This window comes from Cryptomeria japonica, chromosome 6, assembly GCF_030272615.1.
Source record: "Cryptomeria japonica chromosome 6, Sugi_1.0, whole genome shotgun sequence".
NCBI classification, from domain to species: Eukaryota; Viridiplantae; Streptophyta; class Pinopsida; order Cupressales; family Cupressaceae; genus Cryptomeria; species Cryptomeria japonica.
In genome coordinates, this window is record NC_081410.1 from 412,734,201 (window position 1) to 412,878,379 (window position 144,179).

General features: G+C 37.5%; 2 protein-coding genes across 4 annotated transcripts; one reads left to right on the plus strand and one right to left on the minus strand.

Annotated features, from left to right (window-relative positions):
* Positions 1–7,911: 7,911 nt before the first annotated feature.
* Positions 7,912–11,263, plus strand: LOC131039491 (uncharacterized). The gene is made up of 3 exons (XM_057972275.1): positions 7,912–8,112; positions 10,289–10,563; positions 10,630–11,263. The coding sequence occupies exons 1-3, from the start codon at positions 7,912–7,914 to the stop codon at positions 11,261–11,263; spliced, it is 1,110 nt and encodes a 369-aa protein (XP_057828258.1).
* Positions 11,264–24,110: 12,847 nt separating this feature from the next.
* LOC131039229 (uncharacterized) lies at positions 24,111–96,381 on the minus strand. 3 transcript variants are annotated; one of them, XM_057971942.2, is made up of 4 exons: positions 96,225–96,380; positions 26,980–27,095; positions 24,601–24,713; positions 24,111–24,473 (listed from the first exon to the last, which is right to left on the minus strand). In XM_057971942.2, exons 3-4 carry the CDS (start codon positions 24,704–24,706, stop codon positions 24,331–24,333), a joined length of 249 nt encoding a protein of 82 aa, XP_057827925.1. In that variant the 5' UTR covers positions 24,707–24,713; positions 26,980–27,095; positions 96,225–96,380; the 3' UTR covers positions 24,111–24,330. The 3 variants fall into 3 exon arrangements, with proteins under 3 accessions (XP_057827925.1, XP_057827931.1, XP_057827921.1); XM_057971948.2 differs by lacking the exon at positions 26,980–27,095 and adding an exon at positions 94,629–94,841; XM_057971938.2 differs by lacking the exon at positions 26,980–27,095 and having other exon boundaries at positions 96,225–96,381.
* Between the last annotated feature and the right edge of the window lie 47,798 nt (positions 96,382–144,179).

Here is a 144,179-nt window from a genome sequence, read left to right on the forward strand (position 1 = left end):
ATGATTTGTAAAAGTTTCCTTGCCTTTACATTAATAGATTATTCTTACTTTGCCTCCTTCAGTTCTTACAACCTGTGTAATATTTTACCTTTTTGTATGAATGTATTCTGCTTTGTTTTCCTTAATTGTAAGTGTTTGTGTTGATCCCTATGTGGATGTTGACTGTGAACTCAACTCAGTTCCTCTCTTCATTTTGTAAGATTCCAACCTTCACTCGCACATAGGTGCCTAACTAGGATAGGAATTTGTGCATAGTCGGAGCAATTCTATTGATGTTATGTGCAGATATAGGCAAGAAGATCAAACTTTCAATCTGCGTGCAAGCCTTCTCCCTTTTCAAGCAATCCTTCTTCCCCTTTTCCCTCGAAAATCAGTAGTGTTAGATTATTTGTGTTGGGTTGGTCCAACACCTGCATTAGATTGGAAAGGAAGTCATCCTTCTCTAGAGACTCAACCTCACTTCTGCAAGTCCCGCACTTGAGAGGTTGTTGATCAAGCCTGAACACCAAGGGTGCAAACTTTTGTGACAACAAGAATTAATTAGTAGGACCTTAATTATATCTTCTAAACATAAGTGGCTACACATCTCTCACTGTATAACCAAGGTGTGATAGAACCAATAATGTACAAACAACACCCATAATGTTGCATGTTATATACTATCTTGAAAATAGATAAAAACAAGGGTTGTGGTGTAGCTAAAGTCCCTGCCAAATGGAAAAAACATGTGAAATAGTAATAAAAGTTGATGAAACAAAAGAGGATATGAACTAGATGCCAAACTAATAAATAATATAATTTTGAACCTATTAAGGAATTATATAACAATGAAAGTAGCAATGCATTATAATCTAGTGCCACTAACTTTGCAAGGATATAGTTGGAACACAATTTGGGATATATATCCATCATTATAGACAAGGACTACTTGTGAGACAATCAAGAAATTTAAATCTTTGCATTTCTAAACATGGTCTAAATAATATACCCATCATTATAGACAAGGACAACCTATGATATAAACAAGGAAATGCAAAAACCTTGTATTGCTATATTATAAATGAAAGCAAATAGAATAAAAGTAAGCCAAGTTGCATATCTATATTATTCAAGCTACTAAATTAGTAAGTATATTTAGTTCCACGTTAGATTACAATGATTTTGTTTAACAAAGTGTTGCTTCAACTGTTGGAGGCATCAATTGAATCATGTATTGCACGTAGTTGTAGGTTTTAGGAATGGTCTTCACAACATTTTATTAAGCTCTTTTTATCAATGAACTACCTTATGCAAGGACTACTTAAATTTAGATTTTAGTGCTAGATTTAGAATAATAGTTGCGTCCATTGCAACTGGACCTGTAACAAAGAATGTGATGATGGTTTTTTTTGTTTAAATATGATATAGCATACAAAAGGAAACCTTATCCTATCACAAAGTGCACAATAATAAGCATGAGGGAAAATAGGTAGTTTTGTGACCCTGGGAGAGGACCACACTTTCTATACCTATGCCTACCTTAAATGTAAGAAGCAGAGATCTAGGACTCGGTGAGTCCTAAGCTGGGTGACCCTGGGCGAGTCCCAGGGGCTTGAACTCGGGCTCATTCAAGTCCTAAGTGAGTCCTAAAAATTCCAAGGACTCGCCAACCTAGCCTGAACCCGATGAGCCCCGATGCCCAAACTCGACCAACATTAGGAAAAAATTAAAACCTAAAAAAAAATTCTTAAAAAAAGATGTTTTAAGTTGTTTTATTTTTACTTATATTGCCTCCTTAGCCCTAAAAGTGAACTCATTTCATTGTATTGGAAAAATAGGAGGAGAAGAGTGATTTGTGAGGAAAGACAAGAGTGCATTGTAGGGCACCCAGCAAGGAGGAAGATAAAAATTTCTTCAACAAATCGCATTGGGGTAGTGTAATACTTACATGCATAGAAAGGATTGGAAAGAGGTTGCATTTCATTTCAACCTTGTTCTAAGAGGTAAGATTGAATTTTCTTGGGTTATTTTGTGGTTTCTTAGCAAAATTTACATTTTTTTTTTAAACATTTCTATTCATTTATTTTCAAAGAAATCAGCAAATCAATGTACATTATAGGGTTTGTTGATTACTTTATGTTTTGAAAAACAAAAACAATGTATATTGTAGGCTTTCTTGATTTCTTTGAAGAATAGAAATTATGTTACATTATTTTTTTTTTTCAAAACATTTCTATTACATGGTTTTTTTTGTATTAGTTTATAATTTAACAATACACAAATGTTAATTTTTTTGTAATTGTGTCTTATTCCAGCAACCTTCAGCTTTTTAAAATCGTATTTTTCAAAAGCCTAGTTCTACTCCTACTCCTAGAACAACCTTGAGTAGAAGAGATCCAGCTTGGAAACATATTGAATATTTTCTCGAGCAAAAAAAGGGAGAGGAAAAATGTAAATATTGCAAAACAATCTTTCATGGAGGCATAAATAGATTGAAATACCACATTACCTACATACATGGCCATAATGCTAATCCTTGCACCAAAGAACTTCTTGAAGCTATTCGTGAGTGCCAAGTGCAACTAGAAACATTTGAAGCTCAAAAAGAAATGAAGAAGAGGCAAAGGGAGGAGTTGGCTAGCATTGGTTGTGTTGGAGAGGCTTCTTCCATGCCTCCATATCATCCTAGTGTGAGTGCTACTACTTCTGCTAGTGCTAGTGCCAGTGGTAGTGGGAGTGTTAGCATCTGTCCTAGAGTTCGTAAATCTGGGATGGATCCATGTTTTGATTCACGCACTACTCCTAGTTCCCAATCGTTGCTTGAGAGCGTGGGTTGGAACAAGGAGGTACACAATGCGGCCAGAGGTGCAATTGGGAGAATTTGGTACTATTGCACCATTCCATTGTTTGCAGCCAGGTAATTCCTTTTTATTTGACTCTTTTAACTTTTTAATATTTATAGTTTGCTTCATCTAATGATTTTTTATTGGACATGCTTATCTTTTTTTATTTTCTGTGAGAAGTCTCCTTATTGGCAGAGCATGGTTGATGCCATCACTATTTATGGGGTGGGGTTCAAAGCTAACGCAGAGGTAGGGGAATATCCAAAGCACTTCAACACACTAAGAGATTACTTACACAACCCATCCTCATAAAGTTTCTTGGATATACCACTTGGTTTCTAGGCTTACACATTTAATGTGTGTTTGAACCAACATTATAAGGGCGATGTAGACATCATAGCAAACTAGTCTCGGGCTTATAGGATCATGCACAATCCAAAGTTGTGGCTCTCAACAATGTCACACCTGCTAGAGTTGATGATCATTAAGCTTCTACAATTAGGACTATCAATCATTGATGGTCAGAGGCCAAATCAATACATTAATGACTTAAAGTTGCTTAAAAGTTGGCTTGAGGGACCCTACACAACATCTAAGTTTACTCTCTTGAGTATTAGACACCCAAACTCCTCACCAAGACCTTAACTTGTAGACAATGGCACTAGTTAACAAAACTATTGTAGTCTACCCTCTTAGGACAGTTAATAATTCATTTGTTCTTTCTCTACAATTTGGCCCCCAACCAAGTTATTTGGGTTAATAGGGTCCCCACACATCTCCACAATACTACATACAAGGCAAATTCTTCAACTTTGTTGTCCTTCTTTGTTTGATACATGAGGATATCAAACTTCTTATTGCATCATCACGTGTGTGAACCTCCATGCCAACCCCTACAAACTTGGAATAAGGAAATACATACAATTACATGTCATTCCACCAATTTTGGGCATTTTCTATCAGTGGAAGGCCAAAATACACATTATTCTTGGTCACTGGTTACCCTACCTATGGTTTTTACTAGTCTGGAATAAAAATACAATCTTTCTTAATACTTAATGGATCTTAATGAAACCAAAAGAAATAGAAAGTAGATTCAGAGGGCTTTCATCTCCAACCAGTCTTAGTTCTCCAACTTGTAAGTACAATCCTTACCAAACAGATTTGCAAATTGGTACGTTTGAGAAGTGCAAAAATTAATGTGTTTTTATTGCTCAAAACTTCAAAGTGCAAACATTCAACCCTTAGGTCATGTGTATGAGGCCTATTTATACCCATATGAACCAGTTAGACCCCCCAACTGACCCTCAACTGAAATTCAACAACTATTTGAAAATTTGTTATTACAAAATGAAAAGTTGGCATACAACTTTGACAACAAATGAGCAATTTTTACATCTGTTAACCAAATGACCCCAAACTTACACAAATGACTCCAAATGATCATTAATGGTCCAAAAAGACCTTATTGACATCAAACAACAGAAACAAAAAAAACCAAGTTTGAGCATGTTGAGCATGAGGGTGCTCCTGCACCAAAAGCCCCTTCTAAATCTGACTTTAGTGGCCCAATTTTGACAAATTCAATGGTTGATGTAAAAGCCAAATTAGAGGACCACCGTGAGATATGGAGCAAGCAAGGTTGCACCATCATGACCGATGGTTGGACTAATAGGAGAAACAAGACGCTCTTGAATTTTATTGTTTCTTTTGCATGTGATTGAATAATTTGAATTTGATTTAGTGATTAGTATTTTTAATTTAAGATTTATTGAATGATCATTGATTTTGCTTTGTTTTCAAATTTCAGGTGGCGCCATGTTCCTAAAGTCCATCGATGCTTCTGTACATTCAAAAAATGCCACTTTTCTTTGTCAGGCTATAGATGAGGTCATAAATGAGGTGGATGAGGAGAATGTAGTACAAGTGGTGATCGATAATGTAGCACATTATGTTGGTGTAGGTAAACTTTTGATGGACAGGTACCCATCTATATTTTGGTCTCCATGTGTTTCTCATTGCATTAACCTCATGTTGGAGCATACTGGCAAGGTTCCATGGATCGGAACATGTGTAGAGAAGGCAAAAAATATTTGCAATTTTTTATACAATCATTCATGGGTCCTTTGCCTAATGAGGCAATGCACAGGGTAGAAGGAGTTGGCTTGTTCTAGAATCACTAGATTTGCCACTAATTTCATCACATTGCAATCCTTGATTCAGTGCAAGGCAGCTTTGAGGCATATGTTTGTTGGTGAAGAGTCTATTTCCTCATCCTATGCTACGACCACTACAGGGATTGATGTGGAAGATTGCATTTTTTTATGAGCCAAGCTTTTGGGCCCCTTATGTTGAGATTGTGAAGGTGTTTTTTTTTTTAATTCTACATTATGTTTTAATTTTTATTCATATTTCTCTTTTATTTCTTATTTTCATTCACACTTAAGTTAACTAATATTAGATAATGTTTTACAATATTTTCAATTCATTGAGCCCTTGGTAATTCTCCTATGAGTTGTTGATGGGGAGAAGCCTGCATTGGGCTACATATATGAGGGCATGGATAGGGCAAAGGAAGCCATCAAAATTGTCTATGATGGAGATGAGAGTAAGTATCATCCTGTTTGGGATATCATTGATAGGAGATGGCATGTCCAGCTTCACAAGGCCCTCCATGCAGCCTCTTATTATCTGAATCCGATAATCCATTTCCACCCTAATTTCACGGCGGGTGAGGAGGTTCTTAATGGGCTCTACTTAGTGATAAAGTGAATGTCACCTGATCATAGTAGCACTATAATCCATGATCTAGAGGCCTTTTCTAATGCAGAAGGGGAAGTCTTCTCTTGTCAACTTTGCAAAGCGAATCAGACAAAAAAGCAACCAGGTAAAAATATGTTTTAAGAACATAATATTAATTATATATTGTTTAATTTATAATTAAATGAGACTTTTTTTTTCTTTTTCTAATCTCAGATAACACCAAATCTTCAATGGATAGTCATTCGTATTTTGAGTCAACCATGCAGTGCTTCTGTTTATGAGTGCAATTGGATTATTTTTTAGCACATACACTCCAATAGGTGTAATAGACTATCCATGGAGAGGTTGAATGATCTAGTCTTTGTTCATTACAACCTTCGACTTAGATAGAGATAGGTTTTAGACCATGACACCACCTCGATCACGCTAGAGGAGGTCAATCTAGAATTTGAGTGGATCATTGAGGCTACAGATCTTGTCTTTAGTGACAAGGGCCTTGATTGGATTGACCAGGTAGATAGAGAGGTTGAGGTTGTAGTCATGGCAGAGGAGGATGTTAGAGCACGAGCAGAGCCAGACACAAACATAGTTGATGTTGGTGAGGGTGAGGGTGGAATGGAGTCATGAGCAAGGCAAAGACTATGGTTTTTGAATCATCTAGAACCTACCTTAGACGCCTTTATAAGAAGGATGTGGGCTCCTCTAAGCCATAGACTTGTAGTTGATATTTGTGTGGAGCATTTGATGTCATTGATTTTATATTCCATGAGTTTTGTAATATGTTTATATTTGACACTACTTATATATCTATAATTGTTATTTTCTTTAGTTACAATTTCTGTTTATACTAATGTGATTGATGTATACTTGTGTATGTGATCAAATTAGCTTCTATTTGATGATGTTATTATGTATTTAAGGTTTATTTAATAAAGGGTGCATGAAACAAGTTTTAAATCCTTAAAAATCTCTAAATTTCTTGGGTTTTTCACTTTGACGAGTCTTAGCTGAGTTTTTTTGTCGGGTCTTGAATCTCGAGTCAAGTCACCCTTGTCGAGTCTACGCCAAGTCTTAAGTCCCGAGTCAAGTCACCCTTATCGAGTTTGCGTCGAGTCCAAGTCTCGTTTCTATGGCAAGAAGCTACATTTGATGCTAGGTAGTTTTTTGTATTGTTTCCTCTATGGAATGACTCAAATACATCTCTAGGACTTTTAAATTAGGTGCTCCTATTACTTTAATGTAAATTTCATTATGTTCCTATATCACTTGCTCAAGTGTTGTGAAACAAGATTGGAGAATTTATTGTCTAGTTTAGTTCATTATGCTATGTTAGGTAGCCAACATCCCATTATCTTTTCTTACACTATTTGTGGGCTACATACACAGCTACATTGTTTACCAAAACACACATGTCCTAGTCAAAAAAATGAATAAATGCCATTAATTCTTGACCAGGTTATTCTCATTGTTGAGAGTGAGAGCTATTCGTTACAATATAATTTTTCTAGGCACATTTGTTTTCTTCTTTTAAATTCATAAATACAATTGGCCTTACCATTATTTGAAGTTTGAACCAAATTTGATTTTCCTGTAACATTGTGAGCAACTAATTAATCTTATCTTCTATAGACGTTCAAGACTATAATGCCAATTTGGTTCTTACATTTCTCTAAGAAGCAACTTTATGGAAAACTTGAATTTTTTGTTAGTATGGAACAATTTTGTAGGAGTTTTGAGCTCCCAAAGTTGGCATCAAATTTACTTTTCAGTGACACATGCATATTAGTGGAAGTTTTTCTTCAATTTATTGTTAACTTTGCAGTTTTGTAGTCTATGAGGTGGAGAGGAATATTTCTTTCTTTCTTACACATGTATATCACTGTCTAGTTTTCATGAGTGTAGCATTTTGGCTTAGATGATTAGCATCATTTTTTAGGTGATTTTGTCAATTGGATAAACAAATAGATAGGATTATAATTTTTGAAAGATATTCTGATTTCTTTGATAAATTTAGAAATTTTTATAAGAGACGTGCAATTGCAACTAATCTTCTATTGAAATTTGCCCATTGTATACTCCCAAAAAGAGATATCTCTAACAAACATGGATCATGCAAGTAATAGAAGGAAGATACCAAAAAATTGTGCTTCAAAATGTTGAATGCAAATAAATTGTCTTCAAAATTTGTTTATTTATGAGAATAAAAAAATGACTTGGTGGTTTTTGTTTATAGTATTCAAATAAATAAAGGATGCATTAACTATAGATAGTTTGATAAAAACCAAATAAAACCCTAAAGCTAACCTTAAACCAAACTATGTGAAACATGGAGCGAGGGCTTCAGGGTGGTCTTGGTAGGGTTGAAGCAGTTGTTGTTACTGGTTCTCCATTGGGGCTTCAGGGGGATGGTGTTTCATCCTCTTTACCAGCTGGCGGTTCGGATAAACAGGGAGATACTGAATCTAAAGATGGTGGGGAACCAGATGTCGGGTTTCAGGTGGACCCAGGTGACAGGGCCACTAGGAAGGTACCTTCTGAGGAGGGCCCTCATGATAGGGTCTCCTCATGTGATCCTTGGTTGAATCAACCTATCAAGGGGGCCACTGAGTACGCTTTTCTTGTTGGCGCTACAAAGAATCATTGGGTGTCTTTGTTTGGAGTCAAACCTATTGGGAAGTCGTCCTCCCCCCTTGTCTCTGTCATTTGTGATAAGGTTAGTGGTAAGGTGACTCTTTCGATTCTAGATCAAGTGATAGACCATAATATTGTTGTTATGGAGCTTACCATTATTGGGAAATTTTTTGGGCCCAGACCCAACATTGATGTGGTAAGGGTATTTGTAAGTCATAGATGGAAGCTTAAAGGATAGGTCGATATCTCTGCTCTTCTATGGGGTTTTTTCTCCTTTGTGTTCTCCTATGCCGAAGATATCCCGGCGATCCTTTTGTGGGGGACCATGGGTTATGGGAAGATCTTCCTTAACCCTAAAAAAATGGGCTCCTAATATAGATATGTCAGATGCCTTTTTTGAAACAATTATTGTATGGGTGAAACTCTTGGGGCTCCCTTTAGAATATTGGCATCAAGACATCTTTAAGGGTATTGTTGGAGTGTTTGGGAAGCTGCTTTCGATTGACCCTATGATGGCCACAAGCAAGAGAATGGTTTATGTTAGGATTTGTGTGGGGCTTTGCAAATCTAAGGATCTTCCTTCCTCAGTTGAACTTGCTTCGAAGTTGGGATCGTTGTTCTAGGTCATTGAACATGAATGGCTACCTTTTGTTTGTTTCTTGTGCAAGAAGGTTGGAAATTGGGCAAAAAGATACCCTTAGAAAAATAAGAAAGATAAAAACGGTAATAGAGGCCCTAGGGTTTGGAAGCCTAAGCAAGTGTTGAATGGGGATCAAGGTAGTAAGGAAAATAACAAGCCAGATATGCCTAATGAGGTCCATGTGGATAGCAATGTTAGAGAAGATAACAAGTTGCCTAACAATCCTAATGAGGTCCAAAGGGATAGCAATGTCAAAGAGGATGCTCATCACTGTGAGCATATTATGGGCACTAAGGAGAAAGGTCGGGAAGAAAATGGTAAGGAAAATATATAGACAGTGCAGAATAGTAAAACGGAGGAGGACCAAGAGGATGATCGATGTAATGCTTCAGTACAGGGGGGAGAAGAAAATATTGTTAGAGCTGTCGAGATGGCTGATACTGAGGAGGAAGATATGGAAGATGATCTGGAGGAGGGAGAAATGAACCCTAATGATGTTGGATCCGGATGCATTTCTCCTAGTACCAGAACAAGTGAGGTTGAAGGGGAAGGGTTGAACCCTATCTGTACTTTCAAGGACCATCAATCTTCCCCGGTTTTGGGCTCTTCTTTTGTAAATATTCTTTCAGGATTGATTAAGACCCCCATTCTGGGCGATTCTACATCTCAAAATTCTAATGGAGGTCATTCTGATTTGTACCAGAATATGGTCATTCTGGATTCGATGCAATCCCCTAAGGAAAAAAGAGAACATAAGTCTGGAGTAGATTGAGTTTGATGATGATATGAACTATACTAAAGTGGAAAAGAAGAAGAAGAAAATCCAGTAAAAACCTAGTGTTGGCGTTACTACTCGGAACAAAGTCAAACGGGATTGTGGGCCCTCTCGAAGCGCAGGTAGGAAATCCAATAGGTGGCAAAGAGAGGAGTGTATGCAAAACATTGCGGATGGATCACAAAAGACGATCCACGAAAGTCTTTTTAACTCTCCTGGTAAGAAATGAAGATTTTATCCTGGAATATTAGAGGTATGAATAGTTGTCATAAACAGGACATAGTTCATAATTTGGCTAAGGATCATAGACAAGACATTTTGCTTATTCAAGAGACTAAAATGTCCAAAGAAAGAGTGGAGAAAATTAAGTTTTTCAAATTTTGTGAGTCTCAAGGATGTAGTTCTGATGGGGCTTCTGGATAAGTTGTCACTTTGTGGAATTCTCATTTTATTCAAGGTGTTCTTCTTTGTCATGATAACCATGTTGCTACATTGTTTAAACATACTAGGGATGGTTTTTCTTGGATATTATCTAATATTTATGCACCTAACAACAAAGTCTCTAGGAGAAAATTTTGGGCCAGACTTTCTTCTTTTCGTTGTAACCATCATAATATCCCTTGGCTGGTTATTGGAGATTTCAACACTCCTCTCCAGGAGGCTGAGAAATTTGGGGGTTCTCAAATACAGCTTGATAGTAAACAGGATTTGGCTGATTTTATCAATGATCAGTGCCTTATTGATCTTGACTTGACTAGAGCCTCTTTCACTTGGTCAAATCGCAGAGTTGGGGCTGCGTTGATTCAAGTTAGATTGGATTGGGCCTTAATTTCTATTGATTGGCTTCAGCATTACTCTTGTTCTTTGAATTCTATGATTAGAGTTGACTCTGATCATTATCTTATCAGCTTTATGGTTGAACCCAAAGGCAGGTAACGTAGAAAGTTTCCTTTTAGATTTGAGAAGATGTGGTTATCCCATCCTAGCTTGTATTATAGTGTGAAGGAGTGGTGGAGTGTTCAAATTGATGGTACATCTATATTTCGTATAGCTAAAAAGTTGAGATTTGTGAAGGAGATGGTGAAAAAATGGAATAAGGAGATCTTTGTGGACATTTTCTTGCAGAAATCAACTCTTCAAGTGGAACTGAACCTCATTTGGGATAAGATATTGAAAGAAGGATATGTGGGTGATAATTTTGCAAAGGAAAGTGATGTCTTGACTAAATGCCATAGTATCATTGCTCGTGAAGAGATCTTTTGGAGACAGAGATCAAGGTCTTTATGGCTAAATGATGGTGATAGAAACACAAGATTTTTTCATGTGACTACTCTCAAACATAGAGCCACTAATAGAATTGATCACCTTGTCAGAAATGGTAGAAGGATAGAGAAGGAAGAGGAAATTAGTGAAGCTATTGTTGAGTTTTTTGGGGAGCTTTTAAAGGCAGATCCTATGTTGGATCTGGATGCCCAAGGTATTTTGGTGGATGTTATCCCTAAGGTGCTTTCTAAAGATCAGAACCGCAACCTAGCAGTTATTCCCTCAAATGAGGAAATCAAAACTGTTGTCTTCTCCTTTAATGGTGATAAAGCCCCTGGCCCTGATGGTTTTCCTATGTTCTTCTTTTAGCACTTCTAGGATATTGTGGAAAATGATGTCTCTAATGTTGTTAAAGAGTTTTTTGGAGCCAGGTCTTTGCTTAAGGAATTGGATGCAACCTTCATTGTTCTCATTCCTAAAATGCATGGAGTTAATTCTTTGGATGCTTTCAGACCTATCAGTTTGTGCAATTCCTTTTACAAAATCATTTCCAAAATTCTCACATCGTGGTTGTTGCGGATTCTGCCCCTTCTGATCTCTCCTGAACAGAATGGTTTCGTCCCAGGGAGACAAATCCTTGACTCCATCATCGTTGCTCATGAGAATATTCATTCGTTGATGGAGGCTAAATCTTCGGGTTTTTTGCTGAAGTTGGACATTGCAAAGGCTTATGATAGGGTGGATTGGTGTTTTCTGAAAAAAGTTCTTCAAGCCTTTGGATTTTTGGGTAAAGTCATTAGTCTAATCTGACAGCTTATCTCTACAAATTCTACTATTGTTATTGTTAATGGGTCGCCTTCTCATTTCTTTAGAACCTCAAGGGGGTTAAGGCAGGGTGATCCTATATCCCCGATTTTGTTTACTATCATGGTTGAAAGTCTGGGCAGATTTATTCATAAATAGGTACTGGAAGGATCTCTAAAAGGTTCGAAGCCTTCCTGTACTAACTTGACTTGCTCTCACCAGCATTTTGTGGATGAAACAATATTATTGGGGAGCTCTTTTTTGGGGGAGGCTAGAGTTATTAAATCCACCCTCAGCCTCTATGAAAAGGCCTCGGGACAGATGGTCAACAGAGCTAAGAGTTTTATCTATTTTATTAACACTCCTGAGTCTAGGCAAAAGAAGATTGCTAACATTCTTGAATGCAGGATTGGTTCGCTTCCTTCCACTTACCTTGGTCTTCCTTTGGGACCTAAACCTTCTGATACTTTTTGGTTATCTTTGATTGACCGGTTCAATAGGAAGTTGGATGGCTGGAAGGGGACCCTCCTTTGTCGCGCTAGTAAGATTCAGCTGCTCAAAGCCACTCATCGTTTACTCCCGGTATATGCTCTCAGTGTGTTTAAGATTCCCTCAAAATATGCAAAGAGTATTGAAAAAATTCAGAAAATATTCCTTTGGTCTGGGGTGGAGGAAAGAAAGAGAATTCCTCTGGTTGCTTGGGAGAGTGTTTGCAAACCCCAGAAGTATGGGGGTCTGGGGATTCAAAGTATCAAGACTTTTAATCTTGCTCTTCTGGATAAACAAGTTTGGCGAACCTATGATTGTAGAAGAGAATGGAATACATTATGGCATAATAAAGACCTCTTTAATGTTCACTCCTTTCAGGATTTTTTGTATTCCCCTCACATTCCTGTTGAATCTCACCTGTGGAATAATATTATCAAAGCCAGGGATGTGGCTAAAAGTGGAACTTTCTGGAAGGTAGGGAATGGGAGGAGTATTCATTTTTTGGATGACTGCTAGATTGGGAAATGTTTGTTGGCTTCTGATCCTTTGCTGGGGGCTTTTAGAGATACTTGTGTGGCTTCTTTTGGATTGATGGTGGCTAATTATTGGAAGGAAGGTAAATGGGTGAACCTCTTTGATGTTAACCTGTCTCTTACTCAGATGCAGTTGTCATTAAACTCCTTCGGGTTAGAAAATAGATCTAAAGATGAGCTAATATGGAAATTTTCATCTAATGGTAAGTTTTTGGTTGGCTCTGTGGATTGCTATGTTGGTCCTCATGTTTCCTAGTGGTTCTAAGGTGTGAATTTAGGGTCTTACTCCTAAGGTTAACATGTCCTTTTGGCTTCTTTTCCTAAACAAAATCCTAACTACGAATAATCTTTCTAAGAGAGGCTTCTCCATACCTAATAGATGTTACTTATGTTTGAAGGAAGTGGAATCGGTTGATCATCTCTTTCTGCATTGCTTCTATGCTACTGAAATATGGTACCAAGTGCTTCCGAAATGGGATCTTTATTGGATCTTCCCTGGGTCTGTTAAGGAGTTTATTTTTCAATGGAGATCGCCCACTAGGAATCATCATTTGAAGATTTTATGGTCCTTTTTTTTTTCCTCATGTGGCGTGGGGTTTATGGAAAGAGCATAACAATAGAATTTTTAGGGAGATTTATCTTCAACCTGAAATTGTCTTCAAGAAAATCACCAGGGCCATTAATGAAAATCTTTCTTTAGTAAGTACCAAGAGTCATAATCATAATGGTAATGTTAGTGATTATGAGGTCAGAGTTGCCAATGCTTGGGAATTAAATCATCTCTTTCAGTCAGCTAGGCCTAAGTCAAATAAAAGAACCAACATTAGTTGGAGATTACCTCCCCAAGGGTGGGCCAAAATCAACTTTGATGGGGCGGCCAAAGGGAACCCTGGACTGGCAGGTTGCGGGGGAGTGTTGTGAGATCACAATGGCAATTTTCTTTCTACGGTGGCGATCCCCTTGGGTACTCAAACCAACCATCTTGTTGAATCCATAGGGGCTAATCAAAGCTTAATTCTTGCTAAAAATCACAACTTTAATTGTGTTTGGGTGGAAGGGGATTCAAAAAATATTATTAACTACCTAAGGGGTACCTCTAAACCATCTTGGAATGTTGAAATGTGGAATAAAAAAGCTAGGGATATAATCAAAACTTTTGATAAATGCATTATATCCCATGTGTATAGACAAGCTAATGTGGCGGTTGACTATCTTGCTAATAAAGGGGTCATGAGTAAGAGTCAGTTGAGCTGGACCAATGGTGACAGCCTGGACTCGGATTTTGTGATGCATTTGCTTCATGACCGAAGTCAAGGAAGTAACATTAATGATGACTCGAGCTATAATGACTCAGAGTGATTCTAGAAAGATCGGAACCTTTCCGATTAAGGCAGGAGGCCAAAGAGTATATAATATTAGGTGTGAATTCATTTCGCATGTTTTGTGGGCGATTATTAGCATTCTTTGGGCTCTGGTTTTTGTTTTGCAAGTCAAGTGTTGTGAGAGCGACAGAGAGAATTTGAAGATGGGGGGTGCTAGAAAAAGGATTGAACCTCCTAGCTGCGTGAAGCTAAAGAAGGAATGCAAGTTGTGGAGGATTTTGGAGAAAGGGGGTTTTAACCCTTATATCGAGAGGTTGCAGGGTTGTAACAAGGATGTTACGAATTACTTTGCCAAGGATTGGAAGGATGGGACCATTGTTCTCCATGGGCTGAAAGTTCTGGTGGATGAAAGCCTCATTGCCCAAGTTACTGGGTTTTCCATGGATGGTATGAAATATTATAGGGATGGAGCATATACAGAGCAGGATGTGAAGGATTTTCCCAAGAAGGAAGTGGAGAGAGCTAAAATTGTTAAAAAGACTGTCAATTACTATTCCATTTCAATGTTCAAGCCCTTCTGGCAGAAGTTTTTAAAGGTAATTATGGAATACCTTACTTTAGATGGTCATTTTACTAGAGTGTATGGGCACCATTTTGTGATCATGAATCACTTTTGCCATGGAGCGAAGATGACATTCTCGTTTTATCTTATGTCTTCCCTAAGAGCCAATTTTAATGACCACGAGAAGAACCCCTCTAAGTTCCCCATATTGCATGAAGGACTATTAGTCCTTATTGATTCTCATTTTTGTGCTCTTCCTGCCCCTAATGACTATATTCATACTTCCTCTGAAGAGGAAACTAGTGCGGGTGAGTCGAGTGAAGATGAGTCTAGGTCTGATTCTGAAGGTGAGTCCCATCCCCCTCTGAAAAATTTTAAACTTGAGAAACTTGTGAATACCAATCCACCGGGGGAAAGGGTAAAAAAGGACAAAAGAAAATTGTGGTATCTTCCTCTTCCACTTCGGTTGGAAATGACTCTCCTGCTTCCAGCGGCACCAAAGATAGTCTTGAGGATTCTGTGAATGAGAAAGAAGATAGCAAGGAGTCGGACATCCATAATCTTCAAACCCCTACTTCCCCACCCCATGATACTGGTAATGTGGGTGCGGCAGCTCATGAGGACCTTCACCCAAAATGTGCAGAGCTTAGTGATTAAAAGGAAGATTATGAGAATGTGTTGGGTATGGCTCAGGAACATGCAATTGACACGTTCGGCATGTTTAAATGGTTGTTTCATGAATTAAAGGAGGTTAGACTCAATCAGAGAGCCCTGGAGAAGAAGTCGGTGCTGGAATGCACTAAAAGTATAGGTGAAGGGGTTGATCAGATAAGGAAAAGGTTTGAAGACCGCATCTCCAATGTTGAAGAGGGATACAATAAGATCCCGGCTATGCTTAAGGCTATCATGTCGAACAGCCACAAGATTGTGAAGCATATTGCTGACGTTATGGTTGTTATGGTGCATAGTTGGGAGCAGCGGGAAAGGGCTATTGTCACCATTGGAGATGAAACTGATGTGACTCAGGATGAAGAAGGACCCAACAAAAGGACCCGTGGCAACATAAAAAAGAAGGCAGCCATTCAAAAGGTGGACTACAAAGAAATGAAAGTTGTTGCTGAAAATATGAGTGTTCTTGAGGCTGAGTTGGTTGAAACCCTCAAGAACTTCATGTAATTGGGTCTGTGTTTCTGTTGTATGTTGTCGGTGTTGTCTCTGTTTTACTATTTCTATGTTTTGTTCTCTTTGTTGGTTTATGTTACCCGTCTGGGCTTTTGTTGTCTCTATGGTTGTCGTTTGTATTGTCTTTCTCTTGCAGCTTGTTTTGTTTTGGATATATGTTAAACTTCAATTCTAATTCTCTTAGAATCTTTTTGTAAAGGGTTTTGGGGCCCCTTCAAAACCTATTTTTGATTTAATCCAAAACTATAGATAGTTTGATGTTTTAGAGGTTTGAAAGACTTGGGCTTATAAAACAACAAAATCATCATCAACATTGATATGATGGATAACTCTTGGTAAGCTACTTGACTTTTTGACGAATGGGTAATATGAAAGATGAAAAAATGCACATTAAAAAAAGGTGTCGAATTTGTGAATGAATGTGTTTTCTTGAGGATTGGGCACACACTTAACCATTACAAAAAGGAACTCACATCCCTACTCGTGTTGAATTGACCAAAGCTAGTTTAGATTTTAACTTTTTAATCAGTACACCAAGTGCTTCTTAGTGAATCTCTAGAATTTCCAAATCTTTGGCAAATGGCCTCATCTTTTGAATAGAACCTTTTGCAATGACTTTATGAGGTCAACGGTAAGAGACTTGTTCTCCATCCACCATCTACCTCTATAGAAATTGCTTATTCATTGTTATAGGGAACACGGGAGGCAAGAATATGCTCACTTGTGAATTGTGTTGGCAATCTAAGAACATCCACTAGGAATAGTTCGAGTACCAAGGGATGAATTGAAACCTAGTTGTTGGATGGAGCAAAACAAAATAGAGTAATATAAATTTCTTGCACTAAGGCTGATAAAATTGATATCGTATGGTAGGAGTGGTGAATGAGGCATCAATGCAAATAATACCACTACAAAAAATATTTCCAAGTGAAGGGAACGTGCACATACCAATTCCTAGCTATCCAAAATAGGAATTAGCAGTATGACCTGTAGGAATATATTCAAGAAAAGCATCACACACACAATGCAAGTGGAGGGAAAGCTTCACAGACCACAAAACCGCCAAAAGAGATCATTCTATTTTATATACTACAATATTATCATCAAAGTGTTGCTAGACGGTTATAATTTGTTGGATCTCCTCTTTGGTGGTTGGTTCTTGCCCAAGGCATGAAAACCCCTACACAACAACTTTTGATATGGCAAACCACACTACTCTCCATTGAAATCACTATTATCAATTCCTTCCTCCCAATCCTCAATTCTCCTTACAGAAAACCCGGTGCACTCATCTGAGGGAAGGAATTATGTGGCTAACCCAAACAAGCATGTATGCAAAATGTGGAAGCATAGACAAGGCACATGAATTGTTTTAAAATGCCACCTACCATACCATGCCACCCTTTTTGTGTTGTAGATAAAAAATAAGAGGAAACTTGCAAAAGTCAGCATAGTAAACATTGGAAGACAAGAAAAAAATGCATCCTATCTTTGTAAACTGATTGGTGGCTAGAATGTTTTTCCTTTATTTTCAAATAGAAAAATAAAAAAAACCATGGGCAAAAATATGAGTTGCCAAATAAGAAAAAGGAAAACCCAAGAAAAAATAAATCTGAAAAATTAAACTATTGCCAACCATAGCATATCCCTATTTCTTCTTTGACAACACAGTTTCCAACTTGCATACTAATTGCAAAAAATGGGCTGAAAACATTAGTCTTCACCTTAAAAGAAAGGGACTAATAATAATCTTCATACTATTTTATCTTCATATGATAATAAAGTGCACTTTCTATCCCAATAAGATTTAGTAATACTTCACTTAGAAAAATATCTTTCAACATTTGGGATTTATATTTCAGCAATAGACATTGATCCCTTTTGTGATTATGTGTACTTGTTATTTTATTTTCCTTCTATAAATTGCACTCAAATTGTTTTGGTACATTTTACCATTTCCAAATTACATCAAAATTTAATTTAGTTCTTCAACTAAAATTTTTTATTGAAATAATTACATGTAGACTTTAGACAGACATTTTATTTTAAAACAATGGAATAACAAAAACCTTAATAGTTCCTTCAAATTTCCTTGAAATCTTAGAAGGAACCCATTTATAATGCCAAAGGGAAGAGGATGTAAGAAAAAGCATTAGGATTGATATGATAATGAATACATACATTCCAAAAAGTTAGTGTCAACATAGGAAGGTATAGGGGATGATACACAAATACCTATGAAAACATTTCAATACTTGTGCAAGCAAAGTTAAGAAACACTTTGAGCAACCAAAGAAGGCAGTGTTTTGAGGAGAGGGATGATACTCCACCAATCAAGCAAGCATGTAGTAGTTACATGAGGAAAACTATAAATCTATTAATCATCAAGATTAACACATTGTTATCTATAAATTATTTTTCAGTTTATTTAGTTGTGTGGTAATTAAACTAATCTTTTGTTTGTACAATCAGATTGTAAACATTCTTATAAAATACAATGAAATATAATTATAATCTATTTCTAATTTTTTCTGCTTGGGCCTAACAATGGTATTAGAGCAGCTTTGATCCAATCCTTCCAAAGTATGAATATATATTAAAGACTTTCATTCAAAATATTGCAATTTTGATCAACCCCAAGGCATTGCCAATGGAGAACAAGGACAAGGACAAGGACATTGAGAAGCGCTAGCGAAATGTTTAATGAGTTAAATTTTTCAAAATGTAATTATAAAGGGTTTTGAAAACTGTCATGTAGATTCTCCTATTCTTTCTAGCATATGAATGTTACAACACCAAAAGTTGCATTATCATAATAATAAGTTGGAAATAGGTATTCAATAGTTTAGCTATGTAAACAAGGAATAGGCCTACTTTCAACTTCTTATTACATTAAAGAGGGATGAAGTCAATAGATTCAATCCCCAAATGTTTGAAAAGTGTTGAATGGTAATTGACTTCTATTTTCTCTCTTTGATTGAGTTGAAAATGAGCTATGGAAAGATGTAAATTGAATGCAAGATCTAGGGCTAAAAACGTGAAATTGATAAGAATTAGCATACATATGCAATCTTAGATTAGATATGCAGGCATAAGTACAGATCTGGAAATAGGAGGTGGAGAGGAACTTGTGTTTGAAATCTGGACTCAAAGATGTCAAACAATGGTGCTTGGGGCAACCTTGTCCTTAGGGTGTCAGAAGTAGACAACAGATATACTTTCAAGATCAAGATGTTGTTCTGAGTGTTTCCTTGAAGTTTCATTGGAAAAGTATCAAACAATTGTGCTTGGGGTGACCTCGTCCTCCAATTTCTACCTCTACTAAAGTTGAACCTATGTGTATTTGTTTGCTCTTCCTGAATTTGTATATCTTGTCTTCAAATCCTACCACCAGCACATACAAAGGAGAAAATAGTGTTCTTGATAGGGGTTTGCCTAGGTCAAACCCCAAGTTTGGAATTAACCCTATAATTGAATTGAAATTGAAATGAAAGCTTTGAAGTAAAATGGTGAATATTATACCTCGAGCTTGTTGAAGTTAATAGTGATTGATGATGCAATGCTCTTTGAATGTGATCACAAGTGTTATGCAATAACGTGACATGAAAAGACATAAAAGGAATCAATCAATAAACACATGCTTGCATGATGATTGTTGTAACATATTGCTCCATAATCTTTATCTCTGAAGAATGTTTGAAGGATATGGTGGGATGAATTTGTTGCCTTGATGCTTGATGGATGTGAGTAGATGATAACGAATGTGGATGGATGATTGCAGATGATGAAAATGAATTAGAAGAATTCCCTTATATAGGGTTCTCAAGGTATTTCACAAATAAGGAAAACCTCCAATGATCATATTGAGGCATTGGGATCGGGAAGCAATTGGTGGGAACCGAGCACTAACATATTCAAATTTGGGACCAAAGTGGAGGGATAGGGGTGCCTAGGATGACCATGTCTAAGACAAGGATGCCTTAAGTGCCCTTGTCCACCCAAAACAGGATGAGCCAAACGTGAATCAAGTGCACTTTGTTCCATGCTAGAGGTTCAAATCACCATGTAAACATATGACAATAGTTGTGCAACATAAATGCCAAAAATAGGCTTGGATAAGAGCTAGGAGAAAACACACTAAGGCAAGGGCACAAAAAGTAGTGTAAAATTGTATAGGGCTACAATTTACGACACTACATATGGTATGGCTTCTAATCTCTTCATAACTATCTTTAAGGTGAAAACACAATGAGGCAACTACTAATGCATTACCAATACAATTTTATATAAAATGTTCGTACAGTTCACAATAAAAGTTTAATATTTGCATGTTAGAGGGCCCAACAGTGGCCAAGCAATTATATTTTGCCATGTTCTTTAATTTGTGTTTGATAATGCTAATGTGGATTCAAAGCCAAAACTTTGTATGGGTTGTGCGTGATATCCAAACAATTATGACCATGCTTGGACCAAAGAATCTTACTACACATAACTCTTAGTCTCCTTTTGTTATGTATGTGGGTGTTATTTGGCAAATAAAAGTAATTGTTATAAATTGTAGTGGAGAAATAAGGTGTAATTAATGTTATAAGGTGTTTATAAAATTGTTTATTTCCCTACCTACAATCATATCTGCATTATACACTCATGGCATATTATCCCTACAAATTCATGTAAGCACAATAGATGAGGTAGAATTACTATTTAAATGTTGGAGAAAATAAATTGTTCATGCAATTTTGTAACCAATAGATATTATTGAGAAAAGAACTCAAGGTTACAAGATCAATTAGGAAACACGTGGTAGACAAATATTAAGCAAGATGTACCTTCTTCTAGCATTTCAACAAAGAAAGCAAGTAAAACCAATATGTCCTTGAAGAAAGGTGTTGTTTATTCCCTTGTGTGACAAGGCAAAATATCATGTCTAAGCCTATGGCCTAAAGATGCCACTAACCAAAATCGCAAAAGCAAAAAACCATTGAGTCAAACTTTTCTACTTTACACAAACCTATTATGAGAGTTTGTGAATCTTAGAAAACAAATTGGGGAAATGTGGTCTTGGTTACAAAATTTGTGTTGGCTCTTATATCCCAAAATATTCTAGGCCCATAATTTTTTTATTGGGGGGGGCACATGAATAAATGTCATGTTGAGTCTTCACTTATTGGTGATTCTTATGTAGTTCAAAAATCTAAGCAACCAAAAGCAATATGTACCAAGTCCAATAATGTCCAAATCTATTCCCATTGTGGACATCAATATTATCTTTCTAGTACTTGCTTTGATCTACACCCATGTTCTTCATGTGGTTAAACATACTCATTATTCTTTTCATTGTTTACAAAAGAAAGTGCAAAAACCTATGTTATGTGTTGCTAATCCTTTGTTTGAACTAACCCAAGACATCTTATGCTTCTTTGGATATTGCGGTTGTAACATCTTTGGCAGAGATTGAGCTAGATGCTCCAAATAAGGCTATGTTGAGTATTTTAAGATACTATTGGTGATGACAATGATGTTGGCAATATTGTTGGTTATGACGATGTTGATAATAATGTTGGTGATAACAATATTATTGGTGATGATAAGATTGATTTTGCTCATCTTCATAGCATTATGTGATTGGTGTGGTAATAACACTTCAATATTTTGTTGTACCCAATGTTTATTATTTCAAATATTATTTGATTGCAAAAATTATTGGTGGGTAGTTAATGTGTACATAATCCTTCACTGTGTATTGAGTGCACCCAATTGGGCAATTTTAAATATCATTTTCAATGATAATGCAGATTTGTCTTAGGTTGATAGTTGGTGACTACTCATATTAGGCACTTGAGTTTGCTCATTTTTTCAAATTGTAACATGGACAAAACAAGTCCCAACTCGAGAACTATCAAAGTAATAGGCTCAATACCAAAAGTTGAGACCTGTCAAGTAACACGATCATTATCAAAATTTGAATCAAATTTGAGACCTCTCAAGGCAACAAGCTCAATATCAAAGTTTGAACCCTATCAAGGTAAGAGGCTTGGTTCAAACAAATTCAAGATCTATCACAATAACAAGATGTTTTTAAGAAGCTTCATATCAGCCAACAGATATTCTCACCAAAGTGCTTGGCCAAGAGAACTTTGAGCAGTTCAAAATACTGCTTGGTTTCATGATAAACCCTTTAGAATATAGTGGTGTTAACGTTATAATCATCAATGTTAACACCTTTGTAGCTATCGTAAACTATTTTTCAATTTAGATAGTTAAGTGGCAGTCAAATTGTTCTTTTGCCTATAAAAGAAGATTGTGGCATTCCTATAAAACACAATGAAATACATTTATAATCTATTTCTATTTTGCTATGCTTGGGCCTAACAAGAAACAACGTATGTCTTTGCTATTAATTATCATCAATAACTTAGAAGAATGACATGATTTAGAAGGACAAGGAAACAATCAAATGTTGATCGAATCTGTAGAGGTCGGAACATTGAATGTGAGAGTAGTATGAAGTTTGTTTATTGAATGTATTAGATTGACAATAGGATGAGAGGAGCCTTCACATTGTCACAATTAACTATTAAGGTAGTCTAAATTCAAAGTAAAATGTGTATTTAATAATATGTTGCATATGGAGACACACACTAGGTAGGAAGGATGGAAATACTGGGAAGTGGCTCAAGTCGCTTAAAATTAGAAGTTAAAAAGATCGGCAATAGCCATGCTATGGCATTGGGCTTATAAAGTGGAGAAAAAATGGAATAAAAGACAAAATCTTGAGGCATTTAATAAAAAATGCAAGAGGGAAAGATCACATTGTTAGAAAAAGGAAAGGCATACAAAGAGGCAGCATAAAGAAAGATTGCTGCAACTAAAGAAACCTTACTAAAAAAAATATACCACAATCTTAGAGACAAGTGGTGAAATGAGTGTAACTGGTAAAGAAAAAGCTATTTTGGTAAATGTCTTGTATGATAAGAATGGGGCGTGAAGAGAATTTGTTATCATTGTTGGGGAATACTTGCTAGGTATCTAGCTTACATGCTACAATGTTCAACATATATGACTTTTAGTTCCAATTCCAATTCCTAAATGTGAGTCAACATCAACAGCACCAATACAAGTTCTAATATCTTTACAAGCAACAAGTGGAAAATTGTGACTCGGACACTTGTGTAGGATCCTTGAGTTTAATTTTTATCAGATGTTGAGTCCACAAGAAGTCTTATCATAAATATTGCAAGGAATCAATTTGACTTGCAAAGTAAATTGACATCATGGCTGAGTAACAAGACCTCCTATAAAAGTATGTGTGCGTAGAGTTTCCCCAAACATACTTCAATGAACATCCCAATCATGTACATTGACGATAAGTTAGTATAATCATGTGTAATAACTCTTGCAAGTGTATGTTTGAGTTGCCATGAATGTTGAGAGGTTGTGAACAATTACATTCAACTATCACCCACCTCAAAGGAAAGTACTTTCATTGTGCATCATACACAACCTATTCATTATTTATGCTATGATCAAGTTTACAAGCAAATATCGTTCTTGCAAAAGCATCCAAGAAGCTTACATATTATTGATCAATTGGCCATAGTGATCTATGCACATCTACTACTTCATTGAGTGTTGCAAGCATACAATTGTGTTTATTGTTTATATGGGCAATGAATATGCTTAGAGAAAAATGTGAACAGAGAATGATTTTCCATTACATTATGCATCCTCATCGTTATCACATTGTTGGACATTCGTACCCAAATCAACCCAATGCTCATGCAATCTGAGTTGTTACAAGGCTTGCACATCCACCCTAGTTGCTAAAACTTCAATGCATTATATGCATGTTTAGATTTCATTTTGACAAAACTAAATGTCATATTCATGTATCAGACATGCTTTAGAAGGAATATCCAGCCTGAACGTGAAAATCATAATGCTTCATATATACATGCTCCAAATATCATTTTCACATTTTCATAAGTCACATTCACGTCTCAAGCATGCTTTAGAAGGCATGACTGTAGATAATAAGAGGGCTGTGTAAGAGACATGAGAATCAACATCCTCGCTTACAATTTACCATTCAACACCTTGGGAATCTTTTTAAGTGGAGAGGTCTAAAAACTAACAAATAGAAACTAAGAAATGAAAACATGACAGATGCAGCTGTCACTAGGTGACAGAATTGCACATCCTCTCAGTTAAAACCGCAATATTTATTTAGTCTATTATAAATTATTGCCTTCATCATAAAATTTAATACAACTTTTGTGCTTGGAAGAATAGACGATGCAGTGAAGGAAAACTAGGAATCAAGCTGGACAATATGCAATATTTGATTGCAACAGGAAATGTTACAATGAATTTACCAGTCATTAAAGAAACAAACTATTACATGCATTCTGAATTAAAAAGACTGGAGCTCTTTTGCAATTTATTTGAGACACTGACCATGTATCTCTGTCTAGCAATACAATTAAGCTTGATGCAAAATGATTCCTACTACCACAATTGTAGTTAGTATTGAACTACAAAAAATTACCCATGACCTTGTATATCAAGCATATCATTCAGCTCCTTCAATCTTTGTAAGCCTTCACTTAATAAGAATCGAATTTTTGATTTGTCTTCACAATATTTGTTCTTCTCCATCTCTTCTCGGATTGTCTGTCTCAGCTCCTCTGTTTAAGAACTGTAATTAGAAATGACATCTTCTAGAAAGGGTAAACAAATAAAAGTGAACCTCATAATTACTAAGATGCTGATGCTAGTAACTAGTTATTTTGAGAGATAGTTCTGAACACTAACCCCGAGCATGAGCAGGGGCTCGTCGAGCCGTTTTCAGAGCTGAACGATAGAAGTGTAGCACATGGCCACGAAGTATAAATGCTCTGAAATCTAATTGAGCTGTCATAAATTATCTGCAGAATAGAGTATGGCTTATTAACATACCAAAAAATGAGAAATAAGCCACATTTAAGAATTGAAGTATGGCCGAAATGGTTATTGCAGATTTGCATCATTGTGATGATAACCATTGAAGGTTACAAAGATTATTAATTTGCAAGGATATGATTGAAATGTTTCTTATTGTGAAAAAAGTAAGTGAAGGCTGTAAGCACCCACATTCAGAATATGATTTCAAGTACAGCATAAAACACAAAATTAATATATTAATTAATAAAGAGCAACTAATACCACGTCACACAGTACCACTGATACAACCAGTAACCTTCCATAAAAGAAAGATATTTAGAATTAGATTAGATGACATTTCATTCTTTCCCCTTCCAATACCCATTCTTGAAACATCAGCTTAAGTAAATATAAAAATTGTTAGGAAACATTCAATGTTGAAAGATAATAGAATTAAAATGTGTATTCATATGCTCTGAATTAGTGATGCTTTACATTGAAAATCACTAATCACAAAGTCTCCTTTGTGCTATTTGAGCCCACTAAACATGACCCGTTGTCTGAGGAGCTTGCTTTATTAAAATGTGACTGAACCTTCACATTAAAACAATATGTTAACCATTAAACTCAATACAAACCAAATGCATGTGCCCAATACACTCTCATATTATTCGGGAAGAACAGTCCTTTCATATTTATACTACATAGTAAATAGCACATACTAATTAAGTATAATACATTATATTTTATTATTTTTCCATCTAGTACTTGACTTATGGTCCAGCATTCTAGAGAAAACAGTTTTACTTTCCTGTTCATAGATTTCAATAATGATTAAGGGTAATAGGAATATATGAATAAGCATAAAGAATGAGGCTTGTCACCTTTTTGGTTAAGCGGCCACTTTTCAAGGCAATAGTATGCATTCTTACACATGTAAGTGTTGTAAATGGTGAAGGGTGTTATGAATTAGTTTTATTTAGCATTAAAAGGATTGTTTGATCTACAAACGGTAAAGGTTGTTTTCTACATTACAGCTAGACCATACACCAATTTGCTTTATGAGACTCCTCCCTTTTGGAAGCTCACAAAGGATTTCTTTCCATTTACCTCACTATTTCATTCAAAATTGATAATCCTGGGTTTTGCCCTCATAACCAAATTTGGGAGTAATACCAGCCTTGCTAATCCACCTATAGTCCATAATATGTGACACCTAGACATCTTAAGTGCCTACCTGAGCCACCGTTTATGTTCATCCTATGTTCAAAGTTGTACACAGCTGCCATACAATGCCATCAAATAGCTTCCTAGATGGTTCTCCTCTCTGTTTGAATTGATATTCAAATCAATATTTGCAATTTTTTATGCTCATTACAGGGAAGATTGCTTTTCTCTTGAATGAATTTTATATTTGAAGAAGAAAAAAAATTAGAATCAGTTCCACATTAGAGTTGCACTGCAAAAAGGAAATTGGATTCCTCTGTCTTGGAATGCTAATATCCCCTGATTGGCAGGGCTTTTAATACTGGAACTAAACTATCGGAACCAAAAATTGTAGTACAGGATAGGAGTCACAATTTATCAAAAGAACAATTTCCTGAGAATATGGAAATGGATGCTTTATTTCAGAGATAGTGTTCAATACAAAGCAAGCAGTACAAGGAGGGGTTACCATAAAAATTAGAGCCCTTGCTCCAATAGCAGGTGTGCTATTTGAAGGACCCACTGTTATCAGTTAAGACAACCATTGGTATAGCTGTTTACAACCAGCATACAATGTACACTACTAAGGCGGCAGTTATTAACAACAAAAATAAGTTGACATGACATGTTATGGTCTACAAGGTCTGTGACCTCTGATTTTCAGAAAAGTACTAAACGTTAAAATCCATGCCCAAGCATTGCTTATGCCTGCACACAAACTCACTCAGATGAAAATATTAACACTAATAAATTGCTTTGAATTTCAGTTCTCATTTCTTTGGTTTATTAAAATGCAAATATCTTTGTATATTTTTGATAGAATGTCGAGAAAAATTTACACTAGTAAACAAAAAGGTCCAAATTTCTTCCTCTCTCACTACCTTATCTCATATAGTTGACATATATTTAATATTTGTAATACCAATCATATGTGATTCAGCAAGTTTTGCAAAGAAAAATGAATCATCAAGAAAAACTATTTGAAGACCAGAAAGGCGAAGTTACTCAGCAAGATTTAGCAACATATAGACAGTTAATGAAATACAATACTTAAAAAAGATTTACTGTATTTCCAAGATTGATTTTGGATCTTGGCAACTCTAGGAAGAATCAATCAAGTGGAGAAGAATTTCTTTAGCATCATTGTAATGTCCCCTTTCTGGATCACCTTATATTTTTCCCTAAATTCACAAATCCAAATGAAACAAAGAATATAGTATAGTTAGAGATATAATTCTCGCCCAAGGATAACATAAGATAAGTCCATTTTGGAAACCTGCAATCAAGATAGATAAAGATTGAAGATATAATTCGTGAGATAAATCCATTACTAGGGTTAAAAGAAACATATATTCATAAAAATATAACAAGTCTAAACTATTATGTGGAGGTTCAATCATAGTGGGGCCTGAGATAAGGACCATGATAAGGTGCCCAAGAGATCCCCTACCCTAGGTCCAAGAGCAGATTTCCTATCCCTCTTAGCCTCATGTGGCCTTCCGCCATCTCATATGAGGTGGTGTACCTAGTGAGGCATCCATAGCCATTCCCCTTCATCATGTCATCCTTCTCACCCTCTTATGATTGAAGGTCCCTTGAGTTCATCTCAACAATCTATCAATATAGAGGTTGCAGGGGAAACTACAATAGGGTGCCCCAAAATGACCCTCTACCCTAGGCCCAAGAACAGATACCCTATCCCTCTTGGCCTCATGTGGCCTTTTGCCATCTCATATGAGGTGGTGCCTAGTGAAGGATCCATAGTCGTTCCCCTCCTTGCATTGCCTTCCTCACGCTACCATAATATATGTTAAATAATTATTCCTGCATACCACAAGAGATTAACGTGTCAATGTTCAGATCAGGTTTGATTGCTACATATGAGAGTTTCCACTGGTTTCGATGCCCTTTGATGAATGCAGATTCCATGTATAAGGATTTCTGCTTTCCTCCCTTATTTCATGATATTGGCTGTGCTGACAATTAATAAAATCAGACCTCTGCCTATTAGCAGATCCAATTATTTATATCGTTTTTTCATATTCCTTTTCTCATATTCCAGGCTTCAACTCTTTTATACCCTTAAATTGGGACGGGCCATAACCTTTGGAAAGATACAAACTTTCCAAATGCTGCCCTAAATCAGCCTTTATTTAATTTAATGAATTTAAATAAAGTTTTGTAGCTTGTTGCCCTAGGTCGACCCTCATAACTTAGTCACTTATTAATTCTTGCTCAGCCCTTAATCTTGTCAGCCCTCCCTAAATAATTATGCCCAAAATTTATTGTTTATTTGGGTCGGCCTTGCACCTATTAAATCGCCAAAAGTTTTTGATTATTTATGCTGCAGTTGATATTTATTTTGCCCTAGTCTCACGCGGGGTATGACAATCGTAGATATGATTGCTTGAAGACAAGCAATCTTGGGAAGAGTGGACTATTCCAACTTGAAATTAAAATGAGATCGACCCCAAGAGATCTTATACACATAAAGACACATGAAGAAAATTTAATAAAATAGAAGAATTCAGCCATAATATTTCTTTAAGAGAGAATTAGGTAAAATAATAATGGGGAATTATAATTAATAAGAGACATGCAAATAGTTGTGACTCTTGAGGGCAAAGGGTATTGTTGACGTGTTTTTTATGACAGCACCTAACACAGAATAAAGTTGCCTAGCGGTCACTTCACTTTCTCTTGATCAAAGTACGATTGTATGCTAAGATTGTCGTGAGTTCAAACAATCGACTCCAAGGTTCCTTTTCAAAATGGACGTGACTTAGTTGGCTTGATGTGATATGTTGGTAATCCAAGGGGACTTACGTTTGAATCATTCTTTCACTTATTTGTTGTGGCTGGAACTTCATCATCGGATATAGCAATTATGCGATGCTTCTGCTTCAAACGAACTAAATTGGAATGAACTGAAATTAAAGGAGAAAGGGTTAGAAGGATCTAGATCTGCTCCTAGGGGCAGTGATAACAATAGATAATGTTCTAATGGACGAATTCCAAATAAACCAAATTCTACTTCACCAAGATTTACTACAACTCCACAAGAACCGGTGCAATCTTATGAGGATGTTGAAGGATTTTCACATTGAGAAAAGTGCATTTGAATACCCAACAAGACGCAATCCAAACGACTATTCACAATCGAACTTAGCACAAATTTAGTGGCTCAGACTAACTTTACACTGCAACTTATAATCAACAAGATGCAAAAAGTATGAATCATGGAAATTCATCAAGCACCATTACATTCTCCATTGAAATCAAAACACTACTCTACTTCTACTCTAAGTGAGGAAGGTGAAACCATGCAAGTTTTGAAAAATAACTTAAGTGGACACCATCAGAGAACAATGTTTCACTATTATTATCTCAAAAACTTATCGCAACAGTTTCATACAAATCTCCCTCCCTTTACAAATGAGGGGGTCACCCCTTTATATAGGCTTCAAGCCACGACTACACACAAAACCATAATTAGGGTTTTCCCGGAAAGATTACCCACACATGATTCAACAAGGTGCGAATCAATAATAAATGCCCAATATACCCATATGCAATTAATTACAATCCTGCCAAAAATGGCACCCATAAAGCATTAATTAACCATTACATGCAAAAGTCCCAGTATACAATAAATGTACCCTCATGCAAAAGATCGCCCATTGTGCAATAAAGATTCATCCATGCAAAATTGCTCACACTGCCATAAATGCCCATCATCCCCCATGCGACAGCTGCATGCAAAAGAATCGGCCATGATGCCTTAAATGTGACGGCTATATGCAAAACGATGGTCCACTACCCCAGCATGCATTGACTTGGCTGCCACTTGGCAAGAAACCCCTAGAGAGAGAAAATTTATATAGAGATAAAATTTAATCCAGGAAGAATTTTCTTGAAATTTTGAATTTACCCTATCTTGGAGGAGATTTTCCATCAAATTTTAACATCTATTTTTTAGGGATTTTTTCAATTTTGAGTTCCAGGGTCTAGGAGAGATAAAATTCACTTGCCTAGCCAAATCTGAAAAAAATTTGAAATTCAGACGAATTTTCATGCCTGAAATGGAATTTTTCAAAAAATTTCCTAGGGGAATTTTTCTTTTCGACTTATCCTTGACTTCCAATTCGCATGTCATGGAATTTCATTTTCTAACTTGGGCATGGAATTCACCTTGAGGAGGAATTTGACTCACTTGCTTATCTTCCTTGGCACCCCTCATTTGGCACCTGACTCCTGACTTGGGTGCTAAATCACTAACTGGCAGGAAGGTGCATGCCTTGGCAACCTTCCAGCAAATCCCCAATTTGGTGCCCATCTATGCACTTGGGCGCTAGAAGACCCACTTGCAGGAAGGTGTGTTGTTTGGGCCCTTCCAACACCCCCTTCCTTGAGCGCTCCAGCTTCTCCTTGGCGCCATTTCATGCACCTGCAGGAAGGTGTGATTTTGATGTGCCTTCTAGTACCCCCTTCGTTGAGCACTCTAGCTTCTCCTTGGGCGTCATTTCATAAACCTACAGGAAGGTATGATTTTGATGTGCCTTCCAATACCCCCTTCCTTGAGCGCTCCAGCTTCTCCTTGGGTGCCATTTCATGCACCTACAGGAAGGTATGATTTTGATGTGCCTTCCAGTACCCCCTTCCTTGAGCACTCTAGCTTCTCCTTGGGGGCCCTTTCATGCACCTGCAGGAAGGTGTGATTTTGATGTGCCTTCCAGTACCCCCTTCCTTGAGCGCTCCAGCTTCTCCTCAGGCGCCATTTCATGCACCTGCAGGAAGGTGTTTTGTGGAGGAATTCTTCCAGCACATAAATTTGGCATCCCCATGTATTTGGATGCAATGCTCTGGTGATGGATTTTTACTTGGTGTTTCATCCAGACTTGGCCATTCTTCGACCGTTTTTAGATTCAAGATGTCATATTTGGAATTGAAGTGCTTTGCCAGACTTAAAGGATTTTCGATGCTTTCCACTTCTGGAATGGGCGTCCATACTTAACCATTTTTTGATCACAGCCCACTTTTTTGAATTTTCCAGATAAAAAAATGTTCAGGAATGCTCAGTCTTCAGTGTCTGCTTGTGAAAAACCTACCCAAAATAGACTTTCCCAAAATAGCAAGTGCTTTAAAATGTTAGGATTAGGGCAAAATGGGACGCAGAGACACTAAAAAAAAAAATTACTAAAAATGGAAACTACTAAAAATAGTAAGTTTGATTTTTAGCAAAATTAGACCAATCTAGGAGGTAGTGAAATCCCTATAAAATAGAAACCTTCTAAAAATAGAAAGCTGCTCAAAATTTGCTCAAATTTCACATGTAGGTTCCTTGAAGGGTCCTGATTCCAATACAACATTCAATTTTTCCAAAACCCTAAAGGAAAGGCCTCAAATTCAAGTTTGAAGGGCAAAACCCTAAAATGGACAAAACAGGTTCCAAACTTGGCCAAATTTACTCAATCAAGTTACAGACTTAATCAAATTGACCCCCAAACACTTGCAAACTAAGGAGACTAACGAGACTGTCACGAAAAAACCCAACAAACCAAAACCAAAAGATCGAGAGGGCCTAAAAAGTAGGGGGGTCCCCATTTGCAATGGGGTGATGTGTGAAAATGTCACAAGAGTACCAAATGTCAGATCTTGATTGTGTTTAGGATAACTCAGTGAGTGATGTGATTTGCTGGTAATCACAAAGAGACTTATGCATCCGACAAGCTAGCTAACATCTAATATAGCAATCTGATGATGCTTACTTTCCTTATCAAACAGATTAAAATAAAGATCAAAAGAATAGGGTTTAGAAAGACTAATCTAAAACCTAGGGACAATGATAGTAATGGTTGATGCTACAGATAGACAAATTCCTCACAAACTAATTTCTGTTTAACCAAAAGCAACTCACAGCACTGCAGAAATAGTGCAATCTTCAAAAGAAACTAAATATTTTCAGATCATGAACATGCATCTAAGTACCCAATTATGTCGCAACTCAAACAAACATCCACAATTGAACTAACAACAATAATGGGTTTCGACTAACCATGCAAAAAAACTTACAATCAACAAATTCTTAATGGTATGAACCAGAAATCCATCAAATGTCCTTGCATTTCACCAATAAAATCACTTAACTAAACTAATATTGATGAAAGGAACTATGAAAACAAGAGATGGCAACTAATAAAACACCACACTTCAATGCTTTATTCATTTGCTTCGAATGTTGATGCAACAATTTCTATTCAGCAATTCCTGCTCTAAATCTATTTATTTACAATGAGAGAGGCACTAGTGTAGATATTACAATTTGGATGAATGGCCAGGATTAAATCCTTTCTCAAGCCCAGATCTGCCTTCTAGAAGCTCTAACAACTTTATTTAATGATTTTAACAACTTTCTAACCACTTTCTAGCTGCTCCCACTACAAGATGAAAGTTACATGCTCCCAAGACGAAATAACAGCTTTCTATCACAAAAGGGCAAAATTGCTAGTTGGATAAATAGCTGATTTTGGCTTTTATTGCATTACAGTAAATTTCAGCCAAAAGTTGTTATTTTTACAATAAATCATATTCCAACTCATGTCCAGCTGTCTCCTCTTGGTTTCTTGTAGATTTGTTGTAGGATTGCTTTAGAATCAGTCATTATTTTCCAAAACTCTAGAAATGACATCCTTTGGACTGTGATAGTGATCCTCAATACTTCATCTCCATCTCTGTAACATGCTTTATGTTTGTTGACATCTCTAGATTTTACAGAATGTTTTGTAGAGTCATTTCTATGAGCATGTTACTCTTAATCTTCTTTAGAAAGACATCATCTTCAAATTTTTGATCTGGAAGTCCTCAAATAACTAGCTAATTCAGATGATCAATCTCCTTTGGCTCTTTTCTGGAAACTACTCTTCACTGTGATCGTATCTTCAATTTGTGCTCTGAATCCTTCATCTTTTGGCTCCTTTCTAGTGACATTAATCTGCAAAGACAAGTTACCATTACAAAACTTAGGAATTTAGCATTTCAAACATGATCATAACTACCTCATATATTCCTCTTGGGCATACATCATAAGACTCCATTAGGTGCTTCTGCTCATTCTTTGGAGGATATGGCTATATCACTTTGACAGAAACAAGGTTTATGGATTTCCTTAAAGAACCTTGGCTTGCACTCAGACCTTACACATATCCCTCTTGAGCACAAATCATAAGATTTAATCACTTAGTCCTCTACTTATTGAAGGATAAATCATCCCACATAACTATCTCATGGCTGTCTCACCTTGATGGAATTTGGACTTCAGAGAGTCTTTTGGAATTCAATTTGGAACTGCCACCTTGCACCCCTACACCTAAGCTCAGAAGTAGGAAAGATTGTGGGATTAGGAATTAGGAGCCTGATTAAAATCTGTGGTACATGGAAGATCACTTGGATTTCATATTGGAAACCTCTTCTGCAAATTAGGACCCTGGTCTGCATTTTGGGGAATAGGCATTTGAAAGAGCATTTGGATTTTGAACAATCATTGAGAAACTCAAGCTTAAGACTGTCATGAGGAAATTCAGTTATGGAGGACTGATTCAGAATTTGTCACACATTGAGAAAGCTATCCCTTGAAGCTTGGACATTAGGAACTGGGTGGAGCCACAGATGTAGTCTTCTAGGACAAGCCCATTTTTTCAATACTCTCTACAGCCCATTTTTTCACCGGAATGAGGAAGAGAAAATTGTAAAATCTTGTAATATTTTACTTGCCTAAATATGCAATTTATGATGATGATTTTCATAGACAATCATAAAAAATTCATGATGCTTTTCAATTAGCAACTTGCTATTGTATTTGGCCTCACATGATGATGTGATTTGTAATCCATATGTATTCAAGAATCAAATCTGATATAAAACACTTTCCAATGGTCTTTTATACTCATTTGAGACATTTGGTAATTGGATATTGCAAATAAATTGTGTTTTTAAAGAAATTTAAGTATTTTTTTATGTTGCTGAATTTCATTGAGTTGGAAATTTTGGGGTTGCCAGGTATTCTTTGAGTCCCAGTCTACAAACTATGCTTTTTAGAATTAAATTGAAGGAAAATTCAGCAATCTCGAAGATTAGCATTTCTTTCCTTCTAAATGTCCCAAAACCCAAAATAGGAGACCAAAATAACTAAGTCCCTAACTCATTGCAGATCAAGAGTTTAATGAGCTATACCCATATTTTGACCTATCCACTCACCTCCTATTCAATGACAATATTATCTGAAGGTGAAAGCAAGAGCGCCATATTTTCTTAAGAAAAATGCATACAAGAAAAAGGTGTAGAATAGTTTTTCATTCTCAAGGAAAATGGACAACTCAAACAGTTGATCCATCCCTGTTTTTGGAGTTACATTGTAATTAGAATTTTGTCATTGTACAACAGCTACCAACGAGAGTACTTAGGCCAAGTTGGGACTTGATATAGTTCTTTCCATTTTTTATTATGACTGGTTTAACAACTCATTAAGAGTTGATATGTCAAAGCCACCATACGTATACCCAACCCAATGTGGGCCCGAAAACTGCTGTCCTCCATGCCCATGCTAAAATGTATCTCTAATTAAGTTCAGATTGAACAAGTTGTAGTTGTGGGAAATACAATTTTGTATAAAACTAAAAAAATTCTGGAATCCACAATAGAGAAGTGATTGTGTTCTTGAGGTAGTCAATTATTATTATATACTTTGACCCATCATCTTACATACTCTAGAGATCATCACATCCTAGGTTAGATAGGGAACAGAAGGAGTGCTAGGAGTCAGTCCAGAATTTAATGTGATTTCCACCATTTTTATGTGTCAGACAAACAACAAAAGATGGCAAAACCAGCTAGCTTCCAAGAATATTGGCATGTGGTCCTATTGACGTGGGTAAAATCGCATTGCTACGACTCCATCCGACCAACGCAGAATAGAATGTACTTGCTGAGTATCCTATCCTCTCTTGAGATAAGGAAATCCCTAATGCTGTTTCAATTTGATCAATGGGGACGACCTCAAGGTTTCGATTGTCAGGTCTTGACTGCAAGATAGCTCAACGGTCGCTGTGATTTGCTGGGAGCACAAGGGGACTTACGTTTTGCAACGAGGTGGTCTGCTGTGATTCTCAGACTACGAAATAAAATCAAAAGGGAAGGATTCAAGAAGCCTAAGGACAAGGATGATAACAGCTGATGCAGCGGGTAGACAAATTTCACTAAACCAGTTCTTGTTTCGCCAGAGATACCCTCACAACTAGACAAAAACGGTGCAAGCTCCAAGGGATGAAGGATTTTCAGACCAGAGACACTCGTTTTAGGCACCCAATTCTAGCGCAGCCTAAGACGAATACCTGCAGTTGAACTAAGCACAATTTGGGTTCAGACTAACCATGCACGGTGACCTACAATCAGCAGATCCCCAATGGTATGAACCAGAAATGCATCAAATACCCCTCCACACTTCACCATTAAAATCCCTGCACTCTAAAATTAACCAACTGAAAGAAACCATGCAAACAGACTAAAACAAAGACAACAAACACCATATTTCAATGTTCATATATTTGCTTCAGCTGCCATTACAACAATTTCTGCAGCATCTCTATGCTATGCCTAAAATCTAACCTATTCTAACTCTAAAATCTAACTACAAAATGCTAACCAACAAAATTCTAACCCTTTACAAAAGAAAGGCCTCTGCCTTTTATAGAATTTACAATTTTGAATCGAAGGGCAAGATTAACTGCATCCAAGGGTCCTGATCTGCCTTCCAGAAACTGGCAACCTTAACCCATGCCAATTAAACTCTTAGTCAATTATCCAACCACTATCCTCAGCTGCCTACAACTGTTTGGCATTAATTTGGTCCTCTTGGTGGTTGGGAATAGTTGTCCACGACTGACTTGTTTCCCCTCTTTCAAAATATATGAGTGGGGCCCACAGGTAGTTTTACAACAAAACCATTTCAGTTTTCAGAAACTGAACTTCTGGAATTAAATCCAACTGTGCACTTTTCCTGAGAATGCATAGACTTGCCGCATTCAGAGTGTTCTTTGGTCTTTGGTCCTGGTGGTGGACTTCATCTTTGTTCAACAGCACAGTTCCCAATGCCCGGTTCAGATCTCGTGCTCTTGCAGCACGTTCCTGCATCTTCCTCTTCAGCTCAACGCCTAGCTTTGTCGTTTCAGGCTTTCTCCTGGTTCTTCTGATGACGTCCTGAGAACAATCAATTGATTTCACTTCAATAAATTAATTTGAAAAATTAAATAATTTAATTTAACAAATATTAAATTTTAACGTCTTGCTTCGCCTTGTGGGGTTCGGGCCTTGAGAAGCTCTTTGTGAGATGTATCTTTTGAATCTCCCACTTCTTATATGAAGTTCGATCTGTCTTCTTGATTCGCTCTCCTATTTAGACAAAATTCGGCCTGAGAGGTGAACTGCGAAAGATTTACTTCTTTTAAATGCTTTATGTCTCTTTAGCCGAACTTGGGTATTTACACCAAATTGCGCGGGATTTTATCTTATAAGTTTTACCATTACCTCCGCGATTTATCTAATTGTGTCACCTTGAAACATTTTAAGTTAAAACGCCCTTCCATTCATTTTTCGTGATCTTCGAGCCAAAACGCCATTTTGAAAAGGTTGGAGAGAATGACGCCTTCCCTCATATTTGTGATTTTTGGCCTAGAAGGCACTTTTGAAAAGTTCTAGTTTAACGCCCCTTTCTCATTTTGGTATTTTCGGGCCAAAGTCAATTTTTGCAAACTCAATGAAAAATGGCCCTCCATTCATTAGCAATTTTCGGCTTGGAATGCCATTTTGAATTATTGAAGTTTGGCCTAAATGGTGATTTTGCAAATTTCGGCCTGGATGGTGATTTTGCCAATTTCGGCCTGGAGGGTCATTTTGCTAATTTCGACCTAGATGGTGATTTTTTTATGACGTCTCCTTTCAAATGATGAAATTTGGCCTAAAGCTTTAAATGTGCGACCCTTTTATATGCCTAAAATATTAAACTTTATTTTAAAACGCCACTCTTCCCAAGCAACTTCGGGCCAAATAACCAAAAAGGCGCGAAATTACTTGGAACGCCATTTGCAAGAAATTCGGGCGAAATGATTAAAATGTGAATCTTGATCCCTAAGCCTTGCAAATTCGGGTCATTTGGCCATTTCGAAAGGTTTTCTTTTATATTTCGGCCCTTTGAGCCGATTTTACACTTTTCTTATTTTCCACTTTTCGGCTTAATGATCCCCTTTTGCGCGAATTGGTTTTCATTTTCGGCTCTATGAGGCTTTTGTGTGCTTTGGCCTTTTCAAATTTTTCAGCCAGATGACCCATTTCGTGCAAACTCTCCCTTTCCTTTGGCGAATTTCGGGCTCTAGAAGGGTTTTGCGAGAATTAGAGCTTTTCGACCTCAACGCATTTCACATTTTCGGGCATATTAGGTGTTCAACGTGATTTGGACTTAGCTATAGGTTTCAGGCTAAGGAGTCACTTCGCAAGCCTGACGATTTTCGAGCTATGAAGACCCTTTGCAAGTTCGGGTTTGAGCAATTTTACTTGCCCTTTTTGTGAGCGAACTTCGGGCATAATAGAGGAAATGCGCGATTTTTGATTGCTTGTAGGCCTCGCGACTTTCACTCTCTCAGCTCTTCATTTTCGACCTTTGGCCTCCTTTTGCAATTCGGGGCATTGTATTAGAAACACGCAATTTTGGAGAGAAAATGTGCGATTTTCTCATTTCTTACACACCTTTTCACTTTGCCGACTTGGGGAGGAAGTTTGGCTTTTAGGGGAAATGCAAGTTGTTTTCTCTTTGATCTAATAAACCTGTTTAATGTCCTGAATTTGCACGATTCTTGATTTTTGCCCCCTAACTTTCGACATGAAAGAGTTTTGTGAGCTTTGAAACTTAGACACTCGGCTCTTTAAATGGTCAATGCAAACTCGATTTTCCTTTCAACTAATTCGTCTTGGCAAAAATTCGGGATTTTGGGATGTTTTGCAAAACTCCCTAAATTGTCCTCCTAGCTCGGTCGGTTGACAAACTCGGCCATCTTGAGTATTTTACAAATCGTGACCCTTTGTTTTCCAAATTCGGCCTGAGGACAAATGGCGAACTTGGGAAGAATTTGGAGGCAACGAAAGGATTGGATTTTGCCTCGGGCTTTCCCTCATACGAAGACCTCAGACACGGGGACCCCCTGTCCAAGACGGGGTGTGTGTGCAGAACGCACAACAAATGGCGACTCGGCTGGGAAGTGTTCCTAAGCATTTCAAGGATGACTATCCGGATCGAACCCCAAACTCTCTGGTATATACCCCACAAACCAACCAAATGACAGAAGACATTCAAAACAAAAAAGAGGTTGCAAACCGAATTAAGTCACCAAACTTGAGAATCAAGTGTGTGCAATGAAGTCCATTCCAGCTTAGAGAGAGTTGAGATATCATCGTTTAGTTAATGCAAGCTACCTTGCAGACTCATACTTCAAAAGCAACCTGGATAGAGCCCCGCTGCCAATGAGCGTCTATAGCCCCGGCGGAGTTATCACCTATAAGCTCACAGAGATTGCTCTGTTTTCGATAAATTCCCTTTTGGATACCAGCATAGGTGTTTGCATTCCCAAAGCCAAGCAATTTGATATTCCTTGCTTTTCAATTTCTTTATTTTCATTTTTCTTTTATTTCCACTTTTTCACCTTGGCTAGCCTACGTGGGATTGAGCGTTACAGTGGTCGCTGAAGCAAAGCTTCAAATTTTCACTTGCAATGACTTCCCTTTGATAAAACGACAGACTTAAGCGATTTTAAGAATTTAAAAGTGCAATGATCACAACGTTGGTGACAAGACGCAGTAAGCAACTATTTTAGAATGACTAAGCCTTAAACCAAATGAACTGACTACGGGGGCAACCATCAATTAGGTGCTCTACCAAAGTTGGCATCCAAGAAATGAGCCGGAAAAAACTTTCCGACTTCGTACACCAGTGCTGTGAAAAGCAAACATACCCTTCACAAAAACTGACAGGGAAACAACCCTTTCCAAAAGGACACCTACACTATGGAAAGCAAACTAAACTAAAGCAGAAAACAAGAAATCTAAGCTAAAAACAGAAAAACGAACCAAAAAAAACAGAAAACAAAAACCTAAACTATGTACAAGAAGAGACCGATTGTACAAAAGGCGGACTATATGCATGCGTTCCCGACCCAGGATGATTTTTCAGTATGTGCAACAGTAACAGGGCAGTGGGAACAGTTCTCAGTTTGGTTGGTTTGTCTTTATACTCTGAAAAGAAAATTTTCAATTGGCCACTCTCGGGTTTAACCAAGACCTCAGGCAAAATTATCAATTGAGGAAGTTCATTAGGTCCTTGATTAATCCATTTACAGGTTGCTTTCCCCGAATTTTCAAAATTAAATTGAAAAACAGCAGGAGGGAAAGAAACAACCTGACAAGTTTCTGAGTCATGCAGAGTATTGTACGATGGGTTGTGCGGCGGGAAGGCTTCAACAGCTGTATCAGGAGGTCGCCATTGGTGGTGCAGCATCTCGGTACCGTTCAGAGTGTGCAAATCAGCATCAGATTTTTCATCGACTGGTGCATGCTGACAGTTGATCTCAAAACCGAACTCGAACTCAGGAAAGAGGGGTGCATCATCTGCTGGTGCATCTTCATATTGTGTGAACAATGCAGCCTTAGGCACCTCTGCCAGCACGTCTTCAAATAGCAGGGACCGTTCGATTGATTGGCCCTCAAAAACATCCTCGACGGACTCTTAGACTGCATCATCCATTGGTGAGGCTACTGCAAACTGCTCTTCAACCTGTGGCTAATCCACAAAGCTCACTTGATCATCCTTCTGAACACTGTCCTCATCAGTTGCAGGGATAATAAATTCATCTATTGCCTTGGTCCAATTGACTAGTTCATCTTGCTTAACAATTGGCAACTCCATCCTTTCATCATCGGGGAGTGTGGCACTGCATTGATTTTGCGTTCGTCTATACTCGTCTGTAGCAAGGTAGGCACTCCACACTTTGCTAGTGATGCTCTCCTCTAGATCTTCTGGCAGTCCAAACTGGGCTTTGACTTGACTGACTGCCTCCATGCATAATGAGCAGGTGAATTCTGAGTGTGGGGTACGGTGAATTCTACACCACCAAGGTGACAGCACGTTCTCCAAGCGTAATTCCTCATCGAGACCAAACTGGTTCTCAATCCGATCCTTAAAACGTGTAAACTCATCGATGCTGGATGGAGGACTGGGAATATCCAACTGTGCTAACTTCTCCTGTTTGGGGATATCCCAAAAGAATATCTGCCCCTGCAATGCGAGCTCGACCCTTGACAAAAATGTCAAGCAATTCAGTTCATCGTGCATTGTGGTGCCATGAATTCTGCAGTGAGCTGCAGATGCAAATTCGGACAACCGCTTGGGATATAGCTACAGGCTCAGCCTCTGTTGGATCTGAAAAATTTCGGACTGCGAACAGCCTTCATGAAGCGACAGACTCAACATACTGACTCAGAAATATTTTGGGTATTTTCAGATTTTCTGATTTTTTGGCTTTTCTGGTTTAACAGAGATCTTGCATATCCCAAGTATAGCATTTAAAAGGTCCTAATGGACTCACCTTGCTGCAAGGATCCTGACAGAGGCCCTCCTTCTAGCGCCAATTCTATTGATGTGGCTAAAATTGCATTGTTGCGACTCCATCCGGCCAACGCAGAATAGAATGTACTCGCTGAGTATCCTATCCTCTCTTGAGATAAGGAAATCCCTAATGCTATTTCAATTTGATCAATGGGGACAACCTCAAGGTTTCGATTGTCAGGTCTTGACTGCAGGATAGCTCAACGGTCGATGTGATTTGCTGGGAGCACAAGGGGACTTACGTTTTGCAACAAGGTGGTCTACTGTGATTCTCAGAGTACGAAATAAAATCAAAAGGGAAGGATTCAGGAAGCCTAAGAACAAGGATGACAACAGTTGATGCAGCGGGTAGACAAATTTTGCTAAACCAGTTCTTGTTTCACCAGAGATACCCTCACAACTAGACAAAAACGGTGCAAGCTCCAAGGGATGAAGGATTTTCAGACCAGAGACACTCGTTTTAGGCACCAATTCTGGCGCAACCTAAGACGAACACCTGCAGTTGAACTAAGCACAGTTTGGGTCCAAACTAACCATGCACGGTGACCTACAATCAGCAGACTCCCAATGGTATGAACCAGAAATGCATCAAATACCCCTCCACACTTCACCATTAAAATCCCTGCACTCTAAAATTAACCAACTGAAAGAAACCATGCAAATAGACTAAAACAAAGACAACAAACACCATATTTCAATGTTCATATATTTGCTTCAGCTGCCATTACAACAATTTCTACAGCATCTTTATGCTATGCCTAAAATCTAACCTATTCTAACTCTAAAATCTAACTACAAAATTCTAACCAACAAAATTCTAACCCTTTACAAAAGAAAGGCCTCTGCTTTTTATAGAATTTACAATTTTGAATCGAAGGGCAGGATTAACTGCATCCAAGGGTCCTGATCTGCCTTCCAGAAACTGGCAGCCTTAACCCATGCCCATTAAACTCTGAGTCATCTATCCAACCACTATCCTCAGCTGCCTACAACTATTTGGCATTATATTGGTCCTCTTGGTGGTAGGGAATAGTTGTCCACAACAGACTTGTTTCCCCTTTCTTTCAAAATATCAGAGTGGGGCCCACAGGCAGTTTTACAATAAAACAATTTCAGTTTTCAGAAACTGAACTTCTGGAATTAAATCCAGTTGTTCACTTTTCCTGAGAGTGCATAGACTTGTCGCATTCGAAGTGTTCTTTGGTCTTTGGTCCCGGTGGTCGACTTCATCTTTGTTCAGCGGCACGGTTCCCAATGCCCGGTTCAGATCTCACGCTCTTGCAGCACGTTCCTGCATCTTCCTCTTCAGCTCAGTGCCTGGCTTTGTCGTTTCAGGCTTTCTCCTGGTTCTTCTGATGACGTCCTACGAACAATCAATTGATTTCACTTCAATAAATTAATTTGAAAAATTAAATAATTTAATTTAACAAATATTAAATTTTAACGTCTGGCTTCGTCTTGTGGGGTTCGGGCCTTGAGAAGCTTTTTGTGAGATGTGTCTTCTGAATCTCCCACTTCTTATATGAAGTTCGATCTGTCTTCTTGATTCGCTCTCCTATTTAGACAAAATTCGGCCTGAGAGGTGAACTGCGAAAGATTTACTTCTTTTAAATGCTTTATGTCTCTTTAGCCGAACTTGGGTATTTACACCAAATTGCACGGGATTTTATCTTATAAGTTTTACCATTACCTCAGCGATTGATCTAATTGTGTAACCTTGGAACGTTTTAAGTTAAAACGCCCTTCCATTCATTTTTCGCGATCTTCGAGCCACAATGCAATTTTGAAAAGGTTGGAGAGAATGACGCCTTCCCTCATATTTGCAATTTTCGGCCTAGAAGGCACTTTTGAAAAGTTCTAGTTTAACGCCCCTTTCTCATATTGGTATTTTTGGCCAAAGTCAATTTTTGCAAACTCAATGAAAAATGGCCCTCCATTCGTTAGCGATTTTCGGCTTGGAATGCCATTTTGAATTATTGAAGTTCGGCCTAAATGGTCATTTTGCCAATTTCGGCCTGGAGGGTCATTTTGCCAATTCCGGCCTAGAGGGTCATTTTGCCAATTTCGGCCTGGATGGTGATTTTGTTTTGCCGTCTCCTTTCAAATGATGAAATTTGGCCTAAAGCTTTAAATGTGCAACCCTTTTATATGCCTAAAATATTAAACTTTATTTTAAAACGCCACTCTTACCAAGCAACTTCGAGCCAGATAACCAAAAAGGTGCGACATTACTTGGAATGCCATTTGCAAGAAAGTCAGGCGAAATGATTAAAATGCGAATCTTGATCCCTAAGCCTTGCAAATTCGGGTCATTTGGCCATTTCGAAAGGTTTTCTTTTATATTTCGGCCCTATGAGCCGATTTTACACTTTTCTTATTTTCCACTTTTCGGCTTAATGATCCCCTTTTGCACGAATTGGTTTTCATTTTCGGCTCTATGAGGCTTTTGTGTGCTTTGGCCTTTTCAAATTTTTCGGCCAGATGACCCATTTCGCGCGAACTCTCCCTTTCCTTTGGCGAATTTCGGGCTCTAGAAGGGTTTTGCGAGAATTAGAGCTTTTCGGCCTCAACGCATTTCACATTTTCAGGCATATTAGGTGTTCGACGTGATTTGGACTTAGCTATAGGTTTCAGGCTAAGGAGTCATTTCACAAGCCTGACGATTTTCGAGCTATGAAGACTCTTTGCAAGTTCGGGTTTGAGCAATTTTACTTGCCCTTTTTGTGAGCGAACTTCGGGCATAATAGAGGAAATGCGCGATTTTTGATTGCTTGTAGACCTCGCAACTTTCACTCTCTCAGCTCTTCATTTTCGGCCTTTGGCCTCCTTTTGCAATTCGGGGCATTGTACTAGAAACACGCGATTTTGGAGAGAAAATGTGCGATTTTATCATTTCTTAAACACCTTTTCACTTTGTCGACTTGGGGAGGAAGTTTGGCTTTAAGGGGAAATGCAAGTTGTTTTCTCTTTGATCTAATAAACCTATTTAATGTCCTGAATTTGCGCGATTCTTGATTTTTGCCCCCTAATTTTCGGCATGAAAGAGTTTTGTGAGCTTTGAAACTTAGACACTTAGCTCTTTAAATGGTCAATGCAAACTCGATTTTCCTTTCAACTAATTCGTCTTGACAAAAATTCGGGATTTTGGGATGTTTTGCAAAACTCCCTAAATTGCCCTCCTAGCTCGGCCGGTTGACAAACTCGGCCATCTTGAGTATTTTACAAATCGTGACCCTTTGTTTTCTAAATTCGGCCTGAGGACAAATGGTGAACTTGGGAAGAATTTGGAGGCAATGAAATTATTGGATTTTGCCTCGGGCTTTCCCTCATATGAAGACCTCAGACACGGGGGTCCCCTGTCCAAGACGAGGTGTGTGTGTGCAGAACGCACAACAGCTCCTTAATGTATTTTGGACCAAAACTTCAGCCCATTGACCCTTGGCCAGGTACATACTTGATTTTGGACAAAGTTCGCTCTAAGACCTTTCCAAGGACATTCGCTCTAGGACCTTTCCAAGGAAATGGCTTGAGATTCGCTCTAGGACCTCTCCAAGGACATGGCTTGAAATTTGTTATATTACCTTTGGAAGGTACATCACTTGGTGAAGAGAATTTCGCTCTTGATCCTTTAGAATGTGCAAATCAAAGTTCGCTCTCAATCTTGAATAAGGTACATGATCTCTCCAAAGTCGCTCTTGACCCTTGGCAAGGTACATGACTTGAAGCAAAATTCGCTCTAAGACCTTTGGAAGGTACATGTCCTTGTGAAGATTTTCGCTCTAGGACCTTTGCAAGGTGCATGGCAATTTCGCTCTAGATCCTTCAGAAGATACAAGAGTCTATGTCCTTAGCAAGGTACGAGGTCAAGGTACTTAGGCAAATTTCGCTCTAATGAGGGAGCAAGGTACGCATCCTTAGGAAAGATTCTTGACTTAGTCCTTTCACCTGACTTTGCTCAATTTGTTCAATCCTCAAATTTTTCACCCATGAATCATTCTTGCAACATGCTTGATGACTTACTTCACTCCACTCAGGAGACCAACCTGACATGATGACCCTCTAGCTACTTGAGAAACTATATTCCTTCAATGCAAAGATTAATAGCAAAGACTCTAAGACAACCTAGAAAGCAAAAAGTGGGGGTCCCCATTTGCAATGGCGCGATGTGTGAATACCTCACAACAGGGAGTAGTTGCAGTTTGGAAAAGATAAGGAGGGACTTGCTTGTAGAAAGCTTAGTGCTAAAAAATCATAATAGCTAATTCAGAAATGGAGAGATAAAACTATAACTGACAAAGTGACAGAAATTCATCTTCAACTCAAGTGCAATAAAAACTCAAGAAGTTGCAAAAGTAAAAAATATACCATGATCAATATAGAGTTAAACACAATTTCCAATATGCAAACAAGGCGTTCCTTTACTGAAGCAAAGATAGACCCCTAGGGCAAGCTAAGAAGCTTAAGTCACTAGGTATGGGCAATATGTGACCATAGATCAGATTGATACAAATGCTTTCAAATAAGGCATGCCTCTATACATGAAGATATATTCAATTTTTTATATTGACAATTTATGTTTCCTCAAGCATTCTGTTATAGATGATGAAGATGAAGGTTCTTTGTTTCCTTCATTTGAGGACTTTACACCAAACGCCCAAGAGGAATTGAATGAAATCATGGTCTTGCTGAGGAAGATGAGGGCAATAGGAAGAGGGATGCATAAGCATTGATAGACTGGTTTGACGGGCAGTTGTCAAGCACATTCTTATGGTATTCCAAAGAAAAGGTGAAGGAGTTATACGCTCACATCTTCAGTCTGTTGGACTAATCGCCAACGTTCACCTTCGAATTCGGAACATGGATTAACTGCTCTCGTGGATCCGTTTACCTTCGGCGTTTGTATCAAGTGTTAACAGGTCGATCTTTTGGCGCAATGGCAAACATGTTCCAACAATTGGTATCAAAGCCAAGTTGCAAGTTTGAATCCCCTCGGATGATGCTGAGGAGGGGCAAGGGGATTGTTGGACTAATCACCAATGTTCTCCTTCGGATCTGGTACATGGACTAACCGCCTCTCATGGATCTGTTTACCTCTGCCATTTGTATCAGGTGTTATCAGGTTGATCTTTTGGCGCAACGGCAAACATGTTCCAACACAATCCTTAATATTTTGGTCAGATTCCCAGTTAAAAGACTTGATCTCAAATAGAGCAGTTTCCTTCAGTAAGAAATGTTGATGAACAGAAGTTAAAACACAGGCCCCAATTTAAGAGTTGAGGATGGAGTAAGAAGACAACAGCTGATTAAAGGGAAGTATAAGTCAGAAATAGAGATGAAATAGAGAAAGTTGGAAGTCATGAAAACAGTTTGGATCCCCAAAAGCCTATTGGCAGTTCAAGACTTGTGAAATCAGGAAACATGGACATTCTGCAGTTACCAAGCGTGCCACCTTGAAGACTGCCAAAAATGAGCACATTCAGTAGCTACTGAATGTGCTGTTAATGCATGGTAGCTTATGCAAGATAAGATCTTCCTAACCTTCCTTGTTCTGTTATTTATCTACATGCTTCATGTCTGATTTATATTAAATGGTATAAGTTACCGGGTTAAATTCGCCGATACATACTTGCTATCGGATGCCTAAACATTGGCACCGATTCACATCTGTTATCGGGCTTAATTATATCGAGCATATTTGTTATCAGGTTTAATGAATACACCGCTTCATTTGGCATTAACATTGGTTAACAAATGCACCGGTTGGATTATATTCATCGTGCACTTTGAATCATCGGTGTTTGTATGAACCGATTCATTAAATTGATCAGTCATTATATTATGATATTACAATATGCTATCGGGGGTTTTTGAACCGATAATCAGCATTGTGTTAATGGTATAATTGTAAAGGCACCGATCAATGGGTGCATTGATCGGTCATGCCTAAAAGGCATGACCGGTCAATACACCAATTGACCGGTTACCTAAATAATATATATGCCAATTGAATTCATTTGGAGAAGACATAGAAAATATTAAAATGATCTCTCTCCTTCAGACCTGCAGATAAAAATCAGATTTATTAGACATTGACATAATTCCTCATATCCATATATAGCATTCATAGTTCATAACTTGTTCTTTAATTAAAATTGAAATAACTTTACATGGTATCAGAGCCAAGGTTATCGAACCTAAGGCTATTCAATTTTGATAAAATTCAAGGACTAAGTTACAAACTACATCACATTTCCATAATGGCCAACGCTATCAGATTCGAAGATAGACTCAGAGGTAGCGAAGATTTTTCAGCTTGGAAGTTTAGAATCAAAATGATTTTAAGAGAAAATAAAGTTGATTCATATGTCCAAACTGAAAGTGCACAACCAGAAGATGAAACCGAGAAATCCACATGGATCGAGGGAAATGATAAGGCTATTAAAATAATAGTGGATGGGGTAAGAAATAATATAATGCCCATCATTAGAAAGCAGGAGACGGCTTATAAAATGTTCAAGGCACTTGAAAGGACATTTGAGATATCAAATGCAAGTCGTACTCTAGCACTAAAACGAGAAATAAATCATATCACCATGAACAAAGGGGAGACAATCAACGCCTACTTCATGCGGATATCAGTTCTAAAAGATGAACTTGCAACTCTGGACTACAAGATCCGAGACAAAGAACTAACACTCATTGCTTTAGATGGGTTGCCTAGTGGATGGAGCACATTCGTCCAAGGCATCAGTGCAAGGTTCAAATATCCTAAGTTTGAAAGACTAAGAGATGACTATCTACAAGAAGAATCCCGATTGAACAAGGTAGGAATAAAACAGAAGAATATAGATGAAGACTTGCAAGTCCTAAATACAAACATCAATAAGAAGTACAAAAAGAAGCAATTCAGGAAAAGAAAAGCTAAACAAGGCAAGAACACTTCTAAGAAAGACCTATCACATGTTCAATGTTATAGGTGTGACAAATTCGGACACTATGTTGCAAACTGTCCGGAGAAAAGGAAGCAAGCCACATTTGCAAAAGTGAGGAAATCTAGAAAAGAAAATGACTCCGAGAACTATGTCCTCTACTCAGCACTTACAAGCCATACTTCAAACAAATCTAACTCATGGGTGATCGACAGTGGTTCATCCAGACACATCACTGGCTTTAGAGAAATACTAGACTCCATGATAGAGAAAGATGATGAGGAAGTAACCATCGGAGACAATTCTTCACATCCAGTCAGAGGAATTGGAACCTGCACCATCAAACTGAAGACAGGCATGTCACTACGACTTGAAGAAGTACTATATGTTCCAGGCATCAAAAGAAATCTAATCTCCATATCAGCACTAGAAGATCAAGGATACAGAGTGACCTTCATGGAAAACAAGGTGTTGGCTTGGCCAAAGAGATCCTCCATCAAATACGCTAAGGTCGTTGGTCGAAGACAAGGCTATTTGTATGAGCTATGTACAGAGCCCAATCTAGCATTGATCCATGAAGCAACTAATGCAAATGAAGTATGGCACAGGAGATTAGGCCATCTGAATTATAGAGCTTTGTCGACCATGGGAAACCTTGTCACAGGTCTACCTAAGTTGAAGCAATATCATTCAGAGGCATGCAAAGGGTGTGCCTTAGGTAAAAATACCAAAAATGCATTTCAGAATAGTACTAGGAAAACTAGCAAAGTTTTGGAGTTAATTCATTCTGATGTATGTGGACCTATGTCCGTACCCTCGCTAGGGGGATTTTTGTACAATGTAATTTTTGTTGATGACTACTCTAAGAAGACGTGGATCTACTATTTGAAATGTAAAGAATCAGAAGAGATCCTAAGTAGGTTCAAAGAGTTTAAAACATTAACAGAAAATCTCTCTGAAAACAAAATTAAAACCTTAAGAACTAACAACGGGGGGGAATACACATCAGGACTATTTAAAGACTTTTGTAGAAATTTTGGGATTAAGAGGGAGTTGACAATACCTTATAATCCACAACAAAATGGAGTAGCTGAAAGGAAAAATTGGACCATAGTAGAAGCTGCCAAAGCCATGATACTAGATCAAAATCTAAACTTGAACCTTTGGGCAAAAGCAACTAACACTGCTGTGTACATACAAAATAGATGTCCTCATTCACACCTTGAAGATAAAATTCCTGAGGAAGTCTTTACCAAGACAAAACCAGATATCAGCCATCTTAGGATATTTGGATGTCCGGTCTATATTCATGTACCTAAAGAGAAAAGACTAAAACTAGAACCCTCTGGAAAAAGGGGAATACTTGTAGGATACAGTGAAACTTCTAAAGCCTACAGAATCTATGTACAAGGGCAGAGAAATATTGAACTCAGTAGGGATGCAATCTTCAAAGAAGATTTAGCCTTCAAAAGGGCCCAAAATACAATAGAACCTAAAATTCATAATCCTACTCCTAACCTAGAAGAAGAACCTACTCCTGAGCTTCAGAGGGAGTATCTTGAGGAAACTATAAGTGAAACACAAGACCCACCTATAGATAATCGCAAGAAAAGACCACTATGGGCCACCAAAACTATAGCAGAAGCTCAGAAGTTCGCTGCTCCTTCAGGAACCTTCAGGGAAAGCAAGAGGCCTAATAAATTCATCAACTATGTTGCACTTATGAATGATCTCTCTAAAGATGAACCTAACAATGTTTCGGATGCACTCAAACATCAAGTATGGATAGATGCCATGACTGAAGAATATCAGTCCATTATGAAGAATGATGTTTGGGAGATTGTTCCTAAGCCAACCAAGAAGTCTGTTGTGTCTTCTAAATGGTTGTTTATAATCAAGCATGCTGCAGATGGCAGTATTGAAAAACACAAGGCCAGATTTGTAGCTAGAGGGTTCTCACAGAAGGAAGGAATAGATTACGAAGAAACATTTGCACCTGTTGCCAGGTACACATCAGTAAGAGTTGTCCTAGCCATTGCAGCAGCAAAGGGGTGGAAAGTACATCAGATGGATGTTAAGACAGCATTCCTAAATGGCGAGATCGTGGAAGAAGTCTACTTAGAGCAACCTGAAGGGTTTGAAATTCATGATGCAAAGTCTCATGTGTGTAGACTCAAGAAAGCTCTTTATGGGCTCAAACAGGCTCCCAGAGTTTGGTATGAAAGAATTGACACCTATCTCTCAAAGCTGGGTTTCTCTAAGAATGATGCAGATCCTAATCTCTACCTCAAAAGAAATAAAGGTGATATGTTAATATTAATTTTATATGTTGATGACTTATTAATTACAGGAGATGATCACCTAATAGATCAATGCAAGAAAGATCTATCCACAGAATTTGATATGAAAGACTTGGGGCTTCTTCATTACTTCCTAGGATTGGAAGTATGGCAGAATTCTGATAATATTGTACTGAACCAAGGGAAGTACACCTTGGACATATTGACAAGATTTGGAATGCTAAACTGCAGACCCATGACCTCTCCTATGGAAACCAACTTCCATAAACTTAAAGAAGCAGCAGCAGAATCAAGACCTACTGACCCCACTCAATACAGGCAGATGATTGGGTCCCTGATGTATCTAGTAAATACAAGGCCAGATATCTGCTATGCTGTTAATGCCTTAAGTTAGTTCATGTGTGAACCTAAGGAGATACACCTGGTTGCAGTAAAGCATATAATGAGATATCTACAAGGTACCCTAGAGCTTGGTCTTAAATATGAAAAGGATGACATAGATCTACATGGATTTACAGATTCAGATTGGGCTGGTAGTGTGACTGACAGAAAGAGCACTTCGGGGTGCTGCTTCAGTTTAGGGTCAGCCATGATATCCTGGATCAGTAGAAAACAATCTTCAGTAGCTCAAAGTTCCACAGAGGCTGAATATATTGCAGCTTCAATGGCTGCCCGAGAAGCAGTATGGCTAAGGAAATTGCTCGTGGAATTATTTGGAGAACCTATGAAACCTACAGTCATTCAGTGTGATAATCAAAGCTGTATAAAACTCTCTGTAAATCCAGTATTTCATGACAGGTCCAAACATATTGAGATTCCATATCACTATGTACGAGATATGGTTGACAGGAATGTGATAAAGTTAGAATATGTGTGTACAGGAGATCAGACTGCAGATATTCTGACCAAACCACTTTCCAGAGTGAAGATTGATCACTTCAGAAAGGGTTTAGGTATGATAGAAAGGTAATCTGCTTTGTAATCTATACTTACATATATTTAAGATGTTTAAGGTGTAAACTTCTTTGTCGTGTTTGGACTATCTCTTGGCTTCTTGCCACCTGTGTTCATATCTAAGAGGTGACAATCTCTCAGATACTGAACACTTGTATGTAGACATCATAAGGTGACGATCTTATGATAGTCAAACCAGTAATCATGTTGGATCACTGGTAAGTCATGGATGTGCCATGACTATGTTGTGATACAACACTTGTACAAATGTTATTGCATTATCACAACTTGGATATGATGAGAACTTAAGCACTTCTCATATGGTTATCCTTGTATTGCGTGTTAGGCAATACCGATATCACGTGTAGGTGATATCTCAACCATTGATCATGTTGGATCTCTGGTAAGTCATGGATGTGCCATGACTATGTTGTGATAAACATTTATAAATGTTATTGCACTTATCACAACTTGGATATGATGAGAAACTAACCTTTCTCATAGACTTATCCTTAAGTATTGCGTGTTAGGCAATACTGATATCATGTGTTAGGTGATATCTTGATGAATCTTACAGATCACATGTTTTGGTGATTTCTCACATGATCAGGTGATGATTCTCTTATTTTTTTTAAAAATAATACTTTATGTCACATGCTCAAGTGATGTTCTTCTATTTTGTATCATATGTCTTGATGGTACTTCTCATGTATAAATGATTTTTGCTGACTGACATTATCTTAGTTATGAAAAGGAAATGTGATGCAGGTTGCCTTATCTTCCAAAGCTAAGAGGGAGTGTTAATGCATGGTAGCTTATGCAAGATAAGATCTTCCTAACCTTCCTTGTTCTATTATTTATCTACATGCTTCATGTCTGATTTATATTAAATGCTATAAGTTATCGGGTTAAATTCGCCGATACATACTTGCTATCGGATGCCTAAACATTGGCACCGATTCACATCTGTTATCAGGCTTCATTATATCGAGCATATTTGTTATCGGGTTTAATGAATACACCGCTTCATTTGGCATTAACATTGGTTAACAAATGCACCGATTGGATTATATTCATCGTGCACTTTGAATCATCGGTGTTTGTATGAACCGATTCATTAAATTGATCAGTCATTATATTATGATATTACAATATGCTATCGGGGGTTTTTGAACCGATAATCAGCATTGTGTTAATGGTATAATTGTAAAGGCACCAATCAATGGGTGCATTGATCAGTCATGCCTTTTAGGCATGACCGGTCAATACACCAATTGACCGGTTACCTAAATAATATATATGCCAATTGAATTCATTTGGAGAAGACATAGAAAATATTAAAATGATCTCTCTCCTTCAGACCTGCAAATAAAAATCAGATTTATTAGACATTGACATAATTCCTCATATCCATATATAGCATTCATAGTTCATAACTTGTTCTTTAATTAAAATTGAAGTAACTTTACATGTGCCACCTTGAAGACAGCGAGAACTAAGCACATCCAGAAGCTTCTGGATGTGCATGTTACAGACAAAGTAAGCCTTAAAACAATAAGGCCAAGCCCTAACAGCCTGTTGACGTGTATTTTGTACACAATCATACACAGAATAAAATACCCAAGGGTACCTTATCCTCTCTTGAATAAAATCTCTAACTACTGAAGATATCGCAAGAAGGATCAGTTAGGGTGACTTCAATGTTCTTTTAAGTAGGGTCTCTACGTGTGGATAAGCACCAGTGGTCGTTGTGATTGCTGTTTCATCAAGGGGTCTTACGCCAAATCCGAACTGCGGGAACAGGGTTTCCTAATACTAACAAGCTCTCAAAAAAAAGAAATCAAAAGAGTAGGGCTTGCAAGGGATCTAGTCTAATCTAATCCTAAGAATAACTCAATGTGGACGAGACTTGGCGAGATTCTACCAACTTCAATATTGCCATAAAATAACAACTCAATTGAAATTGATGCAATCTTCTAAGGTAACAAATGATTTTTCAATTCATCAAGGATCATAGACACTACCACGAAGGCACATATCCAAGATACAACAATGATTGAAAGTTTAAGTGATTCAAGTTGATCCAGTTGACCACGCAAGGCGTTCCTACAATCAGCAAGAAGCTAGTGGTTTGGAAAGTGAATCCCACCGACGATCAAGTCCAACACTTTGTCCTTCAAATTAAAACACTACTTTGATTGAGAATGATTCAAGACAACGAACAACCATGAAGATAACCACAAGAATTGCAATAAAACACCATAACTTCAATATTTTATTGATCTCAAAGCCATCATGAACAACAGTTGTTTGAAATTCCTTCTTCAAAGCTCAATCTTGCTACAAAATACTTGCTTCTATCAAATTGCTAATCTCTAATCACTAATGTTGATATCTAATCTCTAGTTTTTTAGTTCTAGTTTCTAACTTAAAATGAAAAGAAATGAGGGTATATATAGCATCCTCAATTACAATGAACGGTCCAGATCAAAAGAAGATCAATGGCCAAGATTGTGACACCTAAACCCTAATTAGGGTTTTATTACAAAAGTTCCCCTTTCATTGCACAACATTAAATGCATAGCCAAATATTAAATTTGGCATGAAAATCTAGGAGACATAGACCAATGACAATTAAGGTGCCACATCATCTACAACAACCTCTCATCTAGAATCTTATTCCCTTTCCAATGCTCCCTAAGCTTCTCCTTAAGTGCCTCAAATGAATTAGTGGCATCATCCAACGTCTGTTCGGCTGTGGGTGGACCAAGCTCAAATGTCTCTACATCATATTCCTCTGGGAGTATCTCACCTTCATACTTGTCCACTGCTGGTGTAGCTATCTGCAATTTCCTGGATCCTGTCTCATCTCTGATCATCTTGGACATCTTAGTAGCTTTCCTCTTCTCTGTCATCTTTTGAGAATCTCCAACAAGGCTCTCTAAATCAATCACACTGTCCTCGTCTTCGATCACAATCACCCTCGTAAGTCTTTCCTTTAACCAATCTGGGATGGCCGATCTTGTTTCTCTAACCTGTATCTCATTGGGCAATGTTTCTTCTTCCCTGAGAGGAGACGTTACTTCATTATCTTCCTTATCTTCATGTAGCTCATTAGCTTGGAGAGACCCACTTGGTGACCTTCGAGGTGCCTGTCCTTCTTTATCGTTCTGTACCATTGATTCCATAGACTCCTCTATCTCAAGTGTCCTCTTCTCAGGTCGAGAAGATGTGCCGGATGAACGATCTCGGTTGGCCTCTTGCTTCTTCTTGGAAGATTCTCTTTTCTCAGGTCTCTCCTTCCTTTTCGAGCCTCTTGGATGGGGATTGCCCTCACTTACACTTCGAAGGTTACCTTCGCTTGTATTTCTGGGATTAGGATTACCCTCACTTACACTTGCTCCTCCTTCAACTGGTTTCTCTTCCAAAGTGAAAGTCATAGATATACCTTGCTCTCTCAACTTCTGATGCTGCACATCAACCCATTTGCGAGTACAAGACAAGACTGGAGCCATCAAAGCATCTAGATCCACAACCTCGGGTTCATTCCAATCTAGCCTCACTGATTTGCTTTCTCGATCATAAGATGATTGGAGATGTCTGCCACTGTCCTGAGCTTGGTTGGCCACTCTGTAAATCTTGCATTTCCTGATGAAGTCTAAAGGCAATCTAGAATGCATCTTTCTTTTCACTTCAAGGTCATCCAAGAGATTCATCACAAAGTCCTCTACCTGAGGTTCATGTTTATATTTTCTTCCGACCGTCTCCTCTATATACCCATATGGATCAAAGCTCTCTCTCAAGGCAAAGAATGAAAATAAATATAAAGCTAACTCCTTCTCTGCATCATCCATGGCTAGAGCATTAGGACATACCTCAACTGAATTGCCCAATATGATAGGCACAGGAACTCCATTTCCATGTCTGTGTCTGAATGCTTTCACATAAGCTGCCAACTGTCTTGTTACCTCAAGTAACACTATTCTGTCTGTCGGATATCTAGGCAACATGTAGGGAGGTGAAGGACATCCATGAACTCTAATATATGTAAATTTCTGGAATTGGATAAACCATGCACCGTACCTCTTCACCAGCTCTTGTGCGTCCTGAGATAATCGGTTGTGAATCCCGCCTTGCAATATCCTGGTGATGTTCATCGTGAATGTATCACTGACTAACTTGTAGTTACTCCCTGGCGGATGATGCAAGTGAACATAAGAATCACAAACTCTGACCTCGCCGGGTCCTCTTCCAATCACTCCTCTGTGAGGTAGTCCTACATATTCAAAGCTCCTGATCAAGGCATATATGATGTATGAACTCATGTGGAAAGACTTAGTAGCCTTCAATCTTCTTAACTGTACGTCCAAGCAATGGCTAATCATTCTAGCCCAATGGATTGTTCCTTTTCCCTGAACTATCACTTGGATGAAGTAGAACATCCACTTCTCAAAATAGAAAGCTTGAGGGGCTCTTGTGACTCGGTTGAGTAGTGTTATCAAATCTCTGTACTCCTCCTGGAAGTCGATCCTATGTGGTGTGTTCGGAATCTTGCTCAGGCGAGGACGACTCTTGAGTAACCAATTCTTGTTGATGATGCTTAGGCAAGTGTCTGGATCATCTTCGTACATGGACCTGGCTCCTTCTATGCTTTTATAAATCATATCTTTATGTTCTGGCAAGTGAAGAGCTTCACTGATAGCTTCCTCTGAAAGATAAGCAAAAGTGTCACCTTCCTTGGAAACTATCGATCTGGACTGTGGATCATAATGGCGAGCACACTCGATCATCAACTCCTGGCACTGGATTGCTGGAGGGAAGCCGCCCGCCTTGATAATGCCACTTTCAATTATTCTTCTTGCGACAGGTGATGGCTTGCCAATGTAGGGGACCTCTCGAAACTTCTTCACACTGAAGTTGCCCAAGTTGGTATCTCCAATGTTGCTCCACTTCGACACGATCTTGGTCTCCAATTCTTCGTTCTTCTGATCTTCCTTCATGAGAGCTGGACGACTGGTGGATGCTCCCGCCTTCGGGGTCGCCATCGTAACACCTACACAACATTTCATAATAAGTAATAGATTTTGCAATGTATAAACATAGATTAGATTAGAGATTGAATTTAGGAAACTTCATGATAAGTCTTTGAGTTATCATTTCCTAAATTCGATTGAGCTACAGGAAATTCAAAATTTCAAAATTCAGAACTTAAGATATGACGATCAAGATTCAAAATTCAAGACAAGGGAAGACTTCGCCATACCTCACTTGAGAGCTAACTCTAAAAAGATGCAAAATTAGGAAATTCGCCTAGGCAAAATCGAAGTTTGAAGTTTTCAACGTGATCCTCTTCTGGCAAAGGCGCCTCCTTAGTTAATTTCACCACCTTGAGGACAAATTCGCTTCACTTGCAATAAAATTCGCACTCCTCCTTGGATGGAATTTCGCACTTCTCCTTGTCTTCCAAATCGCATATTAAAGGATGATAAAATGATGATTTAAAATGAGATATCACACCTCCTTTTATAGGCGCTTACCTCTTCAATCCCCATAGGCCGACTTTTGCAAATAAATAAATTTTAAATAAAAAGAGGAGGCCGACTTTTACAAAATATAGAAAATAAAACCCAAGCGCTCCAATTTTATTTATTAATAATTAATTAATTAATTAAATGCCTTGTAATTAATTATTTCGATTTTTAAAAGGCAAAATTAATTAATTAAATGCCTTGTGCGCACCCATTAAATGCAAATTTTAATTAAAAAATATCAAGGTTTATCGAAATTTAGCATTTAATGCGATTTGAAAATGATGTTGGCGCCAAAACATGGGAGAATAATGGATATTAACCTTATCGCTCTGGTCCCTGGGAGAGGGACAGGAGTGCTTTAGCATTTTGATCTTGATTTTCATGCCTTTTACGTTCAAAGTCACTTCCCTTACGTCCAAATTGGCATCTTAATTGGGAACCTTGAGCTTGATCGATTCAATCTTTTGAATGAATGTCTCTCAAACCATTTTCACCCTGGTCCCTTGGTGAGGGACAGGAGCGAACTTTACTTTTCTCCTTGATCTTTGATCATTTTGGTTGCCAACTTACGTCACAAGGCAAAAAATAACTTCATCCATTCATTCTATGCATATTTAATTTGTTCTTTGCAAGGCAAATTTGATATTTGAGTGATTTTTGCCCTGGTCCTTGACTGGAGGACAGGAGTGAACTTTGTATTTTAGCTCCAAATTGTCAACTTTTAACATTAACTCCTTGTTCATCACCTTTCTAATGACATTTCGGACCTTGCATGACTTCGCCTTGCTATCGTTTTTTGAAGGAAATGACTAGTTTAATGAATATCGCCCTGGTCCTTGACTGAAGGACAGGAGCGATTTTGCATCTTTGCTCAAGTTGATCACCTTTTGACGTTTGGTTCCTTGTCCATCATCCTTCCAAAGACATATTCGATCTTGTGAAACTTTGCCTTGGCGTGGTCTAGGAAGAAAAAGATTGATTTCATGAATATCGCCCTGGTCCTTGACTGAAGGACAGGAGCGATTTTTTGTTCATTGTGCTAATCCTTGATCATATCGACTTGCAATTGCCTTCGAAGTATAAAATGGTGTTCCTTACTCCCTTTTGGACGTTTTGAAATGGAAGTGGCATCTCAAAATTAGGCATACTTAGACATTTTGCTCTGGTCCCTTGGTGAGGGACAGGAGCGAACTTGATCATTTCCATCACTTTTCGCGGTCCTTGCAACTTGGTTTCTCTTCGAGGCGTCCCAAACATCATTGCCACCTTATATCTTGGCCTGGAGCGACTTAAACTTGGAGGGGAATATTAGATAACCTTGATTTCGCCCTGGTCCTTGACTGAGGGACAGGAGCGAACTTTCATTTATAGGCTCATTCGTGCTTTGCCAACTTTCAAATTTGTCTTCAATGGGCTCGTTACGCTCCCCTTCACTTATCTTTAACGTGGGCCTTGCTCCAACTTGGTGGGAAATTTGTTTTGAGAAGAAATCGCTCTGGTCCCTTGGAGAGGGACAGGAGAGAACTTGGCAAATATGGGCTTCATTTGGTGTCTTGCAAACTCTAAATGATCTTCAATAGATTCGTTATGCCTCATTTCACTTGCCTCAAACTTAAAAAACTCATTTCACTTTCGCCAAAAACTTGTCTTGTGGAAGAATCGCTCTGGTCCCTGAGAGAGGGACGGGAGCTACCATTAAAATTTGCCCTAGTCCCTGGCTGAGGGACAGGAGCGATTTTGCTTCTAGGGCCAATTTCCCTTACGATGGCAGTTTCAAGTTATATTCAACTGATAAACTGTATTTCCTTTGCGAAATCGTTCAAATCTTTCAAGGACAAGGCAATTTTGGATTTCAAGCTCCGGTCCTTCAGTGAGGGACAGGAGCGAACTTGCTTCCTAGCACATTTCTTTGTTTACGAATTTCTTCAAATTATATTCAATGGAAAGAACATGCCTCCCTTTATCTCTTCCAATCCAAAATTCGTCTTGATCCTGCAAGGACAGTAAAATTTTGAGAAACAAGCTCCGGTCCTTCAGTGAGGGACAGGAGCGAACTTTGTCCTTGAGGGCAAACGTTCAACTTTTCTTCGCAAACGACTAAGTCTGGACGCTCCGTCATGTTGATTTCACCTTTCATTATGCCCTTAACACTTTAGTTTGATCAAAATGAGGTCAAAATGGCCTAGGCAAGACATTTCGCCTTGGTCCCTGACTGAGGGACAGGAGCGATTTGACCTAAAACTCCAAAAATTTGCCAATTTTGAGATTAAAAAATCTTCAAAACCTCCAATTCGTGTTCAACTGCATCTCCTGGCGACCCTGCACAAGACAAATGAAATAAATTAATAACCAGGATGCATAGAATATCATTTTCGCCCTGGTCCCTGACTGAGGGACAGGAGCGATTTTGCTTCCACAGGCCAAAATATCAAGTTTTTAGGACCTCAGTCACTTCACAAGGTAAAATTAGGTTATTTCCAATGCCTGGGATCAATTATCAAAATTTCCAAAATTTGGCCAAAATCACTCAAACAAAATTTCAAAATTCCATCATCAACACTTAGGCAAAAATTTGGACTTGCATTCAAAATTCCGACTGAACCTAGACAGACTTACTTGACCCCTTGTCAATTCACCTTACCTCAAAATTGCATCTTACGAGAGGAAGCTCAATAATCCTCAAAATTTGGACTGGATTCTGGCTTGAAAACATCAAAACGGAAACCCTAAGGCTTAACCCCAGTCCAGACGACTGACTCACTAACCCTAAACCCTAAAAGCAGAGAGAGAAATAGGCAAAACCGAGCAAAAAGAGGGGGTCCCCATTTTAATGGGGCGATGTGTGAAATGGTCACAACACAGCCCTGCTTCATACTTCATAGAACCATCATCTTAGTCAATTAGTCAGGATTATGAGTTGGGACTCGCATTCTCCTCTTTGTAGCTGCCATCAAGAATTAAATTATCATCACTTCTAACCAAACATTATAATCCCAATGTCCATCAAACAAGGCACTATCTAAAATGGTCAAACATTCATCCACAGAAATTATGATTAATGCGAAACTCTGATTTGATCCAGCATTATCACTAGAAAAACAGGTCTGACCTCTTGTGCCTTTTGAAGAACAACATAACGGTATCAGGTTGCTGACATGTATCATATAATCTAGAGCCATAAAATCACACAATCATGTCATCATCTTTTTCAACTATGAGTCTATGGCATCTCCACCTTTGATATTTACTTACAAATTTATGTCTACAATACAATTGATGCATGTCAATTTAGAGTTTCCTTACAGAAAACAATCTTTACTTTTTTATCACATTAGGCTTACCAGTTCTATTTTGTGATTATGTAGTGACTAATATCTCAACCATAAACTGGATTGAAAACCTTCGGCATCACCCTGAGACAATAAATTATTTGATTTCATACTTACAGCCTACTATTGTCTTTTCCATGCAATGATCATAGTTGATAGTTGTATTGTTGGTTTTGTAGTAGCTCTATTTATAAATATTCATTCTAAGAGTTAAATCATTATATCCATGTCAATATCATTACATTAGCATTAAGGCTCTTGTTTTGTGCTTCCTAAAGTGCATAAACATATAACATCAATGAAATTGATTTCCATCAGTAAATTGGGGCCATTCTAATTCTTAGAAGATTACCTGTGACACAAAACAAAGAGAGGAAAAGTGGCAAGGAAAGGTCATGGAGGGCTAATTGCTACCATATATCTATTTAGCATGTCCAACATGCTCAACTATCTATGATATATGTTTGAACCAACGTACAATATATCTAGGATTCTCTATAATCTGACTTGACTTAGTCTCGTTTCCAACCTTTCCTAAGTGTCAATTTGGGGAATTGTGTCCCCTTTATATTGTGGACACTTGACAACTAGAAAACAACTCTGATGGATCAACAATTGAGATTACTCTAGCAAATCTAGGGTCAAGATGTGCTTTGGTAGGTAAATCAACAGTCAAGCTTATAGAATTTAGGTCAAACTTGACCGAATTGGGAAGCAAATTCGAACTCACTTCTTCTAAAGCAAATTGGAAAATTTAACAAAGGTTGAGGATCTCTAAAACAATGCAAGCTTGACGCAAAACTTAAAATGATGAATCATTCCACGATAAGGATCCAAGGACTTGACAAAAGAATAAGAATAACAATATTCATAGTTTGGTCCATCCTGATACAAATATAAGCATAAAACCAAGCCCATAAAGCCTATGAAGAACCAACTTCAACTTATTTTCCTATGGGCGTCATAACTAATGCTTAGGCTAAGTCCAGATCTTCTAGAGTTCGTCAAGGGACTTTCTTAGTTACATTCCCTTTTGAGCAAGTAGTCAACAAAGTTTATGCAACATTCAATCAATTAGAATAACTAGTCTAGAGATCATTTTAATTTCTTAGGGAGATTTACCGAATTTCAAATACTTAAGAAATTAGCCTTAGCAATACCATCTATTGACACACATAAGATCCAAATACAAATATACAATTCTTAAGACTTAAAGGAGAATTATGCAAACATTGAGTCGTTTATTCCACATACATAAAAATTGAGACACTTCAAGAGCTAACTATATTTCTTAAGAGATTACAAAATGATGTCAAACTAAATGCACATTTCTACACAAGTAGTTAAGAACAAGAATATGCTGTAACCTCTATTGGTAACATTTTCTCACGTGATTCTCTTAATTTATTTGCTCAATTCTCCAAAGTGCCTTCTGCAATCACTTCCTTGATTTTGGACAAGAATCTGATGGTCATCCTTCATCTGCCAAAAGTCTTATTGCTTCATGTTGTACCATCCTAAAGAATCCTATATAGTCATTGGCATCATCCAACCCTTTATCTACAAACATGTTTGGGCAATACCAAATTAGGGTTCACCAAACAATTGGGTTCTGAATACAACAGAGTCATTACATCTCAAGACATCAGCAAGCTTCATGGTCACAATCAAAATTACTTATAAACTATAAAGCACATGTTCAGATATCACAAATTATCACCAGGGTGTGAATGACTTTACTTGAAGGCCAAACCCAAGTATGAAGCCTACTTTTCCACCCAACCACTCTCATAGAGACTATCCAACTTCATGGAGGTATCAGTGAGGTACACGACCATTTCCAAAGGTCACTATCAGACTGATTCTTGTAGGATTTCGGCCATCCGAATTATACTTATTGACGTTAGACACACACACATTCACACAGGATCAGCAACCAGATCCAAGTGGACTCAAAAACACAAACTAGGAGGGCTACAACAACTCCATCAAGCCCAAGCACAAGTGAACCAGAGGATTCAGCTACAACCAACTTAGCCCACTACAATCAAGGTGAACATCATTTAGCCACAACTAGAATGACTGTCATCAAACTACAACCATAACAACTACCTAGGCTACAACCCAACATGGAGCTCTGTTCACCTCTTGGTAGTGGCTACAACCAATCCATTAAGGCCTCAAAACCCATCAATATTCATTTATCTTAGATCACAAAGTATCTCTATCACTGGCTTTTAATTACATTAACAAGACACATGATTACACACACAAATTTATTTTCATAGGCTTGACATCACCAAGCTCAGCACAAACATATACCATATCAGCCCTTTCAGCTATTTGTTGCGACTCCGCACTCTTTGCTCACAGTTTCAGAAGCCTCATCTGATGGCATCTCTTGGCATTTATACTAAATTCCTGAACTCCTTCCTCTTGGATTTCATTGGCTGTTCTGGCAGCACATTAACCCCAAAATGTCTATCCAGGATTCTTCCTTTATCATGATAATCATAACATTCCTCAGTCTCTCCAGGCCATGCAAAATCTTGGCTTCTTCAAATTGGTCATCATTCCAGTGGTGTGTCTAAGTTGGTGCTTATGGTTCTTCTCATTCACCTCTATTTTCATGAAATTCCTTGACTATCTAGGTTCAATTACTCTGAGTACATTATCCTTGGTTTCCACGTGTCATTGTATCCAGTAATCCAGTCACTCTTGCTATCCTAACAATTGACACCTATCCTACCTGTTTCTCTGTTGTTAGTCTGTTTATTCACCATCACCAGACACAAATGGAATCTGTGAGAAATAGAATACCCCCCTTCTAATTGCTTTGGCCTTTTCACTGTCAACATTTACCTACGCACTCAGACCAATTTATCAAGGCATCCAGTTTCATGAGATAATCTGAGAAATCATAATCCTGGATTCCTAAATATATAGTTCTTCGAATACACATCGGTCTAAATATGTGATTTGAGATCAGTAATCTGAAAACATTAATACAAGATATTATTTTGATTTACTCGTTAATATATAATTGTGAATCTGAATAAACATCAATCAAAAACCATAGACCGAACAATCATTATTCAATAAATATAACTTTAAGTATGGTCTGAATTAGTAATTATCAGATGTCAATCAGAATATTAATCTTCAAAGAACACATAATATGATTAAGTCTAAACAGTCAATTTATCGAAACATGATTAACATAAACTACAGCATCCAGATTAACAATTCATCATTGTTTATCATAATATCCTTAGGGTTGTTTCCCTAATTCTAGTCTCATCCAAAACACGAAACTATGGGGTATTATAAGATAGATGCTGTCTACAACCCATCTAACAACGCTTGCATCAAGTGCAGTGCTTCAGCAAGATTATATCAGCACACCTTTTAGTTGCTTTGAATTTCATTGAACTCATGCTCACAACCAGCCACATTTCTCATAGAAATAACTTCAAATCAATTTCAAATGTCTTCTACATTAAATTCAACCATATGACTAAAGTCTTTGATCTGCATGCCATGGCACAATAAGAAAAGCATTTTGGGTGGTGTAACATCCCCAATTGGGATATTCCTATATTTTTACCCAAGCACCTTGTAAATACATATGTCTTCTATTTATACCAGAGAAATGGGACTCGCCCGAACTCGCTTGGGTCCGAGTCATGCCCCTTGAGTCTGCCAAGCTCGGACTCAGACTCGGCCGAGTCCAGGGGGCGAACTCGCCAAGTTGGCGAATTTGGCATAAAATCGCCAAACTCGGCGAGTCCCGTGCCTAGGACTCGACCGACCGGCTGGGCTTAAAAAAGGCCAAAAAAAACATTTTAAAAAGTTTGCAGCTCATTTCAAGCTTGTTGTAAGAGGCAAGATTGTTTTTTTTGAGATTTTGTTTGTTTCTTGTATGCAAAAATTTCATTTTCTATTCATTTCTTTTGAAAGTTTTACATTTTTTTCCAAAATCTTTTGTATGTTACTATGTAGGGTTGTATGTAGGGTTTGTAAAATTAATTTTTTTAAAGTAGGGTTTGAAATTTTGATCAAACCCTACATTTAAAAAAAAAAAATTACAAACCCTACCTTAGTTTTTTTGAAAAAAATGTACAATGAGAATGAATTCACAACAAAGAATGAATGTATTGATTTTTTTTTGTATTTGTAATGTCTTATGACTCTTATAATTTATTCTAGCAACCTTCACTTTCTTATTTGCCTCAAGTTTCACAAAACTATCATACAATGTCTTCTTCTAGACCCCCAATTAGAAAGGACCCTGCTTGGAAATTTCACGAAGATTTTCCTAGGCAAAGAAAGGGGCAGACAAAATGTATGTTTTGCAAAACAATATTCCATGGAGGCATTTATAGAATGAAATACCATATTGCTTGTGTGCGTGGCCATGATGCCGACCCATGCATTGAAGCAACGACTAAGGCCATACGCGAGTGCTATGTAATGGTTGAAGCAATTGAAAACAAAAAGAATTAAAAGGAGGATCTCGTGGCCATTGGAAGTGGGACAGCTTTAGGTTGTGTTGGAGGGCCTTCTTCCATGCCTCCACATCGTCCCACTCACCATGCTACTGCTGGTGGTAGTGCTTCTTCTTCTGCAGGTGCCACTACTCATGTTCCTAGCACTGCCAGTGGTAGTGGGAGTGTTAGCATTGGACTTAGAATTCGTAAATCTAGGTTGGATACCTTCTTTGTGCCTCGCACTACTCCTGGGTCCCAACAGTCGCTTGAGAGCATGGGTTGGAACAAGGAGGTCCATGATGCCGCTAAAATGGCAGTTGGCAGGTTTTGGGTCTATGGCAGTGTTCCATTCTTTACAGCCAGGTGAATGTTTTATGTTTGATTGTTTTAATTTTTATACTTTGATTCTTCATTTTATTTTTTCTTGTACATACTACATAGTACATACTTAGCTTATCTCATTTAATTTATTTGTGACAGGTCTCCTTATTGGCAAGAAATGGTTGATGCCCTTACCATATGCGGGGCGAGGTTCAAAGCCCCTTCTGAGTCTGATTTGAGGGGACCCATTTTGACTCAATTGGTGAATGATGTGAAGAAGGAATTAGGTGAACAACGCCAGATATGGAGCACTAAAGGTTGCACCATCATGACTGATGGTTGGACGGATAGGAGAAATAGAACTCTCCTTAATTTTCTTGTTTCTTCCACAGGTGATTGATTAATTTTAGTTTCATTTAGTCATTATTTTTTTATTTTTCATTTAATGATTTATTGAATGATCATTGATCTTGCTTTATTTTTTTTTCAGGGGGCACCATTTTCATCAAGTCCATTGATGCCTCCGCCCATTGCAAGAATGCCACCTACCTATGTGAGCAAATAGAGGAGGTGATTGATGAGGTGGGTGAGGAGAATGTGGTACAGGTGGTGACCAACAACGCAGCAAATTATGTTGCTGCAAGTAAACTTTTGATTACAAATACAAACTAGATTTGTTTGCAAATTAATTACTATTTTGTAACTTCATTAATTACAATGCAACAAATTATGTTGTTGCAGGTAGACTATTGATGGAGAGGCACCCATCTATAGTTTGGACTCCATGTGCCGCCCATTGCATTGACCTCATGTTGGAGGATATTGGAAAACTCCCATGGGTCAAGAGATGTGTAGAAAGGGCAAGAAATGTGTGCAAATTTGTATATAATCATTCATGGGTGTTGGCTCTTATGAGACAATACACAGAACAGAAGGAGTTAGCCCGTCCAAGAATCACAAGATTTGCCACAAACTTCATCACATTGCAGTCCATGCTTCGCCTGTATGTCGGCCTTGAGACGTATGATTGTTGGTGAGGAGTGGTCTTCCTCATCCTATGCTGCCACCCCTGCAAGGAAAGATATGGCAAACTGCATTTTTGATGAGCGAGACTTTTGGATCCCTTGTGATGAGATAGTGAAGGTAAAAATTTTATAAATTCTACAATTTAACTTTTTGTTTTATAACTTATTCATCATATTCTCTTATTTGCTCATTTTTCTAAATTACACAATATTTTCAATTTTGCAGTTTGTTAAGCCCTTGGTGGTTTTGTTGCGAGTTGCGGATGGAGAAAAGCCTACAATGGGCTACATATATGAGGGCATGGACAAAGCGAAGGAGGGCATCAAATCCATCTATGAATGAGATGAGAGCAAGTATGGTCCCATTTGGGAGATCATTGATAGGAGATGACATCATCAGCTTCATAGGCCCATCCATGTAGCAGCCTATTATCTGAATCCGCCATTCCATTTTAGCCCTACTTTCAAGGCTGATGTGGAGGTCCTTAATGGGCTATACTCAATCATGGAGCAGATGGCACTTGCTGGTTCTACTCAGACAGAGCTTATTCAAGAGCTACAGTTGTTCTCAAATGCACAAGGGGAGACCTTCTCTCGTCCTATCGCCAAAGAAAGTAGGACAACTATGTGTTAAATTCTTGTAACATCGGTCGTGCTATTTCATGATTCCGATACATTAATTTGATTACATGTTAATACGTTAACAAATAATGAGTAAATCAAAATTATATTATTGCATTTACCACCGGTTCACCGTTACATGTTATCGGGTTGTGATTAAACGATTATTAACAAATTGCGCTCCTCCCGATCGGGCAAAGAAATGATTCTAATGTTTGTTAAAGTGTTGTGGTGAACGGTACGTAGGGAAGACACATCTGTTCACTACGTAACCCCTCATCCACTTATATAACATGCATACATTGAGGAGGATAAACACACCGAAATCAATAAGTGTGTTCGCATCCTTCAATTCACATTGCAGCAGATCAAATACAACTTTCAGGTTATATCTCCATCCATCCTATCTTCTTGATCATAGAATTTTAAATAAACTTAACATGGTATCAGAGCGAAGTTAAGGAAGATCATATTAAATTCTGTAACGATCTCATAGACTTTCACCCGGTCCTTATTAGATCACATTCCTATAATTTTAAATGGCAACCGGAGTTAGGTTTGAAGATCGATTAGATGGAGCATCAAATTTTGTATCTTGGAAATTCAAGATCATGCTTGTTTTGAAAGAAAATAAAATTGACTCCCATGTCAAGAGTGAAATTCTTGAACCCTCTGATGATACAGAGAAAATTCAGTGGAGCAAGGACAATGAGAAGGCTCTTAAGATAATTGTGGATTCAATGAGAGACCACATTGTGCCAGTTATTTCTAAATATGAGACGGCTTTTCAGATGTTCAAAGCCCTAGCTGACATTTATGAAATCAACAACACTAGCAAGGCTCTCACCTTAAAGAATCAACTACAACATATAAAGATGAATAAAGGAGAAACAGTCGCATCCTATTTCTTGAGGATCACTGAGCTTAGGGATCAACTATCCACTATTGGACATCTAGTAGACAACAAAGAACTTGCTATGATGGCCCTAAATGGACTTCCTACCTCATGGGAATCGTTCATTCAAGGAATCCGTGATCGCTCTAAATTTCCTAAGTTTGATAGATTGAAAACTGATTGCATTCAAGAGGAATCTCGGCTTGTCACAAGAGGAATAAAACAAAACAATGGTAATGAAGACATTCAAATTCTAAACTCTAATTCCCACAAGAAAGGAAAGAAGAAGAACTTTAAAAGAAAGAGGGACAACGGCTCAAATGGAAAGAGGTCTTCAAAGAAGAAGAGAGACATTTCTGAAGTACAATGTTTCAGATGTGACCAATGTGGGCACTATGCAATGAAGTGCCCAGACAGGATCAAGCAACAGGCTTCAATGGTAGAAATTAAGAAAGGGAGTGATTCCGAGAAACTAGTCTTCTACTCAGCCCTCTCTAGTCAAGTCACCTCCAATTCCAACACATGGGTGATTGACAGCAGAGCATCTCGACACATCACTGGATTTTGTGAGCACCTAGATACACTTGTGGAAAATTCAAATGAAGAAGTGAATTGGTGATGACTCAAATTATCCAATAATGGGAATAGGAACCTGCAACATCAACCTAAAGTCAGGCATATCCCTACAGCTGACTGGAGTTCTATTTGTACCTGGTATAAAGAGAAACCTTGTCTCAGTTTCTGCACTTGAAGATAAGGGTTACAGATTAACCTTTATGGAAGGAAAGGTACTTGCTTGGCCAAAGAACTCCACCATCAAGAAATCCCACACCATTGGAGTAAGACAAGGGATCCTCTACAGACTTTGCACCACTCCACCTCTAGCCTTGATTCATGAGACTCCAAATTCGAATGAATTTTGGCATAGAAGATTAGGGCACCTTCATTTCCATGCCCTACCTAAGATAGAAAAGATGGTGATTGGCTTACCCAAGCTAAGTCAAAATTTTGAAGGAGCCTGCAAAGGGTGTGCCTGGGAAAGAATACTAAAGGGTCTTTCAATTCTAGCAAAAGTAAATCCAAAAATGTATTAGAATTATTTCATTCTGATCTATGTAGACCCATGTCTATTCCCTCCTTAGGGGGATTTTTATATTATGTAATATTTGTAGATGATTATTCTAGGAAGGCCTGGATATATTTTTTGAGGTACAAATAGTCTGAAGAAATCCTTTCTAAATTTAAGGAATTCAAAGCTCTTGCAGAAAACATGACAAAAAAAAAAATCATAAGCTTAAGAACAGACAATGGGGGGGAATACACTTTTGATGTGTTTAAAGATTATTGTATAAATGTTGGGATTAAGAGGGAGTTAAGTGTACCTTATAACCCACAATAAAATGGAGTAGCTAAAAAAAAGAATAGGACTATAGTAGAAGCTGTTAGGGCTATGTTGTTTGACCAAAATATAGAAACCTCATTTTGGGCTGAAGCATCTAGGACAGCTGTGTACATCCAAAATAGATGTCCTCATTCTCTTCTTGATAATAAAACCCCTGAAGAAGCCTTTACTGGTAACAAACCTGACATAAGTCATCTCCGGATCTTTGGGTGTCTAGTCTATATTCACGTCCCCAAAGAAAAGAGATCAAAGTTAGAACCTTCTGGAAAGAAAGGGGTATTTGTTGGGTACAGTGAAACCTCTAAGGCCTACAGAGTATACATACCTGGTCAAAGGCAAATTGAACTAAGCAGAGATGTCATCTTTGAAGAAGACATAGCATTCAGGAGGTCCAAAAGCTCTAATGAATTAGAACACCAAGATCCTCCTACAAGCATGGATGAGGATTCCACCCCTGAGATTCAGAGGGAGACCCCTGAAAACGTTGAGCATGAAGTTCAAGGCTTACCTTTAGAAGAACATTATCCCGAAACTAGGAAGAGACCACTTTGGGCTAAAAAGATGCCTCAAGAAGCTGAAAATTATGCTGCTCCAAAGGGGACCTTCAGAGAAAGTAAGAGACCTAACCTATTTTCCAGTTATACTGCCTTGATGAGTGAGATCATTGATGCAGAACCTTCCTGCGTTGGAGATGCTCTCAAGCATCAAGTTTGGAAAGATGCTATGTCAGAAGAGTATCAGTCAATTCTGAAAAATGATGTCTGGGATATTGTGCCTAGGCCTAAAGGCAAATCTGTGGTATCTTCTAAATGGCTCTTCAAAACCAAACATGCAGCAGATGGCAGCATTGAGAAACACAAAGCAAGATTTGTTGCCAGAGGTTTCTCTCAGAAAGAAGGTATAGACTATGAAGGGACATTTGCTCCTGTTACCAGATACACTTCTGTCCGAGCAGTTTTGGCTATTGCAGCATCCAAAGGATGGAAAGTCCATCAAATGGATGTTAAGACTGCTTTTCTGAACGGTAAGATTGAAGAAGAAGATTATTTGGAGCAACCTGAAGGTTTTGTGATTCATAAGGCTGAATCACATGTCTGCAGATTAAAGAAAGCTCTATATGGACTGAAACAAGCCCCCAGAGCATGGTATGAAAGAATTGATCACTATCTCTTGGAATTAGGGTTTTCCAAGAATGAAGCAGATCCAAATCTCTACTACAAGGTAATCAATGGTGAATTATTAATTCTTATTCTTTATGTTGATGATCTACTAATCACAGAAGAGGATAATTATATTTCTCGATGTAAGAAAGAATTAGCCTCTGAGTTTGATATGAAAGATTTAGGAATTCTCCACTACTTCCTTGGATTGGAAGTTTGGCAGCAAGCAGATAGTATAATCCTTAATCAAGGAAAATACACCATTGATATACTCAAGAGATTTGGAATGATGGATTGTAAATCCATGACCACGCCTATGGAGTCAAATCTACACAAGCTAAAGGAAGCAGCTGCAGAATCAAAGTTTGCAAGTCCTACCCTCTACAGACAGATTATTGGATCTCTGATGTATTTGGTAAACACAAGACCGGATATATGCTATGTTGTTAATGCACTAAGTCAATTCATGTGTGAACCTATGGAAATACATCTTGTTGTTGCAAAGCATATTCTGAGATATCTTCGAGGAACTATTGGTTTTGGTCTGAAATATAAACATATAGACCTTGACCTACATGGATTCACTGATTCTGATTGGGCTGGAAGCATAGTTGACAGGAAAAGCACATCAAGATGTTGCTTCAGTTTAGGATCAGGAATGATCTCATGGATATGTAGAAAACAGTCTTCAGTTGCTCAGAGTTCTACAAAAGCTGAATACATTGCAGCCTCCATGGGAGCAAGAGAAGCAATATGGCTCCGGAAATTGCTTGTAGGACTGTTTGATCAGCCTTTAAATCCTACTCTCATCTATTGTGACAATCAGAGTTGCATCAAGCTTTCAATTAATCCAATATTTCATGACAGGTCTAAACACATTGAGATTCCTTATTGCTATGTTCGAGATATGGTGGAAAGGAATGTGATCCGACTGAATTATATTAGTACAGGTGATCAGATTGCAAACATTCTCACCAAGCCTCTCTCCAGGATCAAGATTGAACACTTTAGAGATAAACTTGGTATGGTTGAAAATGTTATTTAAATTTGAGATAGAGTCTCATTTATTCTGATATACTAATATATTTAAGATGTTTAATGTGTAAACTCTTTTATTTGTCATGTGTGTGACTCCATGACTTCATGGGCCCCCCCCTGTGAACATTATTGAAGGGTGACGACTTTTCAATAATGAACACTTGTTTCAAATTGATATTGTAAGGTGACGACTTTACAATTATCAATTTACCTATCTTGATGGATATCATGTGACTTGATATCTGTGGACATGTCATGATAGTATATATATCTTTGAGACATTATGGTAGATATCAGTTGGTTGATATCATTAAATAAACCATAATTATGATAGAGATCTTCATGGTGAATATTATGAACATAATATTCATGGACATGCCATGAAATCATTATCAGTATGGTAGGCATCATGTGACTTGATGCCAGTGCACATACCTTACTTGATAACTATGAGTTATGGTGAGTATCATGAGACTTGATATTCATTGTTGAACCATATCTCTGAATATCACTATGGTGTGATATCTCTTCTCTTCACAATCAATGGATGAATTGTGATGTTTTTTTTTCTAACATGAAATGTGTCCTCCCTAGTTAAGAGGGAGTGTTAAATTCTTGTAACATTGGTCGTGCTATTTCATGATTCTGATACATTAATTTGATTACATGTTAATACGTTAACAAATAATGAGTAAATCGAAATTATATTATTGCATTTACCACCGGTTCACCATTACATGTTATTGGGTTGTGATTAAACGATTATTAACAAATTGCGCTCCTCCCAATCGAGCAAATAAATGATTCTAATGTTTGTTAAAGTGTTGTGGTGAATGGTACGTAGGGAAGAGAGGTGTCTTCCCATTTCATGATTCTGATACATTAATTTGATTACATGTTAATACCTTAACAAATAATGAGTAAATCGAAATTATATTATTGCATTTACCACCGATTCACCATTACATGTTATCGAGTTGTGATTAAACGATTATTAACAAATCGTGCTCCTCCCAATCGAGCAAATAAATGATTCTAATGTTTGTTAAAGTGTTGTGGTGAATGGTACGTAGGGAAGAGAGGTGTCTTCCCACGTGGGAAGACACATCTCTTCACAACGTAACATTCACCACAACACTTATATAACATGCATACATTGAGGAGGATAAACACACCGAAATCAATAAGTGTGTTCGCATCCTTCAATACACATTGCAGCAGATCAAATACAACTTTCAGGTTATATCTCCATCCTTCCTATCTTCTTGATCACAAAATTTTAAATAAACTTAACACTATGATGCCAGGTAAAAATAAATTGTAAGGCTTAATTTTAGTTTTATTGTATATTGTTAAATCAGTTTATGAGTGAGACTGATATTATTTATTTTTCTCATTTCAAACTCAGATAATTGGTGGAGCTTTCTTGGCCCAATGACACCAAATATTCAGAAGTTAGCCATTCGCATCTTGAGCCAACCATGCAGCGCATCTGGTTGTGAGCGCAATTGGAGTATGTTTGAGCACATACACTCCAAGAGGCGCAATAGATTATCCATGGAGAAGATGAATGATCTCGTCTTTGTTCACTACAACCTACGCCTAAGAATGAGAAAGAATGCATTAGCTGACATTCTAGATGAGGTTGATCATGATGCAGAGTGGGCCATTGAGACAGATCCTGTGGCTGTCTTTAGTGATGATGACACTGATTGGATCGACCAGGTAGATATAGAGGCTAAGGCTGTAGCCATGGCAAAGGAGCGGAGAGCACTATCATTCTAGATGAGGTTGATCCTGATGCAGAGTGGGCCACTGAGACAGATCCTGCAGCTGTCTTTAGTGCTGATGACACTGATTGGATCGACCAGGTAGATATAGAGGCTGAGTTTGTAGCCATGGCAGAGGAGGAGCGGAGAGCACGAGAAGAGACTGGAGATTCAGAGGCAGATACTAATAGTGACACAGATGTTTCTCATGTTGGTGAGCATGGCATGGTGTCATGGGGAGTGGCTATGGCTGCCGAATCATCCAGGACCTACCTTAGATGCCTTCGTAGGGGGCCGGGGCCAGAGGGTGCACACTCCTCTGAGCCATAGGCTTGTAGTTGTATTTACCTTTGGTATTTGTATGGAACATTTGATGATGATCATACGATGACATGGATTTTTTATTCCATGAGTTTTGTCATGTTGTATACATTTGAAAATATTTATATATCTATGTTTGTTATTTCCTTTGCCTACAATTTGCGTTTATGCTTATGTGATTGATGTATACTTGTGTATGTAATCAAATGAGCTGAGTTTGATGATGTTATTGAGTCTTTAAGGTGTATTCAATAAAGGGTGCATGAAACAAGTCTTAAATCTTTAAATCTTTAAAAATCTCTAAATTTCTTGAGTTTTTCACTTTCCCGAGTCCAGCCGAGTCTGACTCCGAGTCGCGAGTCCAAGTCTGAGTCGACCTTGCCGAGTCCGAGCCAAGTTCGAGTCTTGTTTCTTTGGTTTATATTAATCTGATTTGCTGCCTATACTCAGATATATAGATATGTGTGTGTATGAGAATCCTTTCTATTCTATCACATTTGATTCTTTGGTTATTGATTCAATGTTTCCTCTTCTTTTCCTTCAATGCCTGCTTGATTATTGTTTGCAGATTTGTATTTGTGTTCTGATCTCTTTGATAAATGTTCATGTCATTCTTCCAGATTTTCTTATAATTCTGATTTCGGTCTGCTCCTAAATCTGCTTTTTAATGCTTCAGATGTTTTTGTTCTATTTCATGCATCCTTCTCAATTGAAAACTTCTCCCCTTTATATCCTCCAATGTGAGGGAGAGTCACACCTCTTCATAATGGTCACAATCTTTTACAGTTACCCCTTTGAAAGAGTCACAACCCTTCATCATTGCTGCCCCTTTGAAAGAGTCACTTCCTTATCTTCTTCCTATAAATGCTTCCTTAATTCCTTTGCTCCCTTCTTTCTTCCTTCATCCTTTTTCTCCCCAAATGAAGTTCTCTTCTCTCCCTTTTATATCTAATGTTTGAGGGAGTCACAACTTTTCATTTCATACCATTTGACCATTCATTAAACTTAACTAAATTTTAATTATATTAAATTTCATTTTTATTCTTTGATATTTTAATATAATATTATTGTTTATTAATAAATCCTATTTCAACAAGGGGACATTATAGTCCGCCCTTCCCAAAATTGCTTGTCCTCAAGCAATGTAGGTTTCTAAGAACTGAATAAATCAACCCTTGGAGATTGGTATTTCTTCTTTAATTTGGTTGACACAATGCTCGCACAATACTATGGATATCTCTTTGCATTGAAGCATGGGTGATCTTAGCATATATTAAGATGAGGATTAGAAGCATGGCACATATCTATTACCCTAAATATAATGTTCTTTCCTAAATGGATTCATATCCCTTTTGGTTCGCTTTTGTTATTCTCGAAATAAGAATCTCATAATGATAGGAATATGCTTATAGTAATCATAGATATTCAGGGAATAGACATACCAAACACGAAGTATACACATAAAAGCACGGAGCATACACATGAAGACATGAAGTATCCACATGAACATAAGAAATAATGAGGATTTAGTGAATAAGCAGATTACAATACACATTATGACTAACTAATTATCCTTTAACCAATCATTGCTTAGTTCGGTAGGAAAATCGAAAGGGTGCCAATAAACTGGCCAACCCAACTAAGCCAAAGAGCACGTCAAATCCAAATCATGGCCATTTGCCTCACATCTCACAAGTAGTAGGAACGTCCAACTATGACTAGTTCCATACCTCAGGAAAATCAATTCATCACTTGGTCCAAAAGAGGCAGGAATGTCCATCTATTTCCACTTCCATCCCTTGGAGTAATCAATTCATCATTTGGCCCACAAGAGGCAGGAATGTCCATCTATGAACAATTCCATCCCTTGGGGTAATCTATTCATCACTTGGCCCACAAGAGGCAGGAATGTCCAACTATGACCAATTCCATCCCTTGGGGTAATCAATTCATCACTTGGCCCACAAGAGGCAGGAATGTCCAACTATGACCAATTCCATCCCTTGCGGTAATCAATTTATCACTTGACCCAAAAGAGGCAGGAATGTCCAGCTATGACCGAATCCATCACTTGGCCTACAAGAGGCAAGAATGTCCATCTATGACCATTTCCATCCCTTGGGGTAATCAATTCATCACTTGGCCCACAAGAGGCACGAATGTCCAACTATGACCAATTCCATCCCTTGGGGTAATCAATTCATCACTTGACCCACAAGATGCAGGAATGTTCAACTATGACCAATTCCATCCCTTGGGGTAAAAGTTTCAATGTTACAAAAAAAGACTTTTTTTTATAAAAAATTTGGTCTTTTTTTCTTGTTCTTTTTGTGGAGTTTGGCTGGATAATTTGTTTCTAGATCTTGAGGATGCAAGGGTTTCATAACCACGAGATTTGTTCCTCCACAAAGCTCCATTTGTTTGTTGTCCCTTCTTCCTTTGATTGGATGATTTTAAGATCTCCTTGATCGTGCCTTATTTTCTTGTTTAGGTTTTCTTCTCCTGTTTTTCCTCTATTGGATATTGCTTGTATAGTATGGGTTTGGCTTCTTTTCCCACATATATGCCCCAGTTCCCATTTTTCTTTACATTTGAAAGACATTTTTTTCTTTTTGAGATCTTTTAGATTACAAATGTGTCCATGTCTGCATTTATCTTTGCATTTGTAGCACACCTTTTTCTCTCTGCCCTTGTCTTGGTCACAAATATGCCGATGCCTCCATTTTCCTTTGCATTGGAAGCATAAGTTCTTGCTTCTTAAGTCATCACGATCATCTCTAGAGATGAAGGTTCTCTTATGCCCTTCCTTATCATAGAAGGTTTTGTCTTTTGATATTGTGTGTTTAGAGTATCCCTTTTCCTTGTTTGGGCAGCATCAAGCCGAGTGGCTTTAAGGATTGCTTCTAGGAGTGTAGGAGGATCCAAGGCACTTATTAGCCCTCGGGTGGTATCCATCAATCCTTCAATGAATAGGTAAGTAAGTCTTTCCTTAGATATTCCAGGGACCATAAGTCTTTCCTCAGATATTCCAAGGACCATAACAGCTAATCTTTGGAATTTTGTGATCTAGTCCTCGAGAGTTCCTTTTTGCCTTATTCAGGTTAGTTCCTTGAAATGCTTCTAAGGGTGAGTTTGGTCAAATCTTTCAATAAGCCTTTTCTTGAAAGCCTCATAGTTTTTTTATATTTTTATGGTCTTGAGTGACTAGGCCATGATGCCACCATTCATGTGCCATTCCTTCTAGGTGTAGTATGGCGAATGTAATGGCATCCTTTTCTATCCTAGGACAAAGGGTGAGGTATGTTTCCAGTTTTAAAATCCATGAATGAGCTGTGAGCTTTCCAGATCCATCAAAGTTGGGGATGGTCATTTTCCCCACTTTGTGTTGTATCTCTAGATTAGGTTGCGTTCTTCTTTTCCTATCGGTCCTCCTTACAATCGGCTTCACAAAACTCAGAAAAAGGGATACTCCTTTTTATTTCAGGGTCTAGTCTTGCATATTCTGCAGCGAGTTCCCTTGTACTAGGGGTATTTGTTTCTTCACTTCCCCTTGATGGTTCCTCGATAAATAGGAAACTTGGTTCGTTTGTCCTTGGTATTGACTCCCGAATGGTCCCATCATCACTTTTTGATTGACTAGGGATGGTTTCCCTCTCATTTCGTGGGTTTTCCCTAAGGTCACTTATGGTTGTTATGTTTTGTAGGGCTTGTGTAGTTTGTTCCATGAAGGTTCTAAACTCTTGTTCCATTTTTTCCTTTCTTTTGCTGGCTTGGGCTATTGTAGTTTTCTTCCTTTCCCTTTCTATAGCCCTTAAGAATCATTGACTTAATTGCATCAACTATTTTCCCTCAGGCTGGCAGGAACATCCTTTGATACCACTTGTAATAACCCCTATTGGTATATTCCTATATTTTTACCCAAGCACCTTGTAAATACATATGTCTGTTGTTTATATTAATCTGATCTGCTGCCTACACTCAGATATGTGTGTACGTGTGTGTGTGTGAGAATCCTTTCTATTCTATCAAATTTGATTCTCTGGTTATTGATTCAATGTTTCCTCTTCTTTTCCTTCAATGCCTGCTGGATTATTGTTTGCAGATTTGTATTTGTGTTCTGCTCTCTTTAATAAATGTTCATATCATTCTTCCAGATTTTCTGATAATTCTGATTTAGGTATGCTCCTAAATCTGCTTTTTAATGCTTCAGATGTTTTTGTTCTATTTCATGCATCCTTCTCAATTGAAAACTTCTCCCCTTTATATCCTCCAATGTGAGGGAGAGTCAGACCTCTTCATATTGGTCACAACCTTTCACAATTACCACCCTTCGAAAGAGTCATTGTTGGCCATTTGGTGGAATTGATTATGTATTGCATTGATGTTTTGTCATTGATGCCAACACTAGCTGTTTAGATGCTTTATCGGCACCCTTCTGGTCCCGGTAGGATGAGTGGTTTCTAGTTAACTTGGATCCAGCATGATCTGGCAGGCTCCGGTATAATCTGGTGATGGAATTGGCTTGTTCATGATACTTGTACTCATATTTGGTCAGTTGGTTTTGGTCTAGTGATTGGATGCTATCCTGCTTGCTTAGAAGATTGGTTTCTGGTTCCGGCGAGGGTTTCACCGGCAGAGCTTTTAGTGGAGAACTTTGATGAATTGCATAAGTGGTGTTGGTGCAGCTTCTGATGGAGTTTCTGGATGCTGTTGGTGATCATGTTCGAGACTTGGAGGTTGGAAATCATTGCTGAAGCGTATGGTCCTATACTTGGTCCCGGTTGATCTAGGTTATGGACCGGCTTTAATGTAACGTGTGGATAGGACCTATTGATGTATTTTTGGGATGTCTTATGTGTTGATATTACTTGTTTGGTCTAAGGCCAACATGGTTTGTAATTATGTAATCCGTTTATTGTCTGGTGGCCGACCTAATTGTTTATGGTCGAGGGTTTGTATAAATAGATATAAGATCTCATTATAGATCATCATGTTTAATGTAAGAGGTCATGGTCAAGGAATGTAATGTGCGAATAATGTAATATCATTCAGGCAGAGGAGTTGGTCGATCATTGGAGATCGAATTGGGTTTATGTAAGAGGATTTAGTCCTCCGGTATTGAGCTTAACCGGAACTGTACTCTGGCATAGGAGATGCTATCTTTTGCAGTTCAACACTTCTCTGGATTGTAGTCTGGATTTATATGTAGTCAGTGAGGCTTCTTTTGTGATGAGCAGTGTGCTCTAGGTTGTTGGCCTTCCTGCAAATGCAGGCCCCTTCATTGTAATTCACATACTTACTGCAGAAGTATTATCTGATTGTGGGTAGGCTTCCCACCGTGGTTTTTCCCTTTACCACGTTTTCCACGTACAAATTTTGGTGTTGTGTGGATGGCTTTTATTTTGTGATTACTGTTTATGCTTAATTGGATTAACTGCTATTCCGGTATTATTGTTTTGGGTTCCGGTATTAAAGTTTTAATTGCTAAATGTTCATGTAATTTGTGACAACTGATTCACGCCCCCCCCCCTCAGTTGTCTTTCGGTTATCTGAATTGTCTAACAATTGGTATCAGAGCTTTGGTCCTTTCTGCAAAAAGTTTAACCGCTTGAGGAAGATCCTATGGCATCTAACAGTTCAAGTTCATCCAGTACTTCTGGTGCTATCTTTCAAAGGGATATTCCGAAGCTTGATGGAACAAATTACATAGTATGGAAGATTTGGATGGAGACTCATCTGAGATGTCTTGGCAAGGAGATTTGGGAAATCACACAGAATGGTGTCACACCCCTTAATCCGGGATCTGGTAATCCTCCTCCGACAAACCTAAACAAGGAGCTTGAGAATGATTGTAGAGAAAGAAAAGCCCTCTTGTGTGCACTTTCTGATCAGCAAATAATGGGATTAACAGACAAATCATCTGTAAAGGCTATATGGGATAAGTTGGGGACTCTTAATGGAGGTGACCCTACAGTGAAGATTGCTAAACTTGATGGTTACCGGGTGAGATATGAAAACCTGAAGATGAAAGGATTACTACATTCATGGAAAGGGTAAATGAGATTGTTATGAGAATTCAATGTTGTGGTGGAACTCTGAGCGAAGATGAAATTGTTTCTAAAGTCCTAAGAGCCCTACCACCAGCTTACAAAATGAAGGCTACTGCTATTAATGAGTTGAAAACAATGGCTAATACATATGTCAACAAAGATACTTTGGTTGGGAAACTATCTGTTTTTGAGCTTGAGGAATTTGGACCTTCTAGAGCTGTAAAAACTGAACCTGCTTTTCATGCATCTACATCTGCAACCGGTAAGCAAGACTAGAAAGCTTTATATGCAAAGGAGTTAGAAGATATGAAGAGAGAAGATGATGAGTTTGAGCAACTTGAAGTACTATTTGCTAGAAAGTACCGAAAGGACCGATAAGAAGAAGTATGAAGGAAAAACACTTTTTAAATGTTTTGCATGTAATAAGATTGGTCATTTTGCATCTAGATGTCCTGAAAGGAATTCAAGATTTGAAGAAAGAGTTAAAAGATCATTTAAGCCTAACCCTGGATATCAAAACAAGTATAAATACAAGAAAAACAGAGACAAATCATGCTACATAGCGGATGAGGAAGGCATTACTAATTCAGATGATGAACCGGCAGAAGACTCTGCCAGTGGATCTGGCAATGGGAAGGAATGGGTGTTTCTCGCTATCAAGGAAGATGATCCGGCACTGAAAGAGAATGTAGCTGAAGAGAAGGCACTTGCTACTAAAATTGAGGACAAGGATGAATGGGTAATTGACAGTGGTTATTCTAGAATGATTTGGGTTACTTTTTTGAGAGAAAAATATGAAGAATTTGAAAAGTTTAAAATTTTTAAGTCTAAAGTGGAAAGTGAGACAGGATTGAAGATTAAATGTTTGAGATCTGATCATGGTGGAGAATTCACATTTGGTGAGTTTAATAACTTTTGTGACAAGCATGGTATAAGAAGACAATTTTCTGCTCCTCGGACACCTCAGCAGAATGGAGTTGTGGAAAGGAAAAACAAAACTATCTTGGATGTTGCTAGAACAATGATGATGGAAGTTAATCTACCTCATATCTACTAGAGAGAAGCAGTGAATACAGTGGTTTATACATTCAACAGAGTACATATCAAAGGAGAAACCGGTAAGACACCTTATGAATTATGGTTTGGCAATACACCTACAGTTAAGTATTTCAGAATTCTTTGTAGTAAATGTTATATCAGGAGAGATGATACTATTGAGAAATTTGATCCTAGATGTGATGAAGGCATATTTCTTGGTTATTCTAATGAAAGTAAAGCATATAGATGTTATAACAAGAGATTGCAGAGAATTATGGAGAGTGCAAATGTCAAAGTAGATGAGCTGAACAAAAGTCAAATCAGAGTTTATGAGAAGGAACCGGCAGTGGAAATGGTTATATTTGAACCGGTAGCACCTTTACCAGAACAAAGAGTTGAACCAGTTACTCTGGCAACATCAGAGAATTCTACAGTAACTGAAGAACAAGGAAGAGGAACAGAGAGTCAGAAGACTCCTAGGTATGTGAGATTGAATCATTCTGAAGATCAAATCATTGGGGATAAGAGCAATGGAGTGATGACAAGAAGAAGATTGGCAACTAATGAGGTATGTTTAATTTCACAAGTTGAACCGGTATCAGTAATTGAGGCATGTAAAGATGAACATTGGTTAAAAGCTATGGAAGAAGAATTAGATCAGACTGAGAAAAACAACACATGGACTTCGGTTCCCTAGCCTAAAAATAAAAATGTTATTGGAACTAAATGTGGTTTTAGGAATAAATTGAATGAGGATGGTCAAGTTATAAGGAATAAGGCTAGATTGGTTTGTAAAGGATATTCTCAGAAGGATGGAATTGATTATGGAGAGACTTTTGCACCTATAGCTAGGATTGAAGCTATAAGATTATTTCTTGCCTATGCTGCTTATAAAAACTACAAGGTTTATCAAATGGATGTTAAATGTGCATTTTTGAATGGGGATCTTGATGAGGAAGTTTATATTGAGCAACCTGATGGTTTTTCACTATCAGATGATACAGATATGGTTTGTAGGGTGAAGGAAAGCTTTATATGGATTAAAACAAGCACCTAGAGCTTGGTATGCAAGGTTGGATAAATATCTAAGTTACCGGTTATTCCCTTTTTGGCCTAGGTCCGGGTCCTAGTTCGTGCCCGGTCCTGGTTGCAAGACCCACAGGGAACCCGGCCACCTGGGAAGGACACGGGTTACCAAAAACGGGGCCCACAGGTCAAAAAAAAAATTTTAAAAGACTTTTTAAAATAGTTTTTTAATAATAAAACCCTAATTCGCCCCTTTATGACTTTTTTAAAAAGACTTGAAACTTGAATATTATCTTTTTTGCAAATTATGAATATGATATTAGACTTTAGTTATTAGTTTATTGATTACATTTGCGATATATGAATATTTATTGGCATTGGCAATTATGGATTTATCATTTATCATTTATCATTTACGTATGGAAAGTCACATTGTATATTTTATTTTTGTATGGATTGTATATATTGAACATATATATAATATATGTGTACGGACCAAACCCGTACCCAAGAATTTATTTTTTTTGCCGAATCCGAACCCGAACCGGTAACTTAGATAAATATCTTTTGAAGCTTGGTTTTACTTAGGGTAGTGCTGACAGTAATTTATGTTATAAAATCACTGATGATGATATACTGATTGTTGAAGTATTTGTTGATGACATTATTTTTGGAGGTGAAGATAAATTATGCATAGAATTTTCTAAGAATATGGAGAAAAAATTTGAGATGTCTATGATTGGTGAGATGAAATTTTTCTTAGGTTTGCAGATTACTCAGACTGACAAAGGTATTTTTATCTATCAAACTAAATATGTTAAGGAATTGTTGAAGAAATTTGGTATGGGAGATTCTAAACCGGTAAGTACACCTATGGTTACAAGTGAGAAATTAACAAGAAAAGATATTTCTGCACCGGTAAATCCTACAAGATACAAATCTATGATTGGAGGTCTGCTCTATTTGACTTAGACTAGGCCTGACATTATGAATGTTGTTTGTATTGTTTCAAGATTTCAGAGCGATCCTAGAGAAAATCATGAGATGGTGGTGAAAAGGATTTTTAGATACTTGCAAGGTACATCAGAATATGGCTTATGGTACCCTAAGGATGATAACTTTACTTTATGTGCATATATAGATGTTGATTGGGTTGGAAATGTTGATGACCAGAAAAGTACTTCCGGTGGAGCTTTCTTTCTTGGAAAGAAGTTGGTTTCATGGATCAGCAAGAAACATTCATATACTTCTCTATCTACTGCTGAAGCTGAGTATGTTGTTGCTGCTACTAACTGTACACAAGTTTTATGGATGAAGCAAATGTTGAAGGTTATAAAGGTGGATTGTGATGCACCGGTAGTTATTCACTGTGATAACTCTGTTGCTATTGATATATCAAAGAATCCGGTATTTCATTCTAAAACAAAGCACATATCTATCAAGTATAACTTTTTGAAGGAGAAGGTGGAAGCAAATGAAGTTACACTGGTTTATGTGAACACTAAAGAACAGATTGCAGATATTTTCACTAAACCTTTATCCAAGGAATCATTTGAGTACCTGAGAGACAAATTGGGAGTTTGTGCCCCTCCAATAGAGACTTGATTGATGTGGTTTGGCATCAGTCCGCCATGCATTATCAAAGATACTATTCATTTCGGCACTGATGTGGGATGCTACTGCTCTGGGGGAGTAGTCAGCTTTGAGATTCAAAGGCTTATGTTTTTGCTTTGATATTTCTGTCAGATTTATGGCATTGATGTCAAAGGGGGAGAGATAGTGATGTAAAAAAGAAAAAGAAAGGGGGAAAGATATTGATAAGAAAAAGAAATTCAGAAATTTACAGAGATATTATTCAAAGGGGGAGAGATACTGATGTTCAGAGCTATTTGTGGGAATTTGTTGACTGTCTTCCACAGGGGGAGATTTGTTTGGCATTTCTTGGTACTTAGATGTTTTTCACATCTAATGTTGCCATCAATGCCAAAGGGGGAGATTGTTGGCCATTTGGTGGAATTGATTATGTGTTGCATTGATGTTTTGTCATTGATGCCAACACTAGATGTTTGGATGCTTTACCGGCACCCTTCTGGTCCCGGTAGTGTTGACGCGTTTTTTATGACAACGTCTAACACAGAATAAAGTTGCCTAACGGTCACTTCACTCTCTCTTGATCAAAGTACGATTGCATGCTAAGATTGCAAGAAGTTCAAACAATCGACTCCAAGGTTCCTTCAATGCGTGGACGTGACTCAATTCGCTGATGTGATTGCTGGCAATCCAAGCGGCCTTACGTGTGCATCGTTCTTTCACTTCTTTGCTGTGGCTAGAACTCCATCATTGGATATGGCAATTTTGTGATGTTGCTGCTTCGAACGGACTAGAATGAACTGAAAGAAAAGGGAAAGGGTTCAGAAGGATCTAAATCTACTCCTAAGGGCAGTGATAACAATGAATAGTGCTCTGGTGGACAAATTTCAAATAAACCAAGCTTTGCTTCGCCAAGATCAACTACAACTCCGCAAGAACCGGTGCAATCTTCTGGGGATGCTAGAGGATTTTCAGATTGAGAAAGTACATTTGAATACCCAAAAATGGCACAATCCAAACGACCATCCACAATCGAACTTAGCACAAATATAGGGGGTTCAGGCTAACTTTACACTGCAACTTACAATCTGCAAGATGCAAAAAGTATGAACCATGGAAATTCATCAAACACCATTACATTTTCCATTGAAATCAAAGCATTATACTACTTCTACTCTAAGTGAGGAAGGTGAAACCATGCAAGTTTTGAAAAAATAACTCAAGTGGACACCATCAGAGAACAATGTTTCACTATTATTTTCTCAAAAACTTATCGCAACAATTTCATACAAAGCTCCCTCCTTTACAAATGAGGGGGTCACCACTTTATATAGGCTTCAAGCCCTGGCTACATGCAAAACCCTAATTAGGGTTTTCCCTACAAGATTCTCCACTCAAGATGCAACAAGGTGGGAATCTCCAATTAATAACCCATCATGCCCATATACAATTAATTCAAAAGTACCCAAAATAGCATCCATTGCACATTAAATGCACCACCTCCTTCAAATTCGCCCAACATGTGTTGAATATTCATCCATGCAAAAATCACCTCATTATGTCATAAATGATCCATCATTTCCACATGCGGCGGCTGCATGCAAAAGGAATCTGCCATAAATTCAACATGCAATGACCGGGTCGCCATTTGGTCAAATATTCCGATAATGAATGCGCCACTCTACTGCCACGTGTTCAATAGATCCTCGCCATGCAAGTGGACCCCGTCGTTGTATATCCGCTCCTGCACATCTGGAATTGTTGGAGAGGGAAAATTCGATTCAGGAAGAATTTTCTTGAAGTCTCCTCAACTTTCCTTGCTTGAAGAAGGTTTTTCATCAATTCTGCACATTTCCTATTTTTAGGAAAATTTCCAAATTAGGGTTCCACAGTCCAGGAGAGAGAAAATCCTCCTACGAATCCAAATCTGTAAAACTTTTGAAATTTGGATGTGATTTGATGCCCGAGAATGGATTTTTCAATTTTTTCCCTGGAGGGGAAATTTCTTGTTCAGTTCATCCTTGATTCCTTCCTTGCCTTAGAAATTTTATGTTCAATTCATCCTTGGGTGTATTTCTTCCTTGCTTGGAATTTTGTCCTGAAGGAAGGAATTTCCAATACTTAGCCAAATTTTCATCTTTCTTGGAATTTTGTCCTGAAGGAAGGAATTTCCAATACTTAGCCAAATTTTCACATTTCCAAGAATTCCGTCGTGAAGGAAGGAATTTCCAACACTTAGCCAAATTTTCACCTTTTTCAAGAACTCTATCATGAAGGAAGGAATTTCCAACACTTAGTCAATTTTTCACCTTTCCTAGAATTATGTCCTGAAGGAAGGAATTTCCATCACTTAGCCAAATTTTCACATGTCCCCTTTTCAACATCCCTATTTTTAGGGATCCTCCTAAAATTTAGGAGCCAGGTTCATTGGATGAAGAATTTCACCCCGATTCTAAATCTATAAAAATTTCCATATTTGGTCAGGATTTGATGTCTAAAAATAGCATAACTGAAAATTCGCTCAAGGGGAATTCTTCTTTTTATTCCTCCTTGACTGCTTGGATTTCGTGCCTTAGGCAAAATTTTAAATTCTTTGCTTGGACGAAATTTTTTTTTACCATGCCAAGGATTCATGAATTTTCTCTCTGTGAATGACTTCTTGGATTCAGCGCCCCAGCCCATGCCTAGGCGCATTTTGGCCATGTCCATGGAATGATGGATTTTTGCACTTGTGAATGACTTCTTGGATTCAGCGCCCCAACCCATGCCTGAGCGCATTTTGGCTCTGTCCATGGAGAGGTGGATTATTGCACTTGTGAATGGCATCTTCAATTCAACGCCCCAGCCCAGACCTGGGCGCATTTTGGCTCTGTCCATGGAGAGGTGGATTATTGCACTTGTGAATGGCATCTTCAATTTAGCGCCCCAACCCAGTCTTGGGCGCATTTTGGCTCTGTCCATGGAGAGGTGGATTATTGCACTTGTGAATGGCATCTTCAATTCAACGCCCCAACCCAGTCTTGGGTGCATTTTCACCACGTTCATGGATTCATGGATTTTTCCATCATTTCAAGCTCTTCGTCAGGATATATATATGAAATATAACATTTAAGTATAAGTATTGTCAGGATGTTTGAGAGTGGTTTCAAGTCCATAGGAATCATAATGCAAATTCTGGATTTTCGAAGATCTTCCAAATTTCCAGACTTCATCAAATTTTAGGCCATTTTAGGATCAGGATGACATTGGTGGATTGATGTGAATTTTTGGACTTGGATGATCATGCTTGCTTTCCTCTTCTGGAATAGGAGATCCAAACTTAGCCAAATTTTGACCACTGTCTGTGCTGAGATGCCACTTTGGGATTTTGAAGGTGGATTTTCCAAACTTAGAACAATTTTGTGCCTTCCACTTCAGGGATGATTCTCATACTTAGCCATTTTAGACCCCTGCCTGTCTGCTTTCAACTTTCCAGATTTAGAAGTGATTGTGCATGTTGATTCTTCGCTGTCTGCTAGCCTGATCCTGCCACAAATAGACTTTCCCAAAATAGAAACTTTCCAAAATGTCAGAGTTAGAGCCTAAAACAGGACGTAGGAATGACTTACTAAAAATAGAAACTTACTAAAAATAGAAATTACTAAAAATAGTAAGTTTGATTTTTGGCAAAATGGCGACATTCCGGGACTCGGAAAAATCCCTAAAAAATAGGGACTTTCTAAAAATAGAAAGTTGCTCCGTTTGGGCTCAAATTTTACTAGGAGGTCCCTTGAAGGGTCCTGATTCCAGTCGTATGTTCAGTTTTCCCAAAACCCTAACAGAAACCCCTAAAATATAGGATAAAAGGCATAAACCCAAAAACGAGAAAAAACAAGCCCTAGGCTTAGCCGAATTTGCTCAAACGAAAGGCATACTTGACCAATATGACCCCCAAACACTTGCAAAGCAGATAGACTGACGAGACTACTGCGAAAAGACCACAAAAACGCAAGCCAAAAAAACTGGGAGGGCCTAAAAAGAAGGGGGTCCCCATTTGCAATGGGGCGATGTGTGAAAACGTCACAACAGGTAGGATGAGTGGTTTCTAGTTAACTTGGATTTGGCATGATCCGGTAGGCTCTGGTATAATCTGGTGATGGAATTGGCTTGTTCATGATACTTATACTCATATTTGGTTAGTTGGTTTTGGTCTGGTGATTGGATGCTATCCTGCTTGCTTAGAAGATTGGTTTCTGGTTCCGGCGAGGGTTTCACCGGCAAAGCTTTTAGTGGAGATCTTTGATGAATTGCATAAGTGGTGTTGGTACAACTTCTGATGGAGTTTTTGGATGTTGTTGGTGATCATGTTCGAGACTTGGAGGTTGGAAATCATTGCTGAAGCGTGTGGACCTATACTTGGTCCCGGTTGATCTAGGTTATGGATCGGCTTTAATGTAACGTGTGGATAGGACCTATTGATGTATTTCCGGGATGTCTTATGTGTTGATATTACTTGTTTGGTCTAAGGCTGACATTGTTTGTAATTATGTAATCCGTTTATTGTCTGGTGGCCGACCTAATTGTTTATGGTCGAGGGTTTGTATAAATAGATGTAAGATCTCATTATAGATCATCATGGTTAATGTAGAAGGTCATGGTCAAGGAATATAATGTGCGAATAATGTAATATCATTCAAGCAGAGGAGTTGGTCGATCATTGGAGATCGAATTGGGTTTATGTAAGAGGATTTAGTCCTCCGGTATTGAGCTGAACCGGAACTATACTCTGGCATGGGAGATGCTATCTTTTGCAGTTCAACACTTCTCCGGATTGTAGTCTGGATTTATATGTAGTCAGTGAGGCTCCTTTTGTGATGAGCAGTGTGCTCTAGACTGTTGGCCTTCCTGCAAGTGCAGGCCCCTTCATTGCAATTCACATACTTACTCCAGAAGTATTATCTGACTGTGGGTAGGCTTCCCACCATGGTTTTTCCCTTTACCGGGTTTTCCACATACAAATCTTGGTGTTGTGTGGATGGCTTTTATTCTGTGATTACTGCTTATGCTTAATTGGATTAACTGCTATTCCGGTATTATTGTTTTGATTTCCGGTATTAAAGTTTTAATTGCTAAATGTTCATGTAATCTGTGACAACTGATTCAACCCACCCCCTCTCGGTTGTCTTCCGGTTATCTGAACTGTCTAACATCACAACACTTCATCATTGCTGCCCCTTTGAAAGAGTCACTTCCTTATCTTCTTCCTATAAATGCTTCCTTAATTCTTTTGCTCCCTTCTTTCTTCCTTCATCCCTTTTCTCCCCAAATGGAGTTCTCTTCTCTCCCTTTTATATCTCATGTTTGAGGGAGTCACAACTTTTCATTTCATGCCTTTTGACCATTCATTAAACTTAACTAAATTTTAATTATATTAAATTTTATTTTTATTCTTTTATATTTTAATTTAATATTATTATTTATTAATAAATCCTATTTCAACAAGGGGACATTAAAGGTGGTAACATAGCTCAGTCAATGTTTTGCAAAGTCGTTTAACCCAAACACCATAGTTGAACTACTCGCGACTCGGCTCGACTCGCCAAGCCCCTGAGAAAAAAACTCGGCGAAAACTCAAGAAAAACTCGGCAATGTAAAAACACGCTTAATTTTAATAAAAAATGCATTTTTTTTGCAAAATTTAATGAGAAGATGCATCCAATGAGTCAATAAATGATAACACAAAAGAAACAAGCTAATTCTAGATATATTTAAATGCAAAGTGTCTACAAAATCGCATCCTCATGAGAAATGCTGATGGCTGGAAGCAAAATAGTAAATAGTTTTTGTAAAACCAAAAGTAAATACAACTTCCTCTTCCCAGCTCTAGCTAAAACTAGTTTCAAACTTTCATCGTATTTGAAATTTCATCATTCATACTCATAGTTTCAAACTTTCAACTCTAAAATGTATAATACCAGGATTTCTTCAATGCTATTTATGTTGTTATATGGAGCCTAATAAGACTCGGAGGTTAAATTTTCCCTACTTCCATCAGCGCAGTTTCCCCCTATATTTTTCGATGGGGGTTTGGGGGCAACGCCCCCAAGTTGGGGTCAAGGGGCATCGTCGGGTTTGGGGGCAACGCCCCCAAGTTGGGGTCAAGGGGCATCGCCGAAGGATCCTGAAATTTGACTAAGTCTGGAAAATTGAAGAATCCTCCAAAAACTAGATTTTGCATTATAACTCCTGGAGGTCCGAAACCACTCTCAAACATCCTGACAGTATATATGGAATATAACTTAAAGTATAAGATTTCTTATACTTAAATGTTATATTCCATATATGAATCCTAACAGACAGACCAAAAAACTCAGCGATTACTTGAGGGCATAGTGGGCTCTCGGCATGGCCCTTCCAAGTGAGTTTCCCCCTTCTCAGCCCAAAACCATATCGAAAAACAAAAAATGCATGTATTTTTTGCCATTTTCGGCTGTTATGCTAACACAGGCGAGTTTTTCTTTAAAACTCGCCGAGTTTTTGGCGATCGGCAAGTTTTTGCCAAAAACTCGGCGAGTAGAAGTCATTACTACTCGCCAGGTCCAAAAACTCGACGAGTTTTTGTCACTCGCAGAGTTTTCGGCGAGTAGTCCATCTATGCCAAACAATATTGCATCTTCAATTGCCACGACATCTACTTTGTAATTTAGTTCTACTTCATACATTTTCTTCAACGCTAGGAAAGAAATCACCTTTAAATGGGTTGGAATCTCTTTCATGAATTATCCTGTGAAATATGTAACTGGGTATAACTTACAACCCAAATTTTATTTAAAAATCAAAAGGTATTGAAGACTGCTATTTGTCCTGGATGCTAAACCATGATCTGCCAAACATCTACTGCACAACCCCGCATTTTTCATACTATGTACCATGTAGGACATAACACAACATGCATTGAAAAAATTCTCCATCTGCAATTTTTCGTGGACTAGCAAAAATTCCCAAAAATCATGAAATATTTACCAAATGACTTTTGAGAGGATGTACCCATGTAGAACATCATCACTCACCCAAAAAAGCTTCCATAAAAATTTAAATTATTAAAGTGACCCTCTTTGCACTCATGAGAGACATCTTTCAAGGAGATTCAAAATTTGTTGGACTGTTCTCTATTCCTCTAGAGAAGCAACTTTCAATGTCATGTCATCGTCATCAAGGACAAATCTTTCTCTATGTAAGAAATACATATTTTATTGGCCCTTTTAATTGCCTATCTCTTACTGTGCCTAAGTGTTCTCATAAAAAATCTTCAACAACATAAGGTCTGCATACCTTGATCGTATATCTTCTCCATTCTTGTTCTTATTCGCATATATACCTGTCACATGTTGCTCAAAGTTCTAGCAACAAACTCTAGGTATTTATCCAGATATTGCTTAACTTTTAATAATCAACGAAAAATTGTTAGTTTTGACAATTTCAATCTTCATCCTCTAGCAAAGGACTCTATTATATGTTAAGGCATTGCAATAAGTTGGGGTACGAAGTAAAGAGACATATGGTGGCACTGTAGCTATATGAAACTTATGAAATAGTCAGGAAAACCAAAATGTCATTTACCTCTAACTATTTTAACATGCACCTTGTGATATTTTGGTGGTCACGTCAGTGATGCCAATTGAAGATGTTATAACAGCCCTTATAGTTATAGTGACAAACTCTATAGACTCCTTTCCCAATGTGATAACCATTGCATAGATAGAATGTAAGTTTCATTATTTATTGTTCACCTTGTGTGGTTATATTTCATGCAATTAGAGGTTCCCTTCATATTGATATATACCCCCTTAAATATTGCTGGGACATAGAAAAGGTTGTCTGACTAACATGCTCCTCCAATTTTAATAATTCTGTACAAGTTTATCACTGCTGCCTCTTGAAGTAATTAAATTCAAGATATAGATTGGCAGTTATCTTATTTGAATCTGCAGTTATTATATGAAGATAATATAAGCATCGAAACTGTGTGCTGCTGTTCTCATTAAATTATTTATGTTGAGTCCTTTGTCACTGAACAAAAAATGATGATGATAATGACTTTGTTCTGTTGGACCTATCAAAGTGTATAGACAAGATTAATTTGACTCGAGCCTTGCAATGTAGGTCAGTCTTGATACTACCCTTGCATTGTAAACCTTCTCTTTCTCCTCATTCATTGACTCTTCATGAGTGCATTGATTCTAAAGTGTCCCGAGTAGGGGTGAAAAAATTATGAATATCATAAATATATTTTAAAAAACAACAGTGGAATAGTGCGAGAGAGAATAACAGATATGCTTGGTATGTCTTGAAGCCTGTTATGATGTTACTCATACTTAACAGTTTGAACAACCAATATGAAAGAATAAAAACAAGTTCTCATCTTAGAACTTTGCCATTGCAACCAATAAATTCAGAACAAGATAAACAATAAAATCACCAAGACTCTCAATGGATATACTACATTTTCCTCAGCAGTGCATGCTTTATGACATTACTAAGGCATTTCAATATTGTTTTATAAGATAAGCAAGTGGAAGGTTATACACCTACTGTAATGCCCCAACTTTTACATCATCATAATAATGTTATATAATTTATAATGCATGACTAAATCATTAATTAAAGTAATAAAGAAAACATCGCATCATTAATTCAAGTAACATATGATTTAAATGATGGGTATATATATATATATATATATATATATTTACTTAATCTGACATTAATCCCCCTTCTTTTCTGTATACTATTCCGAAACCAGCATTGTAATAATATTAGAGCAACCTTATACTACTTCAATTCTAAAATATAAATAATAAAGTTATAAGACGGTTTTATCATTAGGAATCGTGTCATCGGCCACGTTATACCCCTCTTAAAATGTGAGCTGAGGAGTGTGAGGTAAGCTATCAAATTGGTGGCTATCTAATAATGATAGCGCCATTAAGAGTTGGTGTTTGCATGCGCTACACCATGCGAAATAACGCGGCTTTATCGATCCCAACTATTAATAATTGTGGAGAAGGAATTTTCTAGATCATCGAGTTTCAAAACTAAGGGCTGGAGTGGTATGAACAGAAAATTGTGAGCATATGGAGTCGAATTTGAGATTGATCTTGGCAAGTGACAATAGATTGATGGCTTTTAGGGGAGAGATTAAGGCTGAACGATGGGGAATCATCTTGAAAGATTTGGATGATTTCTCTCGTAGAGCCGTTCAAGAAATTTTGGGGGATGAACAGCTGAATAATGAATTTAAGTATAGGGTTAACTGCGATATACCGGCCACATTCGCTGCTATTCTCCTCACAATTGAGGTGGGCAAAGGGGATGTAATTCAATTATGTAAGACTGTCTTAGAGAGGAATTTCTAGGAAATTTAGAGATAGCAGTTGGCAATGTGGATGACAAAATAAGGATTACTTTCCCAAAATATTATGGTATTAATGCTGGCACAGGTGGGATTTAGTTTGAGGGTAGGATCATCATCAAACGACCGTTGCTATTCATTAGGGATAGAGAGGCCTTTAACCAACGCCGAGAAAACATCGAAAGGAATGCGGATTTCCTCTTTAAATGGCTACATTTGAAGGAGGTGCCCAATGGTAATTGGTGGGTTGAGTACTTAAAAATGGAAGGCTTTAAGGCCCCAGAAGACATGCCAGAAATTCTGATGGAAAGGATTCAAATCCTTTCACCTGTTATCCTCAAGGCTGCAAGAATTAAAAGAAAATTTAAGGATGAGGGCAGGGCGCCTGGAAACACCCGGTCTCCGAGGGCAGGGGATGCAGGGCCGTCCAGTTCCAGGCTACAAGATATGAACTGTGACTTTGTCGACTACAGTCTCTTGGACGAGTAAACCAGTTAGTTTGCTTACTATAGACGGCATTTTATAATAGCAGCAGTATAAAATGATATCTTAGTTTATTTCAGACATATATACGTTCTCTCATATTACAGGCAGATATTGTTCCTTAAAGATATTATAGGGTTTTAAAGTAGACGGCTATTTTGAACTGATAAACAATATATAATTACTGGTTATAAAAAGTGATAGTAATGCTTTGGGTTAGGCTTACTTTTAAGTTTTAATCTTGATACAGCTTCTGTCTGAAGTGGTATTATACAGAATATAATATATGGGAATTTATATGTACAGATACTTTTATATACTAATGCATATTTTCAGGGCATAAGTTTCTTTGATTCTAGGGAATGATTTTTTGTCATATGCATTGTATGACCAAAGAGATTGCGGTGTAATGAGTATATTCTGCTGTATGCATAAATGTGGGCATTTGAGTAGAATTTTAGATAGCTGGCTTTAAATCTCAGAGCATTTTTGGTTTGCTAGATCTATGATGGAAATTTTCTTTCGCTATTCCTACATGCATCTGGTCAGGTACTTTACATTATGTTCGTATTTTATGTGGAATATGTTATTAAGCAGGTTCTTCTTGGGTTTAAGCACCGATGGTGAAGGGTCTCAATACAGGCAGAACTCTCCAACATTTGCTATCTATCCAAATGTCTCCTTACTTACCTGAATATTATTTTCTGATTATAGCTAAAAAATGTATATAGATGGTGGAGCATTTTAGTGCAGGTTTCAGTCGAAGATGCTTCTCCAGTAGAGTTTCAAGTTAATAGATGTATCATAATGGAAGGACGTTGAGGGATCCTTGTTGATGATTGTATTGTATTATAATCAATTGGCAGTAAGCCAATAAATGTAATTTCCTCATAGGATATATGCTCTGTTTTGTAACCAGGAATGGATATTCCTTGGGCAAGACCGGAGGTTTTCTTTACCCGGTTCTTTCCTCCCGGTGCCCACACTGAACCAGGAATGTAAAAAAAATTCATAATTAATAAAATATATTGGCCATGGCCCATTACCTATCAAAAAAAAAAAAAACATATGATTTAAATGAAAATGGTGAAGCTGAAAGAACTATGCAAGATTTATCTTATATATCATAACATATATGTTCATATATCCAAAATATACATTTGAAGAATCAAAGTAGCAATACAAAATATTATCAAATATTACGTAAATATCTGATATGAAATTACATCACATCAAAGGCACAAATGCCTGTGGGCATTACATCTATGCCAGTGGTATTATGTCATGTATGAGTTTATGAACAGCTGACTTGTGGCACACATAACCCTTGGCTAGATACTGTGGTGATCCAACAGTAACGCCAGTTGGAGGTAGCTCCCCAAAAGCTCATATACAAGGTCTAATGGATAAGAATCATTCAAATGTGTAATATGGATTGAGGATTAGCCTCCCCTAGATTATTAGATGAGTTTAGGATTTAGGATTCAGGGTTTAGTTAAGATAGAAACATAGTATAGTATGTTCAACTTCCATAGTGGGAAATCTTGTGTAGTGAATCTTTTCTTAAAGAGTACTATATGTTGTATGTTGTAACCCTATCTCCAAGCATTCATCTCTAAAGAAGGGCGAGAAAGTCTCACAAAAAAGAAGTAAAGGGAAGAAGATGACAAGAGATTCCCTGACCAACCTTGATAACATTATCCAGATTCAGCAATCATATCATCTAGAAACAATATCTAAGAGGCCACCACGAGAATTACACAGAATTCATCTCTAAAAATGATAGGTATACTTATCATAATGAGCTCGAGTTGGAAAAAAAACAGGCATAAATTGAACAGCTCTTCCAACAACATAGCATTCAACAAGATCATTGCATGAGTTAAGACCATGTTGATTACAGGAAAAACCCAGTGCTTCATAAGCAGATGAAGGTGATTAAGGTCGCTGTGGGCTTTTCAAAGGCAAGTCTTGCCAAATGGATAAATGTCATAGATGACACTCCAGTTCCTCATGCAGAAGCCCTATAGAGGGTTTAAATCAGGAAAGCATGATGTCTGATATTGATTTTTTGTAAATATGCAAGTCTGCTTCTGCCCAGTTAGTATGGCTAACACATTGGAATATATCCTGTTCATTATACTTATCCTTTTAAGGCTTTGCATTTATGATACAGATTCTTTCGTGTCCTTAACTGACCTTCATTCTCCCACTACTGGGATATGCTTTTGCATTTGGCTTGGGCAAGCAAGTTATTCCACTAATAGTTATTTATTGAGCTGTTTTGAAATTCTGAAAATGCTGTGATCTTTAAAATGCCCTTACTTTGTAAAACAAAATAAAAACTTACTTTCAAAGAACTCTAGGTATGTGCATGTGTAACATCACAATGATGTCCATGAGCACAGGAACCTGAGAAGAGTGAAAGATTGCCCACCCTCTCCCATCAGCCAAGATCAGTTGATGCCAGGCATAAAAACTGACAATTTTCGCCTCAAGACCTTTTCGGAAGTCATAACCAAGACAAACCTAACCCCTCATAGATGTTGGTTGGTCATAAACTCTGCTTCACAATAACCACCTAACTGAAGTCAGACTCTGCTCTTTCTAGCAGAAGAAAGCACAAATATAAATAAAGAGATCTGCAGTATTGTGTCCTGGCAGTTAGTAGCAAGTACTACATTACTGAAAGGCAAAGGTTTGAATCTATTATACAGAGCTTGGTTGGAAGAAACAGAAAAACCAACTTAATATTGGTAACATCAACAAATTCATTTGCTATTTTACAGGTATTAAACACATCGAAAGTCACGGGAAGAGGAAGAGAACTCAGGATAACAAATTTTAAAAAATAAGGCTTATAGTTCAGCTAAACAACAGCACTAACAGAGGCCAACACATATAAATCTTCTACTTACATGCAAGTAACATATTATCCAATGCAGCCAATGCAGTAAATTGGGATAAGCTTCAATAATAATCATCAGAGTTTCCATGATGGAACCTGTGATCAAATCTCCAAGAGACATGTTACATGTTTAAACATGCCCAAATTTTGAAAGTTGAATCAACTAAACTGCCACATCTCAGTCTTGGTGTGGTATACTTCAACGCATGTGACCAGGTGCAAATCCAGGGTGACTTCGAGATAAGAAATACCCTTGATCATGGCATCTAAGCAAAAGGGCACCTCGTAAGACGATTTATAAAATCTATAAAAAATATTATCCAATGTATGCTGCTCACAAAATGCATTCAACTTATCTAGTAAATAGATATGCAACAACACCCAATTAGGCAGGGTAACCACTCTTGCTGGGAACAACGAGCTGAGAACTTTGAGCTTCTTGTATTCACAGGAGGAGCGTGATCCCTCCAATGATTAAGTTCAATCCCCGGGTCAAAGGGATTGTCTAGCATTCGACAACTAATAGGTGCTTCCTGATGAAGAATCGCTCCACAGCTTAGCTTGAACTTGAATCTAGGTGTTGGAATAAGTGTGGATTGGATTACAATTTTAGTAGTACACCTCACCGATTTAAAATCGGTAATAAGCAAGCACAGACTAAATTGCACACTAGAAAGCAAACTTAGTTGAGAATTACCAAGCTCGGACTAAACACTAAGGGGCTCGTATTTAGTACATAAAAATCCGAATGCAGCTATACTCTCATGTATGACATACCCAACAATTTTCTTAAAAATTTGAACATAACTGTGCATGACGGCCCATAGGTAACAACAAATAATCAAATCCGTATGTGCTTGCTAACTAGCATTTATAGTTTGTAGGGATTCTCTGTTTTATTTATTTTCTGTGACTGGTCCATGAACTCATTATTATAATTCTTATATAGATTGCCGGAAATTGATTATATGTGCAGTTAAAAATTAAAAATTAGAACGGTGGTAATAAGATTATGAAAGATAATGTTTAGAAACTTACTGAAGAGAATGCTGTGGAGGACTGTAATCACAAAATTTCTTGGGTTCCCTCGTTCGTACCAAGTTTAGTTGTAGGCAGAGTAGTGAGATACGCGTTAAAGGTCCGCACGAACTGTCGTAACGAGCCCCTCACGGTGCAATACAGAATAGAAAAAGGTACTAAAATATAGAGGTCATTTAGTTTTTAAATGTTAGACTTTTCTATACATTGTAATGATGAATTTAAAGGAATTTTTTCTCACCTTTTTTTTTTAAATTCTGGTTGAATTATTTGTATATTTGGTTTCAATGTAATTACTAGCAATCGTATTTTGATGTGTAATGGGTACATCGAAGTGTTGTGGAAGGTCAATTAGGAAAAAAGTTGGTTTATATGTTGCATACATTTGTGTTGTAAATTAGATAAATTAGTTTATAGAGATATAGGGTTAGAGAGAGATGGACATATAAGGAGATAGAGGGAGAGATGGAAAAAGAAATATGGAGAGATAGAGAGCGAAAGAGATATAGATATAGAGGGCTTGGAAGAGGGAGAGGGAGAGAGGGAGACATGTCTATAGATATAAAGGGAGAGAGGAAGATAAAGAGATAGGAAAAGCGAGACAAATGGAGAGAGAGAGAGAGAGAGAGAGGAGGGGAGAGGAGGGATATCAAATAGAGTGATAGAGAGATATAGATATAAGGAGATATATAGAGGAGGGGAGAGGGAGAGAGGGAGATAGAGAGACAAACAAAAAGAGAGCTAGACAAATAAAGTGAAGTATAGAGATAGAGATATAGAGAGGAGATAGAGAGGGGGAGAGAAAAAGAGTGACATATAGAAATATATGGGAAGAGAAAGGAAGAGAGTCATAGAGTGATAGATAGGGGATAAGGAGGGAGTGAGGAAGGGAGAGATGGGGAGATATAGATTGAGGAAGGGAGAAGGGAAAGAGATAGATAGAGGGGGAGAGAGGGGGAGAGGGGAGAGAGGGAGAGCTGGGGAGATTGGGGGGTAGGTAGATAAAGATAGAGGGGGAAAGTGAGAAATAAAATAGGAAGTGATACATGATGAACACAAATGGACCACTGAGAGGGGGGTGTGAATCAATGGTAATAAAAAATGAACTATCTTAGTGATTAACACATTAATCATAGAAGTCATGCAACCATTCTAAACAATCAAATCTACTAACAACAAGCATCAAGAACTTTATGGGCAAAGATGTTCAACATATTGCACACACATAAATAATGCAAACTCATAACACCAAATGTACAAGGAAAACCCATGGTGGGGAAAAACCTCAGTGAGAATGTTGCTAGAGTCTACTGCTCCAATCCAGCCTCACAAGTAAATCACTAGTTACAACATTTATGGGCACAAACCCAAAGGAGCACAAACCCCTGAAGTTTATGGGCACCAACCCAAAGGAGCACCAACCCCTGAAATTTATGGGCACCAACCTAAAGGAGTGTCAACCCCTATACTGAGCATCAACTCAAATGAAATACAATGAAAAAATATTGAAAATACAGTTTAGGCATCTTGTTACAAATGATGTTTGTAACACCTTACTGCTGCCCTGAGATGATATCTCAGTGATGCTTCATCTCTGCCTTTCTATCTCTACAAACATCCATTTGTTGTCTTCTCACTCTATGTGTGACTAACTTGTTGTGTTACCTGCCACAACTTACTTCTCTCTGGTTGCAGATCTCAGCTCCCTGCTCTCTTCTCTCTATCATCTTTTGACTTTGCAAACTGCTCTCTATTTTCTACTCTAACCACTCCTCTATCTCTGCCACTCATAGTGTGTATAACCCACTATGTTATTTGCCTCAGCTCTGCATTCTCTAGTTTGTCTACAACTCTATATTTCTCTTCTTTTCTGCTCTGCAACCTTCTTCTCTAACTTTGCAACCCTACAATCGTCTCTATATACTTTTTTGTTTGCACCCCTCGGCTTTGTTGAATGATCTATCTCAGCTTAATACACTTTGTTCTCTACCTCTGCTGAAAGCCTACAATTACTTCTCTTCTGCACACTCACTCACTTCACTGCAGCTAACATTCACTTTCATCTTGTTCACTACCTCATACTTTCAGTTCAGCATCCATCTCTTTTTTTTTTTTTTTTTGCTAGCTCTACATACCGACCTCGGTCATATCACTCCAACTACTTCTATGTTCGGTCAGCTCTATATCTGTAAGATTTTTATCCAAGAATGGATTTCAGATCTAATCATCTCAGCCTCCAAGAAATCATATATGCCTATTGATTGAATTTTCTATACATATCACTCTGACAGATAGCCATCCACATTAAATACATTGTCTTCTGCTCTAGGGTCAACTATAAAGAGTAGGTTACTATACTTAGTAGCCCTCACCTGTTCTACACCAAACATGTCATGTCGACAAAGAGCTTATATGCACTCTTCCTAGCTTGAAAATCTCACCAACTGAAGATATTGAATCATTTTGGAGTCACGCACCAGTTTGCCAAGGTCGCCATTAATGTATTCTTCATCCTTATGTCTCAACCTGCTTTGATTAGATTGACAACCACCTCATTTAAGATCCACCAGCTTCAAGCACCATCCTCTACGTATCAGATTTCTTGTTGACATCATAGCTTGTCATATGTCTTCAATATCGTCATCCAAATCACTTAATCAATGTTGGTCAACTACCATGTGGACCTCTGTGTCTAGCAGCATGCACTGGAGTCGTCAAAACCTTCTCATTTGATGTTCAAATCACCTAGTCAAGCTCAATCAATAGCTATGTGGACTAACTGAATCTATCGACAAGCATCCATGGCATCTACATCTTCTCATCTAGTCAAAAACCCCATTTGGGATTTTATCACTTTGAAGTTTGTTGGTCAAACTGACCTAAAACCTCTCAACCATTCATCCACAGCATCCAGTCAAACTTGGTCAGCCGCGGTCAGCCATCTGTGTGGACAATTCATCTATTGGGCTATACAAAACCAATGTGTTCTGAAATGCGACTAACATGAGGGTTATACGCCCTTCGATATATCGCTAGCAGCCAGAACCTTGTGGCAATGTGCTTCACGAAATGGCAAAGACCATTTCACACAAAGTCTACCACATCACCTAAAAACATGACCCACATGAACGCATCATTTGAATGGACAAATGACAATGAGCCACCTGGATGCCGAAGCACACGAGGATGAAATGGACCCCACAACTTAACCTTCACATTCATCAAGAAATTTCGCAGCTTCGCAGAAAGTCATAGTCAACAAAAAGTGTTGACTACGAACTGGCGAAAAGAATGACCGAGCAGTCAATATCATGTGCATTATGTGCTTTTTGTAGTATTTTCTAGCGAAGTGGAGAAATCCAATAACCCGGTGTGTTATGCGCAGCTCCTGATTCCTGTCACAATTTCACAACGTCCTTGTTCTTCATGAAGAGTCACCAGTAGAATGGTGATGAAGATAGCCTTTGTGTGTTATGCACATTTTGGTCCTCTTGTCGCAGTTTTGCAAAAGTCATTTATGAATGCAAAGAGTTTACTATGAGATAGCGATAGCGATAACACAATGTGTTATGCGTATATTGATGCAACAGAGTGCGACTAACACAACGTGTTAGTCAAACTACAACCATACTCACCACACTTTGACCTGTGTCTTCCTTGTCCAAAAACACATCCCAATGACACACTTCATACCTTCCTTTTGTATCCTCGAGTGTGACTAACACAGTGTTAACTATGTGCAACTAACATTGCCTATAACTGAGTGTGACTAACACGATGTGTTATCCATTTTTACACCTGCACTTTTTTAAGAGTCAGATTTGTTTCTTCTCTATCCAACTTGCAGTTCCAAATAGCTGACCAGAATTGTCTTCTTTATCATTTATGTGGTCTTTAACTCCATGCATATTCATTCAACTTGAGACCATCATCTGAGACAATCATCATGTTGCACCATCATCTTCCTCTGGAGCACTCATCCTCCTACATCTACACCAGTACTACCTTGAGCACAATCATATATGCATGTCTTTGCATCTTTGACTAGTGGCATATTCGCTATCAAGTTGCACTTGCTCAACTGTGTCACTTATGATCTTTGCATCTTGTGGGCTTTGACAAGATTCCTTTGTTGACTCCATGCTTGTTCACAATATTATCTTATCTACAACCTGTAACATGACCTTGTTGATATCAATGGCAACACGATTATCTCTTCTGCAACTGCAACTTCATCAAATTAGCCCTACACACACACATGTTGACATCAATGACAACTTCAACGCCAACAATATATAGAGAGGTAGAGTGAGAGGGAAGATAGAGTGACTAAGAGAGGGAGAGATAATGAGATATAGATAGAGGAGGAGAGGGGGAGGGGGATATGGGAAGATAGAGTTAGAAAGAGAGGGGGGGGTAGAGAGCAATAGATATAGGGAGGGATAAACATGGAGTGTGTGTGAGTGAGTGAATGAGAGAGAGATATAAAGATAGATATAGAGGGGGAGAGATATAAATAGATAGAGGGAAATAAATAGAGAGGGGATCGAGGAAAAGTGGATATATATATATATATATATATATATATATATATATATATATATATATATATATATATATATATATATATAGAGAGAGAGAGAGAGAGAGAGAGAGAGAGAGAGAGAGAGAGAGAGAGAGAGCCATTAACTCTAATATTCACAAATATGGTAAATATTATCTTATTTTCTTTAAATAATTACAAAATAAGTAGTTTTCAAATATTATACAATAGATGTTTGTCAAATGATTTTTTTAAAAACTATTATTAGTATTTTTTTAGGTTAAATGATTAGAATTCTTTTTTTGCTTTTTTATTTTAGGTTGGGTGATTTTTTTTTTGCTATTTCAAAATAATTTAATAGTTTTATATAAATTTTAATTGGTTTAACAATCAAACAATTACAAATGTAATGTGTCCCTTACGAAAAACAAGGTGTTGTTGTTCAACTATTGACCTCTCAGATAAAGGGGAACTCCCCTTGGAAATTAGGCAAGAAGAAATGGAAACCCCCCCACAAGATGGTGAGACAAAAAAAATTATTTTTGACTATGCACAATCCTTATTGATTGAGCAGAGCCCCAACTTGAAATCAGAAGTGTATATAACCCCAAAAAAGAGAGGTAGGAAACCGAACTCTGTGAAGATTCAAGAAGAAATAGAGGCAGGTGTGCAGAGTACTCTAGATGGAAAATTCAAGGCATCAAAAAGAATTACAAGGAGTGCAAAAGGCACTCCCGTTTCATAATGAAAATGATTTCTTGGAACGTCAGGGGCATTAATGCTCCTGACAAAAGAGGGAGAATCAAATCTCACCTTGATTCTTCAAAGGTTGTCATCTTTATACTCAAAGAAACGAAGTTATCACAGGAAATGTATCACAAAACCGTGGCTAAATGGACACAATTTGGATCTGCCCACATGCAAGGTGTTGGGGCCTCAGGAGGATTACTTACATTATGGAATCCTAAAAAAGTTCAAGTTCAATTATTAGATCAAGATCATAATTGGTAAATTTTGAAAGCAGTATGCTATGACATGACCTTTATGGTATTTAATGTTTATGGCCCCACCCCCACTCAGGAAAAGAAAGACCTATGGAACAAACTGTCTCTTTTACTCCAACAAGAAGAAGCATAAAATTTTATCATTGGAGGAGACTTTAATGCAATCTTGTCTCATAAGGAGAAACAAGGAGGAATCTACCCACCCCCATGATCTATTCAAGATTTTCTAAGTTTCACCATAGAAAACAACTTATTGGATGTGATCCCCAACAATGGTCTCTTCACTTGGACTAACAGGAGATCAGGCTTCCTTCAGATTGCAGAGAGACTTGATAGTTTTTTCATTCCCTTGGAATGGCGCCTTGATCAATTCAGTTATTATTCAGACATCCTTCCTATTTCTGAATCAGACCACTTCCCAGTCCAAATTGTCCTTGAATGGCAAAAACAAAACCCTATGTCGTGTTTTGGTTCCTCCTTCAAGTTCGAGCGCATGTGGTTTAGACATCCACATTTTCAAGCTTTATTAAGACAATGGTGGGTATCTGCCCCTGCATGTAGTGGAACAAAGATGTTCCAATTTTTTAATAAACTTCAATTTATTAAGGTCCAGGCTAAGGAATGGAATAGAAAGATCTTTAAGAATGTTTTTGCTCAAAAAAAAATCATTGCTCAACAACTGGAAGAAGTTAACCAAAACATAATTTCCAAGGGATTGGATCAGCTCATGCATTCTACACATAAGGGTCTTCAAAGTGAGTGGGAAGAAGCCTGTAAGAGAGAAGAAGAATATTGGAGACAGAAATCAAGAGAGCTCTGGCTGAAGCAGGGAGATAAGAACACAAAATTCTTTCATGCTTCCACAAAATAAAGAAAATCATCTAATGTTATATTCTCAATCAAGCAAGTGGACACAGGGGTATTGATTAAAAATTTAGTAGACATTCAAGACGAAGGAGTAAAGTTTTTCAAGAATCTATTAGCTCCCTTACCTTCTAATTTAGATCCTTATTGGAAGGATAATGCTGAGCTTCTACTACAATCTATCCCACCTCTGATCTCCAACCAGGATAACAGAGTCCTACTGGCCCCCTTCACTTTGGAGGAAGTCCACAAAGTGGTATTCTCCCTTTCCCCAAATAAAGCCCCAGGTCCAGATGGGTTAACTGCCCTCTTTTTTCAAAAGTGTTGGGATGTGATTGGTTTTGACCTCTTAGTGGTAATGGAAGAATCCAGGAAAAGGGGAGCAATGCTAAAAAGTTTTAATGCAACAAATATTGTTCTCATCCCAAAAACCCCTTCTCCATCAACATTCACCGAGTTTAGACCTATTTCTCTTTGTAACACAATCTATAAGATTGTAACTAAGGCCATTTACCTTAGAATGCATTACCTCATTCCTAAGATCATCTCGCAAGAACAAGGGGGTTTTGTCTCAGGCAGGGAGACTATGGAAGGAGCCCTAGTAGCACATGAGGTTTTACACTCTATCCATGATAACCAACAAGCAAATTTTATTGTCAAACTTGATATGATGAAAGCATACGACCAGGCTAAGTGGGATTTTCTTTTTAAAGTATTATCAAAATTCGGCTTCTCAAACAAATGGTGCAAATGGATCAAAACTTGTGTCTCAGGTGCACATTTTTCTATTCTAATAAATGGACATCCCTCGGGGTTTTTTCAGGGTACACAGGGAATAAGAAAAGGCGACCCTTTATCACCTTTTCTCTTCATTCTCATGGTAGATGCCTTGAGCAGATACATCAATTTTCAATCTTCAAAAGGGCTTTGGCTTGGTGTCACTATTCCAGGTACTTTAATAATAGTAACTCACTCTCTTTTTGTTGATGATACATTATTATTTGGTAAGTCTTCCCTAAAAGAAGCTAGGCTCATCAAGCAAATACTGGATATCTATTCTTCTGCTTTGGGTCAGAAAATTAATACTGCCAAGTCTAAGATTTTCATTTTCAACACACCTTCAATCTTATCACAAAGAATTTGCAAGACTTTGGGCTTCTCAATGGACTAATTGCCATCTTCCTACCTTGGCATCCCCTTTTTTATGGGAACAAACAAAACTTCTTATTGGTCTGCTATCATTGGTAGAATCAAGGCACAAATTTCAGCTTGGAAAGTAAGGTGGATTTCACTATCAGGTAGAATCCTTCTTATCAAGTCAGTGTTAACAACAATACCGAACTATTACATGTCTGTTCTCAAAGCTCCCTCATCTGTCATTCAACAATTGCAGAAACTCGTTAGAGATTTTCTATGGAATAGTAATATGACAAATGAAAGGAAAATCCCCTTAACCGCTCTGGAAAATATGTCATACCAAAAATCCCAAGGGGGAGTGGGACTTCACAATCTGAAGCATCGCAACAAGGCTTTTGGAGAGAAACTGATTTGGAAAATGTACACTAATCTTGTTTCCAAATGGTGCCAGATTATGCAAGCTAAATATTTGGACAACACTCAACCATCAAGAGTGTTGACAATTTTAGACCCTCCAAAGGGGTCCGTTATTTGAAATTTTATGATGGATTCAAGAAATCTAATATCTAAGTATGTTTCATGGGAAATCAATAATGGTCTAGTGCTAACTTCTAGACAGACTCATGGTATGGGCATCCTCCTATTGCTCAATTGGATAACATGGAAGACATTATGAATATAGCTATAGCTCATTGGGGAACAAAATTGAGTGACTATGTGTCTGTTGTAGAAATATTTTCAGGGAAAATAATCTGGAAAGATCCCACTCTTCTCCCAATATCCATCCAACAATCTTCCTCATTGGCAAATATTTTATTGAATAGGACAGCTCCCATGTCTAACAGAGATGATGTGTTATTTTGGGCAGCTTCAAAATCAAGGAAATATTCAATTAAAAAAGGCTACAATGCCTTATAGCAGGGTTGCAACAGTAAGGTAAGTAGTTGGGCATACTCTTTCTGTTGGAATGACATTGTTCTACCCAAAGTAGGTTGTTTTGCGTGGTTAACGTTGAACAAAAGAATCCTAACAATAGATAGACTAGTAAAACTAGGCATTACACAAGCTTTTAATTGTGTATTTTGTGACTTAGAGGAAGAATCAGTTGATCATTATTTTTACACTGCACCTTCGCCTCCCAATGTTGGTTCTTCATCATGAATAAACTCCAAGTTATGTTGCCCTTTCTGAAATCACTGTGGGATATGTTTAACTCTTGGCCTCTTTTATTTTTTACATCAACCCTCTCGAGCATTTGGAAATGTGCTCCTACTCACATTATTTGGGCCATTTGGTGGGAGAGGAACAAAAGAATTTTCAGAAAAAACATCCTCTTCTCTGGATCAAGTTTTGATCAAATTGGAAAATTCGATTGCAAAAATCATAAATTCTTCTCTCACTAATTCCAAGGACATCTAGTCATTTACTTGGTGGGATAAGGTAATTGCAAAATCATGGAACGATATTATTTTGCCAATAGGGACTCCCCCAAACTGGTCCTTAGCTCATGTGAGAGATAGGTCGTCCATAAAATGGGTACCCCCAACACCTAATTTCTTTAAGATCAACTTCGACGGCTCTTCCTATGGAAACCCAGGGAAGTCGGGAATTGGAGTTTGCATTCGAGATCAATTTGGCAAAATGTGTGCTTTCCAAGCTTCACCCATCCCTCCGGGTACAAATAACTTGGTGGAGGCAAATGCCTTACTAGCTAGTCTGGTGTTAGCATGGAAGTGTGGCTTCTCCAATATACACATAGAAGGGGATTCATTAGTTATTATCAATTCAATTACCTCAAAAATAGCTAAGACCTCGCATCTTTCATATGTTTTTAAGCACACCTTGGATCTTCTCGACACTTTTTCGGACTATATTGTCAGCCACACATTAAGAGAGGGCAACTCCGTTGCTGACATGTTAGCAAATATGGGTTGCGATGGCATTTCAGTTGTGTCATTTGCAATTCCCACTAAACTGTCTTCTTTTCCCAAATTGCTTGAATTGGTACAAAAGGAAAGTATAACACTCTAATCACAAATTAATTCTTAATAAATACTCGCATGTAAGCATTTAACCGGTGCTTGTGTACAAGAAGGCTGACAGGACACTAGCATTTATGCTTTTAAATGCACTTGGTAGATGGTATGAATGAAAATTTAGTGCGAATTACTCTGGGATTTTCACAACGTCACTTCACATAGGGCAAAATAGACTCAGGCCTCTCACACATCCTCTTGACTGCATTACGACCACAAATTAATGCAAGAATCGCAAACATGATCCTAAAAATGTGATCATTTATTGTACTTTGAGATGGTAATTTTTGTTTATAAATGAAACTAGCCTGTTTAATATACACATTTCTCAACGGAAATTTTTGAAATCTTTTAAATTTTTGAAGTATCTCAATGCTCTACAATATGGAGAACGACTCTTGCGTAGGGTGCAAGCAAATGCATTGGGAGTACATGCTATGGAACGACCGGGTTTCAGTGCAAATTTCAAAACCCTCGGTGGCTTTTCATGGACACATCAATGACAGGGACCTCCACCAACTTTTTCTTCTGCACAATCCACAATTGAGAAGAGTTGTCAAAGACTTCATCGGTGAGGAGATCTTATCCCCTCAAGCCAAAAGGATCCTTTATCCCTATAAACTTCTCAGTTCTTTTCTGTCAAATGCTTTGGATCTCTTGCAATCTATTCCTCTACTTGAACTAGTGTTCTTAAGCTGGCAAGACAAGATGTGCTTGCACGGACCTCGTTCCATGAAGCCCTGGTAAAATATAATCTATGGCAGGGGTTGACTCTCCTTGGGGGTCTCTTTCCTCGTCACTTTATTCAATCCAGCCATGCTTACATGGTACTTTATGACTGAATAAAACATGCCCTCAAACGACAAAACTTCCACCATGTGAAGAATGACATGCATCAATTCAACATACAATTGGATGACCACATTGTGCACAGAGTCAAAATTAAAGTTGGGGCTCTCATGGTGATCCTGGAAATAGAAATTGTTGATCCCTGTTTGCCAATTTCGCAACCTGTGGAAAGGGGATGGGCTACAGACAGGGTGGCAAACCTCAAAGCGCTGGTGCCATGGGATGGCCCGCCTTTGATGCCCATGTAATTCAGTCCCAGGAGGACGCCGCCATGGACGAGTAAAGTTATTTTAGCTTTTTTTTTTCTACTTACAATATGCTCTTTTTTGACAGGTGGAAAATCTGACGGCAACCGGTATGACCCCAAAAAAGTTTGTCTACCCCTTGTTTATCGGTGTTGGTTTAGGCATTTATTTTCACTGGTATATCAGAACCGGTTGTGGAGCCATCTTCTTAGCCTGTCGGCTAGCACTAGTAATGGAGGTTTTTCTTCTATGAACCGGCCACGAGGACAACATACCGGTATCATAGTTCCGATACAACACAACCGGAAACCGGTCGTGGCAACTTTTCAGTGTTCCAACAACCAGATTTCCACTTCCCAGTCTTCATGATAACTGGTTGTGGGGGTCTGTTTTTTAAGGTTTCATCCGGTCTCGTTCCGACCTGCTACTGTAAATTTGGCCTCCAAGAGGCTCATTCTATGGGCAGGTCCTATCTATCTCTCCGGATCTTCGGGGGGCTTCTCCTCATAGCCTCCTTTCCTCTTTTTCATTGTTTCTGAGCAAGGATATAGGGTTTTCTTCCCGATTCTTTCCCTATTAAAGCTCTTGAATCAGTTTTCTTATTAATATATATATCAGTGGCTTGCCACTTTTGCTTAAAAAAAAACAAACAATCAAACAATTAATAATAATATCACACTTCATTATATAAAATATTAAAAATAATTATATTATTTTTATAAAACCAATTTATTTAAGAATAACCTAATTAAATATTTACCATATTTATTTTTGAATAATCTAATAAGTAAATTGTTACATAATTTGTCTTGAAATAAATAGTCGATGGTAATTTTATTGTTTAAATTAATTATTATTATATTGATAGTATTTAATTAATTTGTATAACCATCCAAGGGAAAAAAATCCATTACCCTTTGAAAGAGATTTACTCTTACAATATATATTTTAAATAGATGGATCTATGAAAATAACCTTAAGAAGAAGACTCCCACCGGTCAATAAATGCCCTTTCAATGTAATAAATATGCTCTCTAAATCACAAGGCATCGCCTACATAATAGAATTGATAGAAGCAAACTGCTAGTCCTAAAGTTGTATGGTGCGACTTTTTTTGAAAATAAAATTCAAAAGAGATTTACTCTTACAATATATATTTTAAATAGATGTATCTATGAAAATAACCTTAAGAAGAAGACTCCTGACGGTCAATAAATGCCCTTTCAATGTAATAAATATGCTCTCTAAAGCACAAGGCATCACTTACATAGTAGAATTGATAGGAGCAAACTGTCGGTCCTGAAGTTGTATGGTGCGACTTTAAAAAAAAAAAATCTCATATTTGGTTCAAAACCCACTCGTTCGGGTGTCTTGTTGAAGCCACTCACTAAACAACATTATCCATTTATGCAATAGTCTTTATGGATATATATTTTTTTAGACCTTTAAGCAATGTTTTTAAGCTATGCACTTCTTCAAGAACCTAGAAGCATCTAGCATCATAAAGATGATCTTAAAGAGGGGGACAACTTCAGTTATGGAAGTAGCACAATAATTACCATCCATGATAAAAAATCATGATCTCGTGAAGAAAAATGCTTAGAAGTTGGTGGGAGAGAGGATAATAGGGCAATATAGAGTGAAGATGGTGTATTGTCATTACTATGTGGTCAAGGCATTTGAAATTAATAAATGTTAGCATTTTCTTAAAATGGAAAATAGTACCAAAATTTAGAGTTGTATGATTAAATAATCCCTTCAATTAATAGATAATGGGGTGTATGACATCGTTACAAGAATCTATAGTAATTATGAACTTCAAAATTTATTGTAGAAATCATTTCCATCACACTTCACGTCCATTTCAAATCAGTTACAATAATTTTTAATTAATTGTCTTCTAAATATTTCTATTCCATCCCTTGAATGTTTTCTATTTCAATTGTGACACAACTATAGATTTTTTTTTGAAAATAAAACATATCTAATTCATATGTCAAATAGATTTCTTTGAATTTAAACTCAGACATCACTATATTTCCAATAAAAAATATATGCCAGTGTTATCTAATTAAATTACATACAATTAAGAAAATGGCTTTGTACTAAAATAATGATTGCACTTTTAAAAACATCAAAGGTCAAAAGATGTCTACAATACCTAATATAAATTGCTACACTAATCAAATTCCTAAGATCATAAGTACATGTCATATTGTATTAAAATAAGTTCATGTAAAATCTCATTCAACTCCTAATCTAACAAGAATCTCTTTGTTTAAATATGCATACAAACAACTATCACTTTATACTCCATAAATTGTTAAATGTAGAATAATATTTTACATATGAAGACAAGTATCAAAATGCATGATACTGAGAGTTGGGATAGTATAAGCTAACACTTAAACATGACATTTAAATATTAACTATGAGGAGGTACAACTTGATTCCCGCCAAAACTATATTTTTTTCTTTATATGATATCCCATATAGTGTCTAATCTTAGTGTAAAATATTCTACTCATTTAAGGATAGCTCTTGTAAATTCATAAATTTGATTATTTTCTTATCCACTTCCTTGGTGCTCATCTTCCTTCTAAACATGGCAAAGGCTCTCAATGTCAGGTACCTTCCATGTCTAGGATCTCTAGTGTGCATCATGGTTTGGAATCCCACACCTATTATGTGAGCTATAAATAGCTAGTGCTCTATATTGTTGGGAATCCTTGAAGGTGACAATAGTGAATCCAATGGTGAATACATGCAAATAGAGTAAAGAAATTAAATTCGTAGAAAATTTCCTCAAATTTGAGCAACTGCCTAGGGAACCTCAAACAACATGTAACTCCATTAATGTTTGCAAAGATCAAGTGATTCAAATCACCAAATATTGACTTCAAACAAGCTCCTAATCATGAACTCCTACCTCAAATAGACCAATTATTTCTCCATTTTAAATCTTGCAAGAAACTTAAATAAAAGCAACATTTAATGGCCTCGTAACCCTGCATCCTATATCTAAATAGTACACCCAAATCAATGTAACCTAAGATAGGCTTTTAAATCTATAATCCTACCTCTTATGATTTGTAAAACCTACATCTCAAATTCTACAAACCTATTTAAAATAAAAATCATATGAAATAGATGAATTTTATTTCTTGACACTTGAATTGGAGTTACATATAGTTTAATTATTAGCAACTAAATAAAAAAAGAGAATATGAATTTATCCCCTTAATTCTTACGTCGCAAGAGTAAACATGGCTATTTTTTCTTGTATTAATTTTTCTTCATACTTATTATCATCCTCAACTTAATTCTCCTAAAACTTATAAAAACATAAGTCATGGTAACATTCATCAAAAGTAGTAGTAAACTTCTATGCTCAATCACTTGTTCATACAATATGGCTATATTGGTTTGGTGCATCAATGAAGAAAAATCCATATACAAGTTTTGAAAACCAACTTGCTTACTAGATCAATTGCCTCAAAAGTCACTTTACCATTGCTAGGAATTGCATGCAAACAATGTCAATTATATGCAAATAAATATTAAACACAAGAATGAAAACACAGAAATAATAATAGTGAAGAGACAATATTTAACGTGCTTCACCCAATCTCGGGCTACATCCACCAAACAGAGAGTCCAATTTTATTATCTAGTAAATCAAAACTGATTACAACCAACAATCCCCTTGCAACTCAATACCGCTGCAAAATGCTACCAAATTCTCTACAGAAAACCCTAACCCTTAGCCTTTTTATCAAGACTTGTGTTGGTTACAAAATTAGGGTTATAACACATCAGCCAATAGAAAAATAACACCCAATGCCTTTATAAAATAATATTTCTTTTTTGCCTCGCGGGGCGCTACCCCTCGACTCTGCCCTATATCGCAAAGGAGAGTGCCAGGGGCGTTGCCCCTTGACCCCATCTTGGGGGAAGCAACCCCTGTCAAAAAATATGGGGGGAAATCGCGCCAATAGAAGTAGGGAAAATTTAACCTCCAAGTCTGATTAGGCTCCATATAACAATAGCCATTGTACCTTACTTTGTCTCCCTCTACAATTGCTTGAAACAAAAAGAAAGAAATCCTAATGACTTGAAATATAGAGTTTAAAACTATTTTTTGTAACAATACAAAACCTAACATGAACCGCCAAACAGCATAACCTCTTATCACAAAAAAAAAACATTTAAATCACACGTCATTTAGCATGGAACTTGATGCTTTAAATAGAATTCAACTTCTTCGATCAATCAAAAGGTGAGTTAATCAATGCATATTACCATGTAGTACTTCAAAACTAAGTTGTTGACCAAATTTCAAGGTATATGTAATAGCCCCATAAGGCCTAGCAATCCCCATTAGAGCTAATTGTATGAGAATCCATCTTAGGCCTACAAATACTCTATTGCTAGACCTACACAAAATTAAAACATGAGCTTTCCCCATTTGGAGTGATAGTGCAATTCCTCTTACTACCTGGTGCATCCCCAAGTCATTCATATAAAGTAATTAAGCTAACCAAATAATATCCCTTGTTGAAGGTCCTCTCCAAGGCTAAATTTCAAATTTATAGAACTTAGAAGAATGAGATTACATTTTACCTCAAATCTCACAACTCAAAACCAAAAATCAAGTCTCACATCTGCATAATTGAAAATATAAAGTTTCCTCCTTAATTAGGCATTGACTTGAATTAAGTTGATTATTTATTAGTTTACCATATAATTTATTGATACAAGTTTTAACAACTATGAATTTATCTGCTACTAATTTAACCAAAGATTGCATGCCTTTATTTTGCAATTAGGGTAAATATATGTTCACTTCCTTTTATCAATATACATAATGTAAAGGGAAACTTTCAGTTGCATTGAAAACAATATTAATATATGCTCATGCCCATACATACACAACTCAATATTTAGCTCCTATAATGTTAAGAAGAATTGAACAACAATTTGTTCTTAAACATTCACTAAAATTCGCTATAGTTTTAGACCTCTTACTATTAGCTTGACAATTTTGTTCCTTTTTATTTCATAAATTAAGAACAAAAAAGTAGTGTTAAAATACTTGTCAAAAATCTGAACAACAATGTTAGGGTGTTAAAGTTGTCATAATTGCATTTAGCAACTTGTAAGATCTTTTTTCCTAAAATGTCAAAATAGTAAAAGCATAAAAAAGGGGAAAGATAAATGAAAGCTTGATAAGATAAGGAATATCTTTCAAAAGGCAAATATAATCACAATTTGAAAGATAAAATTTTCTATTTTTTGTGATTTGTTCCTAAATGGTTTTATAAACCATTTGTGATTTATGGTTTCTAGTGCTTGAATTGAAGGAAACATATATTATTCACAGGTTGTTGAAGCAATGAAGTGTTGCAATGATTCAACAAGAGAAGTTGTATTTATGTAAATCATTTGAAGAATTAATACAAGTTTTGGATCTCTTTGGTTGTTGATTTTTTTTCCCAAAAGGGTTTCTCCACATAATTATTGAGTTATGGTTTGCATTTATTTTGTTATCCATTACCATATTTGGTTTATTACGATTTGTTTATCTGGATGCATAAAATTATTAGCATAATTTCACTGTAAAGTTTTATCTTGCTTTCAACATTTGGCATTAGAGCCTGTGTATGGTGAAAAGTGGATAATGGAAACAACAATATTGAAAAACTAAATGAATTCAACCACAAAACCCTAGCCTAACAACAACAAAGATCCACCATAACATATGAAGATTACCTAAGACAATGCAAATCAACAAAATAAAAAAGATTATACCATCACATGTCCACTGGGGTTTGAATCTTCATTCTTCCTATCTCCATTGATCTTGCTTGATATATTTGCTCTCAGATTTTATTTGTGCACAAGAGCTCAACAAAGAACAAAAATGTAGTTGATAGCTTGATCACAAAAAGGCTTGGTTGCATAAGATTGATTAGAATGCTCATTAGCTAATTAGGGTGATCAATAGGAAATTAGGGTTAGTAATGAAGAAGAGTATCCTCTTATGTAGAAGAAACTGTAAGAAATGGAGGGATAAGATTAAGAGGTGTAAAGATAAATGGTCGGCTAGGATTAAAGGGTAGGTAGAAGAAATAATTGAATAATGAGAGGGTAGGTAGTGTAGGAATTAAGAGATGAATGACATGTGTCATGGGTAGAAAAGGCTAACGAATTAATTAAATAAATAAATATTTATTTGATTAATAGAAGAAGTGGGATTCAATTAAATAAATAAAATATTTTAATTTGGGGGAAGGACAATTTAAATAAATAAATGCATTTATTTAAATGAGGAAAAAGGCTTAGAAGAGGATTAATGAATTAATTAAATAAATAAAGATTTATTCAATTAATAGAAGAATTAGGCTTAAATAATTAATTAAATAAAAATATTTATTTAATTAAATAGGATAATTTTAGGTGTCTACATTTTTCCCCTCTTTGAGACAATGCAACTTGTCGTGTTGGCTCAAAGAAGATAAGATGAACTAACACAAAGTTGCCCCATGATGGGAATGATATGCCCCCTCAAGATTGGATGAAAATGTCTGAAAAGATTGCAGACAATCTCTCAATAAGAAAGAAAGGATAAAAAGGACTTGACAAAATAGGGTGACAATGTCACGCAGGAAAAAGGCTAACTCAAGAAGAATCAACAGAATCATGTCTATGTCTTAAAAGGCCAAAATTCATAGTTTTGTGATGAACACAGGCTATCAATTGGAGAAGCTGGTGAGAGGATTCACTCAAACAGGTGCCCTAGGGACGACAAATTGAAAACAAGGCTAGAATTAACAATTTTGTGATAAACATACATTGCCAATTGGATAAGCTACTGAGAGGATTCACTCAATAGGTGCCCTAAATAAGTAGGTTTGCTAAGCTGAGTATATGATAAGTCATCGAATTGATAAAATCCGGTGAGTGCTCTAGCAAAATAGGATATAGTGCAATGTGACAAACATATACACTAGGATATAGTGCCATGTGATAAATATAAGCACTAGGATTAAAAAAGCAGCACTTTGTGATGAACAGGTAGTACTACTAGGATTAACACAGTTGATTTGCTTGGCTGCAGGAGGACCTACTGATGTTGGAGTCACAGGAGAGATACCCTTCGACTCAGGGATTACGACCAGAGTTGACAGTGGAGGATAGAGTAGCAGTTGAGGCCATGGGATTATGATATATTATGTATATGCCTGAGTTTCGAGCAAACATGGGGTTGCTGACTGCATTAGCGGAGAGATGGAACTCAGAGACATACATGTTTCATTTGTTAATGGGTGCAATGACAGTCACTTTAGAGGATGTGTACAGGATACTGTGGATACTGATCAATGGGGAGTTGGTTCCCTACGATTGAGAGGGAGATATGGAGGCATTGAGACGAGTGTTCCAGGATCCAGGACTGGATATGAGGGCAGGACATGTGGCCTGGGACACCATGACAACTATAGGATTTGCTCTACCAGCGGTGCTGGAAAGAGTTATCAGTGGGTTTCTATATCCAGACAGGATGACAAAAGGTTGGTTGTGGGATGGGGGAGGACTCTAGAGAGATTGGTGACTAAGCACACCAAGTTTGCATGGTAGTCATGTTTGTTGGCACACTTATATTATGATTTGCATCATTTTGTGTATCATGGATCAGTGGGATCGGGGTATGGAGTGATATTATTCCAGGTATGGGTCCAGTTACACGATCGATACACTTTAGAGGTAGGGGAGATGGGCGCAGTTATGTACATTTGTATGATATGATTACTTCCCAGCCATGAATTAGGAGGCTAGAGTATTGGCGTCGAGTGATTGATGAGATAGATAGTGTGGTATGGAGGCCTTACCGAGATTGTGAGGAGTGGGAGGATGATGTAGTCGATCTGCCATATGTGTTTCAGGAGTAGGTATCTAATCGAGAGGATACAATATATCATTGAGCGACCATTAATTGATAGAGTATGCAGGCAGTTCGGCAAGAGACAACAGATGCCATGTGGCTCAGGGATGTATGCCCGGACAATGAGAGATCAACCACATTTAGGTAGGTTATTGTCTTATGATCAAGCAGTGGCATAGATGCAGGAGATGGTTCACATGCCTTGGGATATTTTGACAGATGTGGAGGACATAGGGATGGATACTGAGTACAATGCATATTAGCCAGATCATCCGTCTCCACAGTCGACAAATCCAGGAGAGCTGATATAGGGTGATGGTGGGGATGGTGGATATTATAGTGGGGATGGTGGAGGCAGAGGCAAACATTGGAGGTGAGGTGCAGTAGCACAGAGGAGGGTAGTTCAGAGGAGAGATGGAGGAGAGGAGAGACAGACACATGTAGTCAGAGGTAGAGGTGGACTACCTTTATAGGTGCTAGTAGCGCAGGTTCCAAGACAAAGATAGGAACAAGGACAGGGATAGCCATAGGGACAGGGTGAGGAGGGAGGAGAGGAGGAGGATGAGCTACTATCCTTGAGAGAGATATGTCAGGGACAGGCAGATGAGATTTAGGAGCTAGAGAGGGATGTGGCTAGGCTCAAGAGACAACTGAGGGCTACTGAGTGAGCAAGAGAGAGATCAGGCTATTCAATGCTACACAGAGGCTGAGGAGGCATTGAGGGCAAATAGGAGAGAAGCAGAGGACACTGGGGTCAGATATGCCTATCTTCTACAAGCAAGGGAGGAGATAGCCTATTGGAGAGACTTGTATTATGGAGTTATGCCACCTTATCAGTGGGCTAGGATCTTCTGGAGACCATCACGGACTATGTCGACCACTCAAGGGAGAGATAGGAGGCAGGTGTCTAGTGGTGGGGTCATGGGTCCTCCACCACCACTAGATAGAGGGGACAAGAGAGATGATTTTGGGGTGGGGACTTCCATGGCTCAGACTTCGTTGAGGTCAGTTGGCTCCGAGGGAGGGAGTTCATCATAGCCTTAGATGGCTCCCTAAGTATCAATTTTTTTTTACCATTTTTGTATGATGATGTAGACACCTTCGAGTGATTGTAGCCATAGAATCTCTAGTTAGAGACATCCCGAAAAAGATAAAATACATGTCACCAAAAAGATAAAATCAAAAGAAAACCAAGGCTCGACACCAACATCCACTATAGTCCTCAAGTTTAGTGTCTCTTGCCACTTGTATAAGTCTATTTGATTTTGGTCACAATGTTTACTTTCAAAAAAAAGATAGATAACACTAACCCATAATGTTGTCTGAGTCTGCTGAAAGATTTGATTTGTTGAGAGCCCATTGTTGTTGTTGTTTACATCTCATCCGAAACTGATCGAATCCATGAAATTGATACTTTATTGTGGAGAAAATGAAACTTTATTGCGGATCCGTGATGTAAGTGTTGCTTTATTGTGGATTGTGCACGAATAGACTAAAGAAAAATGGAATAAATTGTACTCCTCAGAATGTGTGATGCTCTTATTTTTACACTTATCATTAGACTTAGGATTTGCCTTAGCCATAGATAGGAGCTGATTTATTATGGATGGAAAGGGGTGAAAAGGAAGGATTATTATGAATGGCTAACCAATCTTAGGTAGATCAATAACAAGCCATGATGGGAATGGGTAAGTTTATTATGGATGGATAGGCTGTGAGTGTGTGCAAAGTGAAGGGATGAGATTGAATCCTGAAGGAGGGAGGAGCAATGTCTCTACACATGGCGCCAGTAACCCGGTTTTCACCATGGTACTTTCTCAGGGCGCCACCGAAGTGGTTTTCACCATTGGACAAATTTATTTCTCTTTACTTTTTTCATTTTTTTCAAATTTTTTTGTGTCACAAGACGCCTGTTTGCCAGGTTTTCACCAAGTAACGATTTTTTTTATTTTATGGATTTTTTTATTATTTTGATATTTTATGATTTTTTTTGTATTTTTGAATTAGGATATTCTGAAGAGCTATGTGTAAAACCTGCAAAGGTGCATGTTGTTGATAGGATCTTCCAAAGGTTCTCCATCTAGGGTCGAAGGCTAATATGCACCTGATCCGTAGACTGATGTGATGATGTAGGGACCAAGCCAATTGGGCTCAAATTTTCCCTTCTTCTCTCTGTCTTGCTGATTTTTAGGATTTTTCTTTAAGAACTAAGTCACCCACCTCAAATGTGTGAGGCTTTACTTTATGATTATAGTTGCATTGTTCCTTGACTGAATGATGTGTAGCTCGAGTGACTTTCCTCCTTGATAAAGGAACTGAGATAGAATTATTAGCGTGTGAAATACGTTTGCCCATATGCGTGTCACCTACAGAAGTTTGGGAATCCTTGATAACAAAGTCCTTCAAGGAAGTTCCATTAAAGGTCCATTGATGTGATGTATCGCCAAAAGGGAAAGGATGTGTAGAACAAATGGATGAGCTATGAAGGCTTATGATTGCGAAAAGAAGTGAAAGTAGGATAGCATGATGAAGACTTAGGATCAACAAGTATGCTTTTTGACTTGAAATTTTAGAACTTTTGCCCCTAGTTATTTTTATATTAGTGGAGATCATCTCTTTCTCTTTTTCTTTCATAGGATTTTTATCCTTGACCTTGATTTTTTCAGAGTCCAATAGCTTTTGATTTTGATTTGGAATAAAGGCCTTTTCTTTATTTTTGACTTTTAGATTTTTCTTTTCAAAGCTTGATTTTTTATCCCCAATGAGTAAGGGTTTTGTGATTGTTGTTGATCCAAGTCTAGGAGTGAAGTGGAAATGGAATGAATGGATGAAATGGTAAATCTATGTGAGTTCTCAAGAGGGCTGGCGATATGCTGAATAGATTCTTTGCTAGAACCACTCTTAGGACTATTGATATCAAGAGTTGATTGCACACTAGGTGGTTCATACCCAATTCCTTGATATTGTAAATTATTTGTAGGTTGTTCATGTTGACTGAATACCTTAGGAGATAGTGGGAGTTGATCAACATGAAAGATATACTCACCACATCCCATGTCTTTAACCTTGAACTTTTCTTTTAGCTCTACTTGCTTTGATGTAGAATATTTCAAGGATTTTGTATCCACATATGTTGATGATGGAGTTGCTTCTCTATTGATTGGTACTATTGTTTCATATTTTGGTCGCAGGTTATTGCAATATATGACCGAGTTTGGATCGCCATTGATGGTCACTTCAACTCCATTGTGTGGAAACTTGATACATCAATGATATGTTGAAGGAACAAATTTCATTTCATGAATCCATGGGCATCCCAAGAGTATATTGCATGTGAGATCTAGATCAAGGACTTGACAAACCACATCCTTCGTGACTAGCCCAACTCTAAGAGGTAAGGTGACTATGCCCTTGGATGAGCGTTCTTCTTCATCATATGCTTTAATGGTGATAGCATGTGTAGAATTCATAGCTTTTTCATAATATCCCAATTGGTTAATGGTGCTCAATGTACAATTTTTATATTCAGACCCGCTCCTCCATCTATCAAGACTCGTTTGATGCATTTTTTATAGATAAAGGCTTCAATTTGTAGAGGTGCATTATGAGGATGGGTGACAGATGCATCATTGACTTCTGTAAATGTAAGGGTATGCGGAACGAAAAGGTATCCCGCCATGGCTTGAAACTGGTCCACATTCATATCAGTGGGTACAAAAGTTTATCTCAAAGTCTTATCAAGGATGGCCTTATGTGTGGGGGATATGCGTAAAAGCTCAAGGATGGAGATGAGGGTGGGTGTCTTCCCTAACTGATCTACAAGGTCATACTCATTCTTTGTGGATGAAAAGGATGTGGGCTTGGATGGAACAACTTGCAAAGTGACTTTACCTCGATGGGTTGTGACATTACATTCAGAGGTTTCATCTTTAGAAGATGAGGAAGATCGTCCAATGCCTTTTAAAACAACCTTACTGCTTTGGGTAGGACCTTTAGGCATTTTGTCCTTTATGATAATAGTAGAAACATAGTTGTCCATTGAAATGTGGTTAATGGTTGAATCATAGTCATAGGACACTTTGGTATAGTTGGTTTGATTATATGTGGTTTTGGATTTTCCCTTGTCATGTTTAGGGAATGGTTCCTTAAACATCTCATGTTATTGATTGGATGTATGCCCATCAATCTCAATGTCACCTCTATCAATAAGATCTTGTATAATGTTCTTCAAGCAATGACAATTTCTTGTTTTATGTCCCTTGATCTTGTGATATTCACAATACTCATCGTTATTCCACCAATTTGGTTTAACTTTTGGTTCATATGGAGGATTGTCTAGAATTTTTATTAGCTTGTTTGCCACTAGCTTCCTAAAAGATAACTCAAGTGGTTCTCCCAATGGGGTGTATTTCCTTCATGGTTTTGAAGTTCCTTGAGTATTTACTTGGTTGTTTGTAGAAGAACTTGGTCCTGAAAGAGTGGTTTTTGGTCTCACTTTGTTAGCATCAACAACACCATCATTTACTATGTTCTTGTTCTTGTTCCAAAATTGTGGCTTGTCATTTCCTTTAAAATCTTCTTTATTTTCTTTAAATATCTTGATGATACCTTTCTTAATTAAGACCTTCTCTATTGCTAAGCCTCTCTCAATGACTTCCTTAAAAGTGGACAAACAAGATTTCCTCAAGTCATAGCCAATTTCTCTATTGACATTTCGTGTAAACATCTCTACCATTTATTTTTGTGGAATTTCACAAGAGCATCTGCTGGCTAAATTCCTCCATCTCTGTAAGAATGATGAAAATGACTCCCCATCTTTCTATTTGGCATTGCACAAAGTGGAAACTAATATATTTGTCTCTATGTTATATGAGAAATGTTGGATGAATGCCTCTGCAAAGTAACCCCATGACTTGATACCAGGCGGAAGTTGGGAGAACCATTCCATAGCTTGTTCATCTAAGCTTTGTGGAAACAATCTCATCAAGTATGTTTCTTATGTTGCTACCTCAATGCAAGATATGAAAAATGTCTTATATGTGCCTTAGGGTCCCCTTTGTCTCTGTACTTTTCAAACTTTTGTGTTACGAAGTGTGGAGGAAATGAAAGCCTTGGAATGTTTCTATCAAATGGATAGGGACATATATCTCTCATTGTGTAAGCTAGTTTTGGTGTATTGATGTCCTCCATCTTCTTTTGTAATACCTTGATCTGCTGTTCCAAATTGTTTTTAGCTGGAGACCGACTTCTTGGACCATATCCCATGCCCGAGCCATTGGGTGGAGGAGGAGGATAATGCATGTATGAATGTTATTGATTGTAAACATGCTCACATGGAGGGGATCTGTAATGATGATGCATGTAGGGACCACCTGATATAGGGTCATAATGAGGATTGGAATGTCTGTTTATATTATTTTCTATAGGCATATCATGATTTTGCTCTTGTGTATTTCCCCCAAATTTGACACGGGGTTTTCTTGTGTCCAAATTTTGAGCATGCCCTTGGGTATCCAAATGCTTTTGAATTTGGTCCTTAGTATTGGTATGTAGTTGGGTGTATTTATCAGCATAAGAGTTCCATAAGGGTCTACGTAGACGGAATTGTTCATGAGATGTTCTTTCTTGAGTATCATAAGCTTGACCATGTGTATTTGGGATCTCAGGTTTTTGAAACAAGGATGATGGTGAATCAGGCATGAAACGTGGTCCTCTATTACCTCCACTATTAGGTCTCCTTTGATCCATGTTGACTTAATTTTCTTGAGTAGGTCAATTTTTTATTATTTAGGACATGTCAAAATCATGAGGTATCTTAGCTCCACTTTGTGCCATCACTTGTAGGAAATATTGTCTATCTCTTCTCATGATTTCTTGTATCATCTTGTTGAAATGAGGATCCATGATTTCATCTTCCACCTTTGCTGAGTGTACTGAAATGTTGTCGACATTGTCATCTTGAGCATCAATGTTATTTGTATTATCCACGTTCTCAATATTCTAAATGTTTCTATAGATGTCCATATCAGGTAATGTGTTATGTTCAGGATTGAAAAAGATATCGTTGTCGTACTCATATCCACTCATGTTTGCAGACTCTTGAGCCACTTTAGCTTCCCTCCTAGATTTTTGGGAACAATTTTCAACCATGAACTAGGTCTTGACCAAGATGTGTGAGACTAGATAAAAATGGAAAGTGTATGGAAGAGAAAGAGTTGGATGGAATGCAAATGAATCTGAGGTGTACTTGCAATGTCTAAAGTGTAAGACCAAATATGTATGTAGTAGAGTAGGTGTGAATTCCAAACAGATGGTAGATCTCTTGATGAGGTAAGTTGACCTTGACTCCAAGTAAGACCAAATGGGACCCAAAGGTAATAGACCTTGATGAGGGACCACTTAGGAAAATGTTGTTGTATGTATTGTGTTGACAAAGTAAGATGGAGACAAGCAAGTGACCTTTTGACTCAAGTTTAGACAAATGTGAATGTAATGCTAGGTGTAAAGCAATGATGAACTCTATGAGACCCAAAAATATGTTGAATGCTAGATAAAAACCTAGAGAAATAACCTAGGAAGCTCAAGAATTCTAAAACTGATTGCTCTTACTTACTGGATTGTAAGTTTTCCCAATACTGAACATAAGCGTGCCTGTATCCTTCATAGACGCAATTATTAAACACAAACTTGACTAGATACTGCATAAGCACGTTTATGAGAATCTTGTGAATATACAGTTTGCCGTGATGACACAAATGTGTTTCTGTCCTACATAGACACAGTTAAAGTACACAGACGTATTTTTGTCAGACACAAACGTGTTTCTAAAGACTGAGTTCAATTTTTCCAATTTGTGAAGTTGTTGTTGTGACCAAATCTGAATTTTTGACCATTTTTCATGAAAAGAGGACACAATGTTGATGAGGACTCTATGTTTGCAGGTGTTTAGACTCAAAATGACTCAAAAGAAAGTGTGTTGTTTGATGTAAAAAAGATTTTCATACAATTGAAGAGACAAAAGACACAATGTTTTGATGTTTGGTCTTGAATGTTTGAATGTTTAAAAGAAGACAAGCACAATTCCTATAGTTGGTCAGGATAATAGTTGTTGATCCCACATGGAGTTTCCCCCGAGGCTATGCTATTCAAAGTAGATACTTAGGTGCTTGACCCCATTGGCTCCACCCTCGGCACTCACTTCTCTGGGGCAGCCAAGCACCAGTCCCCACGAAAAATCCTCATGGCGAACTTTTTACCTCTACTAAGAACTATATGTGTGTGGGTCGCTCCATAGGTCTGACCTCCTGCCTCAACAACTAAAAGGATTTTGCCTTTCTAAAACAAATAGGTTCTAGTAAGGGCATCCACTCGTGTGGCCATACATGCGACACTTTCAGCTTTGTAATTACAGGCTCCCAACCAGTAGGGGTTACGCCTTATTATTGATCAAATAAATTTGATCAAATGGGTTTATGGGGAGACATAGTGTTGGTATGGAGTAATCAACACACATTATCCATGGCTTTCACCATGGATACAATTATTTATAGTGGTTCGGAAGAGGGGGGTATTGCCTCGCTACCACTTGGGTCGTTCCCTCCTCACTAGTAGTCCTAGTGACCACACAGGGAGGCATACCCTCTAAAGATTAAACACAAAGAGTCTATTGCTCAAGACACAAAATACATTGGTTCAATTTTAGTGCACCAATTGAAGTGTTTTCTAATATATGAAACAAAGCACACAATGAAAATCAAAATCGAACCCTTACCAAGGTCTTGCAACAAATATTTGTTAGTAGTTTGGGTTGTTTCAACTGATTACCCCTACTGCAAGCAAACAAGTTAGGTTTATTTAACAAAATCCCAAAACACTTTATGAAAAATAGGGGCCTTTGATGCACGATTTGCTTCCAAAGACAAGTTGTACCACTTCATTAGTTGGATCACAAGATATTAGCTTAAATGAACCAAATCTAAAACCCTAAATGCAAGACAAAATGACGAAATAGAAACCCTAAATGAGGAATTGAAGATTGGAAAAAAACACAAAAAAATGCAGAGAACACAGACGCTATTATACCAATCACAGACGCCCCTAAAGACTGCAAAGACGTGACTAAAATGAAAACCTACAATCTGGAAAATAAAAAAGGTTGTCGGGAACACAAACATGATTTTGGAATGTGCAGACGCGATTTAAATATGCAGACCCGATTTAAATGCGCAGACACGATTTAAACTCACAAACGCCCCTGAATATTGCACAGACACGACTGAAATAAAAACCTGCAATCTAGAAAATAAAAATGTTGTTGGGAACACACACAATTTTGAAATGCTTAGACGCAGAAAAAAATAAAATGTGATTTCAGAGAGCGCAAACACGAAAAGTCAAAATGTCATAAGAAAATGTCGGATCTGCAACTTCAAAAACACAAAATCTGCAATAAAAGTGGTTAAATGCAAAAGGGGCAAGGGTCCCACCGGGTGTACCAAAATGTGTATGGTGAAAAGTGGATAATAGAAACAACAATATTGAAAGACTAAATGAATTCAACCACAAAACCCTAGCCTAAGAACAACAAAGATCCACCATAACATATGAAGATTACCTAAGACAATGCAAATCAACAAAATAAAAAAGATTATACCATCGCATGTCCACTAGGGTTTGAATCTTCAATCTTCCTATCTCCATTGATCTTGCTTGATATATTTTCTCTCAAATTTTATGTGTGCACAAGAGCTCAACAAATAACAAAAATGTGGTTGATAGCTTGATCGCAAAAAGACTTGATTGCATAAGATTGATTAGAATGCTCATTAGCTGATTAGGGTGCTCAATAGGAAATTAGGGTTGATAATGAAGAAGAGTATCCTCTTATATAGAAGACATTGTAAGAAATGGAGGGATAAGATTAAGAGGTGTAAAGATAAATGGTCGGCTAGGATTAAAGGGTAGGAAGAAGAAATAATTGAATAATGAGAGGGTAGGTAGTGTAGGAATTAAGAGATGAATGAAATGTGCCATGGGTGGAAAAGGAAAAAGAATTAATTAAATTAATAAAGATTTATTTAATTAATAGAAGAAGTGGGATTCAATTAAATAAATAAAATATTTATTTAATTTAGGGGAAGGACAATTTAAATAAATAAATGTATTTATTTAAATAAGGAAAAAGGCTTAGAAGATGATTAATGAATTAAGTAAATAAATAAAGGTTTATTCAATTAATAGAAGAATTAGGCTTAAATAATTAAATAAATAAAAATATTTATTTAATTAGATAGGACAATTTTAGGTGTCTATAGAGCCAAGTTGGCTTGATTTGAGGAGAATCCTTTCATGGAGTGTTTGATTGGGTGTTTGGCTGTAGTGGGAGTGTGTTGTTTTTTTGTTGCAGTTTCAAATTCTATGTAATAAGAGATCATAGCTAGCTCATCTTCATTGGACATTGAAAAGTTCAACAGTTTTGGATGTGAAATTTGGAAGCTAAAGATGGAGTATCTCTTGGAATAATGAGATCAATGGACTATTGTTAATAATGAGGAGAAAGTAGATATTGTGTTAGATGAAGGTTGGAGGAAATTAGATAAAAAGGCTTGTGATACTATTGATTTGTGTTTATCTAATTTTGTTCTATTAAATGTTTTAAATGAGAGTACCACATATAAATTATGGAATATAATATGATAGATTTACCAAACTAAGAGTCTCATTAACAAGTTATTTCTAAAACAAAAGTCGCATTCTCTTAAAGTGAACAATGGAGACTCAATTGCAAAATACTTGAATTCATTTAATCTAATCTTGAGTCAGTTTTAGTTAATTAATGTGAAGTTAGATGAGGAGGATAAATATATTTTATTATTATGTTTACTGCTTGAAGCATGGGATAATTTTATTCTTGCAATTAGTGGTTCCTATTCAGATGATTTTGAGGTTGGATGCCTTTGTTCTTGTATCAACATTAAAACGATTAGTAGAGTTAGTGAGTAATCAACATAAATTGAACCATTTTAAAGCAATATCAAAGAAGAGCATTAGCATAAATGAAACATAATATAATTTAAACATAAATCCTTTACCTCCCTTATGCTTCCTATGCCATTGCGTTCTTCCTTGTCCTCCTCATCTTCACAAACCTTGCTTCTCGAAGGTTGATGAATGAAGAGTGGGAGAGATAGATAGAGTGGTGAAATGTGGATTGCTCAGATTTGCATAACAAACTAAGGATGAGTGGATGTGGATAATGAATTTGGATGCAAACTAAGAGCACAAGCTTGCTATTGGAGTGGACTTGGAATCAAAAGGGCATTATAAGAGTGCAATAAAAAGTGGATGATTTGTGAAGGGAGAATGACTCAATTTATAGAGTTTGGAGATTAGAAACGAATGGTAAAGATTAAAAGGATGATGAAAGGCTTAGATTGAAAGAGAGAACAAGGTGTGCTCACACATGTGTGAGCATATTGATGAGGCCTATTTTATGCATCTTTATCATAAACATTTCATGGCGTTTTAAGACTTTTGTTTTAATATTCTTAAGGATAAATACTATGTGTTAGTGTCTTTGTTGAACATACTGTTTATACCTTAAAACCCTTTATGGTGATGTTATAATAGTGTAATGGATACAATATAAATATATCTTTATCTTTAGATGATATTATATGTTGTGTTTTAATAATCATGAATGTGTTAGATTTTTGGTACGTTAACCTTGGTGATGCAACTGGCTGGAAGAAGTCCTATGTTGCTAAAATGAGATTAAAGACCATCAGTAGAATTTGGCAGAGCTCTTAAGGGATCTGGGACAACAAGGTAGGAAGAAGTCAAGATTGTCATAACATAGATACTAGTTGTTCATAATGTTGAAAGACTTCAGTGACTAGTTAGGGGGTAGTTTCTCTTCTATTAATTGCCATGTTAGATAATGGAGCGGATTTAGGAAAGGTTGTAATGGATGCAAATTCAGAACAAGGTCCTATTATGTTTCAATCTTCTTTTCTTCTTAGATTTTATGTTTCAATTAAATCCCTCCTCCTATATACTAGGAGTGAAGCGATTGTTATGAAATGTTGTTAGAATTCAGTCATTATATAGTATTTCTTTGAAGTTCTTAAAGTTAGTTAAAGTTATGTTTATGTAGATTGTACCAATCAAATATTTTTGAGAAGAATAATAAAGTTAAGCTTTCATTTGTCTCAAAATTCTATGTGGTTTTGTGATCTTAGCAATCTAGTTTTGTAGTTACTAGTTCAATAGACTCGCCCAAGGGGGCCCACTTTTTGAGGATTCTACATATTTACTTTCTGCACTTTTATTTTCTGAGTTATCTTTATTTTGTTACAACAAACTGAATGTTGTATGTTCCTGCAGCCACTGAACTATATTCTGCAATTGTTCCTACAACCAAGGCAGAACTTAGTAACCATTTCTATTTAACTAGGAAGTTTCCATTCTTAGGATGAAGCATTAGTATAATCTCTTTGTATTATAATGTAGTTAGAAGTTATTTCTTTGTGAAGATTCATTTAGCATTCCATATGTTCAAATTTAGGATGAAAGTACCCCCTAAGAACTCTTAGTACACATACTATGATGTGCCATTTCAAGTTAAATGTCCTTGGGTTGATAAGATAAATGAACCATAATGATGAAGTCTGATAATTACTCGGTAAAGAATTCATGTATTTAAGTTAGGGTGTAGTACCTAGTTATTAATCCATTGTTTTGGACCAACATTTTTGGTGTCATTGTTGGGGATGGTGTCAAGCTAAGGGTTTATAGGAGTATAGGGTTTTAATTGTTAACAATTGATTAGAATAGAATTTCCCTTTCCATATTAGATTTGGTTATATCAATGTCATTTTTACTTATGCAGGTTCAATGATATTTGTAATATACCTGTATGCATAGAAGAAGAGATGCTCTTGGGAGATTCCTTCCAAATCAAGATCAGTTTGAGGAGTATCTAGTTGTGGGTCGGGATATTGAACAAGAAATTAATCCCTTTGCACAACCTTTTTCTAACCTAAACAATGATGTCCTAGAAAATCTCCTTCCTCCACCTAAACAACCTTTAGAAGAAAATCCTTTTGTTGCACTTGTAGTTTATAAGGCAAATATTGTAGGACACTATGATGGTGGTGGTGCCAATCCACCTAATTTGACCTTCAAATTCCCTATTCCATTCCAAAGAGATAATACTGACCTGAAGAACATTCCTCTTGTTGCTCTTCCATATTTTTATGGCCTTGTTATAAAAGACCTAGATACTTTTCTCTTTGGGTTTGATGTGCTATGTAGAAGCTATGATTATACCACAGATGCACACAGACTCAAACTATTTCCCTCTACTTTGAAGGATTCTGCTCTTCATTAGTTTATTTCTTTAGGAGAAGATTTTATAACTGATTGGGATACTATGAAAGAAAGTTTCTTACAAAAAACAAGGAGTATTGCAGAGGAAGTGATATCAGGGGAGATGATATATTCTAAATGCAATAGAAGGATGATGAGTCTCTAGAGGATTATGTTGAGAGGTTTCTCTTTAGTTTGAAGAAATCAAAGCATAAACAACTTAGTTCGAACTCTCAAAAACTATTTTTTCTCAAAGGAATCAATGAGGAATGTATAGATGCTTTGGATCTCATGGGAGGTGGTGATATCACTCAAGCAACTTGGGATGATATTTAGACACTCTGTCAAAACTACTCTAGAGCTACACTGAAGATGACTAGAAGTTACAATCCTTCATCAAGTAAATCCAACTCAGGAGTATCAAAGCTAGAGTTGAGCAATTTATTGAAAAATTTCAAGCAAGATATTATTAACAATGTGGCTATACAGATAGGCACTCTCTAGGGAAAGCAAAAGTATGAGGAAGCAGAGGTGATGCTGGCTGAATTTTTTCTTCATTGTAGATAAAGAAAGAAGAATTGTAGATGCAAGAAGGTGGCAAGCATAGAACATAGTTCCATGTAGCCAAAATTTCGTTGTTATGTAGCGCAAAGGAGGCCATGCGCTCTAAGATAATGTATGACTCAAGACCCTTTATCTTTTAATGGTCCATATTCTTATACACCTAATAATCAATTCTAATCCCAATACCCTCATAACTTTGGTAACTATGGCACACAACCATGAAATTACCAACAAAATCCTTGGCCTAATCCTCAAACCCAGTGGCAACCACCACCAGGGAGTTGGCAACCATAACCAACAAATTGGTAGCAACCATAACAGTGGCGAGGACAACAATGGCCTAACCAGTCAGTTGGTTATCTCCAACCCAATCAATCAACCAATCAACTATCCATTATACCTCCTACTACCACAAATGCCACTCCACCTCAACCTACTCAATTACTGACTCAACCTACTCCTAATCCCAATAATAAGCCACAACAACAACAACAACAACTAGCTTATTCCACAGATTTCAACCAATATCCTAAATATGAGTTGTAAGCATAAGTGATATACACCTTCAATCAATGACAAGTTTGCCATCACCCACTACTCTAGTTATCACAAAATTGCCTATTGAAGAATAAGACCAGGTAGATGCCAAATTTACCTCATCTAATGGTCCTATCCAATAGAATCAGTGAAGAATTCCTAGCCAAAGTCTAATTAAAAATTCAGAACCCCCATTTCCTTAGAGATTAGTCTAAAAATAAAGTACACTAGAGCCAACCTTTGATTTCTTGGATCAACTCAAACATGTATGTGTCAAAATACCTTTGTTCCAAGAAATTAAATATGTCCCAATATATAGTAAAGCTATTAGGGTTGCATGCCTTAATAAGCCACATTGTAAAAATAAATATCCAACAATAGTTCATGTGATGGACAATTGGCTGATATAATGTTAGGCAAGGTAATCATGCCTAAATAATCAAATCTTGGTAGCCTAGTGGTTGCAATAATCATAAATGGCATAGCAGTTTAGAATGCTCTCATTGATCTAAGAGTTTCCATCAATGTGATGACTAAATATATCATGCAACACCTCAATATTACCAATATTAGGCCTACTCCTACTGCTCTTCAATTAGCAGATAGCTCAATTGTTAAGCCAGATGGGATGATGGAAGATGTTATTATAATTCTAGATTCTTGGGATTGCCCAACAGACTTCATGATATTATCTCCTAAGGCTTCCTTAAGAGGCTATCCAATAATATTGGGGAGGCCATAGCTAGGCACAAAAAATGCCTATATAGGATGCAGATTAGGGGATATGACTATCTCCATGGAGATAGTACTAAGAAATTTACTTTCTATCCTTTGGCTCAACCAAATGAAGAACCATATAAAATAATTTGGCCAGACTTAGGTGAAGAACAAGAAGAGGAAGTAAATTCTATGGTAAAACTAATGATGATTTATAGAATTCCTCTCCTGCAACTGCAAGATTAAGACCAAATAGTGAATGTGATCTAGGAGCTAAAAGAGGAAGTAGTCCAAACCACTGTGTAAGTCCATTGCAAATGTTACTACCTACATCTAATTAGGTGACATCTTCCCTATTGCATACATTGTTACCCAATGAGCTCAAGTTTTCAAGCATTAATGAGGCATCTATGAAGGAGTTAACCAAGTAGATAGAGGTGTCCCTTGGGAAGAAACTAATTATCAACAATAACCTTACTCTTGAACAACAACAATCCTTAGTACATTTATTATAGGAAAAAAAGGATGCATTTTCTTGGGATTATACTGATATTAAAGGGTTGGATCCAAAACTATGTACACATAGGATCTATAGTAAGGAGAATAGTAGGCTAATCAAACAACCACAAAGGAGGATAAATCCTGCAATGAAGGAAATTGTCAAGACAAACTTGCAAAAGATGCTAGAAGCAGGTTCTATTTACTCAATTTTGAATAGTGAATGAACGTCCCCTTTGGTAATTGTTCCAAAAAAAGGATGCAAATGGAGATTTTGTGTGGATTATCGAGAAATGAATAAAGCAACAAAAAAGGAGCATTTTCCATTCCCCTTCATTGATCAAGTTCTAGACTCTCTAGTAGGCAAGAAGTACTTCTCCTTTCTTGATGGTTTTAGTGGCTACAATAAAATTCAAATAGCACTAGAAGATCAAGAGAAAACTACATTTACCTATCCATGGGGAACCTATACATAATTTGTCCTCCCCTTTGGTTTGTGTAATGCACCAACAACATTTTAAAGAGAGGTCTTGAGCATCTTCTTAGATATTTCCAATAATTGTGTGGAGATCTATATGGATGACTTCACTGCTTATGGGAATGAATTTCAAGAAGCACTTGATAACTTGGCCAAAGTTCTACAAAGATGTAAGGACTATAATCGCTCATTAAACAATGAGAAATGTTTTCTCATGATGCAAGAAGGGGTAGTCTTAGGACATTATATTTCAGCTCAAGGAATTCAAGTTGATCCTACCAAATTGAGGTAATTAAACATCCTCCAACTCCCATAAAAAAAAAGACGTGTGAATTTTTCTTGGTCATGCTATTTATTATAGAAGATTTATCAAAAACTTTAGCACAATAGCTGGTCCATTATATAGCTTGTTACTAAAGGAAGCAAACTTTCAGTGGACTTCAACATGTGATAAGGTATTTTGGGACCTTAAGACTGTTCTAACTCAAGCACTGGTTCTTCAAGGACCTAAATGGACTCTTCCATTGCATATCTATACATATGCTTCTGATCATGTAGTAGGAGCAATGTTGGGACAAAAAGAAGGAAGTACTGAAAATGTAGTCTACGACATTAGCAAGAATCTTTAGGGTGCAAAATTGAATTACATTGTTACTAAAAAAGAAATGTTAGCTGTCATCTATGCCCTCAACAAATTTAGGCATTATATTACTGGATACTAGGTATTTGTCTATACTAACCATACAACAATTAGGTACCTCAAGAATAAACTAGTTGTCTTAGGTAGACTTGCTAGATGGTTACTATTCATGCAAAAATTTGATATCACTATCATAGACAAGCCTGTGAAAGACAATGCAGTAGCAAATTTCTTATCTAGGATAACACATCAACCTAAACAACCTGCCATTGATGATTCCTTCCCATATGAACATCTATTTTCTATAATGTTCATACACCATGGTATGCTGATATAGCCAGTTAGTTGGTTACAGGCAGAGAGCCATCATATTTTTCCCCATAAGAAAAGAGGATACTAATAGAAAAGAGATTTACATTTACTTGGGTCTCTGGATGTTTGTTTTACACAGGGCTAGATAATGTGATGCGAAGATGCATCAAAGAAGATGAAATTTTTGACATCCTACATGCTTGTCATGATGAGACCCGTGGAGGGAATTTTGCTGCCAAAATAACATCGATGAAAATCCTCAATACATGATACTATTGGCCTACTCTTCATAAGGATGCCATAAAATATACCAAAACATGTGACAAATGTCAAAGAATGGGATGACCAACTAGATCAAATGAAATTCCTTTACATCCACAAGTTGTTGTTACCCCTTTTGACAAATGGGGTATGGCTTTTATAGGTCCAATTGGCCCACCTTCTAATGGGAGATCATACATATTGGTATGTACTGACTATCTGACAAAATGGATTGAAGTAAAGGCCTTGAAACATGTCAGAGACAATAAAGTTGCAAAGTTTTTGTATGAAGAAATCTTCACCAAATATGGGGTGCCTAGGGAAATTGTTACAGACCAAGTTGCACAGTTCACATCCAATTGATAGCAGCTTCGGTAAAGAAGTATAATATTAGGCATAAGAAGTCCACACCTTACCATCCACAGGCCAATGGGCAAGATGAGGTTACTAATAGGAAAATTGAGGCCATTCTAACAAAGATAATTGCAATTCATAGGAAGGATTGGGCAAACCACTTACAAGAAGTTGTTTGGGACTATAAGACTTCCTAGAAAACTACTACAGGCTTTACCCCTTTTGAACTAGTCTATGGAAAAACAACAGTAATGCCTGTGGAATTTGAACACAAAACACTTAGAACTACATTGAACCTTGGGATGGATTTATCACAAGCACAACATGACAAAATATTATAGCTTAATGCATTGGATGAATTGAGACAACCAACTCTTCAACACACTACCTTACTTCAACAATAATGTACAAAGTGGCATGATAGGTATATAGAGAATAAAATATTTCATGTAGGTGATTGGGCCCTGTTGTATCATTCAAGATATAAAGATAATCTGGGTAAATTACAAACTCGATGGATCGGACCCTACAAAATTGCAGAGGTGTATTCCAATGGAGCGATCAAATTAGCCACCATAGACAATAATAATTTTAAACTTTTATTCAATGGGCATAGTCTTCACCTTTACCATAGGCCAACTACCAGAGAAGAGTTCATGCAACAATTTGCAGAATTCAACAATTTTGTTGATCCTGCAACGACTGGTGCTCCTTTGGACCCACCACAAGTTTAACATGTCCACCACATATCCTAATAAAGATTCCACTTCCATGTGGAGTCCCTCTATCCATTTTCATTCCACGTCACTTCCATTTCAGTCACTTCTCTTATCTTTCATTGTCACTTCCATCATCATTTTACAACAATACAAATTTTTTAAATCTCCAGTTTGCATGTGTCAGCGATCACAGTAGCATGCTAGGATATCTTTTTGCAGTCATGTATGTATTCTCTCTTTCACTTCATGATTATTTCAATTGAAACTATATATTGTCTTTTAAATAAGTATATTTAGTATTGCATTCATCACCTTTACTCTCCTGCATGTGTGGACACTTGCATTTATCCTAAGTTGGGGTGGAGAGGTAGTCTGTAAAACGGTCAAATTTCATAAATATCTACCACATGTTACCTTGGCTCAGTTTTCACTAAGTCTAAAATATCACTTCAAATTTGAAACAAGGTTGCATGATTTTATTTTTATTCTTTTTTCTATATCTGGCTCCTTTTTTTTCTTTCTATACTTTGTCATTGTGTAAAACTTGCAACATAAGCTAGCCAAAGTTTCATATGACCTCCACAAATTAAGAGCAAAAAGAGACTTTGAGAAATTACATGAAAACATAAAGTACTTCTCTAAAGGTTGAAAATTTGCAGAGATGGGAGGTCTACCAATTTGTCATGAACCAGTGCACCACACTCTTATCTTGTAGGATGGAGATTGTGAATTGTTGTATAGGAATTGTGGATGGATAGATTACTTTCTGAAGCTGCATGCCTTTGATGAAGAAGTTGCTCTTGAGTTTGCTCAAACCTTGAAAAGATGACCAAGCAATGGTCAAGGGGTTAAGAGTGGTTGTTATAGAGCAGAGGATTTCACAATTTATAGGGTTGCCTATGACGGGGGAGCCATATCCACAATGAAAGGATGTTTGGTTAGCTAGGGCTCAATTTACAGAACATGTTGATCCTCCATTACAAGTTACTCATCAGGGGACTCGATGGTTGTCTTTACCACCAGTATGGGCTCATAGAGTAACATACATTATAACATATCTAACTTATGAAGGACACCAATCCTAGTTTCACTTTGTTAATTTTAAGTTATTAAGTCATATGAGGCATGAATGATTAATGCATGTTCCAAATTTTCTTTATAACATGTTGAACCAGATGGCAACGAAAGTGCAAAAAAGTAATGTCCATTTTGTATCTCATCATTGTTTGATTTAGTTTCTAATAGAATGAACCCTAGAAGAAACAAACCCTAGGATGAAATGGGATAACGTTTTAAGTATAATTGGGTCTCAACCAATAAACCAAGAACCTAGGGTTCTTGGGAACAACATGTACCTCTTCTTCCAAAGTAGTGCCTGACAATACTTCAAGTGAAAGCCCTTTGAGGAAAGAGGAGGACTCCAACCAAGCTACTGAAGAAACCCCTTTAGTAATGCCAGTAGAAGAAAGGGATAAAAAGAGGAAACCTACTCAAGAGGAAATGGTAAGGGGGGAAAATAAAGTTAAAACCTCAAGCCCTATCTAGAAAGAAACTTATATCCAAGAAACATAATATTAGGGCACCAAAATTTCCTATAGAAACACATGAATTGAAATAAGTCATTGGAACAACAAACAAATACGCTAGAAATAAGAAGAGGGTTGTTAAGCATACTATGAGGAGAAACCATATTTTGAGGAAGAAATTTAAAAGAAAAAGTGCTAAAGATGAGAAGATTGTTATATACAATTCTGATACAGAAGAAGAAGAGGAGGAATAGGTGCCTAAAAGGAATTCCCCTATTTTGCACACGTTTTGCAACCACCTTCTCCTCCATTTCCTCTTTGCATACTAAAGAAAATCAGGATGTGGAAGGAGTTTTGATAGAAGAGGATACAAAGGAAATGTTAGTTCATTATGGTGAAATTCAGGTTGAACTCAATGTTGAAGATATACAAAATCAACAACAACCATCTAATAAGGAACAACCCACTAAGGAGGAGCATGCTTCTTTAGGTTTGGAAAATTTGGTAGAAGTGGCAGAGCAAGTCAACCAAGAAGAGAGAAGAGGTAGGACTATAGTAAGTATGCATGACCCACCTCTGCTTTCCTAGGCTGCATTTGCATTTGAATTGTGGAAGATGGTAGAAAATAAGAAAAAGAGTAGAAAGCAGAGAGAGAACAATTACAAGAGAAATTAAGGGAAAAGGATATAGAAATTCATAGATTGCAGGATAGACTAGATAATGTTGCCACTCTGGTACCACAAATCATTGAGTGTAGACCACCTCCTAGGATATATGTTCTACATCTGAAAAACTACATCTCTCCTACAAATTGTCTAGAGAATCGTCTGGTTTGAGCTCATCTCTCATAAGTCCTGAAGACTTTATGCATGCTTATAATACATCCACTCCTTAGCAAAAAAGATTGTTATGTGAATTTTATCTCCACAATTATGCTATTACTTGTAATCCACAATGGAACTCGTTACTGTCAATAGGGGATATTCATCTTAGGGCATTTATATCTGATGAGAACAGTGGGGGGAACAAACATGTGAATACCTAGATATGGAGCAGATAATTCCATTACCTCTTCGAGCTAAAGTAGGAGATCCTGATAGAATTTTCTACCACTGGAATCAATTAGCCTATGAACCTAGTAAGAGAGAGAAATAATGAAACTGAGGGAAGAAGCTTATAGAGAATATGAATAGATGGCAAATACTTCAACTAGAATAGTGTTTGGGTACCTTTCTTGTAGGTGGAATTGGTTACCAAAAGATCTCAAGAGGGAAAAACCCCACTCATTAAGGAATTACCATGCAACACTCAGAAGAGCATCTACATATATATATATTTGGGAAGGTCCCAATAGAAAAAATGGATACATTTAATCTTCCAACCACCGATATTGTGGTGGTTTGTCCCACACTGGGAAGAACTCACATATTATGATGTTGAACAAGAAAAGATCAGGTGGGAAAATTCTAAGAGGGATCAAGGGTTTTATTGGAGTCCTATGGCAAAAACTAGGGGAGAAACTATTGTAGGGGTCTTCAGATTGTTAACATGGAAAGAGAATTAGAAACCATTTGCTAGTGGGCCAATAGAGTCTGAAGTTGTGGGGAATGATGAGGCCTATTTTATGCATATTTATTATAAACATTTCATGGTGTTTTAAGAATTTTGTTTTAATATCCTTAAGGATGAATACTCTATGGTAGTGTCTTTGTTGAACATATCGTTTATACCTTAAAACCCTTTATGATGATGTTATAACAGTTTAATGGATGACATATAAATATATCTTTATCTTTAGATGATATTATATGTTCTGTTTTAATAATCATGAATGTGTTAGATTTTTGGTATGTTAACCTTGGTGATGTTGTTGGCATATGATGAAGCAGTGATAATGTATGTTGTCATTGATGTCAATAAGTGAACCAGTATATGATTCTCAAGCAGGTGAACTAGTATGAACCGGTGTGAAGACTGGAAGTGGCTATAGTCAACCGGGATGGAGTGGACCGGCGTCGGGGTTCACAGTTTGACTACCAGTTTGTATTCTCAGTTCAATGCGAGGGTTTCTGGTTTGGTGATCTACCTTGTGCAGTGCAACCAATGACATTATGTGATGAGTTAGTTAAGAGATAAGGATGAGATCGAGATTCCATGTCAGCTATGTGCATGTGAAGAATCTCTTTGAGGATCTTGCACGTGAGGATTGAATGCATTGAATGTCTACCTCGGAAATGTGTGCTTCTCTTAGTGGTGTGGGAAGAACGCATGATGGGTTACTGATTTCTAGGTGCGGTGAAGATTGGACGATGTCGAATAACTTGAGATCTTTCTCAGATTGTTTTATTCTATGCAATGCATTTTAATGGCCAGGATCAGATCGCTTGTAACTGAAAATCTAAATGTTTAGGGTTTATGCTATCGACCTAATTGTTGTCTGTAAGGTCAATGATGTTTGTTATAATTTGTGTTGGCAAAAGTTGTGTTTATATCTATGTGTTGGAGACTTGATACTTGCCAAACCAGAGTAAGGAGTTTGCAAAGTGTGATTTCAGAAGAGAGGAATTGAAAAGGATCTACCTTAGCAAAGTAGTGCTGTTATCATATCAAAGTTTTATCTATTGTCTTCTAACCATTTCAACATAAAGAAAATCCCTTGATCGGGTAGCTTTAACATGCTTGTTGCAAATCCTCTAACTAGGTGACTCAAGCTCATTGAATTCTTTAAATCCTCTAGCGAGGTAATAGGGTTTCAACCTTTAACAGGGTTTATAGCCATCCCTTAATCGGGTGATCCCTAACAGGATTGGTTCGTAACTGAACCTTATTGTAAAGTCTTTAACCGGACTAGGCTCCTAACAAAGCGGACTTCAAAAGAGTTCAAAAACAAGCTTGTGGGTATTCATCCCCACCATGGTTTTTCCCATTTGGGTTTCCATGTAAAAAATCTGTGTGTCATGGGCTATGTATTTTTCATGTGATGATTGAGTGGTTTTTGTTTAGTTGAATATGCATGTAGAGCTAATGGTTGTGATATTACTAACGCAACTTATGCATGATCAAACTGGTAAAATAGCTATCTACATTTGAGAATTGTTGAATGCTATTTGAAGTACTTTTGTTTTACCAGTTTAGCTGTCTGAAGTATTTCTATTAACCGGTATTGCTATGGTTAAGTACAGTGGTATATACAACCGATTATCTGTGATCAGAGATTGTCAAAATATTGAAGCAAGTTTTTTTGTGTACTGATTACCCCCTCCACCTCAGTACCGGTTAGGGTATTAGTTGTTCATCATTATTCATCAATTGGTATCAGAGCACCTCTAGGTCCTCGGTGATATAAGCTTAACCGCTTGAGGCAAAAGATCCTACTTTAATGATGAAGAGGGAAGGTCCTAAGTTCAATAGGGACACCTTCAAAATATGGAAGGACATAATGAAGATTTATATCAAGAGTTTGGGTGCTCAACACTGGAGCTATGTTGAGAATGCCTATGTAATCCCTTCTGGCACTCTGACCGATGATAAAAAAAGAGAGATTCAAGAAAATGGGCGAATTATGGAAGCCCTTATTAGCAACCTGTCTGATATTGAGTTCATTGATGTACAAGATAAGGAAAATCCTAAGGATGTATGGGACACACTGGAAACCATTTATGGCGGTGATGAGCATGTCAACTAGGCTAAGGAAGAAAGCCTCAGAGGAAAATTTGAAGACATGAGGATGGTTGAAGGTGAGACCATTCAACAATATGGAATAAGGATCAAGACTGTGGTTGGAGATATCAAGAGCATTGGTGGAACAATTGACGATGCCACCATCGTCAGTAAAGTTCTGAGATCATTGTTACCGGTCTATGCAATCAGGGTTGCCGTTATCCAAGAGATAAGGTCTATCGACAAAACAAAAATATCCTTAGACTCTATTATTGCTAAATTGACTACATATGAATTGAATGGCTATGATGGTAGCATTCAGAAGAATGAGTCAGCCTTCAGAGCATCTTCTTCCTCCGCATGTACCAGGAGAGGAAAAGAGGTTAGCACTAGTTATGAATCTAGGCCAAGCAGAGATATGGATGATGAGGAGATTTTGATGGAGTTTGAAGCTCTTCTTGCCAAGAGACTTCCAAAAGGCACCAGAAAATATAGAGGTAAGCTTCCTTTGAAGTGTTTTTCCTGTAATAAGATAGGACATACAGTTGTTAACTATCTTAACAATGACAATAAGGATAAATCGGAAAGGTTTAGAAAGTATAAAGGAGGAGGTAGGAGAAATTGTCTTGTTGCAGTGGATGAAGGTGTTATCGATGAAGAATTTGAGGATGAAGAGAGTGAGGACATAGTGTTTGTAGCTGCCAAGGAAGAGGTGTCTGACCAGAAATCCCTTGTCTCTCGCATTGAAAACTCTAATGAGTGGATCATTGATAGCAGGTGTTCTCACCACATGACTGGTGACCAGAGAAAGTTTCTGACTCTAGAAGAATATGATGGAGGTGTTGTCCAGTTTGGCAATGATGCATCTTGCATGGTAAAAGGAAAAGGATCCATCTCATTGAATGGAAAAATTAGTGCAGATGATGTCTACTGGGTGGAAGGCCTTAATCACAACCTTTTGAGTGTTGCTCAGCTGAATGACAAAGGACTTATTCTGGAGTTCAAAGGTGGGGTCTGCAAAATAATCGGAAAGAGTGGTGAACTTATTTTCACCAGTAAATAGACCAAAGGAAACCTATTTCAACTGAATGCCTAGATCAGTCAGTGTCTGATGGTGAAGTTTTATGACAGTTGGATATGGCATAGGAGACTCTGTCATATAAAATTTGATAATATAGTAAAGGCCAGTAAGATCAAGGCAGTAAGAGGGTTGCCTTTGCTGAACAAACTGGAGAATGCTTTGTGCAGAGAATGTCAACTTGGGAAGATGTCTTCCTCAACATTCAAAGGTAAGTCTTTTTCAGCAGAGAACTTACTTAATCTAGTGCACACCGATCTATGTGGTCTGATGAAAACAAGAAGTATTCAGGGAGATCAGTATTTCAAGATTCTTATCGATGATTGCTCAAGAATGATGTGGGTTACATTCTTGAAAGACAAGTCTGAGGCGTTTGGAAAGTTCAAAGCATTTAGAGCATTGGTTGAGAAGGAGAGCGACAAAAGAATAAAATGCCTTAGAACTGATCAGGGAGGTGAATTCACTTCTGATGAATTCAACAAGTACTATGAAGAGAATGACATCAAGAGGTAGTTGTCTGCCCTAAGGACACCGCAATAGAATGACATAGCAGAGAGGAATAACATGACTGTAGTGGAAGTGGCCAGAACTATGTTGATCCAAGGAAAGGTAGCTCAAAATTTTTGGAGAGAAGCGGTAAGCACTGCAGTCTATACTATGAACTGAGTAATCATCAAGAAAGGTAAAGACAAAACCCCCTATGAGTACTAGAATGGGAGAACTCCTAATGTAAGTTATTCCAAAATATTTGACAACAAGTGCTATATCAGGAGAGGTGAGCATCTGAGCAAGTTTGATGCTAAGTGCGATGAAGGAATATTTCTAGGATATTCCACTAAAAGCAAAGCTCTCAAGTGCTACAACAACAGGACTCAAAAAATTGTTGAGAGTATCAATGTCAGGGTTGATGAATCCCCTGAGAAGCCTAAGGAAACTGACAACAATCAAACAGAAAATGAACCAGGTTTAGCCTTCTAGGAACCGGTTAAGAAAGAAACAAGTGACCAACACTGCAAAGACCTCAATGTTTCTATACCGATAGAAGCTGCAATAGGAGAAGAAGAAGATGAAGTGGAAGAAGAAGAGGAAAAGCAAGTGGAACTAGCTAGGGTCATTCCTAGGTATGTAAAACTGCATCATGATCCAAAGTAGATCGTTGGAGATAAAGACTTAGGGATGCTCACAAGGAGAAAGGTGAAAGAAAACTCATGCATGATTTCAGATTTTGAGCCTAAGACCACTAGAGAGGCACTTATCAATAAAGATTAGATAAAGGCAATGGAAGAGGAACTAGACCAAATAGAGAAGAATGCAACATGGTCCTTAGTACCCAGACCGGAACACAAGAATGTCATAGGTACCAAATGGGTCTTTAGGAATAAGCTGAATGAAGAAGGTACAATGGTAAGAAACAAGGCTAGACTTGTATGCAAAGGGTATGCTCGGGAAGAAGGAGAAGACTATGGAGAAACTTTGCCCCAGTGGCTAGACTGGAAGGTGTCTGAATGCTACTTGCATTTGCAACATTCAAGGGATTCAAGGTATACCAGATGGATGTGAAGTCTGCATTCTTGAATGGAATCCTAGAAGAAGAAGTGTATATTGAGCAACTGGATGGGTTTGTTTTGTTAGAGGATAGTGGCATGGTATGTAGATTACACAAGGCCCTGTATGGATTGAAACAAGCACTAAGGGCATGGTATGAATGGTTACACTCTCATCTTGTGAAGATAGGATTTCAGAGAACAAGTGAGGACATCAACATCTACCTGAAATCTGAAGGTGATCAGATCCGGATCTGTGAAGTATTTGTAGATGACATAATCTTCGGAGGAGATGATGAAATGAGTCATGCGTTTGCTGATGTAATGAAAAAGGATTTTAAAATGTCTTTGATTAGAGAGATAAAGTTTTTCATTTCTCTACAGATTCAACAGATGAAAGAAGGTATCTTCATTACCCAGTCCAAGTATATCAAAGAGGTATTGAAGACCTTTGGCATGGAGAAGAGTAAACCGGTTGGAACGCTGATGGTGACCAGCTGTAAACTAACAAAGGAGGATGATACATCATTGGTGGATGAGAAGGAGTACCGGTCAATGATCGGTAAGCTACACTATGTGGTGCACAACAGACCAGATATTTCTCATGCAGTAGGCATAGTTGCTCATTTTCAGAAGAATCCAAGAGAATCCCACTTGGTAGCGATAAAGAGGATTCTTAGATATTTGAAGGGTACAGTTGATTATGGAGTGTGGTATCCATATAATGGCGACTTTGATCTCAAAGTGTTTACCGATGCAGATTGGGCAGGTAATGTCACTGTGGATGATCGGAAGAGCACAACCGATGGAGAGTTCTTCATTGGTGGAAGACTAGTCTCGTGGATGAGCAAAAAGCAGAGCTGTATTTCCCAGTCTACAACTGAAGTGGAGTATGTGGCAGAATTTATGAATTGCATGCAGGAAATTTGGATGAAGCATGTACTGGATGGCTTCAAAGTGACTATATCTGAACCAGTGAGTATTTTCTGTGATAATACTAGTGCAATCAATATTCCAAAAATCTGGTATTGCATGCTAGGACCAAGCATATTGAGCTCAAGTATCATTTCTTGAGAGAAAAGGTTTAGAATAAAGAGGTTGTATTAGAACATGTTTCCTATAAGGAGAAGCTAGCAGACATATTCATTAAGCCCTTACCAAAGACTACATTTACCTATTTGAGAGGTGAATTAGGGGTTCTGCCCCTTCATAAAGTAAACTAAAGTTGTGTGCTCCACATCAGTCAGGTACTACCATGTCAGATCTTACAAGATTGATGTGTTGAAGGATGCTACTCCATAGGGGAGCAGCATAGTGGAGCTTGGAAGTTTGTGCCTCCACTTTCACATTGTTGTCAAAGGGGGAGAAGATATCTGATGATGTATGGGGGAGAATATATATGGCAGAGTGTACACTGACCAGGCCAGGTAGTGGTGGTGATCTTTCAAGTTGAATCAGTATATGTCAACTGGTATATGTTATTGAGCATGGTGCAGATACTGAGTATTGCCATCAGTGCCAAAGGGGGAGATTGTTGGCATATGATGAAGCAGTGATAATGTATGTTGTCATTGATGTCAATAAGTGAACCAGTATATGATGCTCAAGGAGGTGAACCAGTATGAAGAATGGAAGCAACTATATTCAATTGGGATGGAGTGAACTAGTGTCAGGGTTTACAGTTTGACTATTGGTTTGTAGTCTCAGTTCAGCTTGAGGGTTTTCAGTTTGGCAATCTAACTTGTGCAGTGCAACCGATGACATTCTGTGATGAGTTAGTTAAGAGATAAGGATGAGATCGAGATGCCACATCAGCTATGTGCATGTGAAGAATCTCTTTGAGGATCTTGTGTGTGAGGAGCGAATGCATTGAATGTCTACCTCGGGAATGTGCGCTTCTCTTAGTAGTGTGTGAAGAACGCGTGATGGGTTACTGATTTCTAGTTGCGGTGAAGATTGGACGATGTAGAATAAATTGAGATCTTTCTCAGATTATTTTATTCTATGCAATGCATTTTAACGGTCAGGATCAGACTGCTTGTAACTAAAAACCTAAATGTTTAGGGTTTAGGGTTTATGCTACCAACCTAATTGTTGTCTATAGGATCGATGATGTTTGTTATTGTTTGTGCTGGCAAAAGTTATGTTTATGTCTGTGTGTTGGAGACTTGATACTTGCCAAACTAGAGTAAGGAGTCTGTAGAGTGTGATTGCAGAAGAGAGGAACTGAAAAGGATCTGCTTTAGCAAAGTAGTGTTGTTATCAGATCAAAGTTTTATCTGTTGTCTTCTAACCATTTCAACAGAAAGAAAATCCCTTGATCGGGTAGCTTTAACATGCTTGTTGCAAATCCTCTAACCTAGTGACTCAAGCTCATCAAGTTCTTTAAATCCTCTAGCGAGGTAACCTTTAACAGGGTTTATAACCATCCCTTAACCAAGTGATCCCTAACAAGATCAGTTCCTAACATAGCCTTATTGTAAAGTCTTTAACTAGACTAGGCTCCTAACAGAGCCAATTTCAAAAGAGTTCAAAAACAAGCTTGTGGGTATTCATCCCCACCGTGGTTTTTCCCATTTGGGTTTCCACTCGAAAAATCTGTGTGTCATGGGCTGTATATTTTTCATGTGATGATTGAGTGGTTTTTGTTCAGTTGAATATGCATGCAAAGCTAATGGTTGTGATATTACTAATGCAACTCATGCATGATCAAACTGGTAAAATAGCTATCTACATTTGAGAATTGTTGAATGCTATTTGAAGTACTTTTGTTTTACTGGTTTAGCTGTCTGAAGTATTTCTGTTAACCAGTATTGCTATGGTTAAGTATAGTGGTATAGACAACCATTTATCTGTGATCAGAGAGTGTCAAAATATTGAAGCAAGTTTTTGTGTGTACTGATTCACCCCCCCCCCCCCCCCCCCTCTTAGTACTAGTTAGGGTATTAGTTATTCATCATTATTCATCACATGCAAATAGTTGGAAGGAGTCCAATTTTGCTAAAATGAGATTAAATACCATTAGTAGAACATGGTAGAGCTCTGAAGGGGTCTGGGACAACAAGGCAGGAAGAACTCAAGGCTATTATAACATAGATACCAGTTGTTCACAATGTCTAAAGACTTCAGAGACTAGTCAAGGGGCAATTGGTCTTCTATTAATTGCCATGTTAGATAATGAAGTAGATTTAGGAAAGGTTACAATGGATGCAAATTCGGAACAGAGTCATGTTTTGTTTTGGTCTTCTTTGCTTCTTAGATTTTATGTTTCAATAAAAGTTTTCCTCCTATATATAGGAGTGGAGAAGTTGTTATAGAAGGTTGTTAGAATTCAATCATTATACTTCTTGAAGTTAGTTGAAGTTATAGTTATTACTAATGTTTGTACTATGGTAACTATAAAAATATGTTTCAATAATAGCAAGAAGGTTGCAAGAGTTTGGATGAAGGGAAAATATGGCAGCATGGTGGAGGCATCAACCATCTGTCACACACACACCAGCATATGGGATCCCAAACACATGACATTCTGAGTGTTGAATGTGAAGCCTAGTGTTGCTTTTGTCTACCATTTCATTCCTAAAAACTACTTTGTGTGGCTGGGAGCCAACTAAGATCCATGCCACACTACTTCCTTGCTTTATATATACATAAAAAATAAATAATCTACAGCATAGTAGGGAGTAGCAAGACAACTTATCTAGTTTGTTGGTGTGAGAAGCAATAGCTCTCATTGTATCATTGTTATTGTTATGTTATTACTAATGTCTGTATTATGGTAACTATAAAAATATGTTTCAATAATAGCAGGAAGGTCACAAGAGTTTGGGTGAAGGGGGAAGATGGTAGCACAGTGGAGGCACCAACCATCTGTCACACGGACACCAGTGGTTGGGATCCCAAACACATGGCATTCTGGGTGTTGAACGTGAAGCCTAGTGTTATTTCTGTTTGCCATTTTTTTTTCTCGAAAACCACTTTATGTGGTTGGGAGCCAACTAAGATACACGTCACGCTGCTTCCTTTCTCTATATATACATAGAAAATAAATAATTTGCAGCATAGTAGGGTTTAGCAG

Excerpts from the sequence above, each read along its gene's own strand:
- LOC131039491 (XM_057972275.1), top strand. The coding sequence starts at position 7,912 with ATGGAGCGAGGGCTTCAGGGTGGTCTTGGTAGGGTTGAAGCAGTTGTT. Across the intron at positions 8,113-10,288 it reads GTGACAGGGCCACTAGGAAG|GAGGCTGAGAAATTTGGGGG; the intron begins GTACCTTCTGAG and ends ACTCCTCTCCAG. Across the intron at positions 10,564-10,629 it reads ATGGTTGAACCCAAAGGCAG|TGTGAAGGAGTGGTGGAGTG; the intron begins GTAACGTAGAAA and ends CTTGTATTATAG.
- LOC131039229 (XM_057971938.2), bottom strand. The coding sequence starts at position 24,706 with ATGACAGCTCAATTAGATTTCAGAGCATTTATACTTCGTGGCCATGTG. Across the intron at positions 24,474-24,600 it reads AGCCCCTGCTCATGCTCGGG|AGGAGCTGAGACAGACAATC; the intron begins GTTAGTGTTCAG and ends GTTCTTAAACAG.